Genomic DNA, 127,236 nt, shown 5'->3' with positions numbered 1-127,236 from the left:
GGCGTTCCCCCTACCTCGTGGCCTCCTGTTTCCTTTCTTGATGTGGGGTCCAAGTCTCCCGGGTCTTGTTCATTGAGAAAAGTGGATAATAAAGCCCAATAATGTCCAAAACAGTAGATAATATAGCATGGAGCAATCAAAAATTATAGCATCCCCAAGCTTAATTCCTGCTCGTCCTCAAGTAGGTAAATGATAAAAACAGAATTTTTGATGCGAAGTGCTACTTGGCATAATTTTAATGTAATTCTTCTTAATTGTTGTATGAATATTCATATCCGAAAGATTCAAGACAAAAGTTCATATTGACATAAAAATAATAATACTTCAAGCATACTAACTAAGCAATTATGTCTTCTCAAAATAACATGGCCAAAGAAAGTTCATCCCTACAAAATCATATGGTTTAGTCATGTTTCATTTTCGTCACACAAGAATGCTCTCATCATGCACAACCCCGATGACAAGCCAAACAATTGTTTCATACTTTAGTAATCTCAAACCTATAAACTTTCACGCAATATATGAGCGCGAGCCATGGACATAACACTATGGGTGGAATAGAATATAATGAGGGGGTTTATGTGGAGAAGACAAAAAAGAAGAAAGTCTCACATCAACGAGGCTAATCAATGGGCTATGGAGATGCCCACCGATTGATGTTAATGCAAGGAGTAGGGATTGCCATGCAACGGATGCACTAGAGCTATAAATGTATGAAAGCTCAACAAAAGAAACTAGTGGGTGTGCATCCAACTTGCTTGCTCATGAAGACCTAGGGCACTTGAGGAGGCCCATTGTTGGAATATACAAGCCAAGTTCTATAATGAAAAATTCCCACTAGTATATGAAAGTGACAAAACAAGAGACTCTCTAACATGAAGATTAAGGTGCTACTTTGAAGCACAAGTGTGGCAAAGGATAGTAACATTGTCCCTTCTCTCTTTTTCTCTCATTTTTTGGGCCTTCTCTTTTTTATTTTATGGCCTTTCTCTTTTTTTGGCGCCTTTTCCTTTTTATGGCCTTTCTTTTTTTATTCCTCACTTGGGACAATGCTCTAGAAAATAATGATCATCACACTTCTATTTATTTACAACTCAATGATTACAACTCGATACTAGAACAAAAGATGACTCGATATGAATGCCTTCGGCGGTGTACCGGGATATGCAGTGGACCAAGTGTGACGCCCCCGATTTGACCGTACACTAATCATACACGCAAACCTGTACGATCAAGATCAGGGACTCACGGGAATTTATCACAACACAACTCTACAAATAAAATAAGTCATACAAGCATCATATTACAAGCCAGGGGCCTCGAAGGCTCAAATATAAGAGCTTGATCATAGACGAGTCAGCGGAGGCAACAATATCTGAGTACAGATGTCGTGGAATTGTCACGGCAGATGTCCTTAGTGTCAGGACTTAGTCACGAGGCCAACACATCTATGTGGTAGCTTGAGAGGGGTTGAGCGGGACGAGAGACGCATGGTGGATCAACACGCAAGACAAGGATTTAGACAGCTTCGGGCCCCGGGAAACATCATCCGGTAATAACCCTACATGCTGTTTGTGGCTAGGTCTCATTATGATTATGAGGGAGTCGCCGTAAACCGGCTCTGCTCTTTGTTTCTAGCCCTAAGATTGTTTCTTCTTGCTTGTAGCTTCTCCCTTGTCCCTCTTGGGGAGCCTTTCCCCTCCTTATATAAGTTGAATGGGCCGGCTTACATGTAGAGTCCTAATAGGATTAGGACTAGTCTCTTTTCTATTACAGGACAGATAGCAATCCAGGTCTTATTCAAACTGTTTAAGTCGGCCTGCTGGGCCACCTCCCATGATGGGCCGCGACCTATCTCCATGAGGATACCCGTGTCTCATATCCATGACAGTAGCCCCCGAGCTTTCGGGTGACTCGAAGAGTCGGGCGGAAGGTCTTGATCTTGTTGATGCTTTTGTCTTCCTTGAATGCGGAGCTTTTTGCCGGGTTGTTAATGTAATGGATGCCGAAATGTGCATGAAGAGATTGCCAGGTCATGAAGCGTCGACGTTGATGTTGCCGGGTTGTCCTCCCAGGATGGATTCTGTCTCCAAGCCAGGTCTTCCCTAGCCATGTATTTCCGAATTTTTTCCAACTCCAATAGCATGTATATCATCTGTAGCCCCCGAGCGCCGGGTTTGTTTAGGCCATTAACAACCCGGGGGTCTGTGAACTTGTGTTTTGGTAACGAACAAAGTCCATTTTTTCATAAATTCTGGCTTGATAGCCCCCGAGGCTCGAGGCGACTCGAGGAGTCGTCTTGAGGCTCTTTGTTCCTGAAAAAAAACACATGAATGCATTACACCGTTCATGATGTATAAAACAAAATTAAATAATAATTTCAATGACTTCGTCAACTTGTGTTCAAGTTGTTAATCGTTCGACTCGACTAAGTAGGCTTTCGCATGGACTTCTTTCATGGAATATGATATGTTCAGGGTCGACAAAGTCCATGATAGGCATCAGAGTCGATTGACAATACCATACCCACTACTTGGTCGGTTACGAGTTGCATCAGACTTAGTAAAGAACGAACGTAAAATTATTTCGCTGATATGTAAGGCACCCATGTTTGAACTTTGCATCGTGGCAAATAGTCCTCTTTGGTAATCTTACGACTCAACTTTATGAGAAGAAACGATAGCCCCCAGGGATTAACTCAAAGGTGCCGGATATATTTAATTGACCGGAAAAAAATAAAATTTAAATATAAAAGTGACTTAGCTTGTTTTTATGATGTGGCATAAGCCAGCGGACCGTTGGGGTCGACCGCAGCAAGGCAGTAGACGATCTCGCATAGGAGTCACAAATCGGTAACCCAGCTGACGGTTCGAGCCAGTGGCCGAAGCTGAAATGTTTGAAGACGTGTAGCCGAAAAACCGCCGAACAGGAGATGGCGCGGTGCAAGCCAGCTTGGTCGGCCTCGAAGAAGGTCGCGATGTTGGCGAAACCGGCCGCGATTGAAGTTAAAAAATTTCAACGTGGAGCCGGTGCAGAGGCACGCACGGGCTATCATCTGGATTCTTTTTTAGCTCCGACATGTTGCAGTAGGCCAAACCGTGGGACGACGTGCTATGCGCATATCTATCGGGCGCTGCCGTGCGGACAGACGCTGATGCGGCTTCTGGCTCCAGTGTCTTTGATGTAGACTGGACCGCTGGAACTGCGCGCATGTACGTCAGGCGTAAGTCTCAGTTTTGCTGGTGCAGGCCGGATCGTAGGCGTCGTCGGCTCGGCGTGCGTTGAGGTTCGCATGAGGATCCATAGTAGGGGCCCGTGCGACGAATTTTGTCGGGAGATCCGTGCGACAAGTTTGGAGCTCATGGAAGCGACGGATCTGAGAATTCTTCGGAAGCTGTAAACCGCAGTAGAAATTATACAGTCTGATGCGCACTGACGATCTATATTGCTCTTGAACCCACGTGAAGCCATGCCACTTTGGGACTTGTGCCTTTTGTTGTATATAAGTGGCACTAATTGTTTTCCCGATTTCTTGAGGCCTGCGCTGATGGATTTGATGCACATCAAGTGTAGTGCTACTTGGTGCATGTGGACTGCGTTGCTATCACCGCCGCTGAACATTGGTTTTGTATTTTTGTGATGTTTGCTCAGGCGATGTGTGCTGCAGACTGGTCATGATGATTATTGTCGATGTAGTATCCGTCCTTCTTGTGGTCTTCTAAACTGTTTATAAATTGCCTGGTGCTGCAGAGTCCGCCTCGGCCATGGACTCTTGGCGAATATCAGCCGCTGTCCAATGATCTCAGGAGACTGCGGCCTCTTGTTCCTGTAGGGGGGCGTGGCAGCACTAGGAGCGGCCTTCATCGGGCTTGCTGCTGCTCTCGGTTTCCTTGATGCCCTTTACTGCGCCGCCATGGCCTTTATTTTTTTATTGATGCAGTCATCTGTACCGGGGGAGTCATGGTGGTGACAGGCATCTGGGGATCTATGGCAACCGGGTTTGGTCCTGATGATCGCTCGGTCGCCGCCAGAAAATTTTCTTTTGCTCCTGATGTACGCCACCACTAGAATTCTGATCTCGATCTTGAAGTTGATGTCGAATCCCGCGCCTATGTGGATAAAGCTGCCCAAGCGCACGAGACACTGGTTTGATGCGGCGACGGCCACTGTTTTTTATGAAGATTTGACCCATCGATATCTGAATCCACGCGCCCGTAGCCCCACGGTGGGCGCCAACTGTCGTGGAATTGTCATGGCAGATGTCTTTAGTGTCAGGACTTAGTCGTGAGGCCAACGCATCTATGTGGTAGCTTGAGAGGGGTTGAGCGGGACGAGAGACGCAGGGTGGATCAACACGCAAGACAAGGATTTAGACAGCTTCGGGCCCCGGGAAACATCATCCGGTAATAACCCTATATGCTGTTTTGTGGCTAGGTCTCATTATGATTATGAGGGAGTCACCGTAAACCGGCTCTGCTCTCTGTGTCTAGCCCGAAGATTGTTTCTTCTTGCTTGTAGCTTCTTCCTTGTCCCTCTTGGGGAGCCTTGCCCCTCCTTGTATAAGTTGAAGGGGCCGGCTTACATGTAGAGTCCTAATAGGATTAGGACTAATCTCTTTTCTATTACAAGACAGATAGCAATCCAGGTCTTATTCAAACTGTTTAAGTCGGCCTGCTGGGCCACCTCCCATGATGGGCCGCGACCTATCTCCATGAGGATACCCGTGTCTCATATCCACGACAACAGACATAAGTTAAACAAGTTTGCCTTAAGAAGGCTAGCACAAACTCGGATACAGATCGAAAGAGGCGCAGGCCTCCTGCCTGGGATCCTCCTAAGCTACTCTTGGTCGTCGTCAGCGGCCTGCACATAGTAGTAGGCACCTCAAGTGTAGTAGGAGTCGTCGTCGACGGTGGCGTCTGGCTCCTGGACTCCATCGTCTGGTCGCAGCAATCGGGTATAGAAAGGGGGAAAAGAGGGAGCAAAGCAACCATGAGTACTCATCCAAAGTAGTCGCAAGCAAGAAGCTACACTACATATGTATGCATTGGTATCAAATGGAATAAGGGTATCATATGTGGACTGAACTGTAGAATGCCGTAATAAGAGGGGGATAGCTAGTCCATCTTGCAGCAGAAGAAGAGAGTAGATGGTAAGTTCACCAAGTAACATCGCATAGCATAATCCTAACCGATGATCCTCCCCTCGTCGCCCTGTGAGAGAATGATCACCGGTCGTATCTGGCACTTGGAAGGGTGTATTTTATTAAGTATCCGGTTCTAGTTGTCATAAGGTCAAGGTACAACTCCAAGTCGTCCTATTACCGAAGATCACGGCTATTCGAATAGATTAACTTCCCTGCAGGGGTGCACCACATTTCCCAACACGCTCGATCCCCTTTGTCCGGACACATTTGTCTGGGTCATGCCCGGCCTCGGAAGATCAACACGTCGCAGCCCCACCTAGGCACAACAGAGAGGTCAACACATCGGTCTAAATCCTATGCGCGCAGGGGTCTGGGCCCATCGCCCATTGCACACCTGCACATTGCGTACGCGGCCGGTGAGCAGACCTAGCAACCTCCATTACAAAGGAAGTTGCGTTATACGGTCCAACCCGGCGCGCGACGCTCAGTCGCTGACGTCACGAAGGCTTCGGCTGATACCACGACGTCGAGTGCCCATAACTGTTCCCGCGTAGTTGGTTAGTGCGTATAGGCCAGTAGCCAGACTCAGATCAAATACCAAGATCTTGTAAAGCGTGTTATTTTGAAGTAACCGCGGACGCCGACCAGGGCCAGGCCCACCTCTCTCCTAGGTGATCTCAACCTGCCCTGTCGCTCCGCCTGAAAGTAACAGTCGGGGGACGTCGGGAACTCAGGCCCACCGCTACCTGGATGGAGCCACCTGCCCCTTCAGCCCCCACATCAAAATCACTTGCGGGTACTCGACGAGCCGACCCGACTTTAGTCACCACCTGTATAGTATGTATATATGTATGTATTTACCCATGATCAACACCCGACATGATCACGGCCCGATAGTATAGCATGGCAGACTGACAAGAATGTAGGGCCACTGATGATAATCTAGCATCCTATACTAAGTATTTAGGATTGCAGGTAAGGTATCAATAGTTGTAGCAACAATGATAGGCTATGCATCAGAATAGGATTAACGGAAAGCAGTAACATGCTACACTACTCTAATGCAAGCAGTAAAGAGAAGAGTAGGCGATATCTGGTGATCAAGGGGGGGGGGCTTGCCTGGTTGCTCTGCAGACAGAAACAGACCCTCGAAGGTGAAGTAGTCGATCACTGGTTCAACCGCGATCTCGGGTCTACCGGAAAGAAGTAACAAAGGGGGAACACAATAAATAGCAGAGCAATCAAAGCATCACAAAGCATAACATGGCAATACGCGGTGCTAGGGTGACCTAACACAGTACTAGGTGCTACCGACGAAGGGGAGAAACATCTGGGAAAGTATTCCTGGTGTTTGATGTTTTCAGGCAGATAAAACAGAGGTGGGTTGTTGCATGTTCGCTATGCTAGGAATTGCGTAACGGACGAACGGACTGCGTATTCGGATTCGTCTCGTCGTTCGGAGCAACTTTCATGTAAAAAGTATTTTCATCCGAGTTACGGATTATTTTATATTAATTTTCCAAAGTTTTACTAATTTTTTTGGACTTCTGGAATATACCTAAATTCGAATTTAGACAGTGTACTACTTTTTATACTCTCAGACAGCTAGCCTATTAGAATGACAGGCGGCTCCAGTGGCTGTGTCAGCATACGCAGTCAGCAAGTCAACAGTCAAAGGTTGACCTGGTCAAAGTGTGAATAGTTGTTATGGGGCCTACTTGTCATTGACTGATATTTTTGTTGGGGAACGTAGTAATTTCAAAAAAATTCCTATGCACACGCAAGATCATGGTGATGCATAGCAACGAGAGGGTAGAGTGTTGTCTACGTACCCTCGTAGACCGGAAGCGGAAGCGTTAGCACAACGCGATTGATGTAGTCATACGTCTTCACGACCCGACCGATCAAGCACCGAAACTACGACACCTCCGAGTTCTAGCACACGTTCAGCTCGATGACGATCCCCGGACTCCGATCCAGCAAAGTGTCAGGGAAGAGTTTCGTCAGCACGACGGCGTGGTGACGATCTTGATGTTCTACCATCGCAGGGCTTCGCCTAAGCACCGCTACAATATTATCGAGGATTATGGTGGAGGGGGGCAGCGCACACGGCTAAGAGAACGATCATGAAGATCAACTTGTGTGTCTAGAGGTGCCCCCCTGCCCCCGTATATAAAGGAGCAGGGGGGAGGCCGGCCGGCCCTTGGGGCGCGCCAAGGAGGGGGGAGTCCTCCTCCTAGTAGGAGTAGGACTCCCCTTTCCTAGTCCAACTAGGAAGAGAGAAGGGGGAAGGAAAGAGAGGGAGAGGGAGAGGGAAAGAGGGGCCGCGCCCCCTCCCCTAGTCCAATTCGGACTCCTCATGGGAGGGGGCGCGCCACCTCCTGGGCTGCTGCCCTCTCTCTCCCCTCAGGCCCACTAAGGCCCAATACTTCCCAGGGGGGTTCCCGTAACCCTTCCGGCACTCCGTTTTTCTCCGAAATCACCCGAAACACTTCCGATGTCCGAATATAGCCGTCCAATATATCGATCTTTATGTCTCGACCATTTCGAGACTCCTTGTCATGTCCGTAATCATATCCGGGACTCCGAACAACCTTTGGTACATCAAAATATATAAACTCATAATGAAATTGTCATCATAACGTTAAGCGTGCGGACCCTACGGGTTCGAGAACAATGTAGACATGACCGAGACACGTCTCCGGTCAATAACCAATAGCGGAACCTGGATGCTCATATTGTCTCCTACATATTCTACGAAGATCTTTATCGGTCAGACCGCACAACAACATACGTTGTTCCCTTTGTCATCGGCATGTTACTTGCCCGAGATTCGATCATTGGTATCTCAATACCTAGTTCAATCTCGTTATTGGCAAGTCTCTTTACTCGTTCCGTAATACATCATCTCACAACTAACTCATTAGTTGCATTGCTTGCAAGGCTTAAGTGATGTGCATTACCCAGAGGGCCCAGAGGTACCTCTCCGACAATCGGAGTGACAAATCCAAATCTCGAAATACGCCAACCCAACATGTACCTTTGGAGACACCTGTAGAGCACCTTCATAATCACCTAGTTACGTTGTGACGTTTGGTAGCACACAAAGTGTTCCTCCGATAAATGGGAGTTGCATAATCTCATAGTCATAGGAACATGTATAAGTCATGAAGAAAGCAATAGCAACAAACTAAACGATCAAGTGCTATGCTAACGGAATGGGTCAAGTCAATCACATCATTCTCCTAATGATGTGATCCCGTTAATCAAATGACAACTCTTTGTCTATGGCTAGGAAACATAACCATCTTTGATCAACGAGCTAGTCAAGTAGAGGCATACGAGTGACACTCTGTTTGTCTATGTATTCACACATGTACATGTTTCCGGTTAATACAATTCTACCATGAATAATAAACATTTATCATGATATAAGGAAATAAATAATAACTTTATTATTGCCTCTAGGGCATATTTCCTTCAGTCTCCCACTTGCACTAGAGTCAACAATCTAGTTCACATCGCCATGTGATTTAACACCAATAGTTTACATCACCATGTGATTAACACCCATAGTTCACATCGTCACGTGACCAACACCCAAAGGGTTTACTAGAGTCAATAATCTAGTTCACATCGCTATGTGATTAACACCCAAAGAGTACTAAGGTGTGATCATGTTTTGCTTGTGAGAGAAGTTTAGTCAACGGGTCTGCCACATTCAGATCCGTAAGTATTTTGCAAATTTCTATGTCAACAATGCTCTGCACAGAGCTATTTTAGCTAATTGCTCCCACTTTCAATATGTATCCAGATTGAGACTTAGAGTCATCTGGATTAGTGTCAAAACTTGCATCGACGTAACCCTTTACGACGAACCTTTTGTCACCTCCATAATCGAGAAACATATCCTTATTCCACTAAGGATAATTTTGACCAATGTCCAGTGATCTACTCCTAGATCACTATTTTACTCCCTTGCCAAACTCAGGGCAGGGGATACAATAGGTCTGGTACACAGCATGGCATACTTTAAAGAACCTATGGCTGAGGCATAGGGAATGACTTTCATTCTCTCTCTATCTTCTGCCATGGTCGGGCTTTGAGTCTTACTCAATTTCACACCTTGTAACACAGGCAAGAACTCTTTCTTTGATTGTTCCATTTTGAACTACTTCAAAAACTTGTCAAGGTATGTACTCATTGAAAACTTATCAAGCGTCTTGATCTATCTCTATAGATCTTGATGCTCAATATGTAAGCAGCTTCACCGAGGTCTTTCTTTAAAAAACTCCTTTCAAACACGCCTTTATGCTTTGCAGAATAATTCTACATTATTTCCGATCAACAATATGTCATACACATATACTTATCAGAAATGCTGTAGTGCTCCCACTCACTTTCTTGTAAATATAGGCTTCACCGCAAGTCTGTATAAAACTATATGCTTTGATTAACTTATCAAAGCGTTTATTCCAACTCCGAGAGGCTTGCACCAGTCCATAAATGGATCGCTGGAGCTTGCACACTTTGTTAGTTCCCTTTGGATCGACAAAAACCTTCCGGTTGTATCATATACAACTCTTCTTCTAGAAATCCATTCAGGAATGCAGTTTTGACATCCATCTGCCAAATTTCATAATCATAAAATGCGGCAATTGCTAACATGATTCGGACAGACTTAAGCATCGCTACGGGTGAGAAGGTCTCATCATAGTCAATCCCTTGAACTTGTCGAAAACCTTTTGCGACAAGTCGAGCTTTGTAGACAGTAACATTACCGTCAGCGTCAGTCTTCTTCTTGAAGATCCATTTATTCTCAATTGCTTGCTGATCATTGGGCAAGTCAACCAAAGTCCACACTTTGTTCTCATACATGGATCCCATCTCAGATTTCATGGCTTTAAGCCATTTTGCGGAATCTGGGCTCACCATCACTTCTTCATAGTTCGCAGGTTCATCATGATCTAGTTGCATGACTTCCAGAACAGGATTACCGTACCACTCTGGTGCGGATCTTACTCTGGTTGATCTACGAGGTTCTGTAGTAACTTGTTCCGAAGTTTCATGATCATCACCATTAACTTCCTTACTAATTGGTGCAGGTGTCACAGCAACCGGTTTCTGTGATGTACTACTTTCCAATAAGGGAGCAGGTACAGTTACCTCATCAAGTTCTACTTTCCTCCCACTCACTTCTTTCGAGAGAAACTCCTTCTCTAGAAAGGATCCATTCTCAGCAATGAATAACTTGCCTTCGGATCTGTGATAGAAGGTGTACCCAACATTTTCTTTTGGGTATCCTATGAAGATTTACTTCTCCGATTTGGGTTCGAGCTTATCAAGTTGAAACTTTTTCACATAAGCATCGCAGTCCCAAACTTTAAGAAACGGCAACTTAGGTTTCTCGCCAAACCATAGTTCATACGGCGTCGTCTCAACGGATTTAGATGGTGCCCTATTTAACGTGAATATAGATGTCTCTAATGCATAACCCCAAAATGATAGTGGTAATTGGTAAGAGACATCATAGATCGCACCATATCTGATAAAGTACGATTACGATGTTCGGACACACCATGACACTGTGGTGTTCCAGGTGGCGTGAGTAGTGAAACTATTTCACATTGTTTTAACTGAAGGCCAAACTCGTAACTCAAATATTTTACTTCTGCGATCATATCGTGGAAACTTTTATTTTTGTTACGATGATTCTCCACATCACTCTGAAATTCTTTGAACTTTTCAAATGTTTCAGACTTGTGTTTCATCAAGTAGATATACTCATATCTGCTCAAATCATCTGTGAAGATCAGAAAATAATGATACCTGCCGCGAGCCACAATATTCATCGGACCACATACATCAGTATGTATGATTTCCAACAAATCCGTTGCTCGCTCCATTGTTCTGGAGAACGGAGTCTTAGTCATCTTGCCCATGAGGCATGGTTCGCAAGCATCAATTGATTCATAATCAAGTGATTCCAAAAGCCCATCAGCATGGATTTTCTTCATGCGCTTTACACCAATATGACCTAAACGGTAGTGCCACAAATAAGTTGCACTATCATTATTAACTTTGCATCTTTAGGTTTCAATATTATGAATATGTGTATCACTACGATCGAGATCCAATGAACCATTTCATTGGGTGTGTAACCATATAAGGTTTTATTCATGTAAACAAAACAACAATTTATTCTCTTACTTAAATGAATAACCGTATTGCAATAAACATGATCAAATCATATTCATGCTCAACGCAAATACCAAATAACACTTATTTAGGTTCAACACTAATCCCGAAAGTATAGGGAGTGTGCGATGATGATCATATCAATCTTGGAACCACTTCCAACACACATCATCACTTCACCCTTAACTAGTCTCTCTTCATTCTGCAACTCCCGTTTCGAGTTACTACTCTTAGCAACTAAACGAGTATCAAATACCGAGGGGTTTCTATGAACACTAGTAAAATACATACAATAATCTGTATATCAAATATACCTTTGTTCACTTTGCCATCCTTCTTATCCGCCAAATACTTGGGGTAGTTCCGCTTCCAATGACCAGTCCCTTTGCAGTAGAAGCACTTAGTTTCAGGCTTAGGTCCAGACTTGGGTTTTTCACCTGAGCAGCAACTTGCTTGCCGTTCTTCTTGAATTTCCCCTTTCTTCCCTTTGTCCCTTTATTTGAAACTAGTGGTTTTGTTTACCATCAACACTTGATGCTTTTCTTGATTTCTACCTTCGTCGATTTCAGCATCGCGAAGAGCTTGGGAATCGTTTCCGTTATCCCTTTCATATTATAGTTCATCACCAAGTTCTACTAACTTGGTGATGGTGACTAGAGAATTCTGTCAATCACTATTTTATCTAGAAGATTAACTCCCACTTGATTCAAGCGATTGTAGTACCCAGACAATCTGAGCACGTGCTCACTGCTTGAGCTATTCTCCTCCATCTTTTAGCTATAGAACTTGTTGGAGACTTCATATCTCTCAACTCGGGTATTTTCTTGAAATATTAACTTCAACTCCTGGAGCATCTCATATGTTCCATGACGTTCAAAACGTCTTTGAAGTCCCGATTCTAAGTCGTTAAGCATGGTGCACTAAACTATCAAGTAGTCATCATGTTGAGCTAGCCAAACGTTCAGAACGTCTGCATTTGCTCCTGCAATAGGTCTGTCACCTAGCGGTGCATCAAGGACATAATTCTTCTGTGCAGCAATGAGGATAATCCTCAGATCACGGATCCAATCCGCATCATTGCTACTAACATTTTTCAACTTAGTTTTCTCTAGGAACATATAAAAATTAAACGAGGAGCAACATCGCGAGCTATTGATCTACAACATAGATATGCTAATACTACCAAGACTAAGATCATGATAAATTAAAGTTCAATTAATCATATAACTTAAGAACTCCCACTTAGATAGACATCCCTCTAATCATCTAAGTGATCACGTGATCCAAATCAACTAAACCATAACCGATCATCACGTGAAATGGGATAGCTTTCAATGATGAACATCATTATGTTGATCATATCTACTATATGATTCACGCTCGACCTTTCGGTCTTAGTGTTCCGAGGCCATATCTGCATATGCTAGGCTCGTCAAGTTTAACCTGAGTATTCTGCGTGTGCAAAACTGGCTTGCACCCGTTGTAGATGGACGTAGAGCTTATCACACCCGATCATCACGTGGTGTCTGGGCACGACGAACTTTGGCAATGGTGCATACTCAGGGAGAACACTTTTATCTTGAAATTTAGTGAGAGATCATCTTATAATGCTACCGTCATAACTAAGCAAAGTAAGACGTATAAAAGATAAACATCACATGCAATCAAAAAATGTGACATGATATGGCCATCATCATCTTGTGCCTTTGATATCTATCTCCAAAGCATCTTCATGATCTCCATCGTCACCGGCATGACACCATGATCTCCATCATCTTGATCTATATCAATGTGTTCTCACATGGTCGTCTCGCCAACTATTGCACTTGCATCTTATGCAATAAAGAGACAACCATAAGGCTTCTGCCAATTGCCGATAACTTTAACAAAACATGATCATCTCATACAACAACTTATATCTCATCACGTCTTGACCATATCACATCACAACATGCCCTTAAAAAACAAGTTAGACGTCCTCTACTTTGTTGTTGCAAGTTTTACGTGGCTGCTACGGGCTTTAGCAAGAACCGTTCTTACCTACGCATCAAAACCACAATGATAGTTTGTCAAGTTGGTGCTGTTTTAACCTTCGCAAGGACTGGGCGTAGCCACACTCAGTTCAACTAAAGTTGGAGAAACTGACACCCGCCAGCCACCTGTGTGCAAAGCACGTCGGTAGAACCAGTCTCGGGTAAGCGTATGCGTAATGTCGGTCCGGGCCGCTTAATCCAACAATACCGCTGAACCAAAGTATGACATGCTGGTAAGCAGTATGACTTATATCACCCACAACTCACTTGTGTTCTACTCGTGCATATAACATCAACGCATAAAACCTAGCTTGGATGCCACTGTTGGGGAACGTAGTAATTTCAAAAAATTTCCTACGCACACGCAAGATCATGGTGATGCATAGCAACGAGAGGGGAGAGTGTTGTCTACGTACCCTCGTAGACCGGAAGTGGAAGCGTTAGCATAACACGGTTGATGTAGTCGTACGTCTTCACGGCCCAACCGATCAAGCACCGAAACTACGACACCTCCGAGTTGTAGCACACGTTCAGCTCGATGACGATCCCCGGACTCCGATCCAGCAAAGTGTTGGGGAAGAGTTTCGTCAGCACGACGGTGTGCTTACGATCTTGATGTTCTACCATCGCAGGGCTTCGCCTAAGCACCGCTACAATATTATTGAGGATTATGGTGGAGGGGGGCACCGCACACGGCTAAGAGAACGATCACGAAGATCAACTTGTGTGTCTAGAGGTGCCCCCTGCCCCCGTATATAAAGGAGCAGGGGGGAGGCCGGCCGGCCCTTGGGGCGCGCCAAGGAGGGGGGAGTCCTCCTCCTAGTAGGAGTAGGACTCCCCTTTCCTAGTCCAACTAGGAAGAGAGAAGGGGGAAGGAAAGAGAGGGAGAGGGAGAGGGAAAGAGGGGCCGCGCCCCCCTCCCCTAGTCCAATTCGGACTCCTCATGGGAGGGGGCGCGCCGCCTCCTGGGCTGCTGCCCTCTCTCTCCCCTCAGGCCCACTAAGGCCCAATACTTCCCCGGGGGGTTCCCGTAACCTTTCCGGCACTCCGGTTTTCTCCAAAATCACCCGAAACACTTCCGCTGTCCGAATATAGCCATCCAATATATCGATCTTTATGTCTCGACCATTTCAAGACTCCTCGTCATGTCCGTAATCATATCCGGGACTCCGAACAACCTTCGGTACATCAAAATATATAAACTCATAATGAAACTATCATCGTAACGTTAAGCGTGCGGACCATACGGGTTCGAGAACAATGTAGACATGACCGAGACACGTCTCCGGTCAATAACCAATAGCGGAACCTGGATGCTCATGTTGGCTCCTACATATTCTACGAAGATCTTTATCGGTCAGACCGCACAACAACATACGTTGTTCCCTTTGTCATCGGTATGTTACTTGCCCGAGATTCGATCGTCGGTATCTCAATACCTAGTTCAATCTCGTTATCGGCAAGTCTCTTTACTCGTTCCGTAATACATCATCTCGCAACTAACTCATTAGTTGCATTGCTTGCAAGGCTTAAGTGATGTGCATTACCGAGAGGGCCCAGAGATACCTCTCCGACAATCGGAGTGACAAATCCTAATCTCGAAATACGCCAACCCAACATGTACCTTTGGAGACACCTGTAGAGCACCTTTATAATCACCTAGTTACGTTGTGACGTTTGGTAGCACACAAAGTGTTCCTCCGGTAAACGAGAGTTGCATAATCTCAAAGTCATAGGAACATGTATAAGTCATGAAGAAAGCAATAGCAACAAACTAAATGATCAAGTGCTATGCTAACGGAATGGGTCAAGTCAATCACATCATTCTCCTAATGATGTGATCCCGTTAATCAAATGACAACTCTTTGTCTATGGCTAGGAAATATAACCATCTTTGATCAACGAGCTAGTCAAGTAGAGGCATACTAGTGACACTCTGTTTGTCTATGTATTCACACATGTATCATGTTTCCGGTTAATACAATTCTAGCATGAATAATAAACATTTATCATGATATAAGGAAATAAATAATAACTTCATTATTGCCTCTAGGGCATATTTCCTTCAATTTTATCTAAAGTCTTAAACATGTTTAGATATCAGGGGGACCCATATGTCAAAGACTAGGTTTAACTAAAATGTTATTTATCTGAGTGGGGCCTAGCAGTTAGCGTTAATTGTATCAGCTAATTAGATTAAGCCGTAATATAAACAAGGGCTGACCCTATCATCCAGGGACACAGCTGGCCTCTTGGCTGGCCTCGCACGAGCACAAGGCACCGGCGGCCAGTGCCAGAGGCACACACGGGAGCGGCAAGCGGGCTCTGGAGGGAAGGCGCGAGGCGAAGCGGGAGACAGCTAGGCGTGGGCGCGGGTAGCGGCGGCGAGCGCGACGCGGGAGCCAGAGCAGCAGCGGGTCGCGGCGGCGCAAGGCAGTGCAGTGACGAGTTTAGCCGGCGTGGCAGCAACGCAATACAGCAGGCGGGAGCAGCATGAGCGCAAGCGCGGCAGCGAGCGGAGACGTAAGCAGCAGCAGGCAGGCAACAACAGGCAGGGCGCGCGGGCGGCTGCGGGGGTGAGCCACGCCCGGCCGAACGGGGGTTGGTTAGCAGGGGTGAGGGAGCGTGGCCACGGGCAGTGAGATGCGGGTGTTCGGCTACAGCGGAATCGGCACGGAACGGAACCGGGATTGAGGGGAATCGGTCGAGGTGCTCACCACAGTTCCAACGGAGGCGACGAAGAGGTCGGAGGTGGACCGGAGATGACGCGATCGACGACGGTGGACGGCAATGTACGCGGTGAGGACGAGCTCGATGACGAACGTACGAGGCGGCTCCGCTTGATTTGTTGCTCGGGATCGATGAAGTAATCAGCGGTGATCTTCCTGGTCAGCTCGGAATGGCGAGAGGGAGTCGTTGGCCGCACGATTTATGGTGAGGCGGCCATGGCGGCACTCGGACGTGCGAGACGGAGAGGAAGGGATGTGAGCGAGGGGAGAGAGGCGTGCTAGGGTTGGTCAGGGGGTTGAGGGGGTCCTTATCCGCCCAGTGAGCCGCAGGATGGTTGGCACATGCCCATCTGTGGCGTGGACGGCTTGCGCAAGCCATGGCTTCCTCTGTGCCGAGAGGTTGAGGAAAGGCCACGGTAAACGGGCCAGGCCGCACTGTGGCTTGTCGGGCCTTAAGTGAACAGTAATATCTAGTCTATTTACTTCTCTTTTCTACGAAAAGTTTCCACTCGGTTTTGTATTTTAATTTTGATCCAAATGAATTTCGTTGCATGTGAAACTTGTCTCAATAATTACTAGCCAATAATCTGCACTGCCACAAAAATTTTGGGAGTTTATTTTTAAAATAGTTTGGACTTTTCATAATTTAGATAAGGATTTAAATATTGTTTTGGCACTGTTTTAATTATTTTAGGGCAATTAAACACTTTATAAAATGTTGCTTTCATTTTTACAAAACTTTGGGAAATTTTGCAATATCACGAACACTTTTGTTTTGCTGTTTGAATAATTAATATTTTGTCTTTATTTTAAATTTGAAATTGAGGTCAAATTATTCTTAATTGTTTTTTTTCTTAGGTCATAATGGTGATGACCTGGCATAATTAGTGGAAGATTACTGTAGCAAGAATCTCGGGATGTTACAAATCTCCTCTACTACAAGAAATCTCGTCCCGAGATTTAAGAGAAGGAGTACGGGGGAAGTTCTGGTTACAAAATTCTAACGGATCTTCTCGGCCTTGGTTGCTCTTCTCGAAGGGGTCGATCCCTTACATTGACATCTTCATTTCTCTACTTCAGGTCATCATGGTGAATTCGTCCTTTTCTTCGGGAACTCCAACGTACTTGCGAATAGGTAAGGGGCAACTCGGCTACGACATGATGCTTACAAGGGAAACAATCTGGGGGTTAACCCATGAATGAGCATAAGATTATCTCTCGAGTTGAACATATAAAATACATCGAGAGTAAGGTACGAAGGTACAATAAGAGGTTCCAAGCGGATAGATAGTTGCTCGAAGTCTGAACCAGAGTGAGAAAGGGGTTCAGAGCAGCGAGAGTAAGTATTGCGTCTGATACTAGAATAGAGCACTAGGAAGGTGGCCCATGAATTAAATACGAAGCCAAGTGTGGGGATTAACTTTGAAAACATGGTGAATAGGAGAGTCAGGTTTCGATCCTGTGGAACTATGGGTTATGGGCCCACCATGTGGGTTAAAAGTAGGAGCGATGACATCTTGCACGGTCATGTAAGCAAGGCATGCCAGAGGATACCCTGTCAGTTATGTCGGCAACAACATCAGTACCAAGGGAGAGGGACGAAGAGAACCATTTTCCTGCTCGTTGAACGAGGCGGACCAATAGGCAAAGTTCTCGTCCATCGGCGGCTACTGGAATGTCATCAACAATGGTAACAGGGTCTTGCTAACAGAATTGTACATCGAGGTGTTTACACAAGCAGGAGAATATTAATGCTTAGATCATATAGATCACAAGAAACGTTAAACCAAGCAATGGAAAGGAAAATGTGTTTAAACACATATTTTAAGGGTATATCCTTCCCAAGGACAACCAGAGTATGATATCCATGACATGATATAATGTAGAAAACTCTTTAGGTAAGGGGAGAGAAATTTCATGACATTACCCATACAACGATGTTTGGATAATTGAGCAGGAAACATTTAACATTGGGCTTCAAATGTTCTTGTTGAAAATCGGAGTACCACAGACATGCTTCGAGATAGCATTGACATAGTCACTGGGTAAAGATCAGACTTTGGATACATAAAGGATCCATCAGGAACAACTTATAGAATAAGTCTTACAATTTCCTCATGGAAGAATGGCTAACCTTGCCAAAAAGGAAACTATAACAATAGACACTCCGGGCAGGTGTGTTAGGATGGCATCACCTTATTGGGTTAAAGACCAATGTTATAATTCCGGGGAATATGTTCCAACCATCGTATCAGACCGAGATTCAGGTCCGGTTGGTGTCAGGATAACTTAGAGTCAGGATGTCTGAGAAGAAAAGGTGCAACACAAATTTACGAGATGACAATGTAAGATTCTCGGGAAATGGACTATGGAAGCAAGTTTCGAATCACAAGTTCATCATTAAACCAGTGACAGGATGAGGAGGTGGCTGATGAACTCAACAACAATTCACTAAGATCTCCAAAAGATGGATTTCCACAATTACGTGAACAAGGAGATAACATTTGTCAGATCAAATGATATAATGAGGTATACTCGAGGAAAACATACCCAATTAAATATTGGTTGAAAAGGTGCGCCCGAAATATGGGCTTAGGTAGCATGATCAAGGTTAGAATGGAGATTCAATAACCAATAGTCTAAGAATGAATGACCGACCATTAACTTCAAAGCAATAGGGTTGCTAGAAGGGCAGAATCCAAACAACACCATTCACTTGTTGGTACCCCGGTTGGAATCAACACGAGGACCAAGAAAGAATGGTGATGGTGAGAAGTATCACTATACCAAGGATTCTTAAAAGGTGGTGAAATTCTCATGACTTTCTTGACATAAAAGATGGTAATACCTCCAAGGTAAAGAAGAACATCTGCTGGGTAGCAAGGATCTCAAGGTATAACACAAAACACGAACAAGTTTGTGTTGAATGAAAGGCAATAAAGTGGTCGATGATAACACGAATCATCGAGGGGCAAGGATGGTATTACCCATCAAGAATTCGACATATATCTTGGAAGAGCTTAGGATGTTGATGATGATCACGACATAGTTGTCGAGAGATTTCATGAAGATGTAATCGGTCGGCGATGCCATCAAGTCAAATGATGATGAAGCAAAAGGTTATGGGTACCAAGGGTACGACATAAACTCGAAATCAAGTTTGATGTTCAAGGAGAAATGATATAACGAGGAAGTTCGACGTAAGATTAGCTCATCGTCGAAAATTGTGCTCCGAGAAGGACCAGGTAGCACAATTAAAATTTAGCACGATAATGATATAGCCGATCAGGCTAGGAATGACTTGAAGGATTATTAAAATCATAAGCAACGAAAATTACTTAGAGTTTATGAATCGGATTACGGACTTGATTCACTATCGGTGTCCCTGAGTGTCTAACAACTCAGAACCTGGGGGAAAATTGGAATCAGTGAGAAATAATACTTAAAGAAGAACTCATAAGAAGTAATATGGTTCTGTGATTTTATTGAGATACCATGGGGTAATACTCGAAGGTAGAACATAATAGAGGTTGCGGAGGTGTATTGATCTGTAGAAGAAAAGTGCTTTAACTAGTCCAAGAAATGGAATCAAGGAGAAAATATGATCAGAACCACGATTGCAAAGGCTCAATTCATAGATACCAAATGATATTATATCAAGGGAATAGTTATTATTACAAGAAGCTTCCATGATAGGATATACATCGTGTCCATGGGCATGAACTCAAAGATCAAGGTCGACTCCCACTTCTGTAATGTATAAACTTCCATTCACCTCTCACTTTCGAAGAAGTTGCAGTGTTGAAATTTTATCTAACAAAATACCAGAAGAGTATGACTCGTGAAAACTTTCGAGCTCACACATATTAAGGAAGGCATAGGTTCAACCCGTCAGGGTATCATGGAAACATATACCACAAGCTTCAATAGTAAATACCACCAGCTCGAAAACAGAGCATGGTTGAGAAAACAGAGGATACAATTTACCAAAGGCTTTATATATCCATTGAAAGGCTCAGATGGTTATTTGAATATGAAGGACACTGTCGGATAATAATCCAACAAGAGGTCTGGTGGTCTACAACGGAGCTGATGTGAGTATCAGTACTCTATCAAAGGAAGAATGAATGCAAGTGCATTGGATTATAGAACCAACTGACTAACTCAAAGCTCAAATGCAAAGGAATTATGAATTCCAAGACAAGGGATCAAAAGCAATGCTCTGATTAGGGATGGATAAGTTGAATAGCCTTAGGGGTACAATCAACGACAATTGGATTGGTCGAGATCCATCTCATGTTTAAAATGACGTCTGAGCCAAAAGGATGAATTCTAGGATTCGACTGAGGAATGTGAGCATCCTCAACATATTGAATCAATGAACTTAAGATAATAAGCCAATGGATGTCAATAAGATTACGAGACTTATGGGATTAACCATAATGCAAGCAAGCAAGAATTTCAAGATCAATAGGCTGCTCAGGATTTTCGGAAGATCGAATGGTATTTCGAAGACTTTTGTGAAATACATTAATCAACTGGGGATGAGCGGATACTCGGTAAGTGCGAGGAATCATCCATAGGGGCATTCAGGTGGCAAAGAACTTCAAGGCAGTAGACACAAAGGATTCTCGGAATATCCGAAGTATTTCAGGGTATCTTGTAATAACAAGACCAAATTGAAAATGAAGTTATAGATGACAAGTGTATGTAGCTTCCCATAGGGATTTATCGATGGTATGGAATTGCAACGACGAAGGGCACAAGGGTCTCGAGGAAACATCGGAGAGTATCTTCAAAAATTTCAGGTGCAGCAGACGATCATCGGTAATAAGTTGCTCTCCAGGTGAAGGTGATCACGAGATCCTAATGTTAGATTTAGCAAAATTCATTTAACCCGAAAAGAAGAGAGAACAGAGTCCCAGAGTAAGGATCGAGGAGTAAAAGATCCTAATATTACCCAGATGGCGACGTGGGCCCGTGAGGCACACATCCATGTTAGTAATTTTTTTTGCAATGTCTAGACTCAACTTCAGCCAAGGAGTGTGGAAGGGGGATTCCTACAGGCAGTCGGGTCTGATAGCAACTTGTGATGCCCCCAATTTGACCGTACACTAATCATACACGCAAACATGTACAATCAAGATCAAGGACTCACGGGAAGATATCACAACACAACTCTACAAATAAAATAAGTCATACAAGCATCATATTACAAGCTAGGGGCCTCGAGGGCTCGAATACAAGAGCTCGATCATAGACGAGTCAGCGGAAGCAACAATATCTGAGTACAGACATAAGTTAAACAAGTTTGCCTTAAGAAGGCTAGAACAAATACATATCGAAAGAGGCGCAGGCCTCCTGCCTGGGATCCTCCTAAGCTACTCCTGGTCGTCGTCAGCGGCCTGCACGTAGTAGTAGGCACCTCCAGTGTAGTAGGAGTCATCGTCGACGGTGGCGTCTGGCTCCTGGACTCCATCGTCTGGTCGCAGCAATCGGGTATAGAAAGGGGGAAAAGAGGGAGCAAAGCAACTGTGAGTACTCATCCAAAGTACTCGCAAGCAAGGAGCTACACTACATATGTATGCATTGGTATCAAATGGAATAAGGGTATCATATGTGGACTGAACTGCAGAATGCCGGAATAAGAGGAGGATAGCTAGCCCTTTCGAAGACTACGCTTCTGGTAACCTCCATCTTGCAGCAGAAGAAGAGAGTAGATGGTAAGTTCACCAAGTAACATCACATAGCATAATCCTAACCGATGATCCTCCCCTCGTCGCCCTGTGAAAGAGCGATCACCGGTTGTATCTGGCACTTGGAAGGGTTTATTTTATTAAGTATCCGGTTCTAGTTGTCATAAGGTCAAGGTACAACTCCAAGTCGTCCTATTACCGAAGATCATGGCTATTCGAATAGATTAACTTCCCTGCAGGGGTGCTGTCGGTGTCAAAACCGGCGGATCTCGGGTAGGGGGTCCCGAACTGTGCGTCTAGGCCGGATGGTAACAGGAGGCAGGGGACACGATGTTTTACCCAGGTTCGGGCCCTCTTGATGGAGGTAAAACCCTACGTCCTGCTTGATTAATATTGATGATATGGGTAGTACAAGAGTAGATCTACCACGAGATCAGAGAGGCTAAACCCTAGAAGCTAGCCTATGGTATGATTGTATGTTATGATTGTTGTCCTACGGACTAAAACCCTTCGGTTTATATAGACACCGAAGAGGGTTAGGGTTACACAAGGTCGGTTACAAAGGAGGAGATATCCATATATGTATTGCCTAGCTTGCCTTCCACGCCAAGTAGAGTCCCATCCAGACACGAGACGAAGTCTTCAATCTTGTATCTTCATAGTCTAACAGTCCGGCCAATGGAGATAGTCTGGCTGTCCGTAGACCCCCTAATCTAGGACTCCCTCAGAAGCCCCCGAACCAGGCTTCAATGACGATGAGTCCGGCGCGCAGTATTGTATTCGGCATTGCATGGCGGGTTCCTCTCCAAATTCTGTGTACCTGTCGAAATAATGTCCGGTTTCTTGTGAATGTTTATACTCCTGGGCTTCCACGCCCAATAATGGCCACTTTCCACGTGTCGAGCGAATGTGAAGAGCCAGGGTGTTTTCATATTTACCCCCTAGTTGTGTGAATGAGCCGCCTATTTAAAAAGACGAGGATTCAAATCCAAATCACACCATCCCCCCTTGGCAAGCCTTCATCGGAGCGCACCCGACAGAGATCCATTCCATCATGGCCGACCGACGCAGCTCCTCCTCTCGCACCCCTAGCTCCAAACCGGGAGATTGGGAGAGATGTTCCATCATGCACAGCAAATTGGTGATGCTTCAGTCCAAGGGATTTCTTCCCCCAGCGTACCTGGTCCCGGTTCGAGCCGGGCTTGCCACCTACAATGGCGGAGAGCAAGCGGAGAGCCGTCCCAATCCCTCCAAGGGAGAGCGGGTATTCATTGTCCCTTATTTGGTAAGAGGGCTCGGATTCCCAATTCATCCGTTTCTCCGGGGGCTTCTGGAGTTCTACGGCCTCCAGTTGCACAACCTTACGCCTACCTCCCTGCTGCATATCACGGGATTCATAACCCTTTGCGAGTTGTTTTTTTGGCTGTGAGGCTCATTTCGCTCTGTGGAAGAAGCTGTTCTGCCTTGTGCCCCGTTCTAAGAAGGGATCAATATATCAAGTGGGCGGAGCCGAAGTGTGGCGTATTGCCGGGACCGGATATCTGTCTAGGACCCCGAAGAAGACGTCCGAAGACTGGCCTTCAGAATGGTTCTACATAGAAGATGTCCCCTTCCCGGACCCTATTCGGATCGGCCTTCCTGAGTTCGACAACGCCCCTTTGAAGAAGCGCCAGAGCTGGCTTCCACGGAGCTCCCTGGAGGAAGATGACAGGAACATTCTTTACCTGATGAGCCGGATAAGTTTTTTAGCTCGATCCGGATTGACCATGATCGAGGTCATGGCCACGTGCATCATGCGGGGGGTGCAGTCGCTTCAGTACAGAGGCCACCCCATGTGGGATTTCAACGGGGAGGATGACGCGACCCGCCACGGCCGCAAAGGGCCGGGATCAGCTGCCGATCTAATAAAGATCTTATCCACTTTGTACAAGGGAGAAGTGGAGGAATTCCTTCGTGTCAACCCGTAGGGCGGATTTTCTATGTACAATCCTCCGGGCTGGCTAAGTGGAGACTTTTTATTGCCCATCCATTTTGTATTCCCGTAGTTAGGTATTTATTCTGGCGATTTTATTGCAGGAGCTGCGCTAGGCAGTAAAGGAGATAAACAACCCTCCTCCGCAACCCGAGGACCCCGGACGGTCCCTTGACCCGGCCTCCCAGGAGGATCCGGACATATCTGTGGAGCTGATCGACAGGGTATTTTACCAATGGAGTAATGACAACGCCTTGGTGGCCATTACGGCCGATTACCCTGGGCTAGTTCCAGCCTCACGGGTGACTGAGACCGAAGTCCCAGCACGTAAAAAGGGATTCGTCCTTGCGCTCTTTGATTGCCGTATAACAGCCGTGTTTTGCAGGGGAGGTCCTCAGGGCAGAAGGTCGAGCCTGTGGCAACTAGCCAACAAGGGGCCGCAAGGCCAGGCAGGCTAAAAAGATCTGCAGTCTGGATTGAGGCACCGGTGCAGCGGTAAGGCGTGCCGTCTTTATTGCAAGACATTATTTGCGGAGGCATATTAACGCCCATGCCTTCTTTTCAGGAAAAAGAGAGCTCGCCGGACTATACCCGGAGAGGCTACCAATCGCGCCTCCACAAGCCAGGCTCCAAGGCCGGATTCGGAGGCGGGAACGAATACAAGGCGTGCGCCGGGTGCTCCTCCGACAGAGGATGCGGATAAACTGTCCGCCACCCATTCCGAGGTGGAAAGTGCCATGAACCACAGGCATCGCCGGACTGTTCTTCCTGATGCTTGTTTCTCCCAAGAGGCATTGGATGCCTTCAACTCGGGAGACACGCACCTCCGTGCCGCTCAAAATGGTCTAGCCAGAGCCACGGAACAGTATGTAAAAGACATACGGGTAAGAGAATTTTATGATTATATATATCAATAGCCCCTGAGACTTGAAACTGTTAGGATAACTGATTTAAGGATCATTTGTTATGCAGGTTCTTACAGAAAAGAATACTCAACTGTGCCAGGAGCTGGAAGAGTGCGAAGCGCAACTGCAGGCCGCACTAGCCGCAACGGGGGAGCCCAAAAAGACCCCCTCTGGTAACATATCCTTCGAATGATAAGTATCGTATTAGAGTGCGGCGTATATGCAGATCTGACGATAAAATTGCAGATGACGCTGGAGTAAATTCGGATAAGCAACAACTCATACGCCAGCTGAAGGCTGGTGAGAGCGTGCTGACGAGGGTGAGGCAGGAGAAGAATGATCTCCAAGATGCCGACACCAAGCTAGGCGTGGAACTAAAAGATGTTCGTGCCCAACTGTCGGACTCTGTTAAGGAGAATCGGCGGCTTCGACGTGGCATATTTAGTAAGTGCTTGAACGAACTTTGAAAAAAGAGTTCGACGAGGAAGCTGGCTGACAGAGTTATGTTTGTAGGTATGCTTACAGGTCGTCCTGCCGAAGAGATGCCTGGTTCGACGGCTGATCTTCTTCCTGAGCTCTCCCAGTTGCACGAACGAGTTCGGCAGGTGATGCAAGGCATCGCCCAGGCCTTGTGGCCATCCGTCTCCATACCTGAAGGACTTGGAGAGCTTGCAGAATGGCTGAAGGGAGCATGGCGGCGCTTCTGATTATGGAAGATATCGGCCTGCCGTCAGGGTGCCAGGGAAGCCTGGGCAATGGTGAAGATACGGTACACGAAGGCTGACCCGAACCACATGGCTGAAGTCAGACCTGTGGGGCCTGATGGCAAGGAGATCCTTGTCAGTTTAGTGTACGGCCAAGTAGAATTGGCCGCAAAATATTCCCAACAGGACTGTAGACTAGACAGCCTATTGGATGGCATTGAAGAGGAATTCAACCAATCAAATTGACTATGTAATTTTAAAGTGACATGTATGATGCCTTCTAGCCGGATTGTAGATCGTTTGTCGTGGCGAACCTTTTCGCTTCAACCTCGGGACTCGACAGTCCGGAGTGTATCCGAATACCCTTTCGGTTATGTAAGAACCGGGGCATGCGTGGAGACCAGGCGTAGGGGTCATTAGTGCTTTATTAGATAAGTTCCCAACTAGTTATGTTATATTACATGGGTAGTAAAAAACATCTTCTAGAGAGAATAGTTCCGTTAAGGGTTCCTTTCCCTGGGTAGGCATGCCCTAAAGTGCATGTCCGGACTGCGACAAGAAGCGCAGAAAAAACATCTGGGGGCAGATATGGATAATAATAAAAGTCATCTTTTGTTCACCGACCGAATATTCTCTTAAGAACGCTAGCTTTCGGCTTCACCCAGTCTGAGGTACACGTCCGGCTGACCCGGCGGTAACAATCGCAGAGGTGCTCCCCTTATGCCCTAGCCGAATTAATGGGAACGTAGGGCATAAATACAAGAGCCAGGCAACCCAGCTTGGCCAAAACTTAAGTCATATCGATGCATATAATGGTGAAAAAAGGTACATGCGGAAGTATAACGCATGTGTTGGGCGTGATGCCCAGGTGAATAATCTAAGCTTCTGTGAAAGAAGCCCCCAAGTGTATAGAGTGCGGCTAGCATATCTATAATGTACAAGTGAGGCACAAGGTGACCCTTGGAGGCCTAGAGAAATAAAAGAAAGAAAGGGAAACAAGACATATGACGCATATGCAAAAAATGGACAAAGGGAGGGGACTAACATAAAGTCCGGTGCTAGGCGTAGAATCTTTGGAGCTTAGCTGCGTTCCATGGGTTCGGCTCGAGTCGACTAGTCGATGCATCCCGCAGTCGGTATGCTCCGCCGATTAAAACTTGGTTGATGATGAAGGGACCTTCCCATTTGGGCTCTAGCTTGTTCTTTTCTTATCCGGCAGCCAGAGAACTAGTTCACCAACGTTATAAGTTTTGGCTCGTACTTCTCTGCTTTGGTATCTGCGAGCCTGTTGCTGGTAAAATGCGGAATGGGATTTGGCTACGTCGTGATCTTCCTCCAAGGTGTCCAAACTGTCCTGCCGATCGAGCTCGGCTTCTCTTTCTTCGTACATGCGCACTCGAGGTGAGTCATGAATTAAGTCACAGGGCAGGACTGCCACTGCGCCGTACACCATAAAAAACAGTGTGTATCCGGTACTATGATTCGGCGTGGTCCGCAGCCCCCAGAGTACGGAGTCGAGCTCCTCTACCCAATGCGTGTCAGACTCTGTTAAGGAGCGCACTAATCTGGGTTTAATGCCGCTCATTATAAGACCATTTGCTTGTTCGGCTTGACCATTGGTTTGTGGGTGATAGACTGAAGCATAATCGAGCTTGATGCCCATTTTGCTGCACCAGAGCTTTACATCATCGGCCGTGAAGTTCGTGCCGTTATTAGTGATGATGTTGTGGGGGACGCCGTAACGGTGTACAACCCCGAATATGAAATCTATCACCGGTCCGGATTTGGCTGTTTTAACCAGTTTGGCCTCTATCCATTTGGTGAATTTATCCACCATGACCAATAAGTATTTTTTCTTGTGGGTTCCCCCTTTAAGGGGTCCAACCATGTCAAGCCCCCATACCGTGAAGGGCCATGTAATGGGGATTGTTCGGAGGGCGGTGGGTGGCATGCGGCTTTGATTTGCGAAGAGCTGGCAACCGACGCAACGTTGGACCAAGTCCTGTGCGGCTGCCCGAGCCGTTGGCCAATAGAATCCTGTACGGAAGGCCTTGCTTACAAGAGCCCGGACTGCGGCGTGATGACTACCGAGTCCGGCATGAATTTCTGCCAAAAGGTTCCGCCCTTCCTCTTCGGAGATGCACCGTTGAAGGACTCCGGTAGCGCTTTTTTTGTACAATTCTCCCTCGTGGACCCTGTAGGCCTTGGATCGCTGCACTATGCAGCGTGCCTCGTTTTGGTCCTCCGGAAGTTCCTGTCTAGTTAAGTAGGCCAGGAATGGTTCTGTCCACGGGGCAACAATGGCCATTATTTCGTGGGCTGATTGTGTTATTTCGGTGGCGGAGCCTCCGATTGTGTCAGAGAGTTCGGTTTCGGGTATTTTGGTCGGGTCCGGACTGTTGTTACCGGTGTCCCCTTCCCATGCTACGGATGGCTTGAAGAGCCGTTCCAGAAATATGTTGGGAGGTACCGCGTCACGTTTTGCGCCGATGCGGGCGAGGATATCCGCCGCCTGATTGCTTTCCCGAGCCACATGGTGAAATTCGAGCCCCTCGAACCGAGCTGACATTTTTAGGACGGCATTGCGATAAGCTGCCATTTTCGGATCCTTGGCATCGAAGTCTCCATTTATTTGGGATATCGCGAGGTTCGAATCCCCGCGCACCTCTAGGCGTTGAATGCCCATGGATACTGCCATCCGGAGACCATGTAGAAGGGCCTCATATTCGGCTGCGTTGTTGGAGTCCGTATACATTATCTGTAGTACGTATTGAACGGTATCTCCTGTTGGGGACGTCAAAACGACGCCAGCCCCCAGACCAGCCAACATTTTGGAGCTGTCGAAGTGCATGATCCAGTTTGAATATGTGCCGTACTCTTTAGGGAGTTCGGCTTCCGTCCATTCAGCGACGAAGTCAGCCAAAACTTGCGACTTAATAGCTCGCCGTGGCTTGTAAGTTATGTCGAACGGGAGGAGCTCAATGGCCCATTTGGCAATCCGGCCCGTCGCGTCGCGGTTGTTTATAATATCGTTAAGTGGTACTTCCGAGGCTACCGTTATCGAACACTCTTGAAAGTAGTGTCGCAGCTTCCGGGATGCCATAAATACCGCGTACGCTATCTTTTGATAATGCGGGTACCGTGATTTGCATGGAGTAAGGACAGTGGACACATAGTAAACCGGCTTTTGAAGGGGGAATTTGTGTCCGTCCACTTCTCGCTCGACGACGAGCACTGCGCTTACTACTTGATGAGTTGCCGCAATGTATAATAGCATTGGTTCGCCAATGTTTGGCGCGGCCAGGACTGGGTTTGTTGCCAATATGGCTTTTATTTCGTTGAGTCCGGCCGTGGCGGCGTCCGTCCACTCGAAGTGTTCGGTGCGCCGGAGGAGGCGATAAAGGGGTAATGCCTTTTCTCCCAAGCGGGAGATAAAGCGGCTTAGAGCCGCCACGCATCCAGTCAATTTTTGTATTTGTTTGAGGTCTGTTGGGGTAGCCAACTGTGACAACGCTCGGATTTTGGCCGGATTAGCTTCAATACCTCTACTGGAGACAATGAATCCCAGGAGCTTTCCGGCTGGTACGCCGAAAACGCATTTTTCCGGATTGAGCTTGATGTCATATGTTCGGAGGTTGTCGAATGTGAGCCTCAAGTCGTCTACTAGAGTTTCGACATGCTTGGTTTTAACGACCACGTCATCCACGTATGCCTCCACTGTTTTGCCGATCTGGTTTGCCAGACATGTCTGAATCATGCGCTGATATGTTGCGCCGGCGTTTTTTAGCCCGAAGGGCATTGTGTTGAAGCAGAATGGGCCGTATGGTGTGATGAATGCCGTTGCGGCTTGGTCTGGCTCTGCCATTTTAATTTGATGGTAGCCGGAGTATGCGTCGAGGAAACACAATGAATCGTGTCCTGCGGTAGCATCGATGATTTGATCGATGCGGGGGAGGGGGAAGGGATCCTTTGGGTAGGCCTTGTTAAGGTCCTTATAATCGATGCACAAGCACCAGGATTTGTCCTTCTTTGGTACCATCACCAGGTTTGCTAGCCAGTCCGGATGTTTTATGTCTCTGATGAATCCGGCCTCCAATAGCGGCTAGTTCCTCTCCCATGGCTTGTCTTTTAGGCTCGGAGAAACGTCGAAGAGCCTGCTTGACTGGCTTGAATCCTTTTAGGATATTTAGGCTGTGCTCAGCCAGCCTGCGTGGGATTCCTGGCATGTCTGAAGGGTGCCAGGCAAAAATGTCCCAGTTCTCGCGTAGGAACTCTCGCAGTGCAGCGTCGACATCAGGGTTTAATTGTGCCCCGATGGAAGCTGTTTTTGTAGGGTCCGTTGGATGGACTTGGAATTTGACTATTTCGTCCGCCGGTTTAAAGGAGGTGGACTTGGATCTTTTATCGAGTATCACATCGTCCCTGTTCACCGTGGAGCGCAGCGCAGTTAGTTCTTCGGCCGCTAGGGCTTCGGATAGTGCCTCAAGGGCCAGTGCAGCTGTCTTATTTTCGGCGCGGAGTGCTATGTCCGGATCACTAGCAAGAGTGATGATTCCCTTGGGCCCGGGCATTTTGAGCTTCATGTACCCGTAATGGGGTATGGCTTGGAAGATTGTAAACGCCTCCCGCCCTAATAGAGCGTGGTATCCGCTGCTGAACGGGGCCACTTGGAATGTAATTTCTTCGGACCTGTAATTATCCGGCGTGCCGAATACCACGTCTAGTGTGATTTTTCCAGCACAGCGTGCTTCCCGACTGGGGATGATTCCTCTAAAGGTTGTGCTACTTTGCTCAATGCGGCTCCAGTCTATTTCCATCTTTTGAAGAGTTTCCTCATAGATGAGGTTTAATCCGCTGCCGCCGTCCATGAGTACCTTGGTGAGTCGAAAGCCGTCCATGATTGGACTGAGGACCAGTGCGGCTGGTGCTCGGGCTGTTCGGAATTTGGGTTCGTCACTGGCATTGAAGGTAATAGCCGTGTCACTCCAAGGATTTATTTCTGCTATGTGGCAGATTTCGGCCATGCTGCGGAGTGTTCGCTTGCGTCTATTATTTGACGCGAAGGTCTCAAAGACCGTTAACACCGTATTGTTGTCCACGGGATGGTGCTCTGTGGTTTTTGGGAGGAGTAGATCCTCACCACTTTTGGCCACCTGCCGGAGTATCCAACATGCTCTAAGGCTGTGCGTTGGTATTGCATCCGCTGTACTATGAATTTTGCAGGGTCCGTTGAGCCATCCCTCCAGTACGGTTCCTTGCCCCGTAGAGGGCTTTTGCTTTTTGGTAGTTAACCCAGGTGTATTGTGATAATGCACCCTTTTATTTCGGACTGGGTTTGTATTCAGGGCCGGATTATCCCAAAATTTTATTTCGGTTTTCCAGGCGCTTTCCATCGCACAGTACTTTCGTACTATGGACACCAAGTCGGCAAAGCGTGTAATTTCGCGACGACTTATGGCGTTGAGGATTCCCTTGTCCGTGCAATTATTGCAGAAGAATGAAATTGCGTCTTCCTCGCGGCAGTCCTTTATCCTGTTCATGACCAGGAGGAATCTGGCCCAGTAATGGTGTACTGTTTCTTCGGGCTCTTGCCTAATTTGGGATAGATCGCGTATGTTTGGGTGGGTGGGTGGAATTGAATCCGAATCCTTACCCAATCTGAGACTCAGGGGCCAAGGAGTTTCCGAACTCGAAGTTTGGATTCTTGGATGTTTTCCGATAAATCTAGCCCGCTGCCTGATTCTAGGTTCAGGCCTTGAGTGACGTCCTCCCTCCACGGGTATCCGGCTTGGAGGGATCGGGAATCCGGACATAGCTAGTCCTTAAGATAGATGAAGGGTTTCCGCATTGTTCCTCCACCACTGCAACGTGATGGGTGACCTGGGGAGAGTTGATCTCTCTCAGATCGGGTTTAAGCCCAATCTGATCATAGTCTGTAGCGACTCCGAGGGCGGCGATGCGATCCAAGAGCTCGTTCAGGGAAGAGAGCTCCATTGGATCTAACTGCTCGTTGAGTTCCGAGTTGACGTGAAGATTTCTTTCGATGACCCGAGAAGTCATCGTCGGTGCAGCGGCCGAATGGGTGGTCATAAGGAATCCACCAAGTCGGAGAGTTTGGCCGATAGCCAAAGCTCCCTCAGCGATAGTGCCGTCTTTGAATACGGGATGAGACATCCTTCCTGGTGGCGACGGCACAGCGGAACTCTCAATGAAAGCACCAATGTCGGTGTCCAAATCGGCGGATCTCGGGTAGGGGGTCCCGAGCTATGCGTCTAGGCCGGATGGTAGCAGGAGGCAGGGGACACGATGTTTTACCCAGGTTCGGGCCCTCTTGATGGAGGTAAAACCCTACGTCCTGCTTGATTAATATTGATGATATGGGTAGTACAAGAGTAGATCTACCACGAGATCAGAGAGGCTAAACCCTAGAAGCTAGCCTATGGTATGATTGTATGTTGTGATTGTTGTCCTACAGACTAAAACCCTTCGGTTTATGTAGACACCGGAGAGGGTTAGGGTTAAACAAGGTCGGTTACAAAGGATGAGATATCCATATACGTATTGCCTAGCTTTCCTTCCACGCCAAGTAGAGTCCCATCCGGACATGAGACGAAGTCTTCAATCTTGTATCTTCATAGTCTAACAGTCCGGCCAATGGAGATAGTCCGGCTGTCCGGAGACCCCCTAATCTAGGACTCCCTCAGGTGCACCCCATTTCCCAACACGCTCGATCCCCTTTGTTCGGACACACTTGTCTGGGTCATGCCCGGCCTCGAAAGATCAACACGTCGCAGCCCCACCTAGGCACAACAGAGAGGTCAGCACGCCGGTCTAAATCCTATGCGCGCAGGGGTCTGGGCCCATAGCCCATTGCACACCTGCATGTTGCGTACGCGGCCGATGAGTAGACCTAGCAACCTCCATTACAAAGGAAGTTGCGTTACGCGGTCCAACCCGGCGTGCGCCGCTCAGTCGCTGACGTCACGAAGGCTTCGGCTGATACCAAGACGTCGAGTGCCCATAACTGTTCCTGCGTAGTTGGTTAATGCGTATAGGCCAGTAGCTAGACTCAGATCAAATACCAAGATCTCGTTAAGCATGTTATTTTTAAGTAACCGCGGACGCCGACCAGGGCCAGGCACACCTCTCTCCTAGGTGATCTCAACCTACCCTGTTGATCCGCCTGAAAGTAACAGTCGGGGGACGTCGGGAACTCAGGCCCACCACTACCTGGATGGAGCCTCCTTCCCCTTCAGCCCCCACATCAGAATCACTTGCGGGTACTCAACGAGCCGACCCGACTTTAGTCACCACCTGTATAGTATGTATATATGTATGTATTTACCCGTGACAACACCCGACGTGATCACGTCCCGATAGTATAGCATGTCAGACTGACAAGAATGTAGGGCCACTGATGATAATCTAGCATCCTATACTAAGTATTTAGGATTGCAGGTAAGGTATCAACAGTTGTAGCAACAATGACAGGCTATGCATCAGAATAGGATTAACGGAAAGCAGTAACATGCTACACTACTCTAATGCAAGCAGTAGAGAGAAGAGTAGGCGATATCTGGTGATCGAGGGGGGAGGGGGGTTGCCTGGTTGCTCTGCAGACAGAAACGGACCCTCGAATGTGAAGTAGTTGATCACTGGTTCAACCGCGGTCTCGGGTCTACCGGAAAGAAGTAACGAAGGGGGAACACAATAAATAACAGAGCAATCAAACCATCACAAAGCATAACATGGCAATACGCGGTGCTAGGGTGACCTAACGCAGTACTAGGTGCTACCGGCGAAGGGGAGAAACATCTGGGAAAGTATTCCCGGTGTTTGACGTTTTCAGGCAGATGAAACGGAGGTAGGTTGTTGCATGTTCGCTATGCTAGGAATTGTGTAATGGACGAACGGACTGCGTATTCGGATTCGTCTCGTCGTTCGGAGCAACTTTCATGTACAAAGTATTTTCATCCGAGTTACGAATTATTTTATATTAATTTTCCAAAGTTTTACTGATTTTTTTGGACTTCTGGAATATACCTAAATTCGAATTTAGACAGTGTACTACTTTTTATAATCTCAGACAGCTAGCCTATTAGAATGACAGGCGGGTCCAGTGGCTGTGTCAGCATACACATTCAGCAAGTCAACAGTCAAAGGTTGACCTGGTCAAAGTGTGAATAGTTTTTATGGGGCCTACTTGTCATTGATTGATATTTTATCTAAAGTCTTAAACAGGTTTAGATATCAGGGGACCCATATGTCAAAGACAAGGTTTAGCTAAAATGTTATTTATCTGAGTGGGGCCTAGCAGTCAGCGTTAATTGTATCAGCTAATTAGATTAAGTCCTAATCTCTACTCCTAATGGAGCAGTTGGTAGTCTCGCTTCCAGGTTTTTTTTCGTCCCACCTCACCCGGTTTTTTTTGGTACTTCTTTGGTACTTCCTCCCACCTCCCACCCATTTCATTTCGCTGGTTTTTTTCGTCCCTCCCCTACCCCACCGGTTTAGTTTCGCGTCACCCTCTCACACAACGAAAAAAATCTTAACGGATCATAACTTTCCATGCGTCACCCTCCCATCAATGCAATTTGATTTAGGAAACATATAATAAATTTTAAGGAAACAAATAACAGACTTTAAATAAAAATCCAATTTTAAGGAGACAAATCAATCGATCCATCCAAATCAAACGATCCATCTCATCAATGCAATTTGCTTTAGGAAACATATAATGGATGTGAAGAAAACAAATAATAGACTATCTAAATCAATCGATCCATCCCATCAATGCAATTTGATTTAGGAAACATATAATAAATTTTAAGGAAACAAATAACAGACTTTAAAAAAAATCCAATTTTAAGGAAACAAATCAATCGATCCATCCAAATCAAACGATCCATTTCATCAATGCAATTTGCTTTAGGAAACATATAATGGATGTGAAGGAAACAAATAATAGACTATCCAAATCAATCGATCCATCCCATCAATGCAATTTGATTTAGGAAACATATAATAAATTTTAAGAAAACAAATAACAGACTTTAAAGAAAAATCCAATTAACTAATCTCTACTCTTAAAGGCCCCTCGATTGATTTTTGTCCCTCGCTTCCTTTATCAGCACTTATACAATGGAAGGAATTATAATCCACCTATTTGTTCTCCTATATATCCGTGCAGGCAACACAACATAAACCGGTGAAAAAAACACTCACCTCGCACGTCCCCCTGCCTGCAATCCCGAAACGCCGCCATCGCTCCAGGCTCCAGCCTCCGCCGTCCTACATCTTGCCCCTCTCCAACCTCAGAGACCTCCGCCACCGCCGCCATCTCGGAACCCCAGTTCAGGGCAGGACTCAGAGAGGGTGTGGCTGTGGACGACGCTGCCGCCATTGCACAACCCTAGGGTAGGGCGTGGTCGCGTTGCGGGCAGCGCGAGCGGCCGTGCGTCTCCCCCGTCAGGCTGTCCTCGGCAGGAACTCGGGACCTCCTCCTGACAGAGCTAAGGCCCTCCGAGGTCCAAGTCGCTGTGCGGCGTGCACAGTAATCTCCCCGGCCTACTCTGTCTTCACGTCAATGCTCGTGTGCTCCGACCCTCCCCGACCCCTCCCAGCAAGCAGCAGAGTCTCTCGGGTTCGAGCTCCACCGGGCCGCCGGCGGCGGCGTCCATGTTCGTTGGGCGGAGCACAACGCTAGGTTTGAAATTCACCATGATGCTACTGATGAGGCTCTCCTTCTCCTTTGTTTCGTCTGGGTTTTTTCGTCCCCCCTCCCACCACCCATCTCGTCTGGGTTTGAAATCAATAAGAGCAGCACAAAGTCTAGGTCCCTGTCTCGGTGGCAGACGGAAGGAGAAGAAGGATTGATATGTATGAGAATATTAATATTGAACTCTTAAAGTTAATGTGGCCCCGTTGCAACGCACGGGCGTTCTTCTAGTCTAAACAAGGGCCGACCCTATCATCCAGGGACACAGCCGGCCTCTTGGCTGGTCTCGCACAGGCACAAGGCACCGGCGGCCAGTGCCAGAGGCACACACGGGAGCGGCGAGCGGGCTCTGGAGGGAAGGCGCGAGGCGAAGCGGGAGACAGCTGGGCGTGGGCGCGGGTAGCAGCAGCGAGCGCGACGTGGGAGCCAGAGCAGCAGCGGGTCGCGGCGGCGCAAGGCAGTGCAGCGACGAGTTCAGCCGGCGCGGCAGCAACGCAATACAGCAGGCGGGAGCAGCATGAGCGCAAGCGCGGAAGCGAGCAGAGCCGTAAGCAGCAGCAGGCAGGCAACAACAGGCAGGGCACGTGGGCGGCTGCGGGGGTGAGCCACGCCCGGCCGGACGCGGGCTGGTTAGCAGGGGTGAGGGAGCGCGGCCACGGATAGTGAGATGCGGGTGTTCGGCTACGGCGGAATCGGCACGGAACGGAACCGGGATTGAGGGGAATCGGTCGAGGTGCTCACCACGGTTCCAACGGAGGCGACGAGGAGGTCGGAGGTGGACCGGAGATGACGCAATCGAAGACGGTGGACGGCAATGTACGCGGTGAGGACGAGCTCGATGACGAACGTACGAGGCGGCTCCGCTCGATTTGTTGCTCGGGATCGATGAAGTAATCAGCGGTGATCTTCCTGTTCAGCTCGGAACGGCGAGAGGGAGTCATTGGCCGCACGATTTACGGTGAGGCGGCCATGGCGGCGCTCGGACGCGCGAGACAGAGAGGAAGGATGTGAGCGAGGGGAGAGAGGCGTGCTAGGGTTGGTCAGGGGGTTGAGGGGGTCCTTATCCACCCAGTGAGCCGCGGGGTGGTTGGCATGTGCCCATCTGTGGCGTGGACTGCGTGTGCAAGCCATGGCCTCCTCTCTGCCGAGAGGTTGAGGAAAGGCCACGGTAAACGGGCCAGGTCGCACTGTGGCTTGTCGGGCCTTAAGTGCATAGTAATATCTAGTCTATTTCCTTCTCTTTTCTGCGACAAGTTTCCACTCGGTTTTGTATTTTAATTTTGATCCAAATGAATTTTGTTGCATGTGAAACTTGTCTCAATAATTACTAGGATATAATCTGCACTGCCACAAAAAGTTTGGGAGTTTATTTTTAAAATAGTTTGGACTTTTCATAATTTAGATAAGCATTTAAATATTGTTTTGGCACTGTTTTAATTATTTTAGGGCAGTTAAACACTTTATAAAACGTTGGTTTCATTTTTACAAAACTTTGGGAAATTTTGCAATATCACTAACACTTTTGTTTTGCTGTTTGAATAATTAATATTTTGACTTTATTTTAAATTTGAAATTGACGTCGAATTATTCTTAATTGTTTTTTTCTTAGGGCATAATGGTGATGACCTGGCATAATTAGTGGAAGATTATTGTAGAAAGAATCTCGGGATGTTACACCAAGAGTGACATGTATGAAAGAATTATGAATGGTGGCTTTGCCATAAATACTATGTCAACTACATGATCATGCTAAGCAATATGACAATGATGAATGTGTCATCATGAACGGAACAATGGAAAGTTGCATGGCAATATATCTCGGAATGGCTATGGAAATGTCATAATTGGTAGGTATGGTGGCTGTTTTGAGGAAGATATAAGGAGGTTTATGTGTGAAAGAGCGTATCATATCACGGGGTTTGGAAGAACCGACGAAGTTTGCGCCAACTCTCTATGTGAGAAAGGGCAATGCACGGTACCGAAGAGGCTAGCAAGGATGGAAGGATGAGAGTGTGTATAATCCATGGACTCAACATTAGTCATAAAGAACTCACATACTTATTGCAAAAATCTACAAGTCATCAAAAACGTCGGTACTACGCGCATGCTCCTAGGGGGATAGATTGGTAGGAAAAGACCATCGCTCGTCCCCGACCACCACTCATAAGGAAGACAATCAAATAACACCTCATGTTTCAAATTTGTTGCATAACGTTTACCATACGTGCATGCTACGGGACTTGCAAACTTTAACACAAGTATTTCTCAATTTCACAACTACTCAACTAGCACGACTTTGATATTATTACCTTCATATCTCAAAACAATCATCAAGAATCAAACTTCTCTTAGTATTCAAAATACTCTTAAGAAAATTTTACTAACTTTGAATACCTAGCATATTGAGATTTTAAGCAAATTACCATGCTATTAAGACTCAAAATAATCTAAGTGAAGCATGAGAGATCAATGGTTTCTATAAAACAAATCCACCACCGTGCTCTAAAAGATATAAGTGAAGTACTAGAGCAAAACTATACAACTCAAAAGATATAAGTGAAGCACATAGAGTATTCTAACAAATTCCAAATCATGTATGGCTCTCTCAAAAAGTGTGTACAGTAAGGATGATTGTGGTAAACTAACAAGCAAAGACTCGAATCATACAAGACGCTCCAAGCAAAACACATATCATGTGGCGAATAAAAATATAGCTCCAAGTAAAGTTACCGATAGAAGTAGACGAAAGAGGGGATGCCTTCCGGGGCATCCCCAAGCTTTGGATTTTAGGTGTCCTTAGATTATCTTCAGGGTGCCATGGGCATCCCCAAGCTTAGGCTCTTGCCACTCCTTCTTCCATAATCCATCAAATCTTTAGCCAAAACTTGAAAACTTCACAACACAAAACTTAAAGTAGAAAATCTCGTGAGCTCCGTTAGCGAAAGAAAATAAAAGACCACTTCAAGGTACTGTAATGAACTCATTCTTTATTTATATTGGTGTTATACCTACTGTATTCCAACTTCTATATGGTTTATAAACTATTTTACTAGCCATAGATTCATCAAAATAAGCAAACAACACACGAAAAACAGAATCTGTCAAAAATAGAACAGTCTGTAGTAATCTGTAGCTAGCGCAAGATATGAAACCCCAAAAATTCTAAAATAAATTGCTTGACGTGAGGAATTTATCTATTAATCATCTGCAAAAAGAACTAACTAAATAGCACTTTCCAAATAAAGATGACAGCAGTTCTCGTGAGCGCTAAAGTTTCTTTTTTTACAGCAAGTTCAACAAGACTTTCCCCAAGTCTTCCCAACGGTTCTACTTGGCACAAACACTAATTAAACACAAAAAACACAACCAAAACAGAGGCTAGATAAATTATTTATTAGTAAACAGGAGCAAGAAGCAAGGAATAAAAATAAAATTGGGTTGCCTCCCAACAAGCGCTATCGTTTAACGCCCCTAGCTAGGCATAACAAGCAAGAATAGATCTAGGTATTGCCATAATAGTAAGATAGATTATTAAAACTCATTTCATATTCTCTACGTTCGGCAGCAAGTTTTCTTTGAGGCAAGAAAAATTAATCAAAAGGGCTAAATTTAATAGGACAAAAGTCCCCAAGATCAACCTTGGGATGTATAGGTTCCTCCTTTGGTCCTTCATATTGCACAACCAATTCATCATTATAAGCATTCTTTTGACAGAACTTTGTGAGCCTATATTCAAGAGAATATCCTAGTTCATTATTTCGAAAAGCCAAATCATCATTAAGTTCAGAAATTCTATCAACTAGAACATTGGTAGGAACCCTTTTTCTAAGATTTTCATTGAAAGCAACATAATCTAGAGATTGAAAGCGCATTATTTCTTCTTGATCAAAGATGATAGCCTCTATGGGAGGACGGCAAGCGTCCACCCTATAATGTGCAAAGATTTCTTTGGCCTCTTTTATTATGAATCTAAACTCATGAGCCAAAAAGATAGTAGCGGCACGCTTAACAGAAGAATGCTCAATATTAGTAAATTCCAGAAAAATCCTTTGTATAGAAGGATGCATGTGCATGAATTGTCTTTCAAGTTCAACTATAAGCATGGCAATAGGGTCCGCAAGACTACTAGTTCTATGAAGGATAAAACTACCCATAGAAGGTAAAGCACCGGCACAAGTAAAGAAATCTTGAATAACTCCTTTTCCAATAATATTACCACTACCAACACGGAATCTTTTTATATGTGAGATAGTGGGTTCTTTAGTAGGAGCATCAGAATTATTATCGACAATAGTTTCTCCAATTTCAGACATAGAGGCAGAAGGTAAAGGACTAGCCATAACGACAAGCAAACAAACTAACACACAAGCAAACAAAAAGCAAGCGGGCAAAAAGAGGCAAATAGAGAAAGAGAGGGAGGATAGAGAGAGAGAGGGTGAATAAAACGGCAAGGGTGAAGTAGGGGAGAGGAAAACGAGAGGCAAATGGCAAATAATGTAATGCGGGAGATAAGGGTATGTGATGGGTACTTGGTATGTTGACTTTTGCGTAGACCTCCCCGGCAACGGCGCCAGAAATCCTTCTTGCTACCTCTTGAGCACTGTGTTGGTTTTCCCCGAAGAGGAAGGGATGATGCAGCAAAGTAGCATAAGTATTTCCCTCAGTTTTTGAGAACCAAGGTATCAATCCAGTAGGAGGCTACGCGCAAGTCCCTCATACCTGCACAAAACAAATAAATCCTCGCAACCAACGCAAATAGGGGTTGTCAATCCCTATAAGGCCACTTACGAGAGTGAGATCTGATAGATATGATAAGATAATATTTTTGGTATTTTTGTGATAAAGATGCAAAGTAAAATAAAGGCAAAGTAAATAGCAAAGGAAATAACTAAGTAGTAGGAGATTAATATGATGAAGATAGACCCGGGGGCCATATGTTTCACTAGTGGTTTCTCTCGAGAGCATAAGTATTCTACGGTGGGTGATCAAATTACTGTTGAGCAATTGACAGAATTGAGCATAGTTATGAGAATATCTAGGTATGATCATGTATATAGGCATCATGTCCGAGACAAGTAGACCGACTCCTGCCTGCATCTACTACTATTACTCCACTCATCGACCGCTATCCAGCATGCATCTAGAGTATTAAGTTAAAAACAGAGTACCGCCTTAAGCAAGATGACATGATGTAGAGGGATAGACTCATGTGATATGAATAAAACCCCATCTTGTTATCCTTGATGGCAACAATACAATACGTGCCTTGCTTCCCCTACTGTCACTGGGAAAGGACACTGCAAGATTGAACCCAAAGCTAAGCACTTCTCCCATTGCAAGAAAGATCAATCTAGTAGGCCAAACCAAACTGATAATTCGAAGAGACTTGCAAAGATAACCAATCATACATAAAAGAATTCAGAGAAGATTCAAATATTGTTCATAGGTAGACTTGATCATAAACCCACAATTCATCGGTCTCAACAAACACACCACAAAAAGAAGATTACATCGAATAGATCTCCACAAGAGAGGGGGAGAACATTGTATTGAGATCCAAAAAGAGAGAAGAAGCCATCTAGCTACTAACTATGGACCCATAGGTCTGAGGTGAACTACTCACACTTCATCGGAGGGGCTATGGTGTTGATGTAGAAGCCCTCCGTGATCAATGCCCCCTCCGGCGGAGCTCTGGAATAGGCCCCAAGATGGGATCTCGTGGATACAGAAAGTTGCGGCGGTGGAATTAGGGTTTTGGCTCCGTATCTGATCATTTGGGGGTACGTAGGTATATATAGGAGGAAGGAGTACATCGGTGGAGCAACAGGGGGCCCACGAGGGTGGAGGGCGTGCCTGGGGGGGGGGTAGGCGCGCCCCCTACCTCGTGGCCTCCTATTTCCTTTATTGACGTGGGGTCCAAGTCTCCCGGGTCTTGTTTGTCGAGAAAATCACGTTCTCGAAGGTTTCATTCCGTTTGGACTCCGTTTGATATTCCTTTTCTTCGAAACTCTAAACAGGCAAAAAACGGCAATTCTGGGCTGGGCCTCCGGTTAATAGGTTAGTCCCAAAAATAATATAAAAGTGGATAATAAAGCTCAATAATGTCCAAAACAGTAGATAATATAGCATGGAGCAATCAAAAATTATAGATACATTGGAGACGTATCACAGATGTGCGGCTGGATCATGGCGGCGCCGCCACTTCGAGCACCCAGACGGGGGAGGCCGCTCCCAAGGAGCCAACTGCCGGCCGTCAGCCTCGCCCGTCCGCGGCCTGGACGAGGCCTCCGCCCCCTCCGGGGCGGCAGACGACACCGAGCAGGATGAGAGGCCAAGGCCAGACACCACGGGGCGCTCCCCCGCGTAGCACAAGGTCGCCGAGTGCGAGTGTAGGCTGGCATCCATGGCGGGGAAGGGTGGGAGGGTGGCCGACGCAGCCGGAGTGGCGAGTGCCGGGGGCGGTGGACGCCGACATCGGAGTGACGGACGGCAGGCTCAGGAGCGGAGATGGGAGCGCTCAGGAGTGAGTCTTCAGGCACTATGATTATAGCTCATCCCATTATGAGTTCCGGCGCGCATCATCACATTGGTTTATTTTGACCGAGCCAAAACAGAGAGGCGAGTTTTATTCGAGAAGATTCTTTTTAGTGAGCCATTCTCCGAAATAGAGATAGATAAAACTAAATGAAAGATAAAATATTTTTGGGTTTTTTTGGTTTATAGATCTAAAAATAAAAGATTGCAAAATAGTATATCGGAAACAAATATGATGGAAAATAGACCTGGGGGCCATAAGTTTCACTAGAGGCTTCTCTCTTGAAGGCAAATAATACGGTGAGTGAACAAATTACTATCAAGCAATTGATAGCAAAACACAAAGCTATGACGATATCCAAGGCAATGATTATGCATATAGGCATCACATCCGTTTCAAGTAGACCGACTCTTGCCTGCATCTACTACTATTACTCCACACATCAACCGTGATCCAGCATGCATCTGGAGTATTAAGTTCATAAAGAACGGAGTAACGCCTTAAGTAAGATGACATGATGTAAAGGAATAAACTCAAGCAATATAATGAAAACCCCATCTTTTTATCCTCGATGGCAACAATTCAATACGTGTCTCGCTACCCCTACTTTGTCAGTGGGTGAAATCACGCAAGATTGAACCCAAAGATTACATCGGATAGATCTCCAAGAACATCGAGGAGAACATGGTATTGAGTATCAAAGAGAGAGAAGAAGCCATCTAGCTACAAGCTATGGACCCGTAGTTCTGTGGTAAACTACTCACACTTCATCGGAAGGGCAATAGGGTTGATGTAAATGCCCTCCGTGAGCGAATCCCCCTCCAAAAGGATGACAGAAAAGGCCCCAAGATGGGATATCACGGGAACAGAAGGTTGTGGCGGCGGAAAAGTATTTTCGTGGCTCTCTCTGAGGGTTCTGGAATATATGTGAATATATAGAACGAAGAGTTAGGTCAAGGGTGTCCCGAGGGGGGCACAAGGTAGGGGCGCCCCACACTAGGGCACGCCCTCCACCCTTGCCGTCGCCTCATGGCTCTTCTGGCTTGGGCTCCAATTCCTCTGGGTGTCTTCTGGTCCAAGAAAAATCATCGTGAAGTTTCATTCCGTTTGGACTCTGTTGGTATTCCTTTTCTGCGAAACTCAAAAACAAGGAAAAACAAAAACTGGCACTGGGCTCTAGGTTAATAAGTTAGTCCCAAAAATAATATAAAATAGCATAATAATGCCTATAAAACATCCAAAGTAGATAATATAATAGCATGGAACAATAAAAAATTATAGATACATTGGAGACGTATCAGAGACCTGCTAGGGGGGCCAGGGGGTAGGGCATGCCCCCAGGCTTGTGGCCACCTGGTGGGTCCCCTCTGGTATTATCTTCGCCAAATATTTCTATATATTTAAAAATAATTCATCGTAAATTTTCAGGACTTTTGGAGTTGTGCAGAATAGGTCTCTCAGATTTGCTCCTTTCTGGTTCAGAATTCCAGCTACCAGCATTCACCCTCTTTGTGTAAACCTTGTAAAATAAGATAGAAAAGGCATAAGTATTGTACCATAATGTGTAATAGCAGCCTGTAATGCAATAAATATCAATATAAAAACATGATGCAAAATGGACGTATCATCATTGCAAACATGTTTCATTCATAATGGGCTGAATCAGGAACGATGAGCTAATCATATTTACAAAAAACAAAATAGGTTGAGTTCTTACCAGCTTTTCTTCAACTCAATCATTTCATCAAATATCGTCATTATTGCCTTTCACTTGCACGACCGAATGATGTGAATGATAATAAGAGTGCACGTGCATTAGACTAAGCTGGAATCTGCAAACATTTATTCAAAGGACAAGACAAGGTAATATGGGATGTTTGTTAGATCAACAATAATGCATACGAGAGCCACTCAACATCTTCATCATGGTCTTCTCCTTATGACGCAAAGAAAAAGAAAATAATTTCAAAGAAACACACTGAAATATATTTGGAGTTTTTGTTTTTCTAAAGAAAGTAAAACGAAAACGAGAAAAACTATTTACACGGGAAAGCTCCCAACAAGCAAAAGAGGAACACGAAATCTTTTTGGGTTTTGTTTTAATACTACTACTAAATAAACTGGAAATAAAAACTAAATATAAGAAAGAACAATTTTTTTGGATTTGCTTAAAGTTTTCCAAACAGAAAAGAAGAAAGCATGAAAAATAAACTAACATGGATTATACAATGAAAAAGGATGAATACCGACAACTGAAATGAATGTCTGAACATGAATGTAATGTCTGTGAGAAATATGTGCTCCCCCAAGCTTAAGCTTTTGGCCTAAGTTGGTCTAGGGCCACGATTGGAAATAAGTGAGGGGACCCACATGGGTCCCACAAGCCCTCTAGGCGCGCCCAGGGAGGTGCGCGCGCCCTATGGGCTTGTGGCCCACTAGTACACCCCCCGAGGTGTGTTCAGTGCCAAAAACTCTTAAATATTATAGAAAAAATCATACTAAATTTCAGGGCATTTGGAGATCTTTATTTTTCTGGTCATTTTTTTATTGCGCGGATAATTCAGAAAATAGAAAAATAATAGTATTTTACTTTATTTATTCTAAATAACAGAAAGTAAAAAGTGGATACAGAAGATTGTGTTTACTAAATTCATCCATCTCATGCCCGTCAAAAGGAATCCATTAACAAGGTTGATCAAGTCTTATTAATGAACTTCTTCTGAATGACATGAAACTGGAGAATCTTCATATGACACTAGGTTACCTCAACGGGGATATGCATGTCCCCAATAAGAATATCGTATTTCTTTTTTTATAGTAGGTATTGGGAATTCAAAACCACCAATAATAATTGTTGAAATTTTCCAATAAAATTGATACTATCAACTCGAGGTTGTTTTTTCGGAAAGTGTATCATATGCTCATTAGCATTAACATGAAAAGTAACATTGCCCTTGTTGCAATAAATAACAGACCCTGTAGTATTCAAAAAGGGTCTACCAAGGATGATCGACATATTGTCGTCCTCGGGTATATCAAGAATAACAAAGTCCGTCAAGATAGTAACATTTGCAACTACGACTGGCACATCCTCACAAATACCGATGGGTATAGCAGTTGATTTATCAACCATTTTTAGAGAGATTTCAGTGTGTGTCAACTTATTCGATTCAAGTCTATGATATAAAGAAAAAGGCATAACACTAATACCGGCTCCTAGATCACATAAAGCAGTTTTAACATGGTTTCTTTTAATGGAGCATGGTATAGTTGGTATTCCTGGATATCCTAGTTTCTTTGGTATTCCACCCTTAAATGTATAATTAGCAAGCATGGTGGAACTTGCAGCCTCTAGTATCTTTCTTTTATTAGTAACAATATCTTTCGCATACTTAGCATAAGAAGACATTTTCAAAATATCAGTCAAACATAAGCGCAAAAAGACAGGTCTAAGCATTTCAACAAAGCGCTCAAATTCTTCATCATTCTTTTTCTTGGATGGTTTAGGAGGAAAGGGCATGGGTTTCTAAACCCATGGCTCTCTTTCTTTTCCATGTTTCCTAGCAATGAAGTCTCTTTTATCATATCTTTTATTCTTAGGTTGTGGGTTATCAAGATCAACAACAGGTTCTATCTCCACATTATTATCATCACTAGGTTGAGCATCAACATGAACATCATCATTATCATTATTACTAGGTTCATGTTCATCACTTGATTGTGTTTCAACATCAGAAATAGAAATATCATTTGGATTCTCAGGTGTGTCTATAGTAGGTTCACTAGAAGCATGCAAAGTCTTATCGTCTTCCTTTTTCTTCCTAGATGGCCTAGGTGCCTCGGTATTGATTCTCTGAGAGTCCTGCTCAACTCTCCTAGGATGGCCCTCAGGATACGAAGGTTCCCGAGTCATTTTACCACCTCTAGCCACAACTCTAACAGCATGATCATGGTTTTTATTATCCATCTCATTAAGCAAATAATTTTGTGCCTTAAGAACTTTTTCTACTTGAGTTTTTACCATGAAGCATGTTTACTAACAAACTTGAGATCATTAACAGTTCTACACAAATAGTCGCTCAAGTGTTCAAGCACATAAGCATTTCTTTTCAATTGTCTACTAACATATGCATTGAAATTCTCTCGTTTATCAATAAAGTTATCCAATTCATCCAAGCATTGACTAGCAGATTTATTATAAGGAATATCACCTTCATCAAATCTATAGAGATAATTGATAACCCACAAGTATAGGGTATGAATTGTAGCCTCTTTCGATAAGTAAGAGTGTCGAACCCAACGAGGAGCTAAAGGTAGAACAAATATTCCCTCAAGTTCTATCGACCACCGATACAACTCTACGCACGCTTAACATTCGCTTTACCTAGAATAAGTATGAAACTAGAAGTATTTTGTAGGTGTTGTTGGATAGGTTTACAAGATAATAAAGAGCATGTAAATAAAAAGTAGGGGCTGTTTAGATGAAGACACAACTAAGTTAGTTTTAGTATAGAGCTTGTTGTCACACAAGAAAGTTATTTGTCCCTAGGCAATCGATAACTAGACCAGTAATCATTATTGCAATTTTATTTGAGGCAGAGGCATAAGCTAACATACTTTATCTTCTTGGATCATATGCACTTATGATTGAAACTCTACCAAGCATCTGCAACTACTAAAGATCATTAAGGTAAAACCCAACCATAGCATTAAAGTATTAAGTCCTCTTTGTTCCCATACGCAAACAACCTACTTACTCGGGTCTGTGCTTCTGTCACTCATGCCACCCACCATAAGCAAATCATGAACATATTGAAAACCCTACATCGGGGATCCCTCATGCTTGATTGACACGGAGAGCACCATAGGTGTCGGGGGGATGGACCACGGATAGGCAACGGAACCCGGATCCTTTGAAAAAACAACGGGGCCGGCATCGCCCCTCAAGACGGCTCGCGCTCGGCCGAGTCGCTCGACTCGGCCAAGCCCCCTCAAGCCGGCCTAATCCGTGAGACTTCTCCAACAAGCTAGCCCAGAGCGGCCGAGCACGGCGCACCAAGACTTACCCAACAAGCCAACACCCCTTGGCGTGTACTCCAACCCGGGAAGGGTCAGCGGCCGTCCCATCCCAGCCGTATGATGGGACGAGTCGCCACCAACTGATGACCGAAGCCACAGTGTCCTGCCCATACCTTTGGTCAGCCAGACGAGGTAATAGTGCCCCCACCTACCCGCTGACCAAGCTCGGCATGGCAATAGTGCACCCGTCGTCACCCATGACGCCAGCAAGCGGCGACCTAACGGAACGCCACTGTAGCCGAGTCGACTCGGCCACGCCCTGACGATCGACAAGACGACCAACAGGGCCACCGTACCCGGTGGGCCCCGCACCCGGGGAACCCGGCGGGACCTGGTACCCGGCAGGTCCCAGCACCGGGTCCCCAGACGCTAACAACCCGGCCCCGCGACCTTGTAACATTACCATTGTACCCCTGGGGGGTTGACCTATGAAACCCAGGAGGCCTCCATGCACGAGGGGAGAAGACACAGCAGTAGAACACCCACATATAGGGAGAGAGCAGCCCAAGCCTCAGCCTGCCTTTCCTCCTCCCCGATACAGCTCAAGGAGCAACTCTGTACTATAACACATAAAGCACACTCGATAGGACTATGGGTGTTATCTCTCTAGAGAGCCCCGAACCTGGGTATGTCTTGTGTCCCGCACTCGCTCATGCCAACCTCGCCTCCGGAGCCCACCAGTGCCCTCGAGCCTCCTCCTCTCTTTAGCCATCCCAAGGCATCTGCCGTGCGCCCACCACGACAGTTGGCGCCCACCGTGGGGCAGCTCGAGGTCCTGGCCGGAAGCATTCTTCGGACGGGGCTCTACTCCGACTCTAACGAGCCCATCATGCTGGCGGACGATGTCATCAAAGCGCTCGCCGTCTCCTTCGCCGCGCTGGGCATCTCCGATGCGCCTGTGGCCGACGAGTACCCCAGGGAAGTGCTCGACTTCTCCGACTCCCCCCTTTCCCTTGGCGGCGGTGTCCCTTCCGGGGCAATGGACCTCTGCATAGAGGTATTCGTCACCGACACTGGTGCCGCTTCTTTGTCCAGCGCGATGAGGAAGGCCGCCGAAGCTAGGGCCACAGCGGGTCTGGCCAACCCGCCTGACCCCCTGCGGGCCACGATGCAGAGCCTGCGCGTCCCCATCGGCACCGACATTAACGCCTCCGACGTTGCTGAGGCCCAGACCCGCCTCGACGAGGATTGCCAGCGTCTGCTGGACCTCACCGAGACACTTGCTGCCATGCAGCGCTGCCTCGAGTCCGCCCAGCTGGAGCGCAACACAGCCTACGGCTTCACGCGGGACGCGCCTGAGCCAATTTGGGTCACCGACGTGCGGGCCCGGGGCGGCATGATCGGGCGAGCCTTCGGCACCATCCCTCCCGTCTATGAGACCCCCGTAAAGAACATGCGCGCTGCCCAGGCGGCCGTAGTCGACCTGGACCAGCTCGCGGGCGAAGAGCTGCAAGACCGCCTCAAGAGGGTGAACGACCTCCTCGCTGCGGCTAATGCATAGTAGGACCGCATCAACCAACTCGCCAAGCCGGCCGGATCCGGCTCCTCCAATGTCGCTGGATCCGGTGACTTCTAGCACACTATGTCCTCCCCTCCCAGCAAAGCGCACTCCAGCCGCATTCGGACCCGGCGCAACACCTCCCCGACGACCGCCGGTGGTTTGGGCGACGTGCTGACCTCGGAGGCCCGACGCCGGCTCGACCCCCTACTCCAACCCAGCCGACGTCCGATAGGAGGAGACCCGGCCCCCTGTGGCATGGTGACTGACCGGCTAGGCCCACGCGCCATCGACGACACCGACGCCTGTCATTGCCTCGACTGACTCGCCCTCTCCCAAGAGTTGGAGGAAATGGGCCCCGTCGGCCCGGCATGCTTCGGACCACGCATCCGAGGTGAGCCCTTTACAAATGGTTCATGCTCCCCCGTGATACCCCCAAGGACAATGGCACCATGAAGCCGGAGGACTGGCTCACTAACTACACCAATGCCATCGGCATCGGCGGCGGCAACCGCCGCCTCGCCGTGCGCTACGCGCCCCTCATGCTCCAAGGGTCGGCCCACACCTGGTTGAACAGCCTATCGGAGGGCAGCATCAACGCGTGGGTCGATTTCGAGCAATCCTTCATGCGCAACTTCACCGGCATGTACAAGCGACCCAGCCGCCCTAGTCAGCTCGCCATGTGCGTGCAGGGACTGACGGAGACCGCCTGCGAGTACGTCGCACGCTAGACCGAGCTCTGAAATAGTTGCGAGGGCGTCCACGAAGTCCATGTGATCCAATACTTCGTCAATGGGTGCCGGGACGGCACCCTCCTCCAGCACAAGCTCTTGCGCTCCGAGCCGGCCACCATGGCCGCGCTCATGGTGACGGCGGACAAGTACACCACCGCCGACTCCGCCATGAAGATCCAGGTGGCGCTGGATGACGCCGGCAAAGCAAAGCTGGTCCCCCCTCCGAAGCCGGCCGGAGAAGGAAGCCAGCAGCAGCACAACCAGCAGAACGACAAGCGTAAGGCCGATCAGCCGGCTCAGCGCTACAACAACCGGCTCGTCGCGGCCGCCGAGAAGGCGCCCGCGACCGACCCGGCCACCAAGCGCCGGCAGACCAGCAAGACAACATGGCAACCTGCCATGAGTTTCGAGGAGATGCTCGAGGCTCCCTACAAGCACCACAGCGGCGCAAGGCCGTCCACGCACACGCTTCGGCAGTGTGCCATCACCAAGTGCATCATGAGGGGCGACGTCCCGCCTCCTCCGGCCCCGGCTCCGGGAGCGGGGCAGCCACCTCCGCCTCCACCACAGCCCCCAGCCGGTGATGCAATGCGTGACGACGCCTACCCAGCCCAGAACGCAACCTACGTCATCTTCACCAGCCTCGGTGACGACAAGCGCGGCGAGCACCTCCTTCAGCAGGAGGTGAACACCGTCATCCCGGCCAAGACAGAGTACATGCATTGGTCAGAGCGCCCGGTCACCTGGACTCGGCAGGACCACCCGGCCGTCATGCCGAACCCGGGTGGTTACGCCCTCGTCCTTGACCCCATGATCGTCGTGCCTCGGCATACATGCAAGTTCTCCCGGGTGCTCATCGACGGCGACAGCAGCATCAACATCCTCTACTGCAACATCATGACCAAGATCGGCCTCGAGGCCAAGGACTTGGAGCCGACCCGGACGGTTTTCCACGGCATTGTTCCCGGCCTCTCCTGCTCCCCGATTGGCTGGATCTGGCTCGACTTCTTGTTCGGCGCGACCAACCACTTTCGACGCGAGCCAATCTGGTTCAAGGTGGTAGACCTGTCCAGCGTGTATCATGCGCTGCTTGTGGGGGAACGTAGTAATTTCAAAATTTTCCTATGCACACGCAAGATCATGGTGATGCATAGCAACGAGAGGGTAGAGTGTGATCTACGTACCCTTGTAGACCGACAGCGGAAGCGTTAGCACAACACGATTGATGTAGTCGTACGTCTTCACGGCCCGACCGATCAAGCACCGAAACTACGGCACCTCCGAGTTTTAGCACACGTTGAGCTCGATGACGATCCCCGGACTCCGATCCAGCAAAGTGTCGGGGTAGAGTTTCGTCAGCACGACGGCGTGGTGACGATTTTGATGTACTACCGTCGCAGGGCTTCGCCTAAGCACCGCTACAATATTATCGATGATTATGGTGGAAGGGGCACCGCACACGGCTAAGAATATGATCACGTGGATCAACTTGTGTGTCGAGGGGTGCCCCCTGCCGCCGTATATAAAGGAGCAAGGGGAGGAGGCCGGCCGACCCCTATTGGCGCGCCAGGAGGAGTCCTCCTCCTAGTAGGAGTAGGACTCCTACTAGGAGGGGGAAGGAAGTGGGGAGGGAGAAGGAAAGGCCCCCCCCTCTCCTAGTCCAATTCGGACTAGGGGGGAGGAGGCGCGCGACCCACCCTGGCTGCCCCTCTCTCTCTCCACTAAGGCCCATATGGCCCATTACTTCTCCCGGTAGGGTTTCAGTAACCCTCCGGCTCTCCGGTTTTCTCCGAAATCACCCGGAACACTTCTGGTGTCCGAATATAGCCGTCTAATATATCAATCTTTATGTCTCGACCATTTCGAGACTCCTCGTTATGTCCGTGATCACATCCGGGACTCCGAACTAACTTCGGTACATCAAAACTCATAAACTCATAATATAACTGTCATCAAAACCTTAAGCGTGCAGACCCTACGGGTTCGAGAACAATGTAGACATGACCGAGACACGTCTCCGGTCAATAACCAATAGCGGAACCTGGATGCTCATACTGGCTCCTACATATTCTACGAAGATCTTTATCGGTCAGACCGCATAACAACATACGTTGTTCCCTTTGTCATCGGTATTTTTACTTGCCCGAGATTCGATCGTCGGTATCTCAATACCTAGTTCAGTCTCGTTACCGGCAAGTCTCTTTACTCGTTTCGTAATACATCATCTCGCAACTAACTCATTAGTTGAAATGCTTGCAAGGCTTATGTGATGTGCATTACTGAGAGGGCCCAGAGATACCTCTCCGACAATCGGAGTGACAAATCCTAATCTCGAAATACGCCAACCCAACATGTACCTTTGGAGACACCTGTAGAGCTCCTTTATAATCACCCAGTTACGTTGTGACGTTTGGTAGCACACAAAGTGTTCCTCCGGCAAACGGGAGTTGCATAATCTCATAGTCATAGGAACATGTATAAGTCATGAAGAAAGCAATAGCAACATACTAAACGATCGGGTGCTAAGCTAATGGAATGGGTCATGTCAATCACATCATTCTCCTAATAATGTGATCCCGTTAATCAAATGACAACACATGTCTATGGTTAGGAAACATAACCATCTTTGATTAATGAGCTAGTCAAGTAGAGGCATACTAGTGACGTTTGGTTTGTCTATGTATTCACACAAGTATTATGTTTCCGGATAATACAATTCTAGCATGAATAATAAACATTTATCATGATATAAGGAAATAAAATAATAACATTATTATTGCCTCTAGGGCATATTTCCTTCAGTCTCCCACCTGCACTAGAGTCAATAATCTAGATTACACAGTAATGATTCTAACACCCATGGAGCTTTGGTGCTGATCATGTTTTGCTCGTGGAAGAGGCTTAGTCAACGGGTCTGCTACATTCAGATCCGTATGTATCTTGCAAATCTCTATGTCTCCCACCTGGACTAGATCCTGGATGGAATTGAAGCGTCTCTTGATGTGCTTGGTTCTCTTGTGAAATCTGGATTCCTTTGCCAAGGCAATTGCACTAGTATTGTCACAAAAGATTTTCATTGGTCCCGATGCACTAGGTATGACTCCTAGATCGGATATGAACTCCTTCATCCAGACTCCTTCGTTTGCTGCTTCCGAAGCAGCTATGTACTCCGCTTCACATGTAGATCCCACCACAACGCTTTGCTTAGAACTGCACCAACTGACAGCTCCACCGTTTAATGTAAACACGTATCCGGTTTGCGGTTTAGAATCGTCCGGATCAGTGTCAAAGCTTGCATCAACATAACCATTTACGATGAGCTCTTTGTCACCTCCATATATGAGAAACATATCCTTAGTCCTTTTCAGGTATTTCAGGATGTTCTTGACCGCTGTCCAGTGATCCACTCCTGGATTACTTTGGTACCTGCCTGCTAGACTTATAGCAAGACACACATCAGGTCTGGTACACATCATTGCATACATGATAGAGCCTATGGCTAAAGCATAGGGAACATCTTTCATTTTCTCTCTATCTTCTGCATTGGTCGGGCATTGAGTCTTACTCAATTTCACACCTTTTAACACAGGCAAGAATCCTTTCTTTGCTTGATCCATTTTGAACTTTTTCAAAACTTTGTCAAGGTATGTGCTTTGTGAAAGTCTAATTAAGCGTCTTGATCTGTCTCTATAGATCTTAATGCCCAATATGTAAGCAGCTTCACCGAGGTCTTTCATTGAAAAACTCTTATTCAAGTATCCCTTTATGCTGTCCAGAAATTCTATATCATTTCCGATTAGTAATATGTCATCTACATATAATATCAGAAATGCTACAGAGCTCCCACTCACTTTCTTGTAAATACATGCTTCTCCAAAAGTCTGTACAAAACCAAAGGCTTTGATCACACTATCAAAGCGTTTATTCCAACTCCGAGAGGCTTGCACTAGTCCATAAATGGATCGCTGGAGCTTGCATACTTTGTTAGCTCCCTTTGGATCGACAAAACCTTCCGGTTGCATCATATATAACTCTTCTTGCAGAAATTCATTCAGGAATGCAGTTTTGACATCCATCTGCCAAATTTCATAATCATAAAATGCGGCAATTGCTAACATGATTCGGACAGACTTAAGCATCGCTACGGGTGAGAAGGTCTCATCGTAGTCAATCCCTTGAACTTGTCGAAAACCTTTTGCGACAAGTCGAACTTTGTAGACAGTAACATTACCGTCAGCGTCAGTCTTCTTCTTAAAGATCCATTTATTCTCAATTGCTTGCCGATCATTGGGCAAGTCAACCAAAGTCCATACTTTGTTCTCATACATGGATCCCATCTCAGATTTCATGGCTTCAAGCCATTTTACGGAATCTGGGCTCACCATCGCTTCTCCATAGTTCGTAGGTTCATCATGATCTAGTAGCATGACTTCCAGAACAGGATTACCGTACCACTCTGGTGCGGATCTTACTCTGGTTGATCTACAAGGTTCAGTAGTATCTTGTTCTGAAGCTTCATGATCATCATCATTAGCTTCCTCACTAATTGGTGTAGGTGTCACAGAAACTTGTTTCTGTGATGTACTACTTTCCAATAATGGAGCAGGTACAGTTACCTCATCAAGTTCTACTTTCCTCCCACTCACTTCTTTCGAGAGAAACTCCTTCTCTAGAAAGTTTCCGAATTTAGCAACAAAAGTTTTGCCTTCGAATCTGTGATAGAAGGTGTATCCAATAGTTTCCTTTGGATATCCTATGAAGACACATTTCTCCGATTTGGGTTCGAGTTTATCAGGTTGAAGCTTTTTCACATAAGCTTCGCAACCCCAAACTTTCAGAAATGACAACTTTGGTTTCTTGCCAAACCATAGTTCATAAGGCGTCGTCTCAACGGATTTTGATGGTGCCCTATTTAATGTGACAGCCGTCTCTAGAGCATAACCCCAAAACGATAGCAGTAAATCAGTAAGAGACATCATAGATCGCACCATATCTAGTAAAGTACGATTACGACGTTCGGACACACCATTACGCTGTGGTGTTCCGGGTGGCGTGAGTTGCGAAACTATTCCGCATTGTTTCAAATGTACACCAAACTCGTAACTCAGATATTCTCCTCCATGATCAGATTGCAGGAATTTTATTTTCTTGTTACGATGATTTTCAACTTCACTCTGAAATTCTTTGAACTTTTCAAATGTTTTAGACTTATGTTTCATTAAGTAGATATACCCATATCTGCTTAAGTCATCTGTGAAGGTGAGAAAATAACGATATCCGCCACGAGCCTCAACATTCATCGGACCACATACATCTGTATGTATGATTTCCAACAAATCTGTTGCTCTCTCCATAGTACCGGAGAACGGTGTTTTTGTCATCTTACCCATTAGGCACGTTTCGCAAGTACCAAGTGATTCATAATCAAGTGGTTCCAAAAGCCCATCAGTATGGAGTTTCTTCATGCGCTTTACACTGATATGACCCAAACGGCAGTGCCACAAATAAGTTGCACTATCATTATCAACTTTGCATCTTTTGGTTTCAACGTTATGAATATGTGTGTCACTACTATCGAGATTTAATAAGAATAGACCACTCTTTAAGGGTGCATGACCATAAAAGATATTACTCATATAAATAGAACAACCATCATTCTCTGATTTAAATGAATAACCGTCTCGCATCAAACAAGATCCATATATAGTGTTCATGCTTAACGCTGGCACCAAATAACAATTATTTAGGTCTAATACTAATCCCGAAGGTAGATGTAGAGGTAGCGTGCCGACTGCGATCACATCGACTTTGGAACCATTTCCCACGCGCATTGTCACCTCGTCCTTAGCCAATCTTCGCTTAATCTGTAGTCCCTGTTTCGAGTTGCAAATGTTAGCAACAAAACCAGTATCAAATACCCAGGTGCTACTGCGAGCATTAGTAAGGTACACATCAATAACATGTATATCACATATACCTTTGTTCACCTTGCCATCCTTCTTATCCGCCAAATACTTGGGGCAGTTCCGCTTCCAGTGACCAGTCTGCTTGCAGTAGAAGCACTCAGTTTGAGGCTTAGGTCCAGGTTTGGGTTTCTTTTCTTGAGTAGCAACTTGCTTGCTGTTCTTTTCGAAGTTCCCCTTCTTCTTCCCTTTGCCCTTTTTCTTGAAACTAGTGGTCTTATTGACCATCAACACTTGATGCTCCTTCTTGATTTCTACCTCCACAGCTTTCAGCATTGCGAAGAGCTCGGGAATAGTCTTATTCATCCCTTTCATATTATAGTTCATCACGAAGCTCTTGTAGCTTGGTGGCAGTGATTGGAGAATTCTGTGAATGACGCAATCATCTGGAAGATTAACTCCCAATTGAATCAAGTGATTATTATACCCAGACATTTTGAGTATATGCTCACTGACAGAACTGTTCTCCTCCATCTTGCAGCTATAGAACTTATTGGGGACTTCATATCTCTCAATCCGGGCATATGCTTGAAATATTAACTTCAACTCCTGGAACATCTCATATGCTCCATGACGTTCAAAACGTCGTTGAAGTCCCGATTCTAAGCCGTGAAGCATGGCACACTGAACTATTGAGTAGTCATCAGCTTTGCTCTGCCAGACGTTCATAACATCTGGTGTTGCTCCAGCAGCAGGCCTGGCACCCAGCGGTGCTTCCAGGATGTAATTCTTCTGTGCAGCAATGAGGATAATCCTCAAGTTACGGACCCAGTCCGTGTAATTGCTACCATCATCTTTCAACTTTTCTTTCTCAAGGAACGCATTAAAATTCAACGGAACAACAGCACGGGCCATCTATCTACAATCAAACATAAACAAGCAAGATACTATCAGGTACTAAGTTCATGATAAATTTAGGTTCAATTAATAATATTACTAAAGAACTCCCACTTAGATAGACATCCCTCTAATCCTCTAAGCGATTACGTGATCCAAATCAACTAAACCATGTCCGATCATCACGTGAGATGGAGTAGTTTCATTGGTGAACATCGCTATGTTGATCATATCTACTATATGATTCACGCTCGACCTTTCGGTCTCCGTGTTCCGAGTCCATATCTGTATATGCTTGGCTCGTCAAGTATAACCTGAGTATTCTGCGTGTGCAACTGTTTTGCACCCGTTGTATTTGAACGTAGAGCCTATCACACCCGATCATCACGTGGTGTCTCAGCACGAAGAACTTTCGCAACGGTGCATACTCAGGGAGAACACTTCTTGATAATTAGTGAGAGATCATCTTAAAATGCTATCGTCAATCAAAGCAAGATACGATGCATAAAAGATAAACATCACATGCAATCAATATAAGTGATATGATATGGCCATCATCATCTTGTGCTTGTGATCTCCATCTTCGAAGCACCATCGTGATCACCATCGTCACCGGCGCGACACCTTGATCACCATCGTAGCATCGTTGTCGTCTCGCCAATCTTATGCTTCCACGACTATCGCTACTGCTTAGTGATAAAGTAAAGCATTACTGCATTGCATACAATAAAGCGACAACCATATGGCTCCTGCCAGTTGCCGATAACTTGGTTACAAAACATGATCATCTCATACAATAAAATTTAGCATCATGTCTTGACCATATCACATCACAACATGCCCTGCAAAAACAAGTTAGGCATCCTCTACTTTGTTGTTGCAAGTTTTACGTGGCTGCTACGGGCTTAAGCAAGAACCAATCTTACCTACGCATCAAAACTACAACGATAGTTTGTCAAGTTGGTGCTAATTTAACCTTCGCAAGGACCGGGCGTAGCCACACTCGGTTCAACTAAAGTTGGAGAAACTGTCACCCGCTAGCCACCTTTGTGCAAAGCACGTCGGGAGAACCGGTCTCGCGTAAGCGTACGCGTAATGTCAGTCCGGGCCGCTTCGTCCAACAATACCGCCGAACCAAAGTATGACATGCTGGTAAGCAGTATGACTTATATCGCCCACAACTCACTTGTGTTCTACTCGTGCATATAACATCAACACATAAAACCTAGGCTCTGATACCACTATTGGGGAACGTAGTAATTTCAAAAATTTCCTACGCACACGCAAGATCATGGTGATGCATAGCAACGAGAGGGGAGAGTGTGATATACGTACCCTTGTAGACCGACAGCGGAAGCGTTAGCATAACGCGGTTGATGTAGTCGTACGTCTTCACGACCCGACCGATCAAGCACCGAAACTACAGCACCTCCGAGTTTTAGCACACGTTCAGCTCGATGATGATCCCTGTCGGTGTCAAAACCGGCGGATCTCGGGTAGGGGTCCCGAACTGTGCGTCTAGGCCGGATGGTAACAGGAGGCAAGGAACACAATGTTTTACCCAGGTTCGGGCCCTCTTGATGGAGGTAAAACCCTACGTCCTGCTTGATTAATATTGATGATATGGGTAGTACAAGAGTAGATCTACCACGAGATCAAGGAGGCTAAACCCTGGAAGCTAGCCTATGGTATGATTGTTGTTCTGTAGGTTGTCTCCTCTATCGACTAGCCTGGCCCTGGTTTATATAATGCACCAGAGGCCTAGGTTAACAAGAGTCCTAGCCAAATACGCCGGTGGGGAGAAGTCCTTGTCTTGATCGCCAAGTCTTTGTGGAATCTTCCTTGTATGCGGCAGCTGTCCGAACTGGCCCATGAGTATACGGCCATGGGGGGCCTCGGCCCAATCTAATAGATCGGGAGACGACGTGGTGAGTACCCCCTAGTCCAGGACACCGTCAGTAGCCCCCTGAACTGGTCTTCAAGTTAGGGACGCTCCTCGATTCTTCCGAACTGTTCTTCATCTTTGGTCGTCGGTCTTGAAAACTGGTTCAACAAATCTTCTCATCTTCGATCTTGAGGATCGCCGAAATGCATTCGACGAGTTTATATGCCGGGTATCCGAGGAGCCCCTTTAAGTTTCCGGCCTTTATCAATGCCTTATTATTTTTATGCCACACCTCGGGTCTGAAGTTGTTCCCGGGAGGCAGTGTCCTCTTGCGTCCGAGCTCTAATGCCGGACTGTATTCGAGGTATCTTTTGCAGCCGAGCACCAATGCCGGACCGCTTTCCAGCTCTAACGCCGGAATGTATCCGAGCTCCAACGCCGGACTATGTATCCGAGCTCCAACACCAGACTATATCCGAGGTGTCATATCACCTTGGTTCAAAAAAGTTTGAAGGAGTTTAGCCGAGCTTAACACCGGAAATGCCCTCTACGGAGCCAGCCACTAGCGCCCGAGCTTTCTGCCGGACTGCTTCCGAGGTGGTGCACCACCCCGAATGTGGGCCGATTTTTGTGAATATTTTTTGTTGGTGCAATTTATTCTCTACCGAGATATATAGCCAGTAGCCCTCAAGGTGTGTATCAGTCTAAAACCCGAGATGCCCCTGAAGGATGACGTAAGACCGCTGATCCTAGTAGCCGCTGAGACTCAGGTTGATTTGCAAAATCGGCCTGAGGATCAAGTCCAAGCTCGGCAGAATACTTCGGGACACTAAAAGCGGCGTGCTCAGTCCTCGAGACTCAGGTTGGGTGCGGCCGACCAACCTGAGGATCAAACTCTCCTCGGAAACTATATTGCACATAAAATTTTCTGCATTGGACAAGCATGGAGTAGCCCCCGAGACACTGGTCGGGTGGCAACACCAGATCAGGGGATCGATGTGCCCTTTAATATTTGTAAATAATAAGCCCGAAGCCGAGTAGCCCCCGAGCCTTAATGCGGGCACGGGTGGCCGAATTAAGGATCAATATCCATAGTAAAATCACAAATTATGTGTAATGACTCTATGTATCCAAGTACTTTATGTCATTAACGCTCAGATCCGCATTGTACAAAGCTTTGTTAACTGACCATCGGCTTCCACCTCCTCGGCCAATAGCCGAGGAGTGTTTGTCCTACTTTATAAAACCTTTATGAGGGCAAAGATTTACAACAAACAAGGCAATCTGGCCATACGGTTTTATAAACAAAGGTACGCAGAGAGTTATATTACTATTTAACAGAAGAAATGTCTTCCAAAGAAAATAGTCCCGCTATCGGTTCCTTTCTTTGGGTTGTCATGCTAAGCATGATCATTAAACCTCAGCTCTAATGTAAGAGCAAAATATCGAGGATTTAGTTTGGGAGGCCAGTTAATAGCCCCCGGTAGTGTTTGGCGACAGTCGGGGTCAAGCCGTAAACACTTCGGCCAATGTTATGAACGGCCCGTCATTTAACATAGTCATCGGCTCGCTGACCAGTTTACGCTTATTGTGACAGTCAGTTTTCGGCTTTCTCCACTAAGGTGCTTAACAATGTGAGCTGGAAGCACAATCGCAGTGGTTCTCCCTTTGCACGCCTAGCCGAACAAAACGGAACGTAGGAAGCAAGTGCAGGAGCCGGGCAACCCAACTATTGGCCGAAGACACAATTCGAAACCGATGCATATATCATAATATCTGAGAATGTTTTTTCCGAATCCCTAAAGGTGTCCAGCGTTGCACTGCGAGACTAATGCTGGAAAAGCACAAATAGTTTAGAAGGGCCAAAAAGCTTGGAAAACCAAGAAACGTCAGTAAAAACATGACGTCCGAACAATATCAAGTGTTCGGTGTCAATCCGAAAGTTGGTCTTAGAAAGAAGAAGTGCTTCTGTCGTGCTTTAACATGATACATCCTATCTCAAGACTTCGAGCGGGTCAGCCTACGGCTTCAACCTCCTATCCCGAGGGCGAAGTACTTCTCATCAGGCCAGTTTAGCAAACTAAACTCTAGCGGCTTTGAGAGAGAAATTAGGCTCCCCGGCTAGTGGCCGCACACTCGTGTCGAAAAAAGAAGTGATAAATAATAATAAAACTTTGCAACGACTAAGAAGAAGAACACTTATTATAAAATGGCTCAAATAAACTTAGGGAACTTATGCTATATTATCGTGAGGTGTAAGAAGCATCTTCGAAGAAAATAGTACCCCCACCGATACCTTTCTTCGGTGCTCATTGTTATTATGAGACTTGTGCAATAGATTTTTTGTACTCATGAGTTCCATTGTGTGCCGACCATCATTGAAAACTATAAGAGCGCTAGCTTTCGGCTTCACCCAGTCTGAGGTCCGGCTCGGGCGACCCGATCGTGACAATCGCAGAGGTGCTCCCTTTACTCCCTAGCCGAACAATCGGGAACGTAGGGGTAAACACAGGAGCGAGGCAACCCAGCTTGCAAATCGCTTAAGTCAATATGATGCATATTGTGGCGTAATACACGAACAAGGAACGAAGCCGTACAAGTATAATCATATGCAAGTGGAAAAGCTTCATGAAGGAAGCCCCCAAATGAATTGGGTATTTGAATTTATGCATCACAAACAAAGTTTGGACAAGGAAATTTTTTACAAGCAACTTTTTTCCAAAAAAGTATAACGCTCGGTCGAACCGAACACAAGTTAGAAATTAAAGCTTTGAGCATGAAAGCGACTTAGCTGGTTAATGTGTTCGGTATTGATGACGCGGTCCGAGCTTGATGCGGGGCAAGGTTCCATCCCCCAAGCTGGTCCCGAGGTGGCGGAGCGGAGAGCTCGACACGCCGAAGTGGTAACATAGCACGGTCAATGCAGACCGGCAGAGTGACGCTGAAGTCCCCAGATCATTTTCCTGTGCATAAAAAATAGTGCAAACCGGAGATAATTGTAATAATGATAATTAAAAAAAATCATTGCATAATAAATAATTTATGCAAAGTGAGTAATAGAAGAAATATGGCCTGGCGCCGAAGTCAATGTCGACGCAGGGCGTCGGCGTGATGCAGTAAAGGCGTGGCAAAGCCTGAATTCGCAGGTCGGTCCGAGCTCCGGATGTGGCGTTCGCCGGACTATGTATGGAAACTGATCGAACCACCACGCGACCTCGTTAATGCGGCCACCATTTGATAGACCTGTGTACATATGATGGACAAACCAGAGTAATAATTCCTTGGGAAAAATGAACCCAAACGAGCAAAAAATACTGGGATTAATAGCACCTGATTTATTTGTTGTAGCAATTCGAAGGAAGGTGATTCCCAAAATTGGGACTCGCTCCGCACACCCATTGCCTGATGGGCGATAAAACGGCGGCATGGCAATACTGGCAAAGGTTGACTCGCCGAGGCAGAGCCCTCGGCCCAGCTAACGTGACGGAGCTGGTCGGCTAGTGACGCCGAAGTGTCCGCAGTAGGTTGATGAAGAGATGGCGAAGCCCCCGATCCAGCCGAGATGTCAAAGCCTCGATGTCAGCCGATGAGTTGAAGTAGGTCGGCGTGATGGACACCGGCTTGAAGAAGCAATAGTGCGGCCCTGTCGATGCAGGTCGTGACGTGGTCGATGCCGGCTTGATGAAGCGACCGTGCGGCGATGCCAGTATGCCCGCTACGTGTAATCCGTGGGGCGGCGATGTTGGTGATGATTTATCCTTCGCGATGCCGGACTCTTGTTCGGCTTGTAGAGATGATGATCCGAAGAAGTTGAGCTCGGCTCAACAAAGTGACATCGCGTCTAGCGCAGGTCGGCAGCCGTGGTTTGACACCAGCATGATGTTGAAGATCATGTTCAAAAGATTTTAAAGTTAGTAGGATGTGTTCGAGAACAAAACACAATACCCCATACAAAACTTCCTTCAAAAGGGATGTCCGAAACCCCGTTCATAAAAAAGATGAACTCGGGTCGGATTCGTTTTCGCGCAGAAAACAGATCCGAAAAGTGATGCACTAATCGGAAGGTTCCCGGAGTTTGGACGGTCGGATCGAGCTGAAATTTTGAGCGGTGGTAGATATAGGAATTCCGCAGCCGATCAACGGTTGGATCTTCCAAAGGACGTCCGAGCTAGAAGCTGGACACCACACCCTAAACTCATCCAAATTCCCATCCAGATTTGACAGGGCTCCGGTATATCGTTGATTGCCAGAGATTCCTCCATCGGAACTCGACAAAATTTTCCAGGGTTGTTATAGAATCAATTCCGCACAATTGCACCAAAGCGATCATCAAAGCGATACTCGAGGAGGTGGTGACGGCAGATACGAGTTTGATGTCCAAAAAAACAGCATGGTCGCTTGGGGGCAATGTTGACGTTGAGCCCCCGATGTCCATAGATGATTCCTCCGTGATCTTGGTAGAGATCAGAGTTGATGTTTGATGAAGGCCCTCGTCCGAACATGGTGATCCGAACACGGGGCTCAATTCTTGGTCGAACCAAGATGACCAGTCGAGCTGGTGATGAAGATGCCGAAGTCGCAGTTGATCTGCAGGCGAGCCATCGATCCTTTTGTCGATCACACAGCGAAACTCTCAATGAAAGCACCAATGTCGGTGTCAAAACCGGCGGATCTCGGGTAGGGGGTCCCGAACTGTGCGTCTAGGCTGGATGGTAACAGGAGGCAAGGAACACGCTTTGTCTGATACAGCCTTATGGCCTTATGGCCTGATTCCCTGAGTGCGCTTTGTCTGTTACAGCCTTATGGCCTGATTGCCTGGTTATTGGAAGCTAGCCTATGGTATGATTGTTGTTCTGTATGTTGTCTCCTCTAGAGACTAGCCTGGCCCTGGTTTATATAATGCACCAGAGGCCTAGGTTAATAAGAGTCCTAGCCAAATACGCTGGTGGGGAGAAGTCCTTGTCTTGATCGCCAAGTCTTTGTGGAATCTTCCTTGTATGCGGCAACTGTCCGAACTGGCCCATGAGTATACGGCCATGGGGGGCCTCGGCCCAATCTAATAGATCGGGAGATGACGTGGTGAGTACCCCCTAGTCCAGGACACCGTCAATCCCCGGACTCCGATCCAGCAAAGTGTCGGGGCAGAGTTCCGTCAGCACGATGGCGTGGTGACGATTTTGATGTACTACCGTCGCAGGGCTTCGCCTAAGCACCGCTACAATATTATCGAGGATTATGGTGGAAGGGGGCACCACACACGGCTAAGAATATGATCACGTGGATTAACTTGTGTGTCTAGGGGTGCCCCCTGCCCCCGTATATAAAGGAGCAAGGGGAGGAGACCGGCCGGCCCCTATTGGCGCGCCAGGAGGAGTCCTCCTCCTAGTAGGAGTAGGACTCCTACTAGGAGGGGGAAGGAAGTGGGGAGGGAGAAGGAAAGGGGGGCGCCGCCCCCCCTCTCCTAGTCCAATTCGGACAAGGGGGGAGGAGGCGCACGGCCCACCCTGGCTGCCCCTCTCTCTCCACTAAGGCCCATATGGCCCATTCCTTCTCCCGGTAGGGTTCCGGTAACCCTCCGGCTCTCCGGTTTTCTCCGAAATCACCTGGAACACTTCCGGTGTCCGAATATAGCCGTCTAATATATCAATATTTATGTCTCGACCATTTCGAGACTCCTCGTTATGTCCGTGATCACATCCGGGACTCGGAACTAACTTCGGTACATCAAAACTCATAAACTCATAATATAACTGTCATCGAAACCTTGAGCGTGCAGACCCTACGGGTTCGAGAACAATGTAGACATGACCGAGACATGTCTCCGGTCAATAACCAATAGCGGAACCTGGATGCTCATATTGGCTCCTACATATTCTACGAAGATCTTTATCGGTCAGACTGCATAACAACATACGTTGTTCCCTTTGTCATCGGTATTTTTACTTGCCCAAGATTCGATCGTCGGTATCTCAATACCTAGTTCAATCTCGTTACCGGCAAGTCTCTTTACTCGTTTCGTAATACATCATCTCGCAACTAACTCATTAGTTGAAATGCTTGCAAGGCTTATGTGATGTGCATTACCGAGAGAGCCCAGAGATACCTCTCCGACAATCGGAGTGACAAATCCTAATCTCGAAATACGCCAACCCAACATGTACCTTTGGAGACACCTGTAGAGCTCCTTTATAATCACCCAGTTACGTTGTGACGTTTGGTAGCACACAAAGTGTTCCTCCGGCAAAATGTGATCCCGTTAATCAAATGACAACACATGTCTATGGTTAGGAAACATAACCATCTTTGATTAATGAGCTAGTCAAGTAGAGGCATACTAGTGACGTTTGGTTTGTCTATGTATTCACACAAGTATTATGTTTCCGGATAATACAATTCTAGCATGAATAATAAACATTTATCATGATATAAGGAAATAAAATAATAACATTATTATTGCCTCTAGGGCATATTTCCTTCACTGCTGGGCTGGCCCGTGCTCGCCAAGTTCATGGCGGTCCCCCACTACGCATATCTGAAGATAAAGATGCCGGGTCCGAAGGGCCTCATCAGCATCACTGGCGACTACGGCAAGTCCATGGAGTGTGCCCGAGACGGCGCCAAGATGGCCGAGTCGCTGGTCGTAGCTGAGGAGCGGCGCCAGCTCGACCGAATCGTCGCCATGGCCCAAGAGACGTCAGCCGCACCCATCCTGGCCGAGGACCCGGCCGACGAGGCCTCGTTCAAGCCCTCCAAGGAGACCAAGAAGGTGAAGGTGAACCCGAAAGACCCCGGCTGCTGCAACTACATTTTCGTAGGCACCCGCCTCGATAGCAAATAGGAAGGCGAGCTCGTCGACTTCCTCCGTGAGAATCGGGATATCTTTGCATGGACCCCAAAGGACATGCTGGGTATCCTGAGGAAGTACGCCGAGCACAAACTTCACGTCCGCAAGGACGCCAAGCCCGTCCGTCAACCCCTGCGACACTTTTCCGAAGAGAAGAGAAGGACCATTGGTGAAGAGGTCGCCAAACTTTTTGTGGCCGGCTTCATCATGGAAGTATTTCATCCCGAGTGGCTGGCCAACGCGGTCCTCGTTTTGAAGAAGAACAACACCTGGCGCATGTGTATCGACTACAGCAGCCTGAACAAGGCCTGCCCCAAAGACCCGTTCGCCCTCCCGCGGATTGACCAAGTCATCGACTCCACCGCCGGGTGCGAGCTCTTGTCCATCCTGGATGCTTACTCCGGCTATCATCAGATCAAGCTGGACCCGACCGACGCCCTGAAGACGTCCTTCATCACGCCCTTTGGGGCGTATTGCTACATCACCATGTCGTTTGGTTTGAAGAACGTCAGCGCCACTTTCCAGCGCTGCATGCAGAAGTGCCTGTTGTCGCAACTCGGCCGTAATATCCACGTCTACATGGACGACATCGTGGTGAAGACCACGCAGCACCTCACACTCCTCGACGATCTGAAGGAGACCTTCGTCAACCTGCAAGAGTACAAGGTCAAGCTCAACCCAAAGAAATGCGTTTTCGGCGTCCCGGGAAGAAAGCTACTCGGTTTCCTCGTCTCGGAGTGCGGCATTGAGGCCAACCCGTAGAAAATCAAGGCCATCGAGCACATGCGCAAGCCGGCCTGGCTGCGCGATGTCCAGAAGTTCACTAGCTGCTTGGCCTCAGTCAGCCAGTTTCTCAGCTGGCTGGGCAAGAGGGCCTTGCCCCTGTATCAGCTGATGAAGAAGACGACGCCGTTTGAGTGGAATGACCAGGCGGACAAAGCCTTCCGGGGCCTTAAGCACATGCTTTCCACTGCATCGGTCCTGGCCGCACCGGCCGAGAAGGATCCGCTGTTGCTCTATATCATCGCGACCTCGCGGTCGGTCAGCACGGTGATGGTGGTCGAGCAACCAGAGAGGGACAGGGCCCAAGCCGTCCAGCGTGCCGTCTACTACCTAAGCGAGGTGCTCTCCGCCTCGAAGCAGAACTACCCGCACTACTAGAAGATGTGTTACGGTGTGTACTTCACCGCCAAGAAACTGAAGCAGTACTTTCAAGAGCATGTCATCATCGTGGTCAGCACGGACCCTCTAGGCGACATCATTGGGTGCCGGGATGCCTCTGGCCGGTCGCCAAGTGGGCGCTCAAGCTAGCCGGCCATACCATCCTCTACGAGCCTCGCGCCACAATCAAGTCCCAAAATTTGGCCGACTTCCTTGTCGACTGGACCGAGACCCAGTACCTGCTCCAGACTCGACGCATTGGAGCATGCACTTTGACGGCTCAAGTACGCACTATAGATCCACTTCGCCGCCTCCAAAAATGTCGCTGAGTACTATGCCCTTGTGCACAGCCTCCGGCTTGCCAAGAAATTCAGCATCCGGTGCATCCTGTGCTTTGGCGACTCGGATCTGGTGGTGCAACAGTGCTCAGTCGAGTGGGACGCGCACAACTCTAACATGGCGAGCTACCACTTCCTCGTCCAGAAGCTGTCCGGGTTCTTCGAGGGCTGTGAGTTTCTCCACGTCCCGCGTGCAGAGAACGAGGCAGCCGACATGTTCGCCAAGATTGCCTCATCTCGGCAGTCCATCCCATTCGGCGTCTCCCTCGAGCATCTGCACAAGCCGTCCGTCAAGCCGTCTCCAGACTCTGAGTCCATCCATGTGCCAACCGACCCGGCCGCGCCTCAACCTGGCCCGGGGACTGCTCCAACCGACCCGGCCATGCCTCAACCTGGCCCGGGGACTGCTCCAACCGACCCGGCCGCGCCTCAACCCGGCCCGGGGACTGCTCCAACCGACCCGGTCGCGCCTCAACCCGGCCCGGGGACTGCTCCAACCGACCCAGCCACGCCTCAACCCGGCCCGGGGACTGCTCCAACCGACCCGGCCGCGCCTCAACCCGGCCCGGGGACTGCTCCATCCGACCTGGCCGCGCCTCAACCCGGCCCGGGCGCTACCGAACCCATCCCAGGGGCTGCCGAACCCGGGTCAGGGGCCGCCGACCCGGAGCCTGAAATAGTGGTCGTCTTTGCCGTGGTGATGGTGCCATCCTGGGCCGTGCCCATATCGGAGTTCCTCGAGAACGGGGTCCTCCCCATCGACGAGACAGAAGCTCGGCAAGTGCAACGTCGAGCGTCCGCCTACAGCATCATCAACAACAAGCTCGTCAAGCGCAGCTCCACAGGCGTGTTCCAACGCTGTGTTGAGCAGGGCAAGGGTATTGAGATCCTCCTCGACATACACCAGGGCGAGTGTGGGCACCATGCCGCCTCACGGTCCCTGGTGGCCAAGGCCTTCTGCCATGGTTTCTACTGGCCCACGGCCCTCGAAGACGCAGAGTCACTCGTCAACAAGTGCGAGGGGAGCCAGCACTTCAGCAAGCACAGCCACCAGCCGGTGTCTGCCCTCCGGACCATCCCGATCGCCTGGCCCTTCGCGGTCTAGGGACTCGACATGGTGGGGCTGTTGGGGAACGTAGCAGAATTTTAAATTTTTCTACGCATCACCAAGATCAATCTATGGAGTCATCTAGCAACGAGGGAGAGGGGAGTGCATCAACATACCCTTGTAGATCACGCGCGGAAGTGTTCAAGAGAATGGGGTTGATGGAGTCGTACTCGTCGTGATCCAAATCACCGATGACCTAGCGCCGAACGGACGGCACCTCCGCGTTCAACACATGTACGGTTGGGAAGACGTCTCCTCCAACTTGATCCAGCAAGGGGGAAGCAGAGGTTGATGAAGATCCAGCAGCACGACGGCGTGGTGGTGGAAGCAACGGTGATCTCGGCAGGGCTTCGCCAAGCTCAGGGAGAGGGAGGAGTGTCACGGGAGGGAGAGGGAGGCACCAGGGTCTAGGGTGCGGTTGCCCTCCCTCACCCCCACTATATATAGGACCCCTAGGGGGGCGCCAGCCCTAGGAGATTGAATCTCCAAGGGGGGCGGCGGCCAAGGGGGTGCAGTGCCCCCCAAGCCAAGTGGGGCGCCCCCCACACCTAGGGTTTCCAACCCTAGGCGCAGGGGGAGGCCCAAGGGGGCGCACCAGCCCTCTAGGGGCTGGTTCCCCTCCCACTTCAGCCCATGGGGCCCTCCGGGATAGGTGGCCCCACCCGGTGGACCCCCGGGACCCTTCTGGTGGTCCCGGTACAACACCGATAACCCCTGAAACCTTCCCGATGGCCGAAACTTGACTTCCTATATGTAAATCTTCATCTCTGTACCATTCCGGAACTCCTCATGACGTTCGGGATCTCATCCGGGACTCCGAACAACTTTCGGGCTACCGTATACTAATATCTCAACAACCCTAGCGTCACCGAACCTTAAGTGTGTAGACCCTACGGGTTCGGGAGACACGCAGACATGACCGAGATGACTCTCCGGTCAATAACCAACAGCGGGATCTGGATACCCATGTTGGCTCCCACATGCTCCTCGATGATCTCATCGGATGAACCATGATGTCGAGGATTCGATCAATCCCGTATACAATTCCCTTTGTTAATCGGTACGTTACTTGCCCGAGACTCAATCGTCGGTATCCCAATACCTCGTTCAATCTCGTTATCGGCAAGTCACTTTACTTGTACCGTAATGCATGATCCCGTGGTCAACCACTTGGTCACATTGAGCTCATTATGATGATGCATTGCCGAGTGGGCCCAGAGATACCTCTCTGTCATACGGAGTGACAAATCCTAGTCTCTGTTCGTGCCAACCCAACAGACACTTTCGGAGATACCCGTAGTGCACCTTTATAGTCACCCAGTTATGTTGTGACGTTTGGTACACCCAAAGCACTCCTACGGTATCCGGGAGTTGCACAATCTCATGGTCTAAGGAAATGATACTTGACATTCGGAAAAGCTATAGCAAACGAACTACACGATCTTTGAGCTATGCTTAGGATTGGGTCTTGTCCATCACATCATTCTCCTAATGATGTGATCCCGTTATCAATGACATCCAATGTCCATAGTCAGGAAACCATGACTATCTTTTGGTCAACGAGCTAGTCAACTAGAGGCTCACTAGGGATGTGTTGTGGTCTATGTATTCACACATGTATTACGATTTCCGGATAACACAATTATAGCATGAACAATAGACAATTATCATGAACAAAGAAATATAATAATAACCATTTTATTATTGCCTCTAGGGCATATTTCCAACAGTCTCCCACTTGCACTAGAGTCAATAGTCTAGTTACATTGTGATGAATCGAACACCCATGCAGTTCTGGTGTTGATCATGTTTTGCTCTAGGGAGAGGTTTAGTCAACGGATCTGCCACATTCTGGTCTGTATGTACTTTACAAATATCTATGTCTCCATTTTGAACACTTTCACGAATGGAGTTGAAGCGACGCTTGATATGCCTGGTCTTCCTGTGAAACCTGGGCTCCTTGGCAAGGGCAATAGCTCCAGTGTTGTCACAGAAGAGAGTCATCGGGCCCAACGCATTGGGTATGACTCCTAGGTCGGTAATGAACTCCTTCACCCAGATTGCCTCTTGTGCTGCCTCCGACGCTGCCATGTACTACGCTTCACATGTAGATCTCGCCACAATGCTTTGCTTGCAACTGCACCAGCTTACTGCCCCACCATTCAAAATATACACGTATCCGGTTTGTGAAATAGAGTCATCCAGATCTGTGTCGAAGTTAGCATCGACGTAACCCTTTACGACAAGCTCTTCGTCACCTCCATAAACGAGAAACATATCCTTAGTCCTCTTCAGGTACTTCAGGATATTCTTGACCGCTGTCCAGTGTTCCATGCCGGGATTACTTTGGTACCTTCCTACCAAACTTACGGCAAGATTTACATCAGGTCTGGTACACAACATAGCATACATGATAGAGCCTATGGCCAAGGCATAGGGGACGACACTCATCTTTTCTCTATCTTCTGCCGTGGTTGGGTATTGAGCCGTGCTCAATCTCGTACCTTGCAATACAAGCAAGAACCCCTTCTTTGACTGATCCATATTGAACTTCTTCAATATCTTGTCAAGGTACGTACTCTGTGAAAGACCAATGAGGCGTCTTGATCTATCTCTATAGATCTTGATGCCTAATATGTAAGCAGCTTCTCCAAGATCCTTCATTGAAAAACACTTGTTCAAGTAGGCCTTTATGCTTTCCAAGAATTATATATCATTTCCCATCAACAGTATGTCATCCACATACAATATGAGAAATGCTACAGAGCTCCCACTCACTTTCTTGTAAATGCAGGCTTCTCCATAAGTCTGCGTAAACCCAAACGCTTTGATCATCTCATCAAAACGAATGTTCCAACTCCGAGATGCTTGCACCAGCCCATAAATCGAGCGTTGGAGCTTGCACACCTTGTCAGCATTCTTAGGATCGACAAAACCTTCCGGCTGCATCATATACAATTCTTCCTTAAGGAAACCATTAAGGAATGCCGTTTTGACGTCCATTTGCCATATCTCATAATCATAGAATGCGGCAATTGCTAACATGATTCGGACGGACTTCAGCTTCGCTACGGGTGAGAAAGTCTCATCGTAGTCAACCCCTTGAACTTGTCGATAACCCTTAGCGACAAGCCGAGCTTTATAGATGGTTACATTACCATCCGCGTCTGTCTTCTTCTTAAAGATCCATTTATTTTCTATGGCTCGCCGATCATCGGGCAAGTCAGTCAAAGTCCATACTTCGTTTTCATACATGGATCCTATCTCGGATTTCATGGCTTCCAGCCATTTGTCGGAATCTGGGCCCGCCATCGCTTCTTCATAGTTCGAAGGTTCACCGTTGTCTAACAACATGATTTCCAGGACAGGGTTGCCGTACCACTCTGGTGCGGAACGTGTCCTTGTGGACCTACCTAGTTCAGTAGCAACTTGATCTGAAGTTTCATGATCATCATCATTAACTTCCTCTCTAGTCGGTGCAGGCACCTCAGGAACATTTTCCTGAGTCGCGCCACTTACCGGTTCAAGAGGTAATACTTCATCAAGTTCTACTTTCCTCCCACTTACTTCTTTCGAGAGAAACTCTTTCTCTAGAAAGGATCCATTCTTGGCAACAAAGATCTTGCCTTCGGATCTGAGGTAGAAGGTATACCCAATAGTTTCTTTAGGGTATCCTATGAAGATGCATTTTTCCGATTTGGGTTCGAGCTTTTTAGGTTGAAGTTTCTTGACATAAGCATCGCATCCCCAAACTTTTAGAAACGACAGCTTAGGTTTCTTCCCAAACCATAATTCATACGGTGTCGTCTCAACGGATTTCGACGGAGCCCTATTTAAAGTGAATGCGGCAGTCTCTAAAGCATAGCCCCAAAATGACAGCGATAGATCGGTAAGAGACATCATTGATCGCACCATATCCAATAGACTGCGATTACGACGTTTGGACACACCATTACGTTGAGGTGTTCCAGGCGGCGTGAGTTGTGAAACTATTCCACATTGTCTTAAGTGTCTGCCAAATCCATGACTCAAGTATTCACCCCCATGATCTGATCGCAAGAACTTGATTTTCCCGTCACGTTGATTCTCAACCTCACTCTAAAATTCCTTGAACTTTTCAAAGGTCTCAGACTTGTGTTTCATTAAGTAGACATACCCATATCTACTCAAGTCATCAGTGAGGGTGAGAACATAACGATAGCCACCGCGAGCCTCAACACTCATTGGACCGCACACATCAGTATGTATGATTTCCAATAAATTGGTTGCTCGCTCCATTGTTCCTGAGAACGGAGTCTTGGTCATTTACCCATGAGGCATGGTTCGCACGTGTCAAATGATTCGTAATCAAGAGACTCCAAAAGTCCATCTGCATGGAGCTTCTTCATGCGTTTGACACCTATGTGACCAAGGCGGCAGTGCCACAAGTATGTGGGACTATCATTATCAACCTTACATCTTTTGGTATTCACACTATGAATATGCGTAACATTACGCTCGAGATTCATTAAGAATAAACCATTCACCAGCAGAGCATGACCATAAAACATATCTCTCATATAAATAGAACAACCATTATTCTCGGATTTAAATGAGTAGCCATCTCGAATTAAACGAGATCCTGATACAATGTTCATGCTCAAAGCTGGCACTGAATAACAATTATTGAGGTTTAAAACTAATCCCGTAGGTAAATGTAGAGGCAGCGTGCCGACGACGGTCACATCGACCTTGGAACCATTCCCGATGCGCATCATCACCTCGTCCTTCGCCAGTCTCCACTTATTCCGCAGCTCCTGCTTTGAGTTACAAATGTGAGCAACCGCACCGGTATCAAATACCCAGGAGCTACTACGAGTACTGGTAAGGTACACATCAATTACATGTATATCACATATACCTTTAGTGTTGCCGGCCTTCTTGTCCGCTAAGTATTTGGGGCAGTTCCGCTTCCAGTGACCACTTCCCTTGCAATAAAAACACTCAGTCTCAGGCTTGGGTCCATTCTTTGACTTCTTCCCGGCAGCTTGCTTACCGGGCGCGGCAACCCCCTTGTCGTCCTTCTTGAAGTTCTTTTTACCCTTGCCTTTCTTGAACTTAGTGGTTTTATTCACCATCAACACTTGATGTTCCTTTTTGATTTCCACCTCCGCTGATTTCAGCATTGAATATACCTCAGGAATGGTCTTTTCCATCCCCTGCATATTGAAGTTCATCACAAAGCTCTTGTAGCTCGGTGGAAGCGACTGAAGGATTCTGTCAATGACCGCGTCATCCGGGAGATTAACTCCCAGCTGAGTCAAGCGGTTATGCAACCCAGACATTTTGAGTATGTGCTCACTGACAGAACTATTTTCCTCCATCTTACAACTGAAGAACTTGTCGGAGACTTCATATCTCTCGACCCGGGCATGAGCTTGGAAAACCATTTTCAGCTCTTCGAACATCTCATATGCTCTGTGTCTCTCAAAACGCTTTTGGAGCCCCGGTTCTAAGCTGTAAAGCATGCCGCACTGAACGAGGGAGTAATCATCAGCACGTGACTGCCAAGCGTTCATAACGTCTTGGTTCTCTGGGATGGGTGCGTCACCTAGCGGTGCTTCTAGGACATAATCTTTCTTGGCAGCTATGAGGATGATCCTTAGGTTCCGGACCCAGTCCGTATAGTTGCTGCCATCATCTTTCAGCTTGGTTTTCTCTAGGAACGCGTTGAAGTTGAGGGCAACTTAGCGTGGGCCATTTGATCTACAAGACATAGTGTAAAGATTTTAGACTAAGTTCATGATAATTAAGTTCATCTAATCAAATTATTCAATGAACTCCCACTCAGATAGACATCCCTCTAGTCATCTAAGTGAAACATGATCCAAGTCAACTAGGTCGTGTCTGATCATCATGTGAGACGGACTAGTCAACATCGGTGAACATCTTCATGTTGACCGTATCTTCTATACGACTCATGCTCGACCTTTCGGTCTTCCGTGTTCCGAGGCCATGTCTGTACATGCTAGGCTCGTCAAGTCAACCTAAGTGTATTGCATGTGTAAATCTGGCTTACACCCGTTGTATTCGAACGTTAGAATCTATCACACCCGATCATCACGTGGTGCTTCGAAACAACGAACCTTCGCAACAGTGCACAGTTAGGGGGAACACTTTCTTCAAATTATTACGAGGGATCATCTTATTTAAGCTACCGTCGTTCTAAGCAAATAAGATGTAAAACATGATAAACATCACATGCAATCAAATACTGACATGATATGGCCAATATCATTTGCTCCTTTTGATGTCCATCTTCGGGGCTCCATGATCATCGTTGTCACCGGCATGACACCATGATCTCCATCATCGTGTCTTCTTGAAGTTGTCTCATCATCTATTACTTCTACTACTATGGCTAAAGCTTTAGCAATAAAGTAAAGTAATTACATGACGTTTATGTTGACACGCAGGTCATAAATAAATAAAGACAACTCCTATGGCTCCTGCCGGTTGTCATACTCATCGACATGCAAGTCGTGATTCCTATTACAAGAACATGATCAATCTCATACATCACATATATCATTCATCACATCCTTTTGGCCATATCACATCACACGGCACATGCTGCAAAAACAAGTTAGGCGTCCTCTAATTGTTGTTGCAAGTTTTTACGTGGCTGCTATAGGTTTCTAGCAAGAACGTTTCTTACATATGCCAAAACCACAACATGATATGCCAATTTCTATTTACCCTTCATACGGACCCTTTTCATCGAATCCGATCCGACTAAAGTGGGAGAGACAGACACCCGCCAGCCACCTTATGCAACTAGTGCATGTCAATCGGTGGAACCAGTCTCACGTAAGTGTACGTGTAAGGTCGGTCCGGGCCGCTTCATCCCACGATGCCGCCGAATCAAGATAAGACTAGTAATGGCAAGAAAATTGACAATATCCACGCCCACAACTGCTTTGTGTTCTACTCATGCATAGAAACTACGCATAGACCTAGCTCATGATGCCACTGTTGGGGAACGTAGCAGAATTTTAAAATTTTCTACGCATCACCAAGATCAATCTATGGATTCATCTAGCAACGAGGGAGAGGGAAGTGCATCTACATACCCTTGTAGATCGCACGCGGAAGCGTTCAAGAGAACGGGGTTGATGGAGTCGTACTCGTCGTGATCCAAATCACCGATGACCTAGCGCCAAATGGACGGCACCTCTGCGTTCAACACACGTACGGTTGGGAAGACGTCTCCTCCAACTTGATCCAACAAGGGTGAAGGAGAGGTTGATGAAGATCCAGTAGCACGACGGCGTGGTGGTGGAAGCAACGGTGATCTCGGCATGGCTTCGCCAAGCTCAGGGAGAGGGAGGAGTGTCACGGGAGGGAGAGGGAGGCACTAGGGGCTAGGGTGCGGCTGCCCTCCCTCACCCCCACTATATATAGGACCCCTAGGGGGGGTGCCGGCCCTAGGAGATTAAATCTCCAAGGCGGGCGGCGGCCAAGGGGGTGGAGTGCCCCCCAAGCTAAGTGGGGCGCCCCCACCCCTAGGGTTTCCAACCCTAGGCGCAGGGGGAGGCCCAAGGGGGGCACACCAGCCCACTAGGGGCTGGTTACCCTCCCACTTCAGCCCATGGGGCCCTCTGTGATAGGTGCCCCCATCCGGTGGACCCCCGGGATCCTTCCGGTGGTCCTGGTACAACACTGATAACCCTCGAAACCTTCCCGATGGCCGAAACTTGACTTCCTATATATAAATTTTCATCTCCGGACCATTCCGGAACTCCTCGTGACGTCCGGGATATCATCCGGGACTCCGAACAACTTTCGGGCTACCGTATACTAATAACTCAACAACCCTAGCGTCACCGAACCTTAAGTGTGTAGACCCTACGGGTTCGGGAGACACGCAGACATGACCGAGACGACTCTCCGGTCAATAACCAACAGCTGGATCTGGATACCCATGTTGTCTCCCACATGCTCCTCAATGATCTCATCGGATGAACCACGATGTCGAGGATTCGATCAATCCCATATACAATTCCCTTTGTCAATCGCTACGTTACTTGCCCGAGATTCGATCGTCGGTATCCCAATACCTTGTTCAATCTCGTTACCGGCAAGTCACTTTACTCATACCGTAATGCATGATCCTGTGATCAACCACTTGGTCACATTGAGCTCATTATGATGATGCATTACCGAGTGGGCCTAGAGATACCTCTCCGTCATACGGAGTGACAAATCCTAGTCTCGATTCGTGCCAACCCAATAGACACTTTCGGAGATACCCGTAGTGCACCTTTATAGTCACCCAGTTACGTTGTGACGTTTGGTACACCCAAAGCACTCCTACGGTATCCGGGAGTTGCACAATCTCATGGTCTAAGGAAATGATACTTGACATTCGGAAAAGCTATAGCAAACGAACTACAAGATCTTTGAGCTATGCTTAGGATTGGGTCTTGTCCATCACATCATTCTCCTAATGATGTGATCCTGTTATCAATCACATCCAATGTCCATAGTCAGGAAACCATGACTATCTTTTGATCAACGAGCTAGTCACCTAGAGGCTCACTAGGGACGTGCTGTGGTCTATGTATTCACACATGTATTACGATTTCCAGATAACACAATTATAGCATGAACAATAGACAATTATCATGAACAAAGAAATATAATAATAACCATTTTATTATTGCCTCTAGGGCATATTTCCAACAGGGGCCCTTCAAGACCGGCCGAGGCGGCATGACGCATTTGCTGGTGGCAGTGGACAAGTTCACCAAATGAATCGAAGAAAGGCCAATCAAGAAGCTAGATGGCCCGACGGCCGTTCGGTTCATCAAGGGCATCGCGGTGCGCTACGGCATGCCAAACAGCATCATCACAGACAACGACACCAACTTCGCCAAGGGCGCGCTCACGCGGTACTGCTCTGTCTCCGGCATCCGCCTCGACCTGGCTTTCGTTGCACATCCGCAGTCCAACGGCCAGGTCAAGCGGGCCAACAGCCTCGTCCTATCCTGCATCAAGCCGCGGCTCATCGAGCCACTCGTCCGTTCCCCCGGCAACTGGCTCGTCGAGTTGCCGGCCGTCCTCTGGAGTCTCCGCACCACGCCAAACCGGTCGACCGGGTTCACCCCGCTCTTCCTCGTCTACAGAGCAGAAGCCGTCATTCCGACCGATGTTGAGTTCGACTCGCCGTGCGTCATGATGTACACGAAAGCTGAAGCTAAAGAAGCACGCGAAGACGGCGTCGACCTGCTCGAGAAAGCACGCCTCCTAGCACTCAATCGCTCGGCCATCTACCAGCAAGGCCCGAGGAACTACCACAGCAAGAAAATCAAGCCCCTCGCCTTTTGGGAGGGAGACCTCGTCCTGCGCCTCGTCCAGACAGCAGGCCGGCCAACACAAGCTGTCCTCCCCATGGGAGGGTCCCTTCATTGTCAGCAAGGCCTTGTGCGATCGCAATGCGTACTACCTCATCGATGCCTGCAAGTCAAACAAGCACAAGAGGGACACCGTCGGTGAAGAAACAACCCAGCCATGGAATGGGGAGCTCCTCCGCCCGTTTTACAGTTAGCCATATGCACATATGTATCACCGCATTTTGTAACCATCTGGAAACTATGGGACTCCCGAACAACGCTTGGGGGCTACCCTTCTTCGAGACCAAGCTATTGTGTCCCCCTACATTTTGTGCATTACTTTCTTTGTAAGCCAACCCGGCCGCCGGATCAACTCGCTCGACCCGGGGGCTCGGGGGCTGGCCGGCTTGGCCACCCGCCGCTTCCCTTAGCAACTCCTGACGCGTAGGACTGCTGCAGCCTCTCACTTCGCCCTAAGCCGCAGAACCAGCTTCGGCTGTTGGCTGGCAAGCACATGAGACCAGAGCACCGGCGCGCCTCGAGCACTAAGTCAAGAACCGCCGGGTCGTCCAACCCGGCCCCGCCACTTTAAAAGTCACCGCACGACCGGCTACTCGCCAACCCGGCCCCACCGGATTGCCGCCAGATGTCCCAGTGGGTGTCTCGCTTACGCTCGACGTTCTGAAAGGCTAAATATCGCGCGTTCCTCCCAAAGGCCGAACCCCTTGTCACGGACCGGAGCCTCGGCCGTCAGACTCGCGCGGGGGGGGGGGGGACCCAAAGGAGAAGTCGCAAGACAAAAGCTTCAAAGACAAAGGGCAAGAGCGCCGGCATCCATGAGTTTTTTCACATGATGCCGGGTTGCTTAACCCGGCCCCCGCCACTCCAAGCCGCCAAACGACCGGTCGCCCGCCAATCCGGCTTTGTCGGGTTGCCGCCGGCCGACCCAGTGTGTGTTTTCGCTCGCTCTCAACGTTATGAAAGCTAAGTACTACACGCTCCCCTCAAAAGGCCGAACCCCTTGTCACGGACCGGAGCCTTGGCCATCAAACTCACGGGGGAAGAGCTCAAGAGGGAAGAATGCAGGAAAACGGCTCGAAAAAATGAAAAAGCAAAGGCGCAAACATTCATAGGGTTCATACATCGCAAATTAAGAAATAGGCCCAAGGCCAGAGTTCATTACACCCAAGTCATACCCTAGTGGGTGGCTGGACCTGCTACCTATCAGAAATTTTTACAAAGATTAAATCAGGCATCTCCGCCGCCGGATCGTGCAGCCTCCGGATCCGCTGAGGTGCCAGCATCGTCCTCTCCGGTGTCAGCATCGCGATAGACGCCCGTCTCCCCAGAGCTGCCCTCCGGGTCGTCCAGAAGAAGGCCGTAGTCCTCAGCGGGCACGACTCCGCGATCCTCCACCCGCTCCGGCTGGAACTCGTCGTGGAAGGCGAACCCGGCAATGTAGCTGGCCCGGGCGGCAATTCGTCCGGCCTCGGCCTGCAGCTGGCTCTCTAAGCCGGCCCGCTGGCCCATCAATGCGTCCAGTGACAGGTCCGGGTGCCAGGACAGCGCGAACCGAAGCGCCATCTCAGCACCAGCTCGGGCGGCAGAAATGCGCCACTCATGAAGCAGGTCCGGGCCCGCCTCCAACCACCTTGCCAGCCACGTGAAGCTGCTCGGCGCGACTGTGCCCGGCCAGAGGGCCGCCGTCATTGCCACGCTGGCCACAGAAAGCCACCCCATCTGCTCACCAAGGACTCGCAGACGGGCCTTGACGGCGGCCAAGATCTCCGGGAAGGTCTAGGCCACCTGCGGGTCAGTCCCGAAGCCGACGACTCCTTGCGGGTCGTGCTGAAAGCGGACCGCCTCCTCCACCAGCTGGCGCATCTCTGGGAAGGCCCCTATCGAAGAGAAAGCAAGTCAAAAGAAAGTCACTAAGGAAGAAAAGTCGGAGTCCCAACCCGGTAAAGACAAAACCGAAGGAAAGCACTTACTGGAGAAGGAATCTTCGAGGTGCTGCGATTCGAGCAACATACCGCGCCGCTCTCGGGGGATGGTGTGGTCACGCTCCTGGAGCACCTTCTCCAGCTCGGCGACCTTGGCAAGGGCCACCTTCAACTCGGCGTTCTTGTCCTCGGCCGCCTTCCCGGCCTTCTCGCGGCGCGGGGCCTCCGCCTGCCGGGTCTCCTCCGTCACGGCCACCAGCGCCTTCAGGCGTTCCACCTCGGCCTAGAGCTGCCCCTTGTCATCGGCGAGCTGGCTACATTGCTGGTCCGCCTCGACAAGGGACTGCTGTGCCTCCACGACCTTGGCGGCCTCCGCCTTAAGACGCTCCACCTCGGCCTCGAGGCGGCCCTTGTCGCCCTCCAACCGCTCCTGCAGCCGGCTGGCTTCGTCAAGCGCCCGCCAGGCTCCCGTCGCCTCCGCCCTCGCCCGCTTCATCTCGGCTCCAAGCCGACCGGCGTCAGCAACGAGCCGGTCGTAGGGGAAGCCGGCCCGGACCAGCCATGTCCTCCAAGAGAGCACCTCGTTTGCAGAAAAGAAGCTCAAAAACAAAGTACTACTTAAGATTTGACCCAACTGCTACACAGTTGGCCCGAATCTCGGGGGCTACACCCAGTGGGTGCGCTAGCGCGCCCCCACTAGAAAAGAGTGTGCAAAACAAGTACCTGCCACGGTGTGGAGCTCCTCCTCCTTGGCGACAAGCCGCTCCGTGAGATGACGGTGCGTCTCAAGGAGCCGGTTGAAGAAGCTAACCCAGTAGGAGTCCAGTTGCTGCAAAAAGAAGTGATCAATACAAGACATCAGATAAGATTCGACCCAACTGTTGTGTAGTTGGCCCGAATCTCGGGGGCTATGCTACCTCTTGAGCACTGCGTTGGATTTCCTTGAAGAGGAAAGGATGATGCAACAAAGTAGCGTAAGTATTTCCCTTAGTTTTTGAGAACCAAGGTATCAATCCAGTAGGAGGCTGCGTGCGAGTCCCTCGTACCTGCACAAAACAAGTAACTCCTCGCAACCAACGCGATGAGGGGTTGTCAATCCCTTCACGGTCACTTACGAGAGTGAGATCTGATAGATATGATGAGATAATATTTTTGGTATTTTTGTGATAAAGATGCAAAGTAAAATAAAAGCAAAGAAAAAAAGCAAAGGAAATAACTAAGTATTGGAAGATTAATATGATGAAGATAGACCCGGGGGCCATAGGTTTCACTAGTGGCTTCTCTCAAGAGCATAAGTATTTTACAGTGGGTGAACGAATTACTGTTGAGCAATTGACAGAATTGAGCATAGTTATGAGAATATCTAGGTATGATCATGTATATAGGCATCACATCTGAGACAAGTAGATCGACTCCTGCCTGCATCTACTACTATTACTCCACTCATCGACCACTATCCAGCATGCATCCAGAGTATTAAGTTCATGAAAATAGAGTACCGCCTTAAGCAAGATGACATGATGTAGAGGGATAAACTCATGCAATATGATTAAAAAAAACATCTTGTTATCCTCGATGGCAACAATACAATATGTGCCTTGCTGCCCCTACTGTCACTGGGAAAGGACACCGCAAGATTGAACCCAAAGCTAAGCACTTCTCCCATTGCAAGAAAGATCAATTTAATAGGCCAAACCAAACTGATAATTCGAAGGGACTTGCAAAGATAACCAATCATACATAAAAGAATTCAGAGAAGATTCAAATATTGTTCATAGATAATCTTGATCATAAACCCACAATTCATTGATCTCAACAAACACACCGCAAAAAGAAGATTACATCGAATAGATCTCCACAAGAGAGGGGTAGAACATTGTATTGAGATCCAAAAAGAGAGATGAAGCCATCTAGCTAATAGCTATGGACCCGAAGGTCTGAGGTAAACTAATCACACTTCATCGGAGAGGCTATGGTGTTGATGTAGAAGCCCTCCATGATGGATGCCCCCTCCGGCGGAGCTCTGGAACAGGCCCCAAGATGGGATCTCATGGATACAGAGGGTTGCGGCGGTGGAATTAGGTTTTTGGCTCTATATCTGATCGTTTGGGGGTACGTAGGTATATATAGGGGAAGGAGTACATCAGTGGAGCAACAGGGGGCCCACGAGGTTGGAGGGCGCGCCTGGGGGGGTAGGAGCACCCCCTACCTCGTGGCTTCCTCCTTTATTTCTTGATGTAGGGTCCAAGTCTCCAGGATCATGTTCGTTCCGAAAATCACGTTCCCGAAGGTTTCATTCCGTTTGGACTCCGTTTGATATTCATTTTCTGCGAAACTCTGAAATAGGCAAAAAACATCAATTCTAGGCTGGGCCTCCGGTTAATAGATTAGTCCCAAAAATAATATAAAAGTGGATAATAAAGCCCAATAATGTCCAAAATAGTAGATAATATAGCATGGAGCAATCAAAAATTATAGATACGTTGGAGACGTATCAAGCATCTCCAAGCTTAATTCCTGCTCGTCCTCGAGTAGGTAAATGATAAAAAAGATAATTTTGATGCGGAGTCCTACTTGGCATAATTGTAATGTAATTCTTCTTAATTGTGGTATGAATACTCAGATCCGAAAGATTCAAGATAAAAGTTCATATTGACATAAAAATAATAATACTTCAAGCATACTAACTAAGCAATTATGTCTTCTCAAAATAACATGGCCAAAGAAAGTTCATCCCTACAAAATCATATAGTTTAGTCATGCTCCATTTTTGTCACACAAGAATGCTCTCATCATGCACAACCCCGATGACAAGCCAAGCAATTGTTTCATACTTTAGTAATCTCAAACCTATAAACTTTCACGCAATATATGAGCGCAAGCCATGGACATAGCACTATGGGTGGAATAGAATATGATGATGGGAGTTATGTGGAGAAGACAAAAAAAGGAGAAAGTCTCACATCAACGAGGCTGGTCAATGGGCTATGGAGATGCCCATCGATTGATGTTAATGCAAGGAGTAGGGATTGCCATGCAACGGATGCACTAGAGCTATAAATGTATGAAAGCTCAACAAAAGAAACTAAGTGGGTGTGCATCCAACTTGCCTGCTCACGAAGACCTAGGGCACTTGAGGAGGCCCATTGTTGGAATATACAAGCCAAGTTCTATAATGAAAAATTCCCACTAGTATATGAAAGTGACAAAACAAAAGATTCTCTATCATGAAGATTATGGTGCTACTTTGAAGCACAAGTGTGGCAGAGGACAGAAGCATTGTCCGTTATCTCTTTTTCTCTCTTTTTTGTGCTTTCTCTTCTTTTTTTTATGGCCTTTCTCTTCCCTTTTTTTAATTCCTCACTTGGGAAAATGCTCTAGAAAATGATGATCATCACACTTCTATTTATTTACAACTCAATGATTACAACTCGATGCTAGAACAAAAGATGACTCTATATGAATGGCCCCGGCGGTGTATCGGGATATGCAATGAACCAAGAGTGACATGTATGAAAGAATTATGAACGGTGGCTTTGCCACAAATACTATGTCAACTACATGATCATGCTAAGCAATATGACAATGATGAATGTGTCATGATAAATGGAATGGTGGAAAGTTGCATGGAAATATATCTCAGAATGGCTATGGAAATGCCATAATAGGTAGGTATGGTGGCTGTTTTGAGGAAGATATAAGGAGGTTTATGTGTGAAAGAGCGTATCATATCACGGGGTTTGGATGCACCGGCGAAGTTTGCACCAACTCTCAATGTGAGAAAGGGCAATGCACGGTGCCGAAGAGGCTAGCAATGATGGAAGGGTGAGAGTGCGTATAATCCATGGACTCAACATTAGTCATAAAGAACTCACATACTTATTGCAAAAATCTACAAGTCATCAAAAACCAAGCACTACACGCATGCTCCTAGGGGGATAGATTGGTAGGAAAAGACCATCGCTCGTCCCCGACCGCCACTCATAAGGAGGACAATCAAAGAACACCTCATGTTTCAAATTTGTTACATAACGTTTACCATATGTGCATGCTACAGGAATTGCAAACTTCAACACAAGCATTTCTCAAATTCACAACTACTCAACTAGCACGACTTTGATATTATTACCTCCATATCTCAAAACAATCATCAAGCATCAAACTTCTCTTAGTATTCAAAACACTCATAAGAATTTTTTTACTAATCTTGAATACCTAGCATATTAGGATTATTTAAGCAAATTACCATGCTATTTAAGACTCTCAAAATAATCTAAGTGAAGCATGAGAGATCAATAGTTTCTATAAAACAAATCCACCACCGTGCTCTAAAAGATATAAGTGAAGTACTAGAGCAAAACTATATAACTCAAAAGATATAAGTGAAGCACATAGAGTATTCTAACAAATTCCAAATCATGTATGGATCTCTCAAAATTTGTGTAAAGCAAATATGATTGTGATAAACTAAAAAGCAAAGACTCAAATCATACAAGACGCTCCAAGCAAAACACATATCATGTGGTGAATAAAAATATAGCTCCAAGTAAAGTTACCGATGGAAGTATACGAAAGAGGGGATTCCTTCCGGGGCATCCCCAAGCTTTGGCTTTTAGGTGTCCTTAGATTATCTTGGGGGTGCCATGGGCATCCCCAAGCTTAGGCTCTTGCCACTCCTTGTTCCATAATCCATCAAATCTTTACCCAGAACTTGAAAACTTCACAACACAAAACTTAAAGTAGAAAATCTCGTGAGCTCCGTTAGCGAAAGAAAACAAAAGAACACTTCAAGGTACTGTAATGAACTCATTCTTTATTTATATTGGTGTTAAACCTACTGTATTCCAACTTCTCTATGGTTTATAGACTATTTTACTAGCCATAGATTCATCAAAATAAGCAAACAACACACGAAAAACAGAATTTGTCAAAAACAGAACAATCTGTAGTAATCTGTAGCTAGCGCAAGATATGGAACCCCAAAAAATTCTAAAATAAATTGCTGGACGTGAGGAATTTATCTATTAATCATCTGCAAAAATAATTAACTAAATAGCAGTTTCCAAATAAAAATGGCAGCAGTTCTCGTCAGCGCTAGAGTTTCTGTTTTCTACAGCAAGATATCAAGACTTTCCCCAAGTCTTCCCAACAGTTCTACTTGGCACAAACACTAATTAAACACAAAAAACACAAAAAAAAACAGAGGCTAGGTAAATTATTTATTACTAAACAGGAGCAAAAATCCAGGAATAAAAATAAAATTGGGTTGCCTCCCAACAAGCGTTATCGTTTAATGCCCCTAGCTAGGCATAAAAAGCAAGGGTAGATCTAGGTATTGCCATCTTTGGTAGGCAATCCATAAGTGGCTCTCATAATAGATTCATAAGGTAATTTAATTTTCTTTCTAGGGAAGTGTTCCATGCCTTTCCTTAACGGAAATTGGAATCTAATATTCCCTTCCTTCGTATCAATAATTGCACCAATCGTTCTAAGGAAAGGTCTACCAAGGATAATAGGACATGAAGGATTGCAATCTATGTCAAGAACAATAAAATCTACAGGCACATAATTCCTATTTGCGACAATAAGAACATCATTGATTCTTCCCATTGGTTTCTTAATGGTGGAATCCGCAAGGTGCAAGTTTAAAGAGAAATCATCAAAATCACGGAACCTAACAAATCACACAAAGTCTTTGGAATCGTGGAAACACTAGCACCCAAATACATTAAAGCATAGAACTCATGATCTTTAATATTAATTTTAATAGTTGGTTCCCACTCATCATAAAGTTTTCTAGGGATAGAAACTTCCAACTCATGTTTTTCTTCATAAGATTGCATCAAGGCATCAACGATATGTTTAGTAAACGCTTTATTTTGACTATAAGCATGAGGAGAATTTAGCACGGATTGCAACAAGGAAATACAATCAATCAAAGAGCAATTTTCATAATTAAATTCCTTGAAATCCAAAATAGTGGGTTTAGCAACAGTTAGGGTTTTAATTTCTTCAATCCCACTTCCATCAAATTTAGCATCAACATCTAAAAACTCCGAATTTTTGGAACGCCTTCTAGGTAAAGGTGGATAATATTCAGTCCCATCATTATCAAGATTCATATTGCAAAACAAAGATTTAATAGGGGACACATCAATAACTTTTAGATCTTCATCTTTATTTTCATAGGAACTAGAAGAACACGCTCTTATAAAGGCATCTTTCTTAGCATGCATCCTAGCGGTTCTTTCTTTGCACTCATCAATGGAAATTCTCATGGCTTTGAGAGACTCATTGATATCATGCTTAGGAGGAATAGATCTAAGTTTCAAAGAATCAACATCAAGAGAAATTCTATCAACGTTCCTAGCCAACTCATCAATCTTAAGCAATTTTTCTTCAATCAAAGCATTGAAATTCTTTTGCGAAGTAATAAATTCTTTAATATTAGATTCAAAATCAGAGGGCATCTTATTATAATTTCCATAAGAATTGTTGTAGGAATTACCATAATTATTAGTGGGGTTACTAGGATAAGGCCTATGATTAAAATTTCCTCTATACGCGTTGTTACCAAAATTATTCCTACCAACAAAATTCACATCCATAGATTCATTATTGTTCTCAATCAAAGTAGAAAAGGGCATATCATTAGGATCATAAGAAACACTCTTACTAGCAAATAATTTCATGGGTTCATCCATCTTTCCACTCAAAACATTAATTTCTTCTATCGCATGCACCTTTTTATTAGTAGATCTTTCAGTATGCCATTGAGAATAATTAACCATAATATTATCTAGGAGTTTAGTAGCTTCTCCTAAAGTGATTTCCATAAAAGTGCCTCCCGCAGCCGAATCTAAAAGATTTCTAGAAGAAAAATTCAATCCGGCATAAAATTTTTGTATAATCATACACAAATTCAAACCATGAGTAGGGCAATTACGTATCATTAATTTCATCCTCTCCCAAGCTTGTGCAACATGTTCATGATCAAGTTGCTTAAAATTCATAATATCATTTCTAAGGGAGATGATCTTAGCGGGAGGAAAATACTTAGACATTAAAGCATCTTTGCACTTGTTCCAAGAATCAATACTATTCTTGGCAAAGACGAAAACCAAGCTTTAGCACGATCTCTAAGAGAAAAAGGAAATAGCTTCAACTTAACAATATCGTTGTCCACATCTCTCTTCTTTTGCATATCACACAAATCAACGAAGCTATTTAGATGGGTAGCGACATCTTCACTAGGAAGGCCGGAAAATGGATCTTTCATGACAAGATTCAGCAAATCGGCATTAATTTCACAAGATTCAGCATCAGTAAGAGGAGCAATCGGAGTGCTAATAAAATCATTGTTGTTGCTATTGTTAAAGTCACACAATTTAGTGTTACCTTGAGCCATCGTGACAAGGAAGCAATCCAACACACAAGCAAACAAAAAGCAAGCGGGCAAAAATAGGAAAATAGAGAAAGAGAGGGAGGATAGAGAGAGAGGCGAATAAAACGGCAAGGGTGAAGTGGGGGAGAGGAAAACAAGAGGAAAATGGCAAATAATGTAATGCGGGAGATAAGGGTTGTGATGGGTACTTGGTATGTTGACTTTTCCGTAGACTCCCTGGCAACGGTGCCAGAAATGGCTCGTTGTCGGGAGTCAAATCTTGACTTGCGCGAACCTCCCCGGCAACGGCGCCAAAAATTCTTCTTGCTACCTCTTGAGCACTGCGTTGGATTTCCTTGAAGAGGAAAGGATGATGCAGCAAAGTAGTATAAGTATTTCCCTCGGTTTTTGAGAACCAAGGTATCAATCCAGTAGGAGGCTGCGCGTGAGTCCCTCGTACCTGCACAAAACAAATAACTCCTCGCAACCAACGCGATAAGGGGTTGTCAATCCCTTCACGTCACTTACAAGAGTGAGATCTGATAGATATGGTAAAATGATATTTTTGGTATTTTTGTGATAAAGATGCAAAGTAAAATAAAAGCAAAGAAAAAATCAAAGGAAATAACTAAGTATTGGAAGATTAATATGATGAAGATAGACCCGGGGGCCATAGGTTTCACTAGTGGCTTGAGCAATTGACAGAATTGAGCATAGTCATGAGAATATCTAGGTATGATCATGTATATAGGCATCACGTCCGATACAAGTAGACCGACTCCTGCCTGCATCTACTACTATTACTCCACTCATCGAGCGCTATCCAGCATGCATCTAGAGTATTAAGCTCATGAAAATAGAGTAACGCCTTAAGCAAGATGACATGATGTAGAGGGATAAATTCGTGCAATATGATAAAAAAACCATCTTGTTTTCCTCGATGGTTACAATACAATACGTGGCTTGTTGCCCCTACTATCACTGGGAAAGGACACCGCAAGATTGAACCCAAAGCTAAGCACTTCTCCCATTGCAAGAAAGATCAATCTAGTAGGCAAAACCAAACTGATAATTCGAAGAGACTTGCAAAGATAACCAATCATACATAAAAGAATTTAGAGAATATTCAAATATTGTTCATAGATAATCTTGATCATAAACCCACAATTCATTGGTCTCAACAAACACACCGCAAAAAGAAGATTACATCGAATAGATCTCCACAAGAGAGGGAGAGAACATTGTATTGAGATCCAAAAAGAGAGATGAAGCCATCTAGCTAATAACTATGGACCCGAAGGTCTGAGGTAAACTACTCACACTTCATCGGAGAGGCTATGGTGTTGATGTAGAAGCCCTCCGTGATGGATGCCCCCTCCGGCGGAGCTCCGGAACAGGCCCCAAGATGGGATCTCTTGGATACAGAAGGTTGCGGCGGTGGAATTAGGTTTTTGGCTCCGTATCTAATCGTTTGGGGGTACGTAGGTATATATAGGGGGAAGGAGTACATCGGTGGAGCAACAAGGGGCCCACAAGGGTGGAGGGCTCGCCTGGGGGGGAGGCGTGCCCCCTACCTCGTGGCTTCCTCCTTTATTTCTTGACGTAGGGTCCAAGTCTCCTGGATCATGTTCGTTCCAAAAATCACGTTCCCAAAGGTTTCATTCTGCTTGGACTCCGTTTGATATTCCTTTTCTGCGAAACTCTGAAATAGGCAAAAAACAGCAATTCTGGGCTGGGCCTCCGGTTAATAGGTTGGTCCCAAAAATAATATAAAAGTGGATAATAAAGCCCAATAATGTCCAAAACAGTAGATAATATAGCATGGAGCAATCAAAAATTATAGATACGTTGGAGATGTATTAGGCTACACCTAGTGGGTGCGCTGGCGCGCCCCCACGAAGTAAAGGCAATAGAAGGGCAAGAAGAATGCAAAAGGAACTAACAAGCACGGCGCGTTCCAGCTCCTGCGTCGCCTCGACTTCGACCTGGGTGAAGGCTTGGATCCGGTCCGCTCGCCCTCGCAGGCGTCGGATCACGGCGTTCATCGCCGCCTCCTCTTGGGTCGGGGGCCCAAAGAAGACCTCGCCGGTCCTACTCTGCGCCGACTGCGACCCGGCAGCCGGTGGCCCCCGGGCTTGAGCACCAGGGCGTGTTTCGACGCCGGCTCCATGGGCCGACTGGCCCGCGGCTCCACCACCAGCGGCGTCTCGCTCATCTGCTAACGGGCCGCTCCCGCCGGTGCAGTCCGCGACACCTCCCCCAAGACGGCGCCTCCGCCGGCTCCCTCCCCCCCACCGCTCGACCACATCGGTCCGTGACGGGAAGCCGTCCCCAACGACCGCGACCTCCCGGTCGAGGTCCATCGCATCGACGCGGCCACCGTGGCCGCACTCCCCCTCCGATGACGTCACAAAGGCCATCTCAACCGCCACCATTCCCGCCGGCATCTCCGACCATGTCGGTTCCTCGCCGGCTCCCGCCCACGCCGCCGTAGTGCTAACCCAGGCCTGGGTCGACGCTGCCTCCAGCTCCACCTCGGCTCGGTTCCAGTCCCGCCAGGCCAGGCCTTCGGTGTCGGACGTGTCCAGACCAAGGTCCGGATCCGCCCGCCCCTCCTCCTTCTCCTCGTCCAGGTAGACGGAGCCGGACCAGCTCCTCCGGAACGCGGCATCCTTGGTGGACGCTGCGTCGCCGCCACCACCGCCAGCGAGATCGGTGACCTGAAATGCAAGATGAAGTAAACACAAGACAAGCAAAGGTGCTCGACGACTCGGTCCGATCTAGAAGAAAAGCTTACCCAGGCACCACCAGGATGGCGGGTCTCGCTGCCCTCTCCTGCGGCATGGTGCGCCTCCTCTTGGCGGCCGGCTTCGCCACCCTGGCCGGGGCCGCAGCGTGCTTCGCGGCTGGGGCTCGCGACGCAACGTTGTCCTTCCCATGCGGCCGCCTCGCCGTCGGCGCTCCCTGAGGCAACACAGCCCCAACTACGCTGCCACTCCTCCACTCGGCACCGCTGCATCAACGGCTCATGTCGGCATCTCGACCCAGCAACCCGGTGATTCAAAAAAGAAAACACAAGAACACTCAAGGCTTACCAGCTTGGCGGCACGCGCCAGCGTCGGATGCCGCCTCCTCCCCTCCACCATGAGCCTCGGGCTCCTCCGAGGCAGCGCGCACCACCTGCACCCGCGCCCAGTCATAAGGATGTCGGATGGCATTCAGAAGCACTTCCCGCGTTACGTCAGGACATACAAGAAGATAAGTGCCAGCAAAGAATGGGGACCAAGGACTCACCGCGGGTGCCGGGTTCACGCGACTGTACAGGGCCTTCCTGAACTCCCAGTCGCCTTGGAGATAGTCCTTGGAGATGTCGTTGACCCGGCGCACGACCAAGTCCATGCCCAGCCGCATGTTTGCCATGCGGTTGGGATACTGGAGGCCAGTCATCTCCCCGATGAGATGGTTGTGCTGCTACAGCGGCGACACCCGGCGAACGATGAAGGCAGCGATGAGGTTGGTGCCAGTGATCCCCTCCCGCTCCTTCATCACTGATACCCGCTCGCACAGCTTGAGCACCTCCTGCGACGGGCGTTTGGGGTAGTACCCCCAGTTTTGCTTCTCCTTCGGCGGCAAGTTGATGAAGGGAGGCAGGTTGATGCGGTCTGCGCCAAGATTGCGGACGTAGAAGAAAGAGTTCTGCCATTTATTGGCAGAATCCTCAAGCAACACTTTCGGGCAGTCAGTGCTTGACTGTTTCGAGATGATGGTGGCCCCGCACTCCGACATCTCCCTGGACCTCGGCCCCTGCCGCTTCAAGGAGAAGAAGTGCACCCAGAGGTCGATTGAAGGTTCGACCCCAGGTACCTCTCGCAGAGGGTTACGAAGCCGGACAGCTGCACAATGGCGCCGGCGCCTAGATGATGAGGCTGGAGCCCGAAGAACTCCAGGAAGTCACGTAAGAAGCCACTCATAGGAAGCCCGAACCTACGCTCGAAGTGTGGGAGGAAGACGACCTGCTCCATGCCCTCGGGCCACGGCTCCCGCTCGCCCTGCGGCAGGCGCGCGGCGACCTCCGTCTCTGACGGCCGACTCCTGGTGGTGCGAAGCTGGGATGTCCTCGAGGGTGACGGTCGAGCCCATCCATGAGCCCAACGGCAGCGCCATCAACGAAGAAGCAAGGAGAGAAGAAGAAGGCGACTGCAAGGCTTTGCTCGAGGTAGCGGGTGTCGTAGCACGCGGCGTTCGCAAGCAGCAGAAGAAGGAAGATGATGGAAGGAGGGCGCGGGTGCGAATGGTTTCCACCGCCCCCTCCTCGCCCCAATTTATAAGCCACGGTTCAAAACGTGGCGAAGTGGGATCGTTTGCGCTCGCCTCCCCCACTTCCCCGCAATAACTGCACACGTACACGCGCAGTAACTAGCTCGAGAATGACAACCAACTCATGGATGCCACAATAAATCCGCGCGCGTGGGCCGTGGGCGCGCGGCCCGGGGCCATTATGTGTCGCCCTGTCCTATATCGCGCGTGGCCTGTCAGGCCCCTCCAGCTCCCGGACTCCACATGGTGCCCGTGCGAGGCCCGAAAGATTGCCTCCAAGATTCGGCGGACTCCTCGGTTTCCCGCTGTCGGTGTCAAAACCGGCGGATCTCGGGTAGGGGGTCCCGAACTGTGCGTATAAGGTCGATGGTAATAGGAGACAGGGGACACAATGTTTTACCCAGGTTCGGGCCCTCTCTATGGAGGTAATACCCTACGTCCTGCTTGATTGATCTTGATGAATATGAGTATTACAAGAGTTGATCTACCACGAGATCGTAATGGCTAAACCCTAGAGGCCTAGCTTGTATGGTTATGATAATGTCTCCCTCTATGGACTAAATCCTCCGGTTTATATAGACACTGAGAGGATCTAGGGTTACACAAGGTTGATTACAAAGAAAGGAATCTACATATTTAGTTGCCAAGATTGCCTTCCATGCCAAGGAGAGTCCCATCTAGACAAGGGTGCAGTCTTCGGTCTTCGTATCTTCACAGCCCATCAGTCCGTCCCATGGCTAACAGGCCGGACGCCTGAGGACCCCTTAGTCCAGGACTCCCTCAGGATCCCCTGAACCTGGGTTCAGTGACAAGGTATCCGACGCATAGGCCTGTCTTCGGCATTGCAAGGCGGGTTCCTCTTTCCAAACTCCAAAATAGTCTTCGGACGTATCGACGTGTCCGGAGCCGTAACACACACACCACACACAACTGCAAAGAGAATATAACATTCCAGGAGTCCAATCTGCTGACAACTTTTTCCAATGTGACATTACGCTCGCCCGGTTTTTCTAACCGTTTCCTGTCCCGCCGTTCCATGTTTCGAGGCGCGGTTGCTATTGGCATGTTCTGACGAAGCAGAGATCGTGTCCTCTTATTGCAGGATTCTCATTAATACGAGCGTGGGTAACCCAACCATTCCGTTGGAAAGATTCCTTAGGAATAGGCAGGTTTTCAGGCTTAGGAGGAGGCGTTTAATCCCCGCTGCCTTTATAAAGGAACCAAGGGTCATCCTTTTTGACGCCAAACTTCTCCTCAGCCTCTCCAACCTCGAGTTCTAGCACCCAAGGTTTCGACTTTGTTGCTCCGAACTTCCCCATTATGTCCGGACCCAGCCCTCAAGGCCGATGGGTAGCTTCCTCTGTTACAGAGGAGGATATTGCAAAGCTTCGAGTGGCCAGAACTCTGACCACGGAAATCCACCATAGGCTTCCTGCTCGAGGGCAGGTTATCCCAACCCCCAGATCTGGCGAGAGGGTCGTGTTCATCTCACACTTCCTTAGAGGGCTAGGGCTAGCTCTTCACCCCTTCGTTCGGGGGCTAATATTCTATTATGGACTAGATTTTCACGATCTAGCCCCGGAGTCTTTCCTCCATGTCTCGGCATTCATCATTACGTGCGAGGCCTTCCTCCGAATCCCCCCACACCTCGGCTTATGGCTCAAGACCTTCAGTGTGAAACCAAAGGTAGTCGACGGGGAACAGGTGGAGTGTGGCGGTGCTGTAGTCAGCCAGCTCACCAACACTCCTTGGCCAAAAGGCTCTTTTGCTGAAACTTCCAATCAATGGCAGCGAGAGTGGTTTTATGTTACCGAGCCCCGCAGCACCAAGTAGGTAGCTGCACCCACATTTCGCCCTGGCCCATCGTTACATCTTGCATCATGGGCCAACAAGGGGCTGGATTGGGGATCAGATGATGAAGTGCGGATACTACAAAGCCGCATCCGAACCCTCCTCGAGAGGGACATCGATCTTGTCAGCGTGATTCAAGTAATGTTGATTCGCCGAATCCTTCCATGCCAGTGTAGGCCTCTCCGTATGTGGGAGTTCAATCCAGAAGGACCACAAAACCCTCCAACACTTCTTCGGCATTACGCACAAAGGGATGTGGCAGTTGTTTTTCAGAAAATGAAAACATTGGCCGGACACTACTGAGGATAAAGGCCTCGACTGTAACCGTCCGGATACCCCGATAAGCACTTGGCTTCCGAACACCCCCCTTTTAAGTATGACGTAATACATTACTAAGCGGACTACCTCCTTCCAGGGCTGGATGAAGAAAGCAGAGTTGATTAGGTGTCTGGCCCCTCTTCCCGAGGGTTCAGCGGATCCTGTATTAACAAGGATGCTAGCCCTGACATTGTACCAGATGCCTGTGAAGGAGGGCAAGGCAGAGAGGACCAAAGATGGCCCCCATCCCGAAGGTGCGCCAGACACTGTGTCCGGAGGAATCAAGATTCCATCGTCTGAAGACAAAAATGAAGGGTAAGTCAACGTATCTTCCCCCCATGGGAAGAAAAGGGCCACCTCCAAAGATTGGGAAGAAAAGGCTCCTAAGCGAGGCAAGTTGCCTTTGTCAGGTGGCTCGGGCTTGGAGGACAACGTCATCACGCAGTCCCATGGCGAGGACAAGCCTCGGGCCAAATCTTAAGTGAACAAGGGTGTTTTAAACACGTCCCATCCCTTTCTTGTAACGTCTAGAATATATGTTTTTTGCAGTTCGGCACACAGTCTTCTTCAACAATTGTCTTCCTCGAGGGATCTTCTCCCGTAGATGATGGAAAGCGAGACGTCTCCACCAATCTCTTCGCCCAATAGGGCGGATGACTTCGAGGTGTCATCGCAGAGGGTCTCTCCCGATCAACAAGTGGTGCGAGGGATGATGAAGACACAACCCGAAGGTGATACTTCGGTGGCCCAGGGTCCGGGGACCAACAATAAAGGCCCCGAATATTCCGGTCTACAGCCAGATACGAATAAAAGGATCCCTTCAAAGGAAGTCGTACTCCTACAGCAGCCTCCGAAGACCCAGAGGCGCCGGATATATTGACAAACATGCTGCGACATGCGTCTGTCTCAGAGGAACATCGTACCTTGATGGGAACGGTGATCGAAAAGGTCCTGGCCGTGAAAAGCGGATTGAATGAGGCCTTCATGGGCCTGCTAAGAGGCTTCGAGGTTTGTACCGTAATATGTTCGGTTGTGTTTTTTATTCAAGAATACACCTGTGTATAGATAGTAGCCCCTAAGACTCTGATTGGCTTCCCGAGGGAGGTGGTCAGAGGATCAAAAGATATGCCCAAGAAGTAATATGATTAATTCGAACACAGGCTGTGACCTCCCTAGAAACTGTCCGGACTATAGAGATTGCGGATTTGCAACGCAAGATTGATGATGCAGATACAGATATCGTGCTTATCAACAGGCGTCTTGACGAGTCGCAAGGTATGCATTTGGAGCAATCCTTACATATACGTGTTTGTAAAATAAGCGTGATGCTGAAACATGCATACTGGAATATGCATGGCTGCAGATGGTGTCGCCGCCGTCGAGATTCTTCGGGCGGAGCTGGCCTGGGCCAAGGAGCTGGCCCGGTTTAGTAATGCGTCTGCCGAAAAGGCATCAGCCGAGTTAAAGGCCGAACAAGCTGCTCGGCACCAAGAGAAGGAGAAAATATCCTCGATAGCGCTCAAACTGAAAAATGCTACTTGCCACTGTGAATTCTTATAGGAGGAGAATAAAGCCAAAGCCGCTGAGCTTGACAAGGCCTTACAAGAGGCGAAAGAAGTGCGGTCCGAATCTAGAGCGGCCCGTGAGGAGATCCGGCAAGCTGGGGAGATTGCGGCTGGTAAGCCCTTTTTATTGTAGACTAAGTTCGGCGATCTGAATTATGCTCAGCTTAACCAAGTATGGAGTTCTCCAGACGTGTTTTTGGACCTGCCGAAGAGTTCATCTGATGCGGCGCAGTTTTATCAAGCGCAAGAGGGATATGCAACGGAGAAGCTTTTCTGGTCACAATTCGGCGCATCAAAACGCCCTCTGGTGCTAAATGACCAGATGTCCCAATGGGCCGAGCTTCAGAGGATGTCGGGCGCTGCCATGAAGAATGCCGTACTTCAGTTGTGGCTGACTGAGCCGATTCCGAATAGCTATTTCGTCTTGGTGTGGCGGCTTGCTGATACGGTGCCTCGCATCGACGCCGTGAAGCGATCGGAGTGCATTGAAGGTGCACGGATGGCCTTTGCCCGAGTCAAGACATACAGGGGGAAGATGAAGGCCATCGATATTGCAACGCAGGGTCCACCCAAGGGCAAGGACCATCACGCACCAGCGCATTACTTTGAGGACGTCTTAGAGGCTGCCCGCTTGATAGAGGGTCAATGTTCGAAAGGCATAATATTTGAGTGAGCTCTTTACGGATTGTAAAAGAAAATTGTTATAATCAGTCTATATTTTGATTTTGCATAAATGCTTTTGTTCCTCCTGTGCGGCCGTTTGTATATGATCTGAAAGTTTCCAGTCGTCGGCTTCAGCCCCCTCGTAGGAAGTACGGGGGTGTTCGAAAAAACATCTGATCACTCTTGACCCAACGTCTTGATCCATGAAGAAGTTGTCAATGCGGCGAACCAGGCAACCAGACTATAGGGCATTAACACTTTCACTTAGCCATAGGAGTTTTATGGTGGGTCTGCGACATAACCCCTAGTATGTATGCGACATATTCATGCGATGCATTTACATATTTGACCGGAAAGAGGTCCTTCGTGTGACATGGAGGGAATCGCGAAAGATTCCGATAAGTCATCAAGTGGTTGACTAGCTCTCGCCGCATCATGACAGTCAGTTTTCGGCTTTCTCTACTAAGGTGCTTAACCAGGTGAACCAGAAGCACAATCGCTGTAGTTATCCCCTTACTACCCTGGTCGATAGAGCGGAACGTAGGATAGCAAGCACAGGAGCCGGGCAACCCAACTATTGACCCAAGACATGATTCGGAGCTGATGCATATAAGGCCAAACTCGCGACGCCGAAGTACGCTATAGAGCTGTTCGGACTTGTCGGCAACTCCTTTGTTCCCATACCGAGCCCCTGGAAAGTTATGCCCGGGTGTACGTTTGAGACAATTGTAGGGGCAAAACTCGGTCCTTTTAGAAAAGAATGGATTTTTTACTGGGATCTGAGTGATGTGCCAATCGTGTATATAGATAACAAAGCCGCGACCCCGGCTATTTGATATGCCAGGGGTCGAAGGCGGAGGAAAAAGGCACTTTACAGGCTTGAAATAGAGAGTGCAGTCTACAAAAAGTTATTTTGGACCTCCTGTCACACGTCTGCGCCGCCTGTCCTCGGTGAAGGGACTCCTTGACGAAAATAGCCCTTAGGTGAGTGCACGAACCCGAACTCCGATAGAGTACGAGGCCAGCCATTGAGCCACCTGTGGAGGGAAACAAGAAAAAAAAGAAGAAAAGGTAGTTAAAAGAAAAGGGAAAGTTATGGGAGTACCTTCGAGTCCGTCCATGTTGTGCTTCCGCCGGTGCCGAGGGTATTTTAAGTGCGTAGTTATGTGTGCGTGGTACAGATTTTCCAAGTATATGTGGCGGATGGCGGAAGCTGAACTGCTAGTCTTGTATGGGATTTGAATGGTCATGTTGAATGGAGACCGGTGGCTTAATGGCCGACGAAGTATGCGGTGTAATGCCCCCGCTGTGTAGTTCGGCTGAGATAGCCGTAGTGTGATCCTCTACGCGGAGAGAGCGCTCCATGCATTCCCCTATAGGGGACTGTGTCATGTGTACCATGTTCACTGTCTTTACTTCGAGGGGAAACTGCTTCTGACCCCTGGTGTTTGGTTGGCGAGTTTCGTCATCGTCGTCGTCGTCGGGAGGCTTCTTCCCCTTGTATTCGGCGTTTAACTTGCTGAACTGTTTGAAGACCCAATAGCTTCTGTTGGTGTGGTTAGCTAGTTTATTGGGGTGGCCATGAACCTGGCATGGCCTATCCAATATCTTATCCAAATTGGATAGTCCATCTTTGTTTGCCTTGAATGGCTTCTTCCGTTGACCGTGTTTGGGCCGCTGAATCTGGCGTTGACCGTCGTGTCGTGCGCTCCCTCATTACCATTGCCACGTTTGTGCTTATTGCGTGGTGGTTTCCCATTGCCTTCTTGAACTTCGGAAGTGCCCGGGTCGATGGCAATGTTGCTTCTACGAGCGAGCCAGCTGTCTTCTCCTATGTAAAAGCGGGTCATCAGAGCGGTAAAGGCTGACATGAATTTTGGTTTTTCCTGACTAAGGTGGCGGGCGAGCCACTCGTCTTGGACACTGTGTTTAAAGGCCGCTAGGGCTTCCGTGTCTGGCAGTCTATGATTTGGTTCTTTTTAACTAAGAACCTAGTCAAGAGCTTTCTGGCTGACTCTCCGGGCTGCTGGATGATGTGACTTAAGTCATCGGCGTCTGGTGGTCGGATGTATGTACCTTGGAAGTTGTCGCGGAAGGCGTCTCCCAGATCCTCCCAGCTGCCGATAGAGTTTTCAGGCAGACTGTTTAACCATTACCTTGCTGGTCCTTTGAGTTTTACTGGGAGGTATTTGATGGCATGAAGGTCGTCTCCTCGAGCCATGTGAATATGGAGAATAAAATCCATGATCCATACCGCGGGGTCAGTTGTTCCATCATATGATTCAATATTCACGGGTTTAAACCCTGCTGGGAATTCATGCTCCATTACTTCGTCAGTGAAGCAGAGTGGGTGTGCGGCGCCTCTATATTGGGCCATGTCGCAACATAGCTTAGATGGAGTTCGTCTGCGGTTTTTGGCCCGGGCATGACTAGACTTGTCCCGTCCGGATAGGTAGCCGACGTTGCGTGTCGAGGCACGTCTTCGCGATCCGTAGATCGATCTGGTATGTCCCGCTCTACTGTCCAGGTCCTGCCGAGGGTCGTATGTATGACCTCGAGCTGTTTTATCTCTATTTTTTCTTTGGGGTGAGGCGGGCTGCTGTTCGGCTTGAGCTGCCGCTTTATCCCGACTGCATGGTGGTCGGTTAGCCGCATTGTCCCAACAGTGTGGTGCAGGCTCCGACGCTTCCTTATCGAACTGAGGTAGCAAGCTGCACTGCGGGTAACCCTTGGTTGGGCGCCTGGGGCCGTATTCTTCGGCCACTACGATATCTATCCATCTATCGTTGAGCAGGTCTTGGTCAACTTGAAGCTGCTGCTATTTCTTTTTCAGGCTCCTTGTAGTGGCTAATAGCCGGCGTTTAAAGCGCTCCTGCTCAAGAGGTTCCTCAGGCACGATGAAATCCTTGTCGCCGAGGATCTCCTCATCCTCGGAGAGCGGGAGATAATTACTGTCTGCCGAGTCTCCGTGTATGGCCTGTTCATGCGGGCTATCATGCCCGTCCTCCAGTTCATCATGTTCGGATGTTGCCCCAATAGGGGCTTCATTGTCTTCGGCATCATCCGGGGTGTTGTTTTCTCTGGTGCCGGTATTACTGTTTTTACCCGACGTGACTTAGAACGGCACCGCTGACGTCGGCGTCCGGGATGTGTCTCAGGAGGCTTATCCTCAACTGGATCTTCTTTGTCATCGTCATTAGTTTCTTTAGGTGTATCCACCGTGTATACGTCGTATGAAGAAGTAACCGTCCCGCGTCCAGTGAGTGGCGGGTTTCGGCCCTGCTCTTCTTCGGCATCGTTGTCTATACTGTCGAAGTCTTCGGATCCGTAATTGAGCATGTCGGTTAAGTCCTCGACAATGGCTATGGAGTGGGTGGCGGGTGGGGAGCAAAATTCTCCATCGTCAGCCCCTCGTTCGAACTGGGTATAGTTCGGCTGTGAGTCCTCCGCCAAGGATAGGTTCTTTAATGAGTTTAGCATGTCGCCCAAAGGCGAGTGCTGGAAGATGTCTGCGGCGCTGAATTCAAAGATCGATAAACGATCAAGCTCGGCGTCCGTGCGCTCAGATGGTTCGGAACTTACGGCCGGAAACGAGTCCGGAGTTCCGATGGCATGGGTATCGTATGAGATCAAGTCTATGTGCGGCTCCAATGTCGGGGAATCTGTGGCCTCTGTGGTGGGGTCGATCCTCCCATCCTTGGATGGCGCAGTCTACTCTGGATCTAAGGCTGGAGCGGTTATGGGAGCTTTCTCCTGGATGCATTCCGATGATAGATTTAGGTCATGTCCCTCGGGTGACCCCGAGTGGCAGCCGCGGTCTCGAATCCAGTGAAGACCAAGTCTCCACGGATGTCCCCAACGTAGTTCAAGCTCCCAAACCTGATCTGATGGCCAAGGGCGTAGCTTTCGATCTGCTCCAGATGGCCAAGCGAATTGGCCCGCTGAGCGAAGCTGCCAAACATGAAGATCTGTCCGGGGAGGAAAACTCCCCCTTGGGCAGCATCGTTGTAGATGGTTGAAGGAGCCATCGAACCTCTGGGCGATGGCACATTGGAACTCTCAAAGAAAGCACCAATGTCGGTGTCAAAACCGGCGGATCTCGGGTAGGGGGTCCCGAACTGTGCGTCTAAGGTCGATGGTAACAGGAGACAGGGGACACAATGTTTTACCCAGGTTCGGGCCCTCTCTATGGAGGTAATACCCTATGTCCTGCTTGATTGATCTTGATGAATATGAGTATTACAAGAGTTGATCTACCACGAGATCGTAATGGCTAAACCCTAGAGGCCTAGCTTGTATGGTTATGATAATGTCTCCCCCTCTGGACTAAGTCCTCCGGTTTATATAGACACCAGGAGGATCTAGGGTTACACAAGGTTGGTTACAAAGAAAAGAATCTACATATTTAGTCGCCAAGCTTGCCTTCCATGCCAAGGAGAGTCCCATCCATACACGGGTGTAGTCTTCGGTCTTCTTATCTTCACAGCCCATCAGTCCTACCCATGGCTAACAGGTCGGACGCCCGAGGACCCCTTAGTCCAGGACTCCCTCACCCGCCACTATCAAGATGACGCGATCTGGCTTCCGGAAGCCGGCACACAGTGGGTGTTGCCGGACCCGGCGGCCTCAAGATTCACCTCCATCAAGGGGGAAACTGCGAAGGCCCTTCCAATCGGAGACGGTGAACCTTCACAGCTTCGGGGACTACTGTCGGGGGGATGGACCCCGGGCAGGCAACGGAACCCGGATCCTTTGAAAAAATAACAGGGCCAGCATCGCCCCTCAAGACGGCTCGCGCTCGGTCGAATCGCTCGACTCAGCCAAGCCCCCTCAACCCGGCCTAATCCGCGAGACTTCTCCAACAAGCTAGACAAGAGCGGCCGAGCCCGGCGCACCAAGACTTACCCAACAAGCTAACACCCCTTTGGGTGTACGCCAACCCGGCCAACGGTCAGCGGTCGTCCCATCCCAGTCGTACGATGGGACGAGTCGCCACCGACTGATGACCGAAGACACAGTGTCTTGCCCATGCCTTTGGTCAGCTAGACGAGGCAACAGTGCCCCCCACCTACCCGCTGACCAAGCCTGGCATGGCAACAGTGCACCCGTCGTCACCCATGACGCGAGCAAGCGGCGACCTGACGGAGCGCCACTGTAGCCGACTCGACTCGGCCACGCCATGATGATCGACAAGACGGCCAACAGTGCCACTGTACTCGGCGGGCCCCGCACCCAGGGAACCCGGCGAGACCTGGTACCTGGCGGGTCCCAGCACCAGGTCCCCAGACGCTGACAACCCGGCCCCACGGCCCTGTAACATTACCATTGTACCCTGGGGGTTTGACCCCAGGAGGCCTCGATGCACGAGGAGAGAAGACGTAGTAGTAGAACACCCACATACAGGGAGAGAGCAGCCCATGCCTCGGCTTGCCTTTCTTCCTCCCCAATACAGCTCAAGGAGCAACTTTGTACTATAACACATAAACCACACTTGGTAGGACTAGGGGTGTTATCTCTCCGGAGAGCCCCGAACCTGGGTATGTCTTGCGTCCCGTGCTCGCTCATGCCAACCTCGCCTCCGTAGCCCACCAGTGCCCTCGAGCCTCCTCCTCTCTTTAGCCATCCCATGGCATCTGCCGTGCGCCACCACGACAAGAGGACAGCACCAATAATAAAACATGCAACTCAAACCAATCACGATCATCAATTAACCCATAGGACAAAACGGATCTACTCAAACATCATAGGATAGCCATACATCATTGGGAAATAATATATAGTGTTGAGCACCATGTTTAAGTAGAGATTACAACGAGTAAAAGATGGGTTACACCGCTACATAGAGGGGGGAATAGTTAGTGATGACGGCGGTGAAGTTGTTGGTGTAGATTGCGGTGACGATGATGGCCCCGGTGGCGTTTCGGCGCCACCGGGAGAGAGGGGGAGAGAGCCCCCCTTCTTCTTCTTCTTCCTTAACCTTCTCCCTAGATGGGAGAAGGGTTTCCCCTCTGGTCCATGGCCTCCATGGCACGGGAGGGGCGAAAGCCCCTCCGAGATTGGATCTGTCTCTCTATCTCACTCTGTTTCTGTGTTCCCAGATCTGGCCTTTCACCATTTCTTATATTCCCGGAGATCTGTAACTCCGATTGGATTGAAATCTGAACACGATTTTTATCCGGATATTAGCTTTCTTCCAGCGAAAGAAGGTAACCAACCGCCTTACAAGGTGTCCAAGAGGGTCAGGGGCGCGCCCCTGCCTCTTGGGCCCCTCGAGCATCGTCTCGCGTTGATTCTTCTTCCCAAAAATCACATATATTTCAAAAAACATCTCTGTCAGTTTTTATCCTGTTTGGACTCCGTTTGATATGGATTTTCTGCGATACAAAAAACATTCAACAAACAGGAACTGGCACTAGGCACTAGATCAATATGTTAGTCCCAAAAATAGTATAAAAAGTTGCTAAAAGTATATTAAAGTTGTATAATATTGGCATGGAACAATCAAAAATTATAGATACGATGGAGACGTATCAGCATCCCCAAGCTTAATTCCTGCTCGTCCTCGAGTTGGTAAATGATAAAAAAGATAATTTTTGATGTGGAATGGTACCTAGCATAATCTTGATCATGTAATCTAATCATGGCATGAATATTAAGACACGAGTGATTCAAAGCAATAGTATATCTTTTGAGATTAAGACAATAATACTTCAAGCATACTAATAAAGCAATCATGTCTTTTCAAAATAACATGGCCAAAGAAAGTTATCCCTATAAAATCATATGGTCTGGCTATACTCCATCTTCACCACACAAAATATTCAAATCATGCACAACCCCGATGACAAGCCAAGCAATTGTCTCATACTTTTGATGTTCTCAAACCTTTTCAACTTTCACGCAATACATGAGCGTGAGCCATGGACATAGCACTATAGGTGGAATAGAATATGATGGTGGAGGTTGTGTGGAGAAGACAAAAAGGGAGGAAGTCTCGCATCAACGCGGCTAATCAACGGGCTATGGAGATGCCCATCACTTGATGTCAATGCGAGGAGTAGGGATTGCCATGCAACGGATGCACTAAGAGCTATAAGTGTATGAAATCTCAAACTGGAAACTAAGTGGGTGTGCATCCAACTTGCTTGCTCATGAAGACCTCGGGCATTTGAGGAAGCCCATCATTGGAATATACAAGCCAAGTTCTATAATGAAAATTCCCACTAGTATATGAAAGTGATAACTCAAGAGACTCTCTATATGAAGAACATGGTGCTACTCTGAAGCACAAGTGTGGTAAAAGGATAGTAACATTGTCCCTTCTCTATTTTCTCTCATTTGTTTCTCTCTTTTTTCTTTTTTTCTTTTTTGTAGGCTTGTTTGGCCTCTCTCTTTTTGGGGGGCTTCTTTGGCCACTTTTATTTTGATAACCTCACATGGGACAATGTTCTAATAATGATGATCATCACACTTTTATTTACTTACAACTCAATATTACAACTCGATGCTAGAACAAAGATATGACTCTATATGAATGCCTCCGGTGGTGTACCGGGATGTGCAATGATCTAGCGTAGCAATGACATCAAAAAATGGACAAGCCATGAAAACATCATGCTAGCTATCTTATGATCATGCAAAGCAATATAACAATGAATGCTCAAGTCATGTATATGATGATGATGGAAGTTGCATGGCAAAATATCCTGGAATGGCTATGGAAATGCCATAATAGGTAGGTATGGTGGCTTTTTTGAGGAAGATATAAAAAGGCTTATGTGTGATAGAGCGTATCGTATCACGGGGTTTGGATGCACCGGCAAAGCTTGCACCAACTCTCGAGGTGAGAAAGGGCAATGCACGGTACCGAAGAGGCTAGCAATGATGGAAGGGTGAGAGTACGTATAATCCATGGACTCAACATTAGTTATAAAGAACTCACATACTTGTTGCAGAAGTCTATTAGTTATCGAGAAAAAGTACTACGTGCATGCTCCTAGCGGGATAGATTGTAAGGAAAAGACCATCGCTCATCCCCGACCGCCACTCATAAGGAAGACAATCAATAAATACCTCATGCTCCAACTTCGTTACATAACGGTTCACCATACGTGCATGCTATGGGAATCACAAACTTCAACACAAGTATTTCTACAACCCATAACTACCCACTAGCATGACCCTAATATCACCATCTTTATATCGCAAAACTATTGCAAGGAATCAAACATATCATATTCAGTGATCTACAAGTTTTATGTAGAATTTTATGACTAACCATGTGAATGACCAATTCCTGTCAACTCTCTAAATATATATAAGTGAAACAAGAGAGTTTAATTCTTTCTACAAAAGATCTGCCCATGCTCTAACAAATATAAGTGAAGCAAAAGAGCATTCTACAAATGGCGGTTTTCTATGTGAAGAGAAACAGGCAATCCAAACTTCAAATGATATAAGTGAAGCACATGAAGCATTCTATAAAGCCAGACTCAAAAGAAATAAGTGAAGTGCAAAGAGCATTCTATAAATTAACCAAGGAATATCTCATACCAGCATGGTGCATCAAAGAAAAGTGAAAACTAAATGCAAAAGATGCTCCAAGATTTACGCATATCATGTGACGAATAAAAATATAGCTCCAAGTGAAATTACCGATGATCGTTAGAAGAAAGAGTGGATGCCTTCTGGGGCATCACCAAGCTTGGTTGCTTGGAATTCCTTGAATATTTCCTTGGGGTGCCTCAGGCATCCCCAAGCTTAGGCTCTTGCCACTCCTTATTCCTTTATCCATCGTGATCTCTCCCAAAACTTGAAAACTTCAATCACACAAAACTTAACAGAAAGTTCGGTAAGATCCGTTAGTATAATAAAGCAAATCACTACTCTAAGTACTACTGAAAACCAATTCATATTTTGTTTTTGCATTGTAGATACTGTAATATATCTTTTACATGGCTTAATCCACTGATAGAAATCGATAGTTTCATCAAAACAAGCAAACTATGCATCAAAAACAGAATATGTCTTAAACAGGACAATCTGTAGTAATCTAAACATTCACCATAGTTCTGGTAGTTTCAAAATACTGAAAAATAGGAAATATAAACAATTTGTATATAAAGACATTGCAAAAAGTTTTAGAACCGTTTAACGTTCCAGTAAAAAATGTAAAATCGCGCACTACAGCCAAAGTTTTTGTTCTGCACCGCACAAACCAACAAGCAATGTAAACATCCTAAAGGCAAATCTTGGCACATTATTTTGTAATACAATGGAATTTTACAAGGGTATAATTATTTTTGTTGAAAATTTTCTGTAATCAAGATTCACAAAGTTTCCGTGAGCATGAACAAAGTTCAAGGAGCTCCCCCACTTCAACAATGCTTGTCTCTCTCACTTTCGCTTCCCTTTTTGAAAAGTTTTGGGTTCCCCTCTTTATTTTTTTTCTTTCTAAACTATATAAAAGCACTCGAAAGAAATAAATGTCTCTCTAAAACTTCCGGGTTGTCTCCCTGGTAGCGCTTTCTTTAAAGCCATTAAGCTAGGCATATGGTGCTCAAGTAATGAATCCACCCGGATCCCATGATATATCAAAGCCAATTTTAATTAACAATGATTTGTGATTTAGTAGTGAGCACAAAGCAACATATATCATGTAATGACGAAGTCTAACTCTCTTCCTATGCATCAACATGTCATAAAAGAACAATTCATGCACACATAGTAAAGGCCAATGCATAGTATAAATAGTTTCTTGCAATTTTATCATATTGGAAACATGGAGAGGCGGAGATGTACTTCCTCTCTCATAATAATTGCAAGTAGGAGCAGCAAGAACATGCATATTATGTCTATCAAAATCATCATGTGTGGTAGTGAAACGCAACCCATCAATATAATCCTTAATAAGGGCAAACTTCTCTGATATAGTGTAGTCGGGAGAATTCAAATAGATAATAGGACTATCATGCATGGGTGCAATAGCAACAATTTCATGTTTAACATAAGGAACTATAGCAAGTTCATCTCCATAAGCATAATTCATATTGGCATCTTGGCCACAAGCATAGCAAGCATCATCAAAAAGGGATATTTCAACGGGATCATAACAATCATCATAGCAAGCATCCTTCGATAAGCACGAAGGGAAATTAAACAATGTATAAGTTGAAGAGTTACTCTCATTAGAAGGTGGGAATGGGTAGCTAATCCGCTCTTCCTCCTTTTGTTCTTCGCTCTCCTCATCATCTTTTTCATCTAATGAGCTCACAGTTTCATCAATTTCTTCTTGCATAGACTCCTGCAAAATATTAGTCTCTTCTCGGACAGCGGAGACTTTCTCAATAAATTCATCAATATCGTAATTGTATTTATAATTCTCATAGCAATATTTAAGGATAGCTAAATTTTCAGGTCTATTAACTGAATCATCAAAATATTCAAACTCTTTAAACAAAGATTCAATTTCATAAGCACCCATAAAAGCAACGAATTCTTCTATTTGTTCCACATCATAATATTCATATATACCATTAGCATAAGAAGCCAAGGTTTCATCATCATTAAATTCACATGAAAAGGGAAGGTGTGGAGCCTTCATCCTAGAGCAACAAGTATAATCATATCTCAAGCATAGTTGCCGAGCATACCAATGCAACATATAAATTTGATCCCATAATAGTTTCCCTTTTTGAGTCAAGCGATAATCCCTAAAGTATTCACGTTGATCCAATGTTACTCCCATTATAAAGTTGAATGGGGTTTTCTCAGGATTATCAAAGTAGTACATAATATCTTTCACATAATGAGCATCGAGGGTTTTAGGAGGTTCCCTATCTCCATGAGTATCAAGTAAACCTAAATTTTTTGGTATTTCGTGTTCCATATTCATAACTAAAGATAGAGAACAATTTAGGCCCTGTTTGGTTCAACTTTTATCAACGGATTCCGCTGCCGCGCAGCAGAATCTGAACCAAAGGGCGAACCCAGTAGAATCCGATTTCAGAAATCCGCTGCCAAAATCTGAACCAAAAGCGGAAGCAGGCCCGGACGTGCTTTCCAAAATCTGATGCCGCTGTGGGCCAAAATCGAAAAAAGTTGTATCAGCTGGTTTGCCAAATGACGTACATCTTTTTCACATCAGATTTTCCACAGATGTTTTTTCACAGCAGATTTTTCACAGCTGCTTTTAAAAATCCATAGCCGAACCAAACAGGGCCTTAGAACAGAAAATAAAAATTACTTAGTGATAAAGCAAACAAGCACACACGAGAATATTCACCCCACGCTATGACTCCCCGGCAACGATGCTTGAAAAAGGTCTTGATAACCCACAAGTATAAGGGATCAATTGTAGCCTCTTTCGATAATTAAGAGTGTCGAACCCATTGAGGAGCTAAAGGTAGAACAAATATTCCCTCAAGTTCTATCGACCACCGATACAACTCTACGCATGCTTAACGTTCGCTTTACCTAGAACAAGTATGAAACTAGAAGTACTTTGTAGGTGTTGTTGGATAGGTTTGCAGGATAATAAAGAGCGCGTAAATAAAAAGTAGGGGCTGTTTAGATGAAGACACAAGTAAGTTAGTTTTAGTAGAGAGCTTGTTGTCACACAAGAAAGTTATGTGTCCCTAGGCAATCGATAACTAGACCGGTAATCATTATTGCAATTTTATTTGAGGGAGAGGCATAAGCTAACATACTTTCTCTTCTTGGATCATATGAACTTATGATTGGAACTCTAGCAAGCATCCACAACTACTAAAGATCATTAAGGTAAAACCCAACCATAGCATTAAAGTATCAAGTCCTCTTTATTCCCATACACAAACAACCTACTTACTCTGGTATGTGCTTCTGTCACTCACGCCACCCCCATCAGCAAATCATGAACATATTGCAAACCCTACAGTGGGGATCCCTCATGCTTGCACGACACGGAGAGTACTATAGGACAGTACCAATAATAAAACATGCAACTCAAACCAATCACGATCATCAATTAACCCATAGGACAAAATGGATCTACTCAAACATCATAGGATAGCCATACATCATTGGGAAATAATATATAGCGTTGAGCACCATGTTTAAGTAGAGATTACAGCGGGTAAAAGACGGGTTACACCGCTGCATAGAGGGGGGAGTTGGTGATGACGGCGGTGAAGTTGTTGGTGTAGATTGCGGTGACGATGATGGCCCCGGCGGCATTCCGGCGCCACTGGGAGAGAGGGAGAGAGAGCCCCCCTTCTTCTTCTTCTTCTTCCTTGACCTTCTCCCTAGATGGGAGAAGGGTTTCCCCTCTGGTCCATGGCCTCCATGGCACGGGAGGGGCGAAAGCCCCTCCGAGACTGGATTTGTCTCTCTGTCTCTCTCTGTTTCTGTGTTCCCAGATCTGGCCTTTCACCATTTCTTATATTCTCGAAGATCCGTAACTCCGATTGGATTGAAATTTGAACACAATTTTTATCCAGATATTAGCTTTCTTGCGGCGAAAGAAGGGAACCAACCGCCTTATGAGGTGTCCACGAGGGTCAGGGGTGCGCCCCCTACCTCGTGGGCCCCTCAAGCATCATCTTGCGTTGATTCTTCTTCCCAAAAATCACATATATTCCAAAAAAATCTCCGTCAGTTTTTATCCTATTTGGACTCTGTTTGATATGGATTTTCTGCGAAACAAAAAACATGCAACAAACAGGAACTGGCACTGGGCACTAGATCAATATGTTAGTCCCAGAAATAGTATAAAAAGTTGCCAAAAGTATATGAAAATTGTATAATATTGGCATGGAACAATCAAAAATTATAGATACGATGGAGACGTATCAATAATTTACCTCTACTACCCATGTCGGGTTATCAAAACCATGTATTTCTTCAATAGGTGGTAAATTCTTAACATCTTCAGCTTTAATACCTTTTTCTTTCATAGATTTCTTTGCCTCTTGCATATCTCTAGACTGAGAAATAGAATACCTCTCTTCTTAGGAGTTGGTTTAGGCGGTGGCTCAGGAAGTGTCCAATCATCATCGTTACTAAATATATTATTCAATAGTACTTCAGCTTGTTCAACAGTTCGTTCCCTGAAAACACAACCAACAAAACTATCTAGGTGGTCCCTAGAAGCATTGGTTAGTCCATTATAAAAGATATCAATTATTCATTTTTCTTGAGAGGATGATCAGGCAAAGCATTAAGTAATTGGAGAAGCCTCCCCCAAGCTTCTGGGATACTCTCTTCTTCAATTTGCACAAAGTTAAACCAAATCTTAGCATCACCCTTTATTGAGAAAGGAAACAACTTAAGAATATAGTAATAGCGATTTTTTCCTCAGGAGCAAATAGGGTGGCTATATCATTCAATTTAGTAAGATGTGCCACAACAGTTTCAGATTCATAACCGTGGAAAGGATCAGATTCAACCAAAGTAATAATTAAATCAGGATCGACAGAGAATTCATAATCCTTATCAGTAACAAAGATAGGTGAAGTAGCAAACTTAGGATCATATTGCATTCTAGCATTCAAGGACTTTTCTTTCCACTTGCATAATAATTTCTTAAGATTCTCTCTATCTTTACAGGCAAGAAAGTCCCTAGCTACCTGTCCATCCATAACATAACCTTCAGGTATGAAAGGCAATTCATATACAGGAGAGCTAGGTCTAACAGGTGTTTCAAACTATTCAGTTTCAAAAATATCATCAGTTTCAGCATTCTCAATATCTTTAGCTCTAGCAAGTTGTTAGTCAAGAAATTCACCCAATGGCACAGTATTATCAAGCAAATTACTAGCATCATCATAAGCATTATTCATAGCAAAAGTAGCTTCATCAATTACTTGCGACATATCAGAATTAATAGCAGGTGGTGCTGTCACAAGCGTACTCAAAACAGAAGGCGAATCAAGTGCAGAGCTAGATGGCAGTTCCTTACCTCCCCTCGTAGTAGAAGGAAAAATCTTGGTTTTGTTATCTTTCAAATTCCTCATAGTGATCAACAGATATAAATCCCAAGTGACTCATCAATTATAGCTATGCTCCCCGACAATGGTGCCAGAAAAAGGTCTTGATAACCCACAAGTATAGGGGATCACAACAGTTTTCGAGGGTAGAGTATTCAACCCAAATTTATTGATTCGACACAAGGGGAGCCAAAGAATATTCACAAGTATTAGCAATTGAGTTGTCAATTCAACCACACCTGAAAGACTTAATATCTGTAGCAAAGTATTTAGTAGCAAAGTAGTATGGAAGTAACGGTAATAGTGGCAAAAGTAACTATAGCAGTTTTGTAGTGATTGTAATGGCAGTAGCAACGAAAGTAACTTAGCAAAGATCAATATGTGAAAAGCTCATAGGCATCGGATCGGCAATGATAATTGTGTTGGATAATATTCATCATGCAGTAGTTATAACCTAGGGTGACACAGAACTAGCTCCAATTCATCAATATAATGTAGGCATGCGTTCCATATATAATCATACGTGCTTATGGAAAAGAACTTTCATGACAACTTTTGTCCTAACCTCCCGTGGCAGCGGGGTCCTAATGAAAACTAAGGGATATTAAGGCCTCCTTTTAATAGAGAACCAGAACAAAGCATTAGCACTTAGTGAATACATGAACTCCTCAAACTGCGGTAATCACCGGAAAGAATCCCAATTATTTTCACCTTGGGGTATGCGGATCATAACACGTAATAGGTGTCTTCTTCTTCTTAGGTGAACTGGGTGCATCATCATCAATTTTTTGAGAATCTTGTTTAATTCCTTTAGGATGACCCTCAGGATATGAAGGTTCCTGAGTCATTCTACCACCTCTGCACATGCCAGAAACTTAGTTGAGCCCTTGCTGGCCAACTGCAAGGAGATATGTTCCTGGTTTCCGAGCACGAAATCTCTTGTGATGCACTCGCTAGGCCTGGTGTTGGAATTGACGACAAACGAGCAGAATCGGTTACTTCCTAAAGGCAAGGGGGTAGTCCCAATTGAGTTTCTCCAGTGGGCAATGGCAGAGGCGATGGAGTCTCCAGATCATCAACAGCAAGCCCACTGGTACGAGTGCTGCTCCCACCTCTCCTCTCCGAATCCAGAGGCGGAAGGGCTGGTGAATTTGCATATTATATAGGTCGTCGACGAGGAGAAGGACAATGAGGAGGAGGGGTGAAGAAGAGGAGAGCTACCAGGGGGTTGCAGATCATTGCACAGGAGGATGCACAAGAGGAGGGCTTCAAGGGGGGTTGGAGATCATTGCACGGGAGGAGCATGCACAAGAGGATGGCTATCAGGGGGTCAGAGATCATTGCTCATCCTGCTCAGGTAGACATGAATCTAGCGATTAATGTCGACGATGAGGAGCAGGTGGTTGACCAGGAGCACTTGGAGGCCGATGCAGATCTGACGCTAGTCACCTTGGAGGCCAAGGCTGGCTACAAGAATGCCCCAATAAGTTTGAGCAGAATGCTGAACACTCCCACCGCCGCCTGGCTCGCCATCTTAAGCGTATCAAAGTAGTTCATTTATTTCTTCTTGCTACTATCGAGGATCCAACATGTGGATGCCCTTTTAACTAAAAACAATATGTTATTTGAATGTGTTTAATCAGTAGTTATATGCTATGTTTTGGATTTCCTATGTTGAGTGTGTTTTGCAGGTTCAGAGAGAGTGCAACATGCAAAACTTACCAAAAATAGTAACTTGCAAAACTTATCGAAAATCGCAGCATGCAAAACTTACCTAAAAGGGATAAAATGGGGATCAAAATTGCAATGTTGACTTCACAAAACTTATGGTATTGGAAGTTTATGATTTTTCCCACTTACTAGTGCACATAAGAGGGCTTCATGGGCAAGGATATCAATTTTTAAGGCTTTTCCAATTTTCTTTGTTTTTTTCCAAAATGGGGTGTGAGGGAGTCCTGGATTAGGGGGTGTTCGGGTAGCCGGACTATACCTTCAGCCGGACTCCTGGACTATGAAGATACAAGATTGAAGACTTCGTCCCGTGTCCGGATGGGACTTTCCTTGGCGTGGAAGGCAAGCTTGGCGATGCGGATATTCAAGATCTCCTACCATTGTAACCGACTCTGTGTAACCCTAACCCTATCCGGTGTCTATATAAACCGGAGGGTTGTAGTCCGTAGGCAATCAACTCCATATACAACAATCATACCATAGGCTAGCTTCTAGGGTTTAGCCTCCTTGATCTCGTGGTAGATCTACTCTTGTACTACCCATATCATCAATATTAATCAAGCAGGACGTAGGGTTTTACCTCCATCAAGAGGGCCCGAACCTGGGTAAAACATCGTGTTCCCTGCCTCCTGTTACCATCCGGCCTAGACGCACAGTTCGGGACCCCCTACCCGAGATCCACCGGTTTTGACACCGACATTGGTGCTTTCATTGAGAGTTCCTCTGTGTCGTCGCCTTTAGGCCCGATGGCTCCTTTGAGCATCAACAACGATGCAGTCCAGGGTGAGACTTTGCTCCCCTGACAGATCTTTGTCTTCGGCGGCTTCGCTCTGCGGGCCAATTCGCTCGGCCACCTGGAGAAGATCGAAAGCTACACCCCTGGCCATCAAGTCAGGTTTGGAATCTTAAACTACATAGCTGACATACGCGGAGAATTAATCTTCGACGGGCTCGAGCCACGGCCAAGAGCGCCGCACTATCTCGAGGGGCATGATCTAGCTCTACCCCCGGACAGTGTCCTGGAGGCCGCACACGCATCGGTTTCGACCCCTAACTCAGAGCCTATTGCGCCAATCGAGGATGAGCGGTTGGACGTCACCTCGGGGGCTGCGATCCCGAAAGCGATCGAGCCGAACGCTAGCCCCGCACTCTGCACGACCCGCGACTCCGAGGACGCGGACTCCTCCCCGAACTCCGAACCCCCCGCGCCCCTGCCAATCGAATCCGATTAGGCGCTGATAATGGAGTTCACTACCGCAGACATCTTTCAGCATTCGCCTTTTGGCGACATCCTGAATTCTCTTAAGTCTCTCTCTTTATCAGGAGAGCCCTGGCTGGACTACGGTGAGCGAGGGTGGGATACGAACGATGAGGAAATTCAAAGCCCACCCACCGCCCAATCTGTAGCCACTGTCGATGATCTAACCGACATGCTTGACTTCATCTCCGAAGACATCGACGGCATGGACGACGATGTAGGAGACGAACAGGAACCAGCACCTGTAGGGCGCTGGAAGGGCACCTCGTCATATGACATATATATGGTGGATACTCCAAAATATGGAGATGGCGATGGAACAGTGGGGGATGACGCCCCCAAGAAACAGCCAAAGCGCCGGCATCAGCGGCGCCGCTCTAAATCCCGCCAAAGCAAAAACGGTGATTCCGGCACGGGAGATAATACTACCCCGGATAGCGCCGAAGAACACCCACCTCAGCAAGATTTGGCACAGGAAGATGGAGAAGCCAGCCCTCATGAGAGAGCGGCCGACCGAGAGGTCGAGGATGATAACTATACGCCTCCCTCCGAAGACGAGGCAAGCCTCGATGACGACGAATTCGTCATACCATCAGACCCCGCCGAACAAGAGCGTTTTAAACGTAGGCTTTTAGCCATGGCAAGCAGCCTCAAGAAAAAGCAGCAACAGCTTAGAGCTGCCCAAGATTTGCTAGCTGACAGATGGACTGAAGTCCTTGCGGCCGAAGAGTATGAACTCGAACGCCCCTCCAAGAGTTACCCGAAGCGCAGGCCGCTACCCCGATCAGAGGAGGAAGCACCTACATCACCAGCGCATGACATGGCAGACAGCCACCTCGTGGCCGCGACAGAGAGGCCTCTCGGCCCTCCACCCAAGCCATGCCCCGACGCCGCTCAACTAAGGCACGGGAAAATGCGCCTGACCTGCGAGACATACTGGAGGATAAGGCAAGACAAACAAGATCAATCTACGGATCGCGCAGGCGCCCTACGGCATGTGACAATGATCTTCACTCCGGATACAACAAATCCGGTCGGGCCGAACACAACAGACATAGCTCTTCCGAGCTGCGTCGTGATATAGCCCAGTACAGAGGCGCTGCACACCCGCTATGCTTCACGAATGAAGTAATGGATCATAAAATCCTAGAGGGTTTCAAACCCGTAAACATCGAATCATACGATGGCACAACAGATCCGGCGGTATGGATCGAGGATTATCTCCTTCACATCCACATGGCACGCAGCGATGATCTACACGCCATCATAAACCTCCCGCTCAAACTTAAAGGACCGGCCCGGCATTGGCTTAACAGCTTGCCGGCAGACTCAATCGGTTCTTGGGAGGACCTGGAAGCCGCATTCCTCGACAACTTCCAGGGCACTTACGTGCGACCGCCGGATGCCAACGACTTAAGCCACATAATTCAGCAGCCAGAGGAATCGGCCAGACAATTCTGGACACGGTTCCTAACAAAGAAAAACCAGATAGTCGACTGTCCGGACGCAGAGGCCCTAGCAGCCTTCAAGCATAACATCCGCGACGAGTGGCTTGCCCAGCACCTGGGACAGGAAAAGCCGAAATCCATGGCAGCCCTCACGACACTCATGACCCGCTTTTGCGCGGGAGAAGACAGCTGGCTAGCTCGCAGTAACAACTTATCAAAGAACCCTGGTAATTCGGATACCAAGGACAAAAGTGGCAGGACACGTCGGAATAAGCAAAAACGCCGCGTTAACAGCGACAGCAATGAAGACACGGCAGTCAATGCCGGATTCAAAGGCTATAAATCTGGTCAGCGGAAAAAGCCATTCAAAAAGAATACTCAGGGCCCGTCCAGTTTGGACCGAATACTCGATCGCTTGTGCCAGATACATGGCACCCCCGAAAGGCCAGCCAATCACACTAACAGGGATTGTTGGGTGTTCAAGCAGGCAGGCAAGTTAAGGGCCGAAAACAGAGACAAGGGGCTGCACAGCGACGACGAGGAGCCCAAGCCGCCGAACAACAATGGACAGAAGGGCTTTCCCCCACAAGTGCGGACGGTGAACATGATATACGCAACCCACATTCCCAAGCGGGAGCGGAAGCGTGTGCTACGGGACGTATACGCGATGGAGCCAGTCGCCCCAAAGTTCAACCCATGGTCCTCCTGCCCGATCACTTTTGATCGAAGGGACCATCCCACTAGCATCCGTCATGGCGGCTTCGCCGCATTGGTTCTCGACCCAATCATCGACGGATTTCATCTCACAAGAGTCCTCATGGACGGCGGCAGTAGCCTGAACCTGCTTTATCAGGATACAGTGCGGAAAATGGGCATAGATCCCTCAAGGATTAAGCCCACAAGAACGAACTTTAAAGGCGTTATACCAGGTGTAGAAGCCAACTGTACAGGCTCAGTAACACTTGACGTGGTCTTCGGATCCCCGGACAATTTCCGAAGCAAAGAGTTAATCTTCGATATAGTCCCGTTTCGCAGTGGCTATCACGCCCTGCTCGGACGAACCGCATTCGCAAAGTTCAATGCGGTGCCGCACTACGCATATCTCAAGCTCAAGATGCCAGGCCCTCGAGGAGTAATTACGGTCAACGGAAACACCGAACGCTCCCTCCGTACGGAGGAGCATACGGCGGCTCTCGCAGCGGAGGTACAAAGTAGCCTTCTCAGGCAATTCTCCAGTCCGGCCATTAAAAAGCCAGACACTGCCAAGCGCGCCCGGAGTAACCCACAGCAGGACCGCCTGGCACACTCTGAGCAAGCGTAGCAATGCGGCCCCAACCCCAGCTTTCGCGACATAGCGAAACCAGTACCTCGCGTACATAACTACGCCCTTGAAATACCATGGGCACAGGGGAAGGGGCACAATAACGGCACACCCAAAATACGGCTTAAAACGTACTAGGGGCTGCCGGATTCTTTTTTTAATTTTTTCTTACTTTCAGGACTCCATACTTCGGACGACCTGTTCGGCAATTCGACTGCCGCACAAACGATGCAAGATCCAGGGAGGCAGACAAGCCATGCCGCATTATGGAACTCCCAGGTGGTCTCTGTTACGAGCGGTATACCTGTTTTAAATACAATTCCGCGGCCTGCCCCTGGTCAGGACATACTGAATAGTCCAATATCTTTTGCTTACCGCACTATTTGTATCGTTCGGCTTTGATAAATAGCCTCTCTATAAACAATGCTTAGCTTTTGTCTATTTTTTGCATTATCTTCTTTTCACATTTATGTTTATTAAATGACATGATTGCACCCGTACACCATGGTACGGCAAACACGCCAGGGGCTTCAGTACCCCTCATAATGGTGTGAGAAGTCCGTACACTTTCACAAGTGCGGCACCCCGAACTTATAGCACTATATGCATCGGCTCCGAATCATGATTTGGGTCAATAGTTGGGTTTTCCCGGCTCCTATGTTTTGGTGCCTTACGTTCCGCTCTATCGGCTAAGGTAGCACTAGGAGAACCACTGTGATTGTGCCCCGGTTCATCTGGGTTAAGCACCTCAGTGGAGAAAGCTAAAACTGACTGTCATGATGTGGCAAGAGACCGGTCGCTGTTCGAGAGGTTTTTCGAGTCCCTAAAGGCTTATGCCGCTTCGAGCGAGGAGCTGGCTTTGTCCGGCCAAGGCGTGGATAGCGCCCCGAACTCGGTCTTCCGAACTAGGGGCTTCACCGAAATTTAAAATTATAGAGTTCTATGGCTAAGTGAGAGTGTTCAAGCATTATAGTCTGATTGCCTGGTTCATTGTGCTGAGCACCTCCCTCGAAGGACCCAACTATGGGAAAAAAGAGCGCTCAGGTTTATCCGAACACCCCAGCACTAGTGGCATGGGGGCAGAAGCCGACGACTGGCCATCTCTCAATTTTTTGATAAACGGCCACACAGAAAGTAACATTTTAAATTCAATAAGCATTGCTTAGCGCATATGAACAAGTTTTCAGTGCACAGGATAAACACGAGCGAGTTCATTCAAAAATCACATCCTTGGTACATTCATTCGCCACAAGGCGGGCACCTACAAGAACATCCTTGTAGTAGTTCTCGGGCTTGCGATGCTCCTTCCCCGGTGGCGGCCCGTCCTTCACAAGCTTCTCACCGTCCAGCTTACCCCAGTGCACCTTTGCACGGGCAAGGGCCCGACGGGCACCTTCGATGCAGACGGAGCGCTTGATGACCTCGAGCCTCGGACAGGCCTCCACCAGCCGCCGCACCAGCCCGAAATAGCTCCCAGGCAGGGCCTCTCCGGGCCACAGCCCAACTATGAAGCCCTTCATGGCCTGTTCGGCCGCCTTGTGGAGCTCGACCAGCTGTTTCAGCTGGTCGCTCAAAGGCACAGGGTGTCCGGCCTCAGAATACTGAGACCAGAACACCTTCTCCGTCGAGCTGCCCTCTTCAGCTCGGTAGAATGTGGCGGCGTCGGATACGCTGCGGAGAAGATCTGCGAATGCCCCTGGAGAGCTCCGGATTCGGGTAAGTAACAAGTAGTTTACTTTTATATTTCTGCTTTGCATAAAGAATGCCTTACCCGCTGCTATCTTCCTCATCTCCTCCAACTCTCGGAGGGCCTTTTGGGCTTCGGCCTTGGCAGACTTGGCAGTCTCAAGGGCCATCGCGAGCTCGGATGCTTGCGCCTTTGACTCAAGCTCCAAACTCTCATGTTTTTTCATGAGAGCCTGAAGCTCTTGCTGCACCTCGTCGACCTGAGCCCCAAGTCTGTCTCGCTCGGCGCGCTCCGTGGCCGTTTTCTTTTCGGCCTCAGACAACGCCTGCTTAAGGATCATCACTTCAGTCGTGGCCCCTACAATAAGCAGTACAATCTTGTTATCTTTTTTGCAATCACGCCTTTCTATAGGCACCTTTTCTGTAAGGTATTTCTTACCTTCTTTCTCCTCGAGCCGCCGCTTGGCAAGGCCGAGCTCTTGCTCGGTCTGCTCGAAGTCCTGCTTCAGGACACCCACCTCCGCAGTCAGTGTGGCGGTGGATAGCAGCGAAGCTTGCATACGCATATTGACTCTTTTTTTGTTAGACTCCTGCGAAATTTAATAGATCCTCTATTCGGCTTTTCTTTCCGAACGCCAAACAGAGCATCAGGGGCTACTGTCTATGCGGTAATATTTTTACATATTTTCACTTACCTCGAAGCCTATTAGAAGGCTAGCGCAAGCTTTAGTCAGTCCGCTCTTGGTGGACTAAACCTTCTGGATCACCGTACTCATAATAGTACGGTGCCCCTCGTCGATGGAGGCGCCGTCAAGCACCTCTAGCAGATTGTCCGGCACCTCCGGTTGGATGGAGGCCGCCAGCTCAGAAGGCTTGCTCCTCTTGGAAGGATTTCGCCTACCGCGGTCCGGAACTGTGGAAGATGTCGGCGCGGTGTCTGGCACAAAGCCAGACTTGGAGCCCTGGGGGGCCTTATCCCCTTCACTCCTGGAGTCCGGGAGGTTGCCTTGCGGCTCCTCCGGGACCACCTCCTCCTGCCCCGGAGCTTGTCGCGACGCCACTTCGGCGTCGTCTGGAGTGCGGGGGGAGACAGCGGGCGGAACTGAGTTCACGTCCGATGAGTCCAGGGAGCCGCCCAACGATTCGTCGAATTTGGCCCGCGGCGGACTGCATAATTACATTCGACATTAGGGAAAGCTGTGCAACAAAGGAACATCATGAGTTATTCTGATATCCAAACTTACGATTTCGCCGGACGCTTGGCCCTGTTTGGCCACTCCTCTTTGCCCTCTTCGGCGTTGGGGGCGTAGTCCGGCAGAGGGGTCTTCCTTTTCCTAGACCCCTCGGCCTCCCCCATTGGGGCGGCCTTCCTCTTCTCTCCTCCCTCCGCTGGGGGGAGGAGAGTTTTCTTCTTCCTCCTCCACGTTTTCACTGGAAGAGGGCGTCTCGGACTCGTCGGATGACGAGTCCGACACCACCACGTTGTGGGCACTCTTTCGAGTCCCTGTGGTCTTCTTCTTCTTGGCCTTCTTCTCCGGCACCACATAAGGCGCCGGAACCAGCAGCTTCACTAGTAGAGCTGGGGCTGGGTCTTCGGGCAGCGGAGCCGGACAGTTAATCGGTCCGGATATCGCTCGCCAAGCCTGTCAAAGGTAAGGGAGTTTAGATCCCGCATAGAGTCAAACTATGAAAAAAGCTTAACATCCTGTAAAAGGTGAAGATAGCTTACCTCGCTAGCGTGACGCTGCGAGCTGTATCCGCGGTCCTCGGAAGCGGATGCGGGAGCCTCGGCGCCCTTGAATAGCACCTTCCAGGCATCTTCGTACGTCGTGTCGAAGAGTCTGCTAAGGATTTGGTGCTGCGCCGGGTCGAACTCCCACAGATTAAAATCCCGTTGTTGGCACGGGAGGATCCAGCGGACGAGCATAACCTGGATTACATTAACAAGCCGGATTGGCTTGTTCACCAGGGACTGGATGCATGTTTGCAATCCGGTCACCTCTTTTGTGTCACCCCACGACAGGCCCGTCTCTTTCCAGGACATAAGCCGCGTGGGGGGTCCGGATCGGAACTCGGGGGCTGCGATCCAGTTCGGATCGCGTGGCTCGGTGATGTAAAACCACCCGGATTGCCACCCCTTTAGGGTCTCCACAAAAGAGCCCTCGAACCATAGGACGTTGGCCATCTTACCCGCCATGGCGCCTCCGCACTCCGTCTGGCTGCCGCGCACCACCTTGGGCTTGACGTTGAAGGTCTTGAGCCAGAGGCCGAAATGAGGGCGGACGCGGAGGAAAGCCTCGCACACGACGATAAACGCCGAGATGTTGAGGATGAAGTTCGGGGCCAGATCGTGGAAATCCATGCCATAGTAGAACATGAGGCCCCGGACAAATGGGTGGAGTGGAAAACCCAGTCCGGGGAGGAAGTGGGGAAGAAATACTACCATCTCATGGGGCCTTGGGGTGGGGAGAAGCTGCCCCTTTTCGGGAAGCCGGTGCGCGATATCCTTAGAAAGGTATCCAGCCTTCCTTAGCTTCTTGACTTGGCCCTCCGTAGCGGAGGAGACCATCCACTTGCCTCCCGCTCCGGACATTGCTGGAGAAGGTTGAGGTGGGAAGTGTGGGCTTGGGCGCTGGAGCTCGGGTGCGCAGGAGATGGATAGGCAAAGGAGGAAGAAGGCGTAGGTAAAAAGGTGGATCCTTATCCCCTTATATGGGCGGATGCGGTTGTGCGTCCCCACCAGCCTAGTAAAACTCGCTTGCCTCCCAAGCGCCGTGATAAATGGCGCGGTTGGGTTACCCACGTCCGTATTGATGAGAATCCCATAAGGAGGGTACACGATCTCTGCTTTGACAAGACGTGCCAAGGAAACCGCCTCGCAAAACATGCTGAGGTGGAAAAGTAAAAACGATTCGAGTAAAGGACTTGGCCGTAGTGTGATGACGCACTGCAGAATACGTCAGCAGATTTGATTTGTGTTTATATCATTCTCTCTATGGCAATATGTGGAAGCATATTTTGGAGAGCCGGACACTACTCTTGGTGTTTACAATCTTCTATGAAGGACTTGGAGGAGGAACCCGCCTTGCAATGCCGAAGACAATCTGCGCGCCGGACTCGTCGTCATTGAAGCCTAGTTCAGGGGCTACTGAGGGAGTCTTGGATTAGGGGGTGTTCGGGTAGCCGGACTATACCTTCAGCCAGACTCCTGGACTATGAAGATACAAGATTGAAGACTTCGTCCCGTGTCCGGATGGGACTTTCCTTGGCGTGGAAGGCAAGCTTGGCGATGCGGATATTCAAGATCTCCTACCATTGTAACCGACTCTGTGTAACCCTAACCCTATCCGGTGTCTATATAAACCGGAGGGTTGTAGTCCGTAGGCAATCAACTCCATATACAACAATCATACCATAGGCTAGCTTCTAGGGTTTAGCCTCCTTGATCTCGTGGTAGATCTACTCTTGTACTACCCATATCATCAATATTAATCAAGCAGGATGTAGGGTTTTACCTCCATCAAGAGGGCCCGAACCTGGGTAAAACATCGTGTTCCCTGCCTCCTGTTACCATCTGGCCTAGACGCACAGTTCGGGACCCCCTACCCGAGATCCGCCGGTTTTGACACCGGCAGGGTGAAACTTGCAATGTTGTCAATTCATACCAAATGGTTTGGAATTTCAACTTTGGTTGTGCCAAGTGGATGCACCACCAACATTAGAGCATAAAATGATTTTTGTGAATTTTCAGGACCATACTACATCACAATTTTAGGTCAAATTTGAGCAAGTTCTCATAATTCACTAGAAATTTGGTAAATCATTGAAATATAGTAATAGTACTCTAAAATTCATGAAAATTTGTCAGTGTCCTTCCAATGTGGTCTACTTTCTATGCAAAATAGAGAGACCCAATTGTATAACTTATTTCACGAACTTCCTTCACAAAAAAGCCCTTTCTAGCACTTGAAAAATGGAAATAATATTTTTTATTCCAAAAAATTATCCCTATGGAAAAATTGTTCACAATGGTAACACCCATGGCTTTGCCAAATTTTAACTTGTTATCATGGACTATGCCATGGAAGTAGCTAGGGCCATGGGCATATGCCTTGAAATCCATGCAACTTCATACTAGAGACGCCATTTTTGTGAAGACTTTTTTTAAAACTTGTGGTATTGCAAGTTTATGATTTTTTTTCCACTTACTAGTGCACTCAAGAGGGCTTCCTGCACAAGGATTTCAATTTTTTGAGGCTTTTTTCATTTTCTTTTATTTTTTTCAAAATGGGTGAAACTTACAATGTTGTCAATTCATACCAAATGGTTTGGAATTTCAACTTTGGATGTGCCAAGTAGACGCACCACCAACATTAGAGCACAAAAGGATTTTTGTCAATTTTCAAGACCAAACTACATCACACTTGTAGTTCAAATTTGAGCAAGTTCTCATGATTCACATGAAATCCGATAAATCATTAAAATGTAGCAATAGTACTCTGAAATTCATGAAACTTGATCACTAGCCTTCCAATGTGGTCTACTTTCTATGAAAAATAAAAATACCCAATTTATAACTTATTTCAGGAACTTCCTTCACAAAAAAGCCCTCTCTGGAACTTGAAAATGGAAATAATGTTTTTTATTCCAAACAAATTATAATCCCTATGGAAACATTGTTCACAATGGCAACACCCATGGTTGTGCTAAATTTGATTTTTTTTTATATTCTTGAAAATGAAAAATAATAGTAGTGTTGAAGTGAAAAATAATAGTACTATGTTCTAGTTTGTTCAGATTAATTGTGAAAAATTATGCCACATGTAGAAAAAATATTATAGTAAGACGATCCATTCTTACTTTGTGAAAGAGATGATCAAGTATCAGATCATCTCCTTCACAAAGAGGGCATTGATGTTCCTATTATAATATAAGTATTTTATTGCATCTGGTCCTCTTGGCGATTCAAGATGGCCGGTGAGCCTCTTGTGCGGTGATGTGGGATTAAACCACATCGTTCAGTACGGTGGTGTGTGGAGGGGGAATGCTCAGGGGATGTTAGTGGGCCAACATTTCAGGTACTCCCATCAGAGTAAAAATGTATGTGGTTTTGTAAAAACCCGTTAAATTCACACTTACTTTTCGAGATGGTTTTACCAATGTTTTGATCTAAAATAAATTCAACATAGATTCAAATAGAAAAGGAAAGGACAGAAATAAGATAGAGAAGAGAACTTACCTAGTAGCCCAGCACTATGCAACTCAACCCACCTAAGGGGCAACCCCGTCTTCAACCTCGCGCCTAGTGGCACGGGATGATGCGTCCAAGAGCACCTGCTCCTGCTTCGCGCCTTCGAGGTCGTCTTCGTCCCCAAATTTACGCCAAGATACAAGCACATATATATCCATCTCTAGGTATCCAATTATCGTGGAATCTATTTATATTTGTACCATCTCCAACACACCAAATGAGCCCATGGCAAAGAAGATCCTTACCATGCATAATGCTTCTCCAAGTGTATGACCAGCCTGCTGGATATATGATGTGAGTGCCTTTGAAGTATCTGGCTTTGAGGACTCGGGCACATAGAGAATTTAGAACCATAATGCTTGTTTTGCTAGTAGCGCTTGATTAAAGGCCTCAAAATTTCGGAAGCTGGTACCTCCTTCATGCTTCCTCATGCACATCTTATCCCACACAATAGAGTGCACCTTCCGCTCAAAACTGAAATATCGCAAACCGTGTATAAGTAACACATCTCATAATCATGGTCGTCCATTTATGATAAAATCCGAACTTAAACATCATTTGTTCAAGAAAAATCCACTCCACCCGGTCGTAAGCTTTCATCATATCTAATTTGACTGCACATAGTAGCTTCTTTTCTCTTCCTTCTCCTGATGGCATGAACACACTTATACACAACCTACACATTATTCGTGATAAGCCCGCCCGGACTGAAGGAACTCTGCTCTTTAGAACTTAAAATTGGAAGAAACCCTTTTAGCCGCTTCGCAAGTACCTTGATACGTCTCCAACGTATCTATAATTTTTGATTGTTCCATGCTGTTATATTCTCAATTTTGGATGTTTTATAATCATTTTATATCATTTTTGGTACTAACCAATTGACATAGTGCCAGGTGCCAGCTGCTATTTTTTGCATGTTTTTTACATCGCAGAAAATCAATACCAAACGGAGTCCAAATGCGATGGAACTTTACGAATAATTTTGATGGACCAGAAGACACCTAATGGGCCAAGACTGCGCCTGGGGGTCCCCCGAGGAGAGCACAACCCACCAGGGCACGCCAGGAGGCCCAGGCGTGCCCTGTGGGTTGTGCCCACCTCGGGTGCCCCTCGGACCGCCTCTTTTCTCTATAAATACCCCAATATTCCAGAAACCCTAGAGGAGTCAAGGAAAATCAATTCCAACCACCGCAGAGTCTAGAACCACCAGATCCAATCTAGACACCATCACGGATGGGGTTCACGCCCAGGCGTGCCCTGGTGGGTTGTGCCCACCTCGGGTGCCCCTCAGACCGCCTCTTTTCTCTATAAATACCTCAATATTCCAGAAACCCTAGAGGAGTCAAGGAAAATCAATTCCAGCCACCGCAGAGTCTAGAACCACCAGATCCAATCTAGACACCATCACGGATGGGGTTCACCACCTCCATTGGTGCCTCTCCAATGATGCGTGAGTAGTTCTTTGTAGACCTTCGGGTCCGTAGTTAGTAGCTAGATGGCTTCCTCTCTCTCGTTTGATTCTCAATACAATGGTCTCTTGGAGATCCATATGATGTAACTCTTTTTACGGTGTGTTTGTTGGGATTGGACGAACTTTGAGTTTATGATCAGATCTATCTTTTTTATCCATGAAAGTATTTGAGTTTCTTTGATCTCTTTTATGCATGATTGCTTATAGCCTCGTATTTCTTCTCCGCTATTTGGGTTTTGTTTGGCCAACTTGATCTATTTATCTTTCAATGGGAAGAGGTGCTTCGTAGTGGGTTCGATCTTACGGTGCTTGATCCCAGTGATAGAAGGGGAACCGACACATATGTATCGTTGCTACTAAGGATAAAACGATGGGGTCTATCTCTACATAGATATATCTTGTCTACATCATGTCATAGTTCTTATTGCATTACTCTGTTTCTCCATGAACTTAATACACTAGATGCATGCCGGATAGCGGTCGATGTGTGGAGTAATAGTAGTAGATGCAGGTAGGAGTCGGTCTACTAATCTTGGATGTGATGCCTATGTAATGATCATTGCCTGGATATCGTCATGATTATTTGAAGTTCTATCAATTGCCCAATAGTAATTTGTTTACCCACCATTTGCTATTTTTCTCTAGAGAAGCCACTAGTGAAACCTACGGCCCCCGGGTCTCTTTCTCATATTATTTGCCTTTGCGATCTATTTTATTTGTCTTTTGTTTTCAGATCTACTAAACTAAGAATACAAAAATACCGTGCTGCAATTTATTTTATTTGGCGTTCAATCTATCAATATTTACAACTTTCTCCTGTCCACGTGCCAATTTCTGGCGCCGTTACCCGAAAGGGATTGACAACCCCTTTTACACGTCGGGTTGCGAGTATTTGTTATTTGTGTGCAGGTGTTGTTTACGTTGTGTTGCTTGGTTCTCTTACTGGTTCGATAACCTTGGTTTCACATCTGAGGGAAATACCTACCGCCGTTATGTTGCATCATCCCTTCCTCTTTGGGGAAATACCGATGTAGCTTCAAGCGACATCAAAAGGAATTTTTGGCGCCGTTCCCAGGGAACATCAAGTCAAGATATTCTCCCAACAACTCGCCAATTTCTGGCGCCGTTGTCCGCAAGGATCCTCAATATATACCAGGTTCCTAATCACAAATCTCATCTCCTCACAATTTACATTATTTTCCATTTGCCTCTCGTTTTCCTCTCCCCCACTTCATAAAAAATTGGCATTTTATTCGCCTCTCTTTTTCGTTTGCCGTTTTCTTGCCGGATTTGTTTTTTAGTGCAATCTTGTTTTGTAGTCATCATGACTCAAGAGAACACCAAGTTGTGTGATTTCTCAAATACCAACAACAATGATTTTATTAGCACCCCACTTGCTCCTCCCGCCACTAGTGCGGAGTCTTGAGATATTAATACTACTTTGCTGAATCTTGTTATGAAAGATCAATTTTCCGGTACTCTTAATGAGGATGTTGTGTCCCATCTTAATACCTTCTTGGAATTATGTGATATGCAAAAGAAAAAAGATGTGGACAATGATGTTGTGAAGATGAAATTATTTCTGTTTTCTTTGCGTGGTTCTGCAAAAAATTGGTTCTCTTCTTTGCCTCGCAATAGTATTGATTCTTGGAATAAGTGCAAAGATGCTTTTATCACTAAGTATTTTTTTCCCGCAAAAATTATTTCCCTTAGAAACCAGATCATGAATCTCAAGCAACTTGAACATGAGCATGTTGCACAATCTTGAGGAAGGATGAAAATGATGCTAAGGAATTTCCCAACTCATGGGTTAAATCTTTGGATGATCATACAAAAAATTTACGTGGGGTTGAATTTTGTTTCTCGTAATCTTTTAGATTCCGCCGCGGGTGGTACTTTTATGGAAACTACTTTGTGTGAAGCCACCAAATTTCTTGATAATATCATGGCAAATTATTCACAATGGCATACCGAAAGAGCTCCTACTAGTAAAAAAGTCAATTCGGCTGAGGAAATTTACTCTTTGAGTGAAAAAGTTGATGCTCTTATGAAATTGGTTGCTAGTAAAAGTGCTCCTGTTGATTTTAATGACATGCCTTTGTCTACCTTGATTGAGAAAACTAGTGATGCCGTAGATGTGAATTTTATCTCTCAAAATAATTTCAATAACAATGCTTATAGACGTAATTTTAATCCTAGGCCTTTTCCTAGTAATTCCTCTAATAATTATGGTAATTCCTATGGAAATAAATCTCATAATAATAGGAACACCTCTGATCTTGAGAATAATATTAAAGAATTTATCAACACGCAAAAAAAATCAACACTACCATAGAAGAAAAGTTGAATAATATTGATGATTTGTCTATAAGTGTTGATAGAATTTCTCATGGTGTGGAAAATCTCAAGATGAAAATTTGTGTGCCTAAGGTTCATGAATCAATTAAATCTCTTTATGTTCCTATGGATTAAAGTAAGAAAATAACCGCTATGCTTAGAGCTAAAAGATTTTTTAGAAAAAGCATTTTCTAGCGATTACTTTCGCAAAAGTGATGAAGATCTTAAAATGATTGGTCTTTCTTATACTGATTCCTTGTTTAGTAAAGTTAAGGTTGATGAAAAAGGGACTAGAGAAGAGTCAACTTTAGTTAGAACGCGTCCCGATGATTCGGAGGGTGAAAATCTTGTTGAGAAAATTAATAAAAGTGGGTTTAAAGAGGTCAAAACTTTAGCTAGTGATGTGCCCACTCTTTTGGATTACAAAGACTTTAATTATGATAGTTGCTCTTTGATTGATTGTATTTCTTTGTTGCAATCCATGATAAATTAACCCCATGCTTATGAAAACATAAAGCTTTTACTAAACATATTGTTGATGCTATGATGAAAGCTCTTGAAGAAAAGTTGGAATTAGAAGTTTTAATTCCTAGAAAAATGCATGATGAATGGGAACCTACTATCAAAATCAAGATTAAAAATTATGAGTGCTTTGCTTTGTGTGACTTGGGTGCTAGTGTTTCTACTATTCCGAAATCTTTATGTGATGTGCTTGGTCTTACCGATATTGAATCATGTTCTTTAAATCTGCACTTGACGTATTCTACTATTAAAAAGCCTATGGGAATAATTAATGATGTTCTTATTCTTGCAAATAGTAATTATGTGCCCATAGATTTTATTATTATTGATATTTATTACAATCCATCTTGTCCAATTATTCTTGGTAGACCGTTTTTACGCACTATCGGTGTCATGATTGATATGAAAGAAGGCAATATTAACTTCCAATTTCCTTTGAGGAAGGGTATGGAACACTTCCCTAGAAGAAGAATTAGGCCACCATATGAAACAATCATGAGGGCATCTTATGGATCTCGAAAAAAAGATGACAAAACTTAGATCCTTGCTTTATGCCTAGCTAAGGGCGTAAAACTATAGCGCTTGTTGGGAGGCAACCCAATGAATAAAATTTATTTTTTCTTTTTGCTTCTTGTTTTTGAGTGTTAGCACAATTATGCTACTATTATGATTGTGATTTTTATGGTTTAATTAGTGTTTGTGCTAAGTAAAGCCTTTAGGATCTTCTTGTGTGATAGTTGTTTGATCTTGCTGAAAAAACAGAAACTTTTGCGCTCGTGAAAATAATTCTCATTTTTAACAAGAGAGCGATAAAATACCCATTACTTTTGCAATAGATAATATACAAATTGCTCAGGCCGTCCTAATGTTTTAGAAATTTTGGAGTTACAGAAGTATTCGAAATAGTCAGATTACTACAGACTATTCTATTTTAGACAGATTCTGGTTTCTTTGTGTTGTGTGCTTATTTTAATGGCTCTATGGTTTTCTTTGATGAGTTTTTGTCATAGAAAAGTTGAAATACAGTAGATATAATGCAAAAACAAAATATGAATTGGTTTGATATAGTACTTATAGTAGTGACTTATTTTCTTATACTAACGGATCTCGCGAAGGTTTTGTAGAGTTTTATGTGATTGAAGTTTTCATGTTTTGGGTTATTTTACGATGGATGAAGGAATAAGGAGTAAGAAGAGCCTAAGCTTGGGGATGCCCCGGCATCCCAAGCTATTATTCAAAAGAGATCAAGCAACTAAGCTTGGGGGTGCCCCCGAGTGGCATCCCCTCTTTCTTCTAACAACCATCGGCATTTTACTCGAAGCTATATTTTTATTCGTCACATACTATGTGTTTTGCTTAGAGTGTCTTGTATGATATGAGTCTTTGCCTATTTTATTTTGTGTTTTAAGTCTTGATTCCTTGCTGGACACACCTATTTGAGAGAGCCAAAATTATGTCATGACTTGTTAGAATTGCTCTCTATGCTTCACTTAATTTTTTATGAGCTGCGGATTTGCTCTAGTGCTTCACTTATATCTTTTTGAGCACGGTGTGATTTAGTATTTTTGAAGAAATGCTCTCTTGCTTAACTTAGATTTATCTGAGAGTTAGTAAAATTTTTAAGAAATTCTCTCTTTCTTCACTTAAATTAATTTGAGAGAAAGAAAAATTACGCTGATGATCTTCACTTATATTTGTTTGAGCTTTTCAAAAGCAACACATGAAAATTAGCCCCAAAGTGATAGA

The 127,236-nt window shown here is 46.9% G+C and overlaps 1 pseudogene; it reads right to left on the bottom strand.

Moving 5' to 3' along the window:
- Positions 1 to 6,751: 6,751 nt before the first annotated feature.
- LOC123044754 (uncharacterized) lies at positions 6,752 to 118,502 on the bottom strand (annotated as a pseudogene).
- Positions 118,503 to 127,236: the final 8,734 nt, after the last annotated feature.

The sequence above is a fragment of the Triticum aestivum genome, chromosome 1A (assembly GCF_018294505.1).
Source record: "Triticum aestivum cultivar Chinese Spring chromosome 1A, IWGSC CS RefSeq v2.1, whole genome shotgun sequence".
Taxonomy (NCBI): Eukaryota; Viridiplantae; Streptophyta; class Magnoliopsida; order Poales; family Poaceae; genus Triticum; species Triticum aestivum.
Note: the sequence above shows the minus strand (reverse complement) of the source record. Positions and strands in the feature narration are given on the sequence as shown.